The sequence below is a fragment of the Stegostoma tigrinum genome, chromosome 39 (assembly GCF_030684315.1).
Source record: "Stegostoma tigrinum isolate sSteTig4 chromosome 39, sSteTig4.hap1, whole genome shotgun sequence".
In the NCBI taxonomy this organism is placed as follows: domain Eukaryota; kingdom Metazoa; phylum Chordata; class Chondrichthyes; order Orectolobiformes; family Stegostomatidae; genus Stegostoma; species Stegostoma tigrinum.
The window spans coordinates 8,093,461-8,214,780 of record NC_081392.1 but is presented as its reverse complement, the minus strand read 5'-3'; the positions used below and the strand labels follow the sequence as shown (position 1 = coordinate 8,214,780).

At 45.1% G+C, this 121,320-nt stretch overlaps 3 protein-coding genes and 1 long non-coding RNA gene across 6 annotated transcripts in view; 2 read left to right on the top strand and 2 right to left on the bottom strand.

Moving 5' to 3' along the window:
* Positions 1-653: 653 nt before the first annotated feature.
* Positions 654-35,579, bottom strand: LOC125447629 (thymus-specific serine protease). Its single transcript, XM_048522202.2, has 12 exons — positions 35,448-35,579; positions 24,505-24,677; positions 24,164-24,263; positions 21,534-21,663; positions 15,451-15,574; positions 13,449-13,526; positions 12,679-12,726; positions 11,025-11,294; positions 10,172-10,313; positions 8,221-8,400; positions 1,972-2,117; positions 654-885 (listed from the first exon to the last, which is right to left on the bottom strand). Exons 1-12 carry the CDS (start codon positions 35,515-35,517, stop codon positions 829-831), a joined length of 1,518 nt encoding a protein of 505 aa, XP_048378159.1. The 5' UTR covers positions 35,518-35,579; the 3' UTR covers positions 654-828.
* Positions 35,580-53,721: 18,142 nt separating this feature from the next.
* Positions 53,722-107,633, bottom strand: LOC132206615 (uncharacterized). Its single transcript, XR_009443051.1, has 3 exons — positions 107,491-107,633; positions 105,987-106,103; positions 53,722-55,238 (listed from the first exon to the last, which is right to left on the bottom strand). It is a non-coding gene; the product is annotated as an uncharacterized LOC132206615 (long non-coding RNA).
* On the top strand, positions 54,581-86,324 carry LOC125447884 (uncharacterized). 3 transcript variants are annotated; one of them, XM_048522677.2, is made up of 7 exons: positions 54,581-54,721; positions 62,592-64,987; positions 70,831-71,090; positions 72,201-72,322; positions 76,412-76,541; positions 77,571-77,696; positions 79,940-86,324. In XM_048522677.2, exons 2-7 carry the CDS (start codon positions 63,124-63,126, stop codon positions 80,072-80,074), a joined length of 2,637 nt encoding a protein of 878 aa, XP_048378634.2. In that variant the 5' UTR covers positions 54,581-54,721; positions 62,592-63,123; the 3' UTR covers positions 80,075-86,324. The 3 variants fall into 3 exon arrangements, with proteins under 3 accessions (XP_048378634.2, XP_048378637.2, XP_048378636.2); XM_048522679.2 differs by lacking the exon at positions 54,581-54,721 and adding an exon at positions 61,093-61,178; XM_048522680.2 differs by lacking the exon at positions 77,571-77,696.
* A 2,631-nt stretch (positions 107,634-110,264) lies between the features above and the next one.
* The window catches only part of blvrb (biliverdin reductase B), a 15,413-nt gene continuing 4,357 nt past the window's right edge, over positions 110,265-121,320 (top strand). Inside the window, exons 1-4 of the mRNA XM_048522681.2 lie at positions 110,265-110,422; positions 117,649-117,810; positions 119,341-119,430; positions 121,065-121,196. Of these exons, the coding sequence (XP_048378638.1) occupies positions 110,347-110,422; positions 117,649-117,810; positions 119,341-119,430; positions 121,065-121,196 (460 nt within the window). The 5' untranslated portion in view covers positions 110,265-110,346. The remainder of the gene's footprint in view (positions 110,423-117,648; positions 117,811-119,340; positions 119,431-121,064; positions 121,197-121,320) is intronic.

Genomic DNA, 121,320 nt, shown 5'->3' with positions numbered 1-121,320 from the left:
GATAGGGGCCATTGTTTCTCTAAACACCAAGTCTGAACTGATGGAAGAGGCACACGGTGCCAGCATAAGACCAGCCATTCTGAAGAAGGATAGCAGCAAGATGTACTGTGCAGCAAGGGCACCTTCCGGACTAAGAGGGCTTGTACTCAGTCACCTAGGGAAAGGTTGGAACCTTCAGCATCATCCCACAGTTAGAAGTGAAAATGACGACTTCAGTACCAGCAACCTCGAATCTAACCCTCAAGGAGGAAGGAACCCAAGGGGAATCTAACCCAGAAGACATCCTCCCCCCACATTTTAAAGCTACCCTTGATCCAGAGGGTGGTATAGGTGCAGGACTGATCAAGGTTTACCTCAAGGATCAGTGGTTCCATTTATCAGGGTGGCAAGGGCTGGTCATACACTGCCAAGACAGACTAAGGTTGGTCTCTACCTCAGCAAGGGCCAAAGTGGCAGTATGCTGAGGAACACCTCCAATCCAGGGTTTGCAGCAGCTCATGTTGGAGGCTGGGGAAAGGCACACTTGCCTCAGGGAACACAGACATACAATAAAAACATGAAAATTGTAAATCCCAAGACTTAGTTAGGACATTATCCATTTCCTCCTGCATCCTTTCTACATCAGGCACTGAAAATAGAGGGGGGGGGGGGTGGGGGTGGAGAAGAGAAGAACAGATTCCTGAAAAAAAAAATTCCCAGTGACTGGGGCAGGTTAGTGTGCAAAAGCTTTCCCAAAAAAAAAATTTAAATAAAAATTGGAATTACACTGTACAACCAGTCACTGAGCAAGAGGTACACTCTTCCTGGGGTTGGAGTTTTAGATCACTGTTACCATGAAGACAGATGTTCCTCAGCCAACCATGCTCCAATCTGATTATCAATTTTCTAAACAAAAAACAGAATAGCATTAAACTCCTTCAATATTTCACTTCCAATGTGGAGAGAGTGATTAGTTCAAGCATCAAAAACCACACAAGGTGTCTCGAGATTGTTTCCTATTGCCAAAAAGGAGCTATTTTATTTGGAGTTGGGAGTTTGGGCAATTTCCCCAAAACACTCCCAGACCAGGGAAAGCACAGGATCAGATACAGAGGAAAGCTTTCTCTACACAGTCCCCATTAAACATTCCCAGCACAGAGACAGCATGGTGTTACATACCGAGTAAAGCACCCTCAACTCTTAAACAGAGAGTAAACAGAAATTAAAGTGTCTCTCAGTATCGTTTCCAAACACTCCACAATGTTAGATACAGAGTAAAGCCTTCGACACCATCCCCTTTACAGCCATTGTAGAAATTGCAGGGAATCTCCAGTGACACTCATGTTTAAATCTGCCAGAAGATGCATTGCACACTGTACATTCTTGTGCCAGGGATAGCATGAGGTTACACAGTAAAGTTTATTCTGTACTAATTACCAAATCCAGAAGAGGCACAGTTTGGGGTTAAATACAGAGTAAAAAGTGAGGTAATAGTCCCTCTACAGAGCTTCAGGGTAGCCACAGAAAGGCATCTTGTTCTGCTTGTGAATTCCCATAGTCTGGCCCATTCTAGAGGGTCTCTCTGTTGTCAGAGCTGTGTGCTGCAGCTAAGGTATCTAACCTCATAAGCAGGAATCGTATCCTTGAATCTGTGGGGACGGGGTTAAATTATTTGCACTGAGGGGAGTGTACATGACACCTGTCCATTGACTATCTTCAGTGTTAAGAACTCAGACTTTACAGCCAAAGTTTTAGTAAAGATCTGTAGCCTGGGTTGTGGGTGTGGTGGTTGACTTGCTCGCTGAGGTGGCTTGTGACGTCCAAATGGGAACAAGCCAGCTTGACGAGCAAGTCAACAACCTCATTTTACAGCCATTGTAGAAATTGCGGAGAATCTCCAGTTACGCTAGAGTTTAAATCTGCATTGCACACTGTACAAAGCTTCTTTCTGAACCAAGACCTCCAGCCTCAGTTCCTTGAGCTGTCTCTCACCTGTCTGGCTTGTCGGAGAGATGGTGAGTCCTCCTGCTCCGTAGGAAGCATGTTTGCACAATGTGCGGTACCATTAATGATCAAGGCCACTTCAGAATGCGACTGGTTCTTCAGCACACTGAGTGAATGCCATGGATCAATGTCACCTTCAGAAAGAGGTCAGAAACCATCAACAATGGAACAAATCCAGCAATGCAGTTGGGTACAGTCAATACTCCATACCTGTCCCATGCCTGCCAACCCAGCACTGTAAACATTCAAGAAATCTTGCAGAAAAATAGCACAGAGAGAGATGATGGGAAAGGGACAATGTGCAAGATGAAGACAGTGAACACCCACAAGACAGCAAACACCCATGAGACACCTCCCTCCCTATGCCAGTGAATGTACTACCCACAGTGAAACTGAACCTCAATGGCATTGTGAACTAGCAATCCATTGACTGATTAAGGATCTGGAGACAGATTCAAATCCCATCACAGTTGCTGGTAGCATTTAATTTCCATAAATCTGGAAGTGAAACCTAGCCTCAGTAATGCTGACCACGAAACTACTGCATGTTATAAAAACCTATCTAGTTCAAAGAATCCTTTAGGGAGGGAAATCTGCTGTCCTTACCTGGTCTGGTCCACAAAAAAAAAGCATGGGGATCCCAGGCAACATCAGGTTTGTTAATCTCAGATGTGGAGACACTAAAGAGCTCCTGAGTAAAGCAGGATGGATAAGACAAATAAGGGAGAGGATTCAGAAGAGATTTACCAGGAATGAAGGGTTTGCAATATAAAAGTAGGCTGGGACATTTTCAACTGGAGCAAAGTGGTGGTTTAGGGGAGACTTTGGGGTTTATAAAGCCATGAGGGGCATAGATAAAGAAAGTGACAACAGCCTTTTCCCTAGGGTGGAGCAAGTTCATGGGGGCCATTTATATTTTTTAAATTAAAAAAAGAGAGGAGAAAAGATTTAAGAAAAGGACAAGGGGCAACTTTTCTTTTGTTTTTAAGAAACAGTGATTAGTGTTTGGAATGAACTGCCAGAGGAGTAGTAGATGCCAATACAGTTCTAATGTTTAAAAAGGCATTTGGATAAGTACATGAAGTAGTTTGAAGGGATATGGGACAAGTGCAGGCAGGGGGGACTAGTTTAGTTTGTACTTATGGTTAGACCAAAGGGTCTGTTTCTGTGCTGAGACTCAGATCAGTTCATCAGATCAGATGAAACATGTTTTTCTAATCAGGTTTTCTCAGATCAGCAGGTACATGTACTTGAGACCTCAATGAGGAGCTCATTCAGGACAAAGATGTTAGGAAGCAACTCAACCTGCACAGCCTGCTCTCAGACAACGAAAAACATCTTGTGCATGCATGTCCTGTTTCTTCTCAGGACAGGACCATGGAATCTTCCACACCCAGTGAGAAGAGACAGGACTTTGATTTCATGGCACCTCCATCAGTATTGTACACGAGTCTCCACCTAGGTTTTGTGCTCTAGTCTCCAGAATGGAGCCTAAGAGCAGAACCTTATGATTCTTGTCAGAGAGGTTCCCATTGAGCCAAACCCAATACACAGAATTCCACCCAGGAACATATTTAAAAACCTGAGAGCAGGTTTACATCAATTCCCCACTCTGGGCAAAAATCAGAGCCAGAAAGTGGGAATGAGACAGTTCAGGATAGTGACAAGGGCAGGCTGAAGTGCTTCGATACAAAGTATGCATACATGTTGAAACAATGGGACAGTTTAGAGGGAGGAAACTGCTTTTCAGCAACCAAGGGATTGCAAGACTGAGCGATGGCAAGTTGAAGATCAAAATATTCGCAGAGTTAGTGATGGAGACAGAAATTGCAGAAAAAAGACCATTCCATTTCCAGTCAATTACAGAGAAATGCAGATCAGAGATAGCCCACATCTGCTTCACTTGATGAATCTTTTATTTCAATTCATTCTTGGCATGTGGGCATTATTGGTACAGTAGCATTTACTGCTTGCCTCCAATTACCTTGGAGATGGTGGTGAGCTGCCTTCTTGAACTGCTGCAGTCCACAAATCTGGTAGCTACACCCAAATGCTGTTAGGGAGTAGTTCCAGAATTTTGACAGTGGAGTTGGGAAGTGACTTGGAAGGAAATTCAGATGCTAGTGTTCCCATTCATCTGCTGCTTTGTCCTTCTAGGTGGTACAGATTTAGAAACAGCTGCCAAAAGGAGACTTGACCAGTTGCTGCAATGCATCTTTTAGATGATGCATACTGCTGTCGCCGTGCATTCAGTGGTTGTGGGTGTTGTGTAAATCAAGCAAGGTGCTTGGTCCCAGATAGTGTCAAGGGTATTGTTGGAGCTGCACTCATCCAGGCAAGTGGGGTGGATTCTATCAGAATCAGATTGTGGGGAGACAGCAGGTTAGTTATTTGCTGCAGGAATTCTAGCCTGTCAACTCGGTTTACAATCCGCATAACCTTCCAGTCCCTTTATCTTCATATATATCTGTGCCAACCTGGTTGTAACAAGTTCCACATTCTAACTGACCGAGTGAAGAAGTTTCTCCCGATCTCAACGACAGTTTGTGTTAAGCATACACTTTTTCCACAAAAATGTACTGCCTTTGTAAAAGCAAAGAATGTACAGACTGACATTCACAAGAGTGGAATCAGACAAACAATGAGTTACAGAAGGGAGCAACCTCAAGAGGGAGCGTAGAGCGATTTAGGACAGGAATTCCACAGTTTAGGGCCTTGGAAACTAACAACATTCAATATTAAAGTGCTGTCAGCTGTAGAAATATGGGAATAGGACAGATACATATGGCTAGAACCACTTCCCCGTGGAGGGCAAAAATCAACGTGGGCTAGATGATCTCTTCCTGCATCAATTTTCTACATGGAGCTTTTTAAATTCTTCCCAACACCAGCCTTGCTAACTTCCCCTTCCTGTGTTCTGCCATCCATGTATCAGGCTTTGTCAGTCAAGTTCACAAAAATTCAGACCATAGCAGCTTCTGAGGCACATGCTCAAGTGAGGAGGCAGCATTTTCCTCCCCCAAATATTGCACACTTTAGCCACATGGTGTCAGCAATATACCAGGATTGGAATTCAGATCTTCAATATTCCTTCAGTATTTTCATTCTTGGAGTGTGAGCATTGCTGGCAGGGTCAGGATTTATTCCTGCCTGTAGGCATTCTGAACATGCAAACCAACCTTTAACCAAAAAAATCAGTGGGAAAAGGCAAGAGGCTCAGATACTGGGATTTTGATACATTGACATGCCTATGTTAGGATGGTGAGAGAGATTTTAAGGTGACAATCTCATGTGTCATAGCTGTCTACTGCCCCTTTGAGTTAATGGGGTTAGCGTCAGAAAGATCTTTCCCTTGGAGGGACTAGAACCTGTGGAAGTGATTTGTTTAGTAGTATTATTGTTGAACCATTAAACCAGATAATGTTCCTTGGATTCAAATCCCACCAAGGCAGATGGAGAGAAGTATAAAACCTGTAATTACAAGCCTAATCATGATTATATGTCGATTGTCAGAAAGCACATCTGGTTCACCAGTGTCCTTTAGGGAAGGAAGCTACCATCCTAACCTGGCCTACATGTGACTCTAGACCCACTGCAACATGGTTGAGTCTTCACTATCCTCTGGACAATTAAGGACGGGCAATAAATGCTGCCTGGGGTCAGTGATGTTCACATCCCATGAACCAATAATCTTTGTAAAAAACACAGCTGAGATAGTGCAGGATACACTAGTTCAAATCCAGAGCATTATTCTGGGTTTCTAGATCATCTCACCAGGCAAAGTAACGAGGCCGGTATACATTACCCTTGTACTTAGTTCTTGACTCTGGTCTGGCACCATTTCCACGCCCCCCCCCCGTCCCACCCCCAGCTTTTGTTTAAATTCAAACCAGACTGATCGGTCAGGAACATTGTGATGAGAATAGTTTACATAGAATAATGTTCCTTGTTACAGCCATTTATACCTGCTGTAAAATCCATTTTAATTTGCCCAAATTTTTACAGAACCACAGTTCCAGAAGGGAATGGACAGGGGTCAAGGTTTCCTGTAAATGGTGCAAGGCTACTCAAAGTGACCATCTTCAAGAAAACTGGGTGTCAAAGTCTGAGGACACCACATTCTAAACCAACTGTGCACATGAAAACAAAAATTTGAAGGGGGACTTTGGTCATTGTTCCATCTGATGTTGAGGGGGGTGTTAGGGTGGGGTGTGGTGATGATGGCAGCTCAGTGGTACTATTAGACTGTTAGTTCAGGATCCCAGGTAAATATTCTGAAAGGAAAGGTCACTCAACCCAACATATTAAAGGAAGAAATAGCAAGACATCTGGATATAAATTGTCCCATTGGGAATACCCAGCATGGGTTCACGAAGGGTAGGTCACGTTTAACTAATTAGGTGGAATTCTTTAAGGACATTACTTGCATGGTGGACAATGGGGAACCTGTGGATGTGGTGTATCTGGATTTCCAGAAGTCATTTGACAAGGTGCCACACCAAAGGCTGCTACAGAAGATAATGTAGTGTATTGGCATGGATAGAGGATTGGTTGACCAGTAGAAAGCAGACAGTAGGGGCAAATGGGCGTTTTTCTGGTTGGCAGTGGCTAGTGGTGTGCCTCAGGGATCAGTGTTGGGACCTCAATTGTTTACAATTTACACAGATGATTTGGAGTTGGGGGTCTAAGTGTGTTATGTCAAAATTTGCAGATGACACTAAGGTGAGTGGTAGAGCAAAGTGTGCAGAAGACACTGAAAGTCTGCAGAGGGATACAGATAGTCTAAGTGAGCGGGCAGATGGAGTACAATGTTGATAAGTGTGAGGTCATCCATTCTGGTAGGAATAACAGCAAATGGACTATGTTTTAAATGGTAAAAAAATTGCAGCAGGCTGCTGTGCAGAGAGACTTGGGTGTCCTTGTGCATTAATTGCTGAAGGTGGGATTGCAGGTAATTAAAAAGGCAAATTGAATTTTGTCTTCCATTGCTTGAGGGATGGCGTTTAAAAACAGGAGGCTATGCTGCAGCTGTATTGGGTCCTGGTGAAGCCACACCTGGAGTACTGTATGTACTTTTGGTCTCCTCGAGGAAGGGATATACTAGCACCGGAGAGGGTGCAGAGAAGATTCACTCGGCTGATTCCAGAGTTGAGGGGGTTGGATTATCAGGAGAGACTCAGACTGGGATTATACTCATTGGAATTCAGAAGAATGAGGGGAGATCTCATAGAAACATAAGATTATGAAGGCCATAGATAAAAAGTGGAGGCAGGGAGGTTGTTTCTGCTAGCAGGTGAAACTAGGACTAGAGGGCAGTGCCTCAAAATAAAGGGAAAACAGATGTAGGACTGAGGTCAGGAGGAAGTTCTTTACCCAAAGGATTGTGAATCTGTGGAATTCCCTGCCCAGTGAAGCAGTTGAAGCTACCTCGCTGAATGTTTAAGGCAAGGCTAGATAAATTTTTGAACAGAAAAGGAATTAAGGTTATGGTGAGTGGGTGGGTAAGTGGAGTTGAGTCTCAAAAAGATCAGCCATGATCTTATTAAATGGCAGGGCAGGCTTGAGGGGCCACATGGCGTTCTTGCATTATTAGCTGTTGACCTGTTCAGCTTTTCCAGCAATTTCTGTTTTTGTGACCCAGATAAAATGTTCCAGGAGCCAGATATGAATCCTGCTATAGATAAAGTGTGAAGCTGGATGAACACAGCAGGCCAAGCAGCATCTCAGGAGCACAAAAGCTGACGTTCCAGGCCTAGACCCTTCATCAGAAACCTGAGATGCAGCTTGGCCTGCTGTGTTCATCTAGCTTCACACTTATCTTGGATTCTCAGCGTCTGCAGTTCCCATTATCTCTGCTCACTACAAATCCTGCTACAGAAGATGTTGGAATTTGAAAAGTCTAATTATGACCACACAGCCATTGCTGATTGTCTGGAAAAACCCATCTAGTTCACTAATGTCCTTTAGGGAAGGAAACTGCCATCCTTACCTGGTCTGGCCTACATGTGACTCCAGTCCCACAGCAATGTGGTTGACTCAACCACCCTTAGTAGCCAAGCCTGCAACACCTTCATCCCATAAATTAAGAAATCCTTTAAACCCAGATCTCCACCCCTTGGCGTCATTAGCCCTACCTGTACGAATGCCAACTGTTTAACCCCTGACCTCCCTTAAACAGGGTCATGACCCCTACCTGTATTAGAACCATTCTTTCCTTCTGGTCTTGTGGCTCCTTACCATTGACAAAGATGATGCGACTGGATGCTGGGTGATCAGCTCCATAATAATCATTGGTGAAATCAACAGCCCCCTGAACACTGCCTGGGTCAATACCAAACACCTGGGCACATATGTCCACTTGGAATTGCAACGTCAGCCAACGGGAGAGTGGGCAGCTCTTGTCCTCGCAGGTCTGGTCTGGGGAGACAAAGAGAGAGTCCTTGAGCCAAGCAGAGGAGTCTCATGTTGGATGGGGGGTGAGGGTGGAAGCAGTCCGATTCACCACCTTTCCCAAGCTTCCCCCTCCAAGAGTGTTCGTCATGGACCATGGATAATGCACACTGCTCGGAGAGAAAAAGCTTCCACATTGGGCATTTCAACACTTGGGCAGCACCGTTGCTCAGTGGTTAGCACTGCTGCTTCACAGCGTCAGGGTCCTGGGTTGGATTCCACCCTTGGGCGACTGTCTATGTGGGCTTGCACATTCTCCCCGTGTCTGCGTGGGGATGCTCTGGCTACCTCCCACAATCCAAAGATGGAGGTCAGGACAGATTGGCCATGCTAAATTACCCATGATGTGCAGGCTGGGTGGGTTAGGTATGGGAAATGCAGGGCTCCAGGTGAGTGCATCTTCAGGAGGGTCAGTGTGGACTCAATGGCCTGCATCCACACTGTAGGGATTCCATGATTCTACATTCACTTGTGCACACAGCATCAAATGGAGTGTTGCACAATTAGAGGCACCGCTCGCTGTTCTGATGGGCTTTAAACAGAGGCTTGCCTTTTCCAGGTGGAAGTAAGTAATTATTTCAAACAAAAAAGGAGCAGGTTTTCTCAGATTTGCCCAAAGTCATTGGTCATTACTGTATGGCTTTTGCAGGATCCTGCTGTGTGTAAATTGGTTGCTTGTTTCCCTACACTACAACAACAAGACTGTACCTCATTGGCTGTAAAACACATTCAGAGGTCAGGCTTCAGGTCCCAGTGTAGAATTCAGGAGAGCTTCAACTTTCCTCTCCTTGACCCCTGACACAGACACACCCCTCTGCAGGATTTACAGATGTTCCCAGAAGGTACCCTCAGAGGGAGCTTTCTAATGCAGTATCTGCTGCAGTTCTCTTTACAGGAAACTAAGGTCGCCGAGTGGAAAGCAACTGCGAGACCTTTGAATCTTTTCCCCCCTGCAGGAGGGGCAGTTAGAAAGGCTTCAAGAACATGAGAAATTAGGAGTAGACTTTTCAGCCTGCACATCCCTCAACGTGACTGAAGCAGATCTCTCCTTTATCTTATACCCTTGGCATCTGAGAAAATGTCCATTACAACTTCAATGAGGGAGTATTCAGAATCCTTAGAGGTACACAGATTGAAACATTACAACTCTAAGCAAAGGAATTTCCTTATCAGTCATAAATGTTCAGCCCCCTTACTCCACACCTGTTTCCACCAAACCCACTAAAAAGTTCAGATCCCAAACCATTGGGAATGCAGTGACTGCCTTCAGAATCGGGTACGCTTCAACAAATTCACCTCTTGTTCTCAGCTCCAGGGAGTTTAGAATCTATAGGAATCAGAATTCCTACATAGTGTGGGAACAGGCCCTTCGGCCCAACAAGTCCACACAATCTCAGAACGTCCCACCCAGACCCATCCCATCTACGCATCCCTGAACACTACAGGCAATCCATCCTGCCCTGCACATCTTTGGACTGAGAAGAAACCAGAGCACCTGGAGGAAACCCACGCAGACACAGGGAGAACGTGCAAACTCCACACAGTCACCTGAGGGTGGAAACGAACCCAGGACCCTGACACTGAGGTGCAGCGGTGTTAACCACTGCGCCACCCCAGTTTAGACCCAACTTTTTCAGCCTCTCACCATACAAGTCCCCATCCCGGCAACTAATCTAGTGTAGCGTTCCCCCATTGGCTTTTGGTCAAAAAAGCCCACAAAACGCAGCTCTGAACTCACAGTAACCAAACTCTGTGCATGTCTGGTAGTACCACTGACGCTCTGCCACAGTGTACGGTTTCACCTCTGTACTCCTCAAGTTGGCCAGTGCGTTCTGGTAGGAGTTGTCCACACATCGCAGCTCCATGCTTTCCATGTAGTCCTGAAAAGCAGTAAAGTCACCACCAGCTGGAAGATGTAACAGAAAACCCGGGAGCAACACCTCCCCCACCCACCTCAGCAAACCATATTGGACTTAACTTGCTTTCTCTCCAAAGATGTTGCCAGACCTGTATTGTCAGTTTGCCCCAGACCCTGAAGCCCAGAGGGTTAAAAAGTTGAAGCTGAGGTCTAAAAAGTGAGCTTAAGTTTCCAAGTGAAAAAAGCAGCTCGGCAGCTCACAGCGCCAGGTAGCAGGATTCAGTTCCAGCCTCGGGCAACTGTCTGTGCAAACTCCACACATTCTCCTTGTGTCTGTGGGGGTTTCCTTTCCCTGTCCAAAATGTGCAGGTTAGGTGGATTGGCCATAGGAAATGTAAGGTTACAGGGATAGGGTAGGGGGTGGGTCTGGGAGAGATGCTCTTCAGAGGGTCAACGTGAACTCGATGGGCTCAACGGCCTGATCCCACACTTTTGGGATTCTACAAACACATTAGACTTGGAACCCCAACCAGCTAAAAATTTCTACCCTTCAAGTGAGAATAATGGGAAATGGCTGGAGTTCGTGGTTCTGCTTCCCCACACATTATGAAGCAGACAGGAACAAGAGCAGAACCATCCTTAGTACAAGATGCTGAGGAGTCAACTTCCTCTGTCTACTTGACCAACTGCCGGCCCTGCCCCCACACAATGCCCAAACCCCTCACTCCCTCACCTTGTTGATGACCATCAACCTCTGGTAGACAGAGCCCAGCTTCTGATTGGTCATGATCCCGCACAGTTTGGCAATGTCTCTGCCTGGCACCTCCTTGTTGTACTGGACGATTCCCATGATGATATCGGCCAGGTTGCTGGCAAACTCCACGCGGTCATCACTCCCGTTCAGCTTCTGGCACGACTTGAAGTCGACCTCCAGCCGGGAGGTGTTGCTGCCCACTAGGATCCCATCCAACTGGGAGAAAGCCCTCGCCACGGCAGACCGGCACTGCCAGAACGGGGAGTGAGAGAAGCAGCAATTGTGACACAGCAAGAATTAGGCTTCAATCCCTACCTCCACCTGAAGCCTGACCAGTGAGGCCACACTTCCAGGCCCACTGAAGCATTTCCTGTCAGCTCTTTTATACAACGGGGAAGGTCTAAAGTTTCAGTTAATCCCCTCTGGGCAAAACGAAAGCTGCAGGAAGATCAGAAATGCTGCAGCCAGGTTTCGTTCTGGATCCAGTTAAACAGACTGTTAAAGGACAGAACACAGGTTTGCCTCCCAAACAGAGGAAGCTTAAACCTTCAGGGTCTGGAGGAAGTGATCTCTCCTCCCATTGCTCCATCTCATCATTATTAGGCCCACTCTGACCGGGCTTGGCATGCCCCACTCCTGATGGGATTCATTTGGAGACAGGCTAACTCAGCTTGCACTCACATGATGGACCTCATCAGGTGAAAAGTGTTGTTACAGCCTAGACCAGACACCCCCACTGAAATATTTTAAATTAGCCTAACGTTTTATTTTAAAGACAAATATGAAGCACTGTTCCAGATGTTAATGCATTTTGCTTAGCAAGTGCAGTAAAATACAGAGGAATTTGGACATCTATTGATGAACTTACCAGAATAGATACATTAACTGTTACTAGTTAACTGTCCCAATATAGTTACATCCCAATTGACAAAAAAAGGCAAGTTTGGAAACAGATTTTCACAAATTCTCCAGTCTAGGAGGAAAGAAACATCAATCTAAAATTCAGGGAGTGTAGCAGCTAGATATTCACTGAATCTTCTAACTCAGACCTCTACAGCTTCTGGTGCTACTGAAAATCTGAAACCCAGATCCAAGAGATCTGGCCACACCCATTCAGGCTGCTTGTAAAGTAACCCAAGGCCTCCCAAGCGGTTTCACCTAGTGGTCTTCACTAGCCAGCTCAATATCCCTCAGTCAATCTCTCTCTCTCACAGAAGAAACCAGGGCAAAATAACCTCAAAGCCACATCATCACAGGTCAGAGTGGAGGGTGGAGTGTGACAAGTTTTTCCATATATGGAAATCCACACAACACATCCTACAAACCAGTGTGTTCTAGCTGAGACAGATACTTTGAAGTTTATTAACATGAGCTACTTACAATGGCTGCACAGACTTATAAACACTGCGTACTGGTGCGCATGTACAAGCATCTGACTGATGACAGTATACTGACTCCATTACAGAAGGCGAGCGACAGAGGGTTACAGGTGGGAACTTTTATACCACAAAGAGGTTACATGTCATGTTACTATCTTACAGACCTGATTGTATTGAAGCAGACATTCCAGACCAAATGAGAGAGAGACAGCACAAGACAGACAGAGAGGCACCATTTCTGAATTAATTTGTACCTTCATGGATCCCCCCACCACTGGGTTTGACAGGCTCCGTGATACGACCTGTAGAATAGAGAGCATATCAATACCAAAAATTTTAAAAAAGAAAAAAAGGAGAAAGAAAGAGATATCCTTACCCTTGCCTGCAGGAATGACCCCAAACCACCACCCTGAAAGGGCAATGACCCTGTACAAGGATGTCCACCTCTCAACCTTTCCTGCATCTCTTGCCTGCCATGGGAGCGTAAGAGGAGCTGTATCTAACTGGTGGGCTGTTTTATGGGAAAATGTAATAGAAATCCCTACTTTCACGATTCGTGGAGTTGAATTTTTAAAAAGGTAGATAAATGAAAACACTTAGCACCTGGCAAACAGACAAGGTAAATCTACTTCAATGATTAACGTGTTTTATAAATTATACCAGAGTTAGAAGTGAGAAGACAAACAATTAGCAGCCCATTTCTTGGTTGGAGCATATGGTCCACAACTATTCCAACAAGCGATTTAGATCATTCAGTTTTCAGAACAAAGTTAAAAGCATCTTTGTAAAAGAAAGGGATTTCTTGATGGAAGTCTGGAAAGAAGGCTATTAACTTCATTAACGATATTAAATTTATTCAAGTGGATTACAGAATCAAGGGGGTTTTGAAGATAAACTATTTTCTTCAGAACATCCCACATTGCCATAGTAATGAACTGCAAGGTGTTAGGAAGATGCCTACGCTTTATGCAGGACCTGTGGGAGCAGGCCAAGAGAAAGCAGATGTATGGAGAGCAAATCGTACCTTGTTGTATCCGGTGAAATCAAGCTGGGCTCGGACAGGAGCAGATGAAGCAACAGCGGCGAAAACCAAGTGAGGGAACTACTGGGGAAGAAAAGGTCACAATCTGAGAATGCACAAACAGGCAGAGGTAATGCATGTAATCAAGTAGATATCAGGACTCAGCCCAGATTCCAGTCTGCGCTCCCTTGGTGCAAGTCTATCACAAGGCTCATTTAGTCACACGGAAAAAATGCATGCCCTCACCGATTTTCTTTAGTGCTCGTCCCCAACTATTCTGCCTTCATTCATGAGTCCTATAATCCCTTGACAAACAAAAAAAATGGCCATCCTGGTCAGTAGACATTTACCTTGCTATTCATGGGGCCTCGCTACATGTTTATAGAATCCTTACTGTGTAGGGACAGTGTTGAAGCATGTCACTTTGTCCAATGAATCCACACTGACCCTATGAAGAGGGGTCGCACCCAAACCTTCCCTATCCCCGCATGTCCCATGGCTAAGCCACCTAACCTATGCTATGGGCAATTCAGCACAGCCATTCCACCCAACCTACACATCTCTGGACTGGGTGGGGGGGGGGGGGGGGCGGCGACTGGAGCACCTGTAGGAAACTCACAGACACTGGGAGAACATACAAACATGGGTAGAATCAAGCCCGGGTGCCTAGTGTTGCTGCCTCGGTGCCAACCAGCGAATAGGTCTAGACCTTAACATTTTCTTATTTTAAAAAATTTTTTAAAAGTCTAAAGGTGTTGCATTCCAGATGCAATTGAATTGGTTAAACTGCCAGATAAAGCAAAACACACTTTGTTCACTATAGTCAAAATAAAAAGGAAATTGGAATAATTTAACACTATTGGAAAGCTAACACAATAGTGGATACAGTACCTATTATTAATTAGGTGTTCCAATATAATAACATCCCATAAATACACCCCTGGCAAAAGGCAAATTCAGAAAACAGATTGTCGCATGTGCAACTCCCCTAGCAGGAGGAGAACCCCGCTTGTGGCTGTAACCAGGGGGTGGGGGAAAAAAGGAGAATAGCTTCCACTTCAAGACCCCAACAGCAGATGCTGGAAGCTTAAATGAAAAATCCTAGTTCTGTGGGAGTTTGACCACACCTAAAAATCTGTCTGCTACTATTGTTTCAATTCAAAAACCCCAAGGCCTCAAACTATTTACTCTAGTGATTCTGGTAAACTGATCTATACCTCTGCCTTTCTAAAAGAAAAAACCACACCGGGACAAAACCACCTCTTAAAGCCACAGTATCATCACAATGTGTAAACTGGGAATCTCCATTTCCTCATGTTATTACAATCCAGAGCAATATGTTGACTAATGAGCTGCTTTGGGACAATGTTTAACAAGTCCTTCAGGGATAAAATGGGTGCAGGAGCAGAGGTTTCTGGATTTTTAAACGAAGTGTCAGAAAAGTTAGTTGTCAAGAGTGGCAGGACACTATGGCAAAGTAGTTAAACACAGCATCTTGATCCTGTCCTTTATTAAAAAGGAGGTCAGAGTACAAGAGCAAGTCATAAAACACTGATGATTCAATTTCAAACTGGAATATTACCCCTAGTTCTGGGCTCTTTGAAGGCATTCACAAGAATGATTCCAAAGATTAGCAGTTTCAGTTATGAAGCTAGATTGGAGAAGTTGAGACTGTCTTTCCTCCCAAGAAGCTGAGGGGAGGTTTGACAAAGTTGTTCAAAATTACAAGGTCTGGATAGAGTGAATAGAGAGAAAACGTTTCACTCGTGAAAGGATCGAGAATGAGAGTAGTAATTTAAGTTGACTGGCAAAACAAGAGAAGGAAGAAAATCTTATTCATGCAGCAAGCGGAATGCATTTCCTTCAAAAGGAGGAAGGGTCGCAGATTCAATTAAGGGGCTGGAAGGGGATTATAGACTGTTACTGGAATGGTGACTGTCGAAGCACTGCCTCAAGTAAGGCAAGTTCATTACTGGTTTGTGGCTACAAACTGATCGTTTCTTACCTTCAGTCGGAACCAGGCTGACAGGGAGCCTGGGTAAGACCCCCCAAAGCAAATCCAGCGATTGTTTCTGGTCAGGTTGTACTGTTGGCCAACGAACTCATGGAACGTAGCTAGGTCAGCGAGCCTATCCGGAAAAGCACATGGAGTTAGGGGCCACTGGGATAACTAAGGGGCCGAAGGTCAAACCAGAAAGTATCACTAGCATTGGAAGCAGCCGGCTCTACCTACTTAGCATGGTGAACATGCTGAATGTACAAGAATAAAATCAAATACAATTCTACACTGAATAGGAAGGGTTTAAGGCAAATCTAAAAGGGGTTGTTTCCATGATGTCTGACAAACTATTGAGATTGAAACAATCATTTCTTAAGAAGTATCTTCAAAAGAGGACAGAGACAGTTTGAAAAAACCTCAAGGAGCCCAGCGGCCAGCTAAAGGCATGGCTACCATTGCAGGTGGGGTCAGAGTTGGAGGTCCGTAACAAGAAATAAATCCGAGTAATTGGCTGGCACCATGTTGAGGACACGAGAGAGGGGGGTGAGGGAAAAATGAAGCCTGCTTTTACAGCAAAAAGGTTGTGGTTGGGTCAATCACAAGTTCAATTTGCTTTAATTCAGTGACAGAGCGCATGTTGACTGCTGGGGGGGGGGGGGGGTGCGCGGTGGTATAGGTTCAGTCACATGGGAACTTATAAAGTCAAAAAGGTAAAGAGGGTAGTTAGTGATGGGCTTGATTGTTACTAGAAAATAAGATAAAAAAGAAATAAGGTGGCAAATGTCATTTCATACCAAGGAACCATACAAATATAGAGAAACTCATTAATACAATAAAACCTAAAGGCTTTATACCTTGATGCACAGAAGCAGTCAGAATGCAGTAGATGAACAGATGGCACAAACTGAGGTACAGAGGTCATGAAGACTTTAATCTGGGAGGGGGATAGTGCGCCCAGGAGAGGTTATTAAAGTTGCCGAGGCAAGTATGTCAACAGAATATGGAAAGGGTCAGGAATCCAATTTCAGGCACAGCAGATACGAGGAAAAACTATGAGGGGGACAGTCAATGTGGGACTAAGGGTGTGGTACTTAAATACATGCAGTGTACAAGAGATAAATGAGCTTGTAGTGCAAATTGGAACTGGCCAGTGTAATATTGAGCATCACAGCAGGTAGCTGTAATAGAATCAGGAATAGGAACTAAATATCCAAGGATGCATATCATATCAAAAAGGATGGGCTGTCTTGAGTGAGAAATTAAAATTAAGTGAGATAGCAACAGCGTTAAAAGTCAGTAGGCATATAATTTGTGCAGGTACAATGAAGGAACCACAAGAAAAGAAAAAGGTAAACCCAAATGGAAGTTACAGAGATAATGGGAACTGCAGATGCTGGAGATTCCAAGATAATAAAATGTGAGGCTGGATGAACACAGCAGGCCAAGCAGCATCTCAGGAGCACAAAAGCTGACGTTTCGGGCCTAGACCCTTCATCAGAGAGGGGGATGGGGGGAGGGAACTGGAATAAATAGGGAGAGAGGGGGAGGCGGACCGAAGATGGAGAGTAAAGAAGATAGGTGGAGAGGGTGTAGGTGGGGAGGTAGGGAGGGGATAGGTCAGTCCAGGGAAGACAGACAGGTCAAGGAGGTGGGATGAGGTTAGTAGGTAGCTGGGGGTGCGGCTTGGGGTGGGAGGAAGGGATGGGTGAGAGGAAGAACCGGTTAGGGAGGCAGAGACAGGTTGGACTGGTTTTGGGATGCAGTGGGTGGGGGGGAAGGGCTGGGCTGGTTGTGTGGTGCAGTGGGGGGGAGGGGATGAACTGGGCTGGTTTAGGGATGCAGTGGGGGAAGGGGAGATTTTGAAACTGGTGAAGTCCACATTGATACCATATGGCTGCAGGGTTCCCAGGCGGAATATGAGTTGCTGTTCCTGCAACCTTCGGGTGGCATCATTGTGGCACTGCAGGAGGCCCATGATGGACATGTCATCAAGAGAATGGGAGGGGGAGTGGAAATGGTTTGCGACTGGGAGGTGCAGTTGTTTGTTGCGAACTGAGCGGAGGTGTTCTGCAAAGCGGTCCCCAAGCCTCCGCTTGGTTTCCCCAATGTAGAGAAAGCCGCACCGGGTACAGTGGATGCAGTATACCACATTGGCAGATGTGCAGGTGAACCTCTGCTTAATGTGGAATGTCATCTTGGGGCCTGGGATGGGGGTGAGGGAGGAGGTGTGGGGACAAGTGTAGCATTTCCTGCGGTTGCAGGGGAAGGTGCCGGGTGTGGTGGGGTTGGAGGGCAGTGTGGAGCGAACAAGGGAGTCACGGAGAGAGAGTGGTCTCTCCGGAAAGCAGACAGGGGTGGGGATGGAAAAATGTCTTGGGTGGTGGGGTCGGATTGTAAGTGGCGGAAGTGTCGGAGGATAATGCGTTGTATCCGGAGGTTGGTAGGGTGGTGTGTGAGAACGAGGGGGATCCTCTTGGGGCGGTTGTGGCGGGGGCGGGGTGTGAGGGATGTGTCGCGGGAAATGCGGGAGACGCGGTCAAGGGCGTTCTCAATCACCGTGGGGGGGGAAGTTGCGGTCCTTAAAGAACTTGGACATCTGGGATGTGCGGGAGTGGAATGTCTTATCGTGGGAGCAGATGCGGCGGAGGCGGAGGAATTGGGAATAGGGGATGGAATTTTTGCAGGAGGGTGGGTGGGAGGAGGTGTATTCTAGGTAGCTGTGGGAGTCGGTGGGCTTGAAATGGACATCAGTTACAAGCTGGTTGCCTGAGATGGAGACTGAGGGGTCCAGGAAGGTGAGGGATGTGCTGGAGATGGCCCAGGTGAACTGAAGGTTGGGGTGGAAGGTGTTGGTGAAGTGGATGAACTGTTCGAGCTCCTCTGGGGAGCAAGAGGCGAAGTTACAGGCTTATTAGCAGCAATCAGGATGTTGGGCAGAAAATAGAAAAAGCATGTAAGAAAGGCACTGTTACAACAATCATAGGGTACTTCAATATGCAAGTGAACTGGACGGGGGGGGGGGGGGGGGTGCGGAAATCAGGTTGAGAACAGATCCCAAGAAAAGGGATCTGAGGAGTGCCTACAAAATGGTTTTTTTGGAGTAGTTTGTGGTTAACAAAGGAACAGTAATTCTGGATTTGTTGATATGTAAATGAGGATGGCTTGATTAGGGAGCTTAATGTAAAGAAACTCCTAGGGGATAGTAACCATAATATGATAGAATTCACCCTGCGGTTGGAGAGAGAAGCTTGAAATCAGATGAAATGATATTATAGTTGAGTAAAGGTAATAAAAAGGAGTAGAGGGAGGGACTAGCCAGAGTTGTTTGGAAGCAGAGCCTAGCAGGGAAGATGGTACAACAGCAATGATGGGAGCTTTCAGGGGTAATTCAAGAGACACAGCAGAAATTCATCTTAAGGAAGAAGAAGAAATACTATGGGTAGGACAGGGCAACCACAGTTGACAAGGGAAGTCAGTGACAGCATAAAAGTCAAAAGAAATAGCATACAACGTGAAGATTAATAGGAAGCCAGAGCATTGGGACACGTTTAAAAGCCAGAGGACAATAATAAAAATAAAAAGCAATGTAGGAATAGTAGAGAGGAAAAAAAAGTGAGGGTAAGGAAGCTGGAAGATTGCTAGCGAGTTTTTTTTAAACAAAAATTTAGATCAAAAGCTAAGAGAGAAGCTAAATGAACCACTGAAGTAGTAGTCATGGGAAACAAAAGTGGCAGAGGAATTTGCATCAGTTTTCATGGTGGAAAACACCAATAGCACACCAGAAGTTCAAGAGAGTCAAAAAGGGCAGAGCTGAGTGAAGTGGTCATCTGTATGGAGATGTGAAGATGGATAAACCATCTGGGTAAGACAGACTACACCTCTGAAGTTATTGGGGGAGACAGCAGAGGAGATTGTGGAGTCATTGGTGGTGATCTTTGAGAAATCATTGAGTCAAACCAGATCCTAGAGAACAGCCAACGTAACAGCCCTGAGACATAAGGCAGTTAGCCTGACTTGAGAGTCCATTATCAAGCATTAGATTGCAGAGTACATGAAGCATAGCTTTGTCAAGGGGTGGTCATTGACAAATCTGTTAATTCTTTGCTAATTTGCTCAATTCCTCTGCAGAGAAGAGCCAGTGGACAAGATCCATTAGAATTTCCAGAGGGCCTTTAAAACAGTGCCACATGGTTGGGGGGAAAACTACTAAATAAGGTAGGAACCCATGATGTTCAGAGCACTGGCACAGATAGAGAATTGGCTGACTGGCAGAAGGCAGGCAGTAGGGATAATGGGACTTTTTCAGGCTAGCAATGGTTAACAGTTCTGCAAGTGACTGTGTTGGGAACAACTATTCATCTTATGCATCGAAACAATCTGGACAAAGAAAGGAACTCAGGGCATTGTTGTTAAGTTTGCAGATGACAATGATAGATGGAGGGACAGGCTATATTGAGGAAGCAGGGAGGCTGCAGAAGAAGTTGGACAGACCAGGACAGGCAGATAGAATACAAATGTGGGAAAGTGTGAGGGTGTGTATTTTGGTAGGAAGAAGAGATGCAGGCTATTTTCTTTGCATACCTGAAGCATAAAAGGGACTTGGGAATCCTAGTTCATGATTCTCTTATGGTTAAGATGCAGCTGGAGTTGGCAGTTTGGAAGGTAAATGCAATGTTAGCATTAATTTCAAGACTGCTAGAGTACAAAGCAATGACATATTGCTGAGACTTTATCAGAGTCTGGTCAGACTGCATTTGGAACACAGCAGTGGTGGGCCCCGCATACAAGGGCGGATGTGCTGGCCTTGGAGAGGGTCCAGAGGAAGTTCGCAAGAATGATCCTCGGGATGGAGGGCTTGTCATGACAAGCAGTTGAAGATTCTGGGTTGAGACTTGAATTTTAGAAAGACAAGGAGGAATCTCTGAAATTGACAGAATACCAAGATGCCTGGATAGTGTGGAGATGTTTCCACTAGTAGGAGAGACTAGGTCCCACAGGCACAGCAAGAGTGGTGAATTGGTGAGGGCCAGAGTAATTTAGTGTATTTGGGACAGAGTTAGATTGGTTCTTAATGAGTAAAGGGGATCAAAGAGATACTGGGGAGAAAGCAGGGAAATGGATTTAAAGTAGTCATGATCAAATTGCAGAACTAGATGGCCCAAATAGCCTAGTTCTGCGACTGTGTCTTCTAGACATGGTTTCCCTGCACGTCACTGGTTGACAATAGTGTCAATGGACATTCAAATGCTTTCCCAATACTGTCATTGCCAAATGGGGCCTGTAAAAGTGAGATGACTGTGACTATAAGAGCAGGTCAGAGGCTAGGAATCCTACAGCAAGCAACTCACTTGACTGTCCAAAGCCAGTCCACCATCTGCAAGACAAGTCAGGAGTGTGATGGAATACTCACTTGCCTGGATGGGTGCAGCTCCAGCAAGAACCTCAACATCGGCCAGGGCAAAGCAGCCTGAATGATGGGCACTCCACCCACTGTTTTCACAGATCCGATTGCTCTAATACAGACACGCCCTGACTACAGCTTGTGCAAACTTACTACAGCCACTCACGAAGACCTATTCCATAGAACTTTGCCATCCTGTATCCTCCACTATCTAAAAAAGGAACACCACCTGCATGCTCCCCTGTGTTACGGTCCACGTGTCACACTACATGGACTATCACAGCTCAAGACGTTGTGCCTGGGATGATGAAGATGAGCCAATTAGAAGGGTCTAGGCTCAAAATGTCAGCCTTCCTGTTCTTCTGATGCTGCTTGGCTTACTGTGTTCATCCAGCTCCACACCTTGTTATCTGGGAAATAAATACACACTTTACCAGCAATAATCAATCCCCACAGGAGTATAAAGCCCTTTCAAGTTCTGGGAGGGTGCAATTGGGGAAAACGTGGGGGACAAGAGAACATCTAAGTCTCAATTTCAGCAGTGAGGGAGTATCAGTCAGATGGAAAATTTAGAGCTTGGACTAGAAGGGAAGCAGAGAAGAGCAATACTAAAAAAGGTGAGGTGAGAAGATAGTGAGGCGCAACAGTCAGGACTCTAAATCATTGCTCAGTCAAGAACCCAGCTTACGCTTGCTGGCTGGACAGAAACTGGATGTTCTGATTGGTCAGTCCATCAGGATTAATGCTTGTCCCATAATACCGGTGCTCCAGGGAGACCAACAGAGCCTTGTACTTCTGTGCTAGGTCCACATGTTCACCTGCAGAAAGAAGCACAGCAGGAGGCAAATTAGTGCAAGATGACATCCTCTAGGAACAACAAAATCCTCCCCCACCCTCAACTGAGTCCATCACCTTGAAAGTTACACCACCCTCTGACAAGCCCATTCTCCCAATAATTACCAGCCACAAAATGAAGCACAGTTTAGTAAAAGAAGTGAAGGTGTAATGTAAATGTCCTCTTTCATTAACTGCCTGACCTAAGATCAGAATGTTGAAAACAGATCCACCATCAAGGCCATAACAGTAACCTGCAGGGCACATGTAGTAACTTATATCACCGATTCTCTCAGGCTGAGAGCATAGAGATAGACAATTGTCCATTCACAAGTACCACTCCAGAGATTTGAACATTTGGAGCAGGATTGAGCAAGTGCTGTTGTTGTGGGACAGTAGTATCACGGTTACAAAATAAGAGCAGGATTAGGCCAGTCAACCCATTGAGCCCACCCTGTCATATTACATTTCACACCACTGGTGATCCCTCACAGACAAGGATGACTCTCTTCCACACAAGTACCTGAGGCAGAATTTCAAATTCCCTCGAGTCAGGGGAGTGTTCATTAGTTTGGAAGTTGGCAAAAATGTAATTCCTTCGTCCTTCTTTTAAAAAAGGGAGGGGTGGGGAAGATAGAAAGCAGAAGCTACAAGCTAGCAGATTTAAATTCCAATATTTTCCCCTCTGGTAGATTATCAGAAAAGAAATTATAGCAGGAAATTTGGATAAGTTCAAGGTAAGCAGGCAGAATTGAATATGTAAAAGGCAAATCATGTTTAACTCCTCTATTGGAATTGTTGGAGATGGTGGTTAGGGAGAAACAACTATATCTTTGGGCAGGTAGAGTATTTTTGACAAAGTGCAACATCAAAATTTGAGAAGTCAAAACTCAAGGTGTAGGGTGTAGCAGGTTGGCTCACTAAGAGGAAGCAATGAGTAAGCACAAATGGCTCTTTTTCAAATCAGCAAGATAGAAAGAGTGGTGTACTGCACAGATCAGGCTGGGATCACAACTGTTTACAATTCACATAAATGATTTAGACAGAAGAATGGAAGACATGGATGTCAAATTTGCTGATTTTCCTACTTACCTTTATGTTGGAAGTTATGAAGAGGACACAACATATAGATAGGTTAAAGATGTGATAAATGGAGTACAAAATGGGAAAGTGGTTTTTGTGCCAAAACGGACCATTTCAAACAAAAAACAGCAATTCATCCAAAAGCTGAGAGATTGCAGAGTTCTGACATGCAAAGAGATGTAACTCAGAATAGCTAGTGTGGAAGCAGGCCATTCAGTCCATTGAGTCCACACCAACCCTCTGAACAGCATCCCACCCAGACCCACTCCCAATCCCTGTAACTCCATTCCCCATGGCTACTCCACTTAGTCTGCACATCCCAGAACATCATGGACGATTTAGCAAGGCCAATCCACATAACCCGCATGTCTTTGGACTGTCGGGGGAAACCCACACAAAGAGAGAATGTCTGCACGGAGTTTACATGGTTGCCCAAGGTTAGAATCGAATGCAGGTCCCTGGCACTGATGCAGGGGCTCATGCCCAAATGGCAAACTGGTAGTGTGCAGATAGAGCAGGTAATTAGGAAAACCAGTAAAATATAACTTATTGTAAAGGGAACTGAATACATTAGTGAGACTCTGCTTTAGTTCTACAAGACACTAGTGGGATTGCATCAGAAGTATCATGAAATGTATTTGCCTTAAAGAAATCAGTAAGTGTAAATGTTTTGAAGGAAGTCCAGAGAGAAAGTATGCTGGACTAATACTTGAAATGCTGGTTGTCTGATGAGCAAAGGAAGGATATGCTAATTTTGTACCTACTAGAATTGAGACCAAGAGCTAACTTGAATAAACATTTAAGATCCTGTGGGATCTTAACAGATGTAAAGAAGCTTTTTTTCCCCCCCCTCTTATAGGAGAATCTAGAACTAAATATTGGGGAAATTGCCAAACAAATGAGGCAATTTCTTTTCCTGAGGGTTAACAGTCTTTGAATTCGGTCCTGAGAAACAGGAGAAGTAAGGTCCTTGAATGTTTTTAAAGGTGGAGGTAGACAGATTCTTGGTCAGCAAACAACAGCATGAAGGAATTGATGTTACACTTATTTCAGCAATAGTGGAGAAGTTTGAGGGGCTGAATAGCCTATTCCTGTTCCCAAATTGTTTGTTCATTTGTTCTAGGCACGTACCTCCCTCAGAATGACTAAGTATAGCCAAAGGTGAAAATCACTGACATCTCATCTCATTCTAACATGAATTCAATGGACTGAATAGCTTCTCTTGTGCCACAATGTCTATGGTTAGATAGATGTGCCTTGAAGGCAAATCACATCCCAGAGGGTGCATGCATCTGCAACTGTGCTCAAACATAAATGGGGCACCAAGCAGACAAAACCTGAAAAGTACTGTAATTTGTTGCATCTTCATACATCCAGTCTACTCCTGACACAATACAATACCTGCCAATACGCTGTACGATGTCAGCGTTTGCTCGCCACCAATAAAGAAGAACACTGGACCATGACGTGGCTCCCACAGCTCAGTGTTGACCCAGTATCTCTGTGGAACAGACATTTATTAAAAAGGACATTTTAAAATGAGCAGTTAAGTGAGGCTCTGGAGAAGGTGCAAAATTAAATTTATAAGTCACCAGAATGGACAGTACATGGGTGGAAGACGACATAAATATTGTCAAGGTGGATCCTTGATAAGTAAGCATTTTTTTTGGGGGGGGGGGGGGGAAGGTGGGGAGCTGTTGAGGGTAAAAATGTCAGGTCTGCCACACCGAGGTTATAGTCACCTGCTTGAAAGTGCTGTTGTTCCTCCTGTTGAAGTGGTCCAGTGGTTGTGGGAACAGTCCCTCCTTGGGCCCTGCCATCCCACCAAACACAAGGGTTTTGTACTTCAAGTATTTCTGTACCCTCTGCTCCTGGGATTGCAGCACCTTCTGCTTAATCAACCACATGTTCCGCCCTTAAAAAGTCAGACAACAGTCAGGGATTTAATGGGTCACATCGCTGTTGAGTCAAAAAAGTGATGATTCACACCAGAAGACTATCAACAGTTCTCATGCCTTCAAGTGTGGTCACAAGGCACCTCAGTGAAGCATCAAACAATGTGACTGCAGGTCACATTTGGGAGGTGTTGAACAATTGATCAAAAGGTTGATTGAAGAGATAGGGTTTAAGGAGCGAGGGAATGTGTCAAAGGGAGGTGGGAGGAGGGGGAAGAGAAAGAAAAGAAACGTGGGGGTTGCAGAAAAAGCCAACCACCTCAGCAAAGCAATTAAACTGGGGATGGTCAAGAGGCCACAAGTTGAGGAATACAAAAGGAGGAGAGTTTTTGTTAAAACAACATTTTTTTAAAAATTTGAGCTTAACACTGAGGGGTGATGAGTACTCGGAAAGGACACGGGACATTGGGTGAGCTCGAGGTCATTAGAGACCCAGAGAGCAGCGAGCCTGGGGAATCTGCTAGCAAGGACAAAATAGTGGACAATTTCACAGAGGAATCGGATGTAGTACCTGGGCTTAAGGAATTCAAGATTATAGGGGCAGGGGGAAGAAGAGGCTACTGGATTGGTTGAAGTGATCATAAGTGATACAGTAGTTTTGAAGCTGACTAGCCTACTCATGCTCATATTTTCCATGTTTCTGACAGGGCAGTACATGGGAGATGTTAGAATAGTTAACACTCAAGTCACAAGTCAGGGCTTCAGCAGATGGACTAAGACAGGGTCAGATAACACTGAAGTCATGTAGAGCCTCAGTTTCTGGGAAAGAGCAGTGTGGAGTTTTGTGGAAACTGAGGAATGAGGAGTTTTAAATTTTTGAGTGGGGGGGGTTGGGGGTGTGGAGTGTAAAACCCAGAATATTGAAGGATTAGTTATTGCAAGAGTTAAAGGAGTCATTTAACTTCTCTAGAAAAAAAGCAGATCTGCAAAACATGAAAGCAACGTTGACAAGTTTTCAGCTGACTCAGGATTGTGCGCAGAGTTACTTGTTGCTCAAAACAAAAAACTCCTGTAGAAAGCAAAAGAGAAATACAAGGTTGTTTCAGTTGTCTCCCCCAGGGCAATACAGCAAGGAGAGATTGAGAAGAAATAACCACGTCGGTTTTCAACTCGACATCTGTCACACCAATATTCAGCTTCATTCCAGTTAGAATGAGTTTCCAAAGTCTTGCGGTTTTATGGTGTAAACAAGAAGCTTGCAGAAGTACAAACATTTTAAACTTTGGGGAAATAAGGACATTACAAAACAGCACACATGAAGTAGAAACCAATGTAATTTGGGATAACAAGGCCGAGCACAGGCCGAGCAGAGGAGCAGGAAAGCTGACTTGAGGACCTAGATCCTTCTCCAGAAAAAAAAATTTGGGAGCAAGGGAGATTTGGATGACGATTGTAACATGTTCAACTTTTTTTAAAAGGGAAGAAATTCATTCATGGGATGTGGGCACTGGCCAGGCCACTTTTCTTTTGCTCATCCATAAGTAGGGTGGCACGGTGGCTCAGTGGTTAGCACCGCAGCCTCACAGCGCCAGGGACCCGGGTTCGATTCCAGCCTCGGGCGACTGTGTGGAGTTTGCACATTCTCCCTGTGTCTGCGGGGGTTTCCTCCCACAATCCAAAGACATGCAGGCTAGGTGGATTGGCCATGCTAAATTGCCCATAGTGTTCAGGGGTGTGTGGGTTATAAGGGGATGGGCCTGGCTGGGATGCTGCAAGGGGCGGTGTGGACTTGTTGGGCCAAAGGGACTGTTTCCACACTGTAGGGAATCTAATATAACCTAACTGCTTGAGAATGTGGCAGTAAGCTACCTTCTTAACCCACTGCAGTCCATTTGGCACAAGTAGATACACAAAGCTGTTAGGGACAGAGTTCCAGCCTTTTGACCCTGTCCAACTGAAGGAACAGCTGATATAATCCCAAGCCAGTAATGCAACTTGGTAACCAGCAGGTGGTGATGATTCTGCATATCTGCTGCCATTTTGGTTGTAGGAGGAGGAATTACACAGGGTAAAGGGTGATATAAGCAACTGGGGTATATTCAAGGTGGTTTTAGTCAGTCAGGAAAGATCAAGAACGATAGCAATCCAGGGCAGAGCAACATTCCTTTTAATAAAGTTCTCAGGAAGGATCACCAGACCCGAAACATTGACTATTTCTCTCCACAGATGTTGCCAGAAACATCTTTGTTCCTGATTTACAGCTTCTGCAGTTCTGTTTTTGTTTAGCTTCAACTCTCTTGCTGGTGGGTTCCAGGTTTAAGTCCCACTCCAGGAGTTGGGTAGAGAGAAAACAAAAAAGCTAAACAACTCAAAGCTGGGGGCAGAGCTGGCCTATTGGAGGTACCACCACACAGATCTATGGCACAGAAAGTGGCCTTTTGGCTCATCACATCCATGCCAATCAAAAACACCTAATTATTCAAATCCTATTTCCTAACACTTGGCCCATAGCCTCATATACTCCTCAGGAGAATTCAAACTAATGGATATTTTAAAAATCCATGACAACTTAAAGGCAGGCAGGGAATGTCTCCCCAGTGACTTGGGCACTATATTTCTCAATCAATGAGAAAAAGCAGCTTATCTGGCCATTATCAGGTTACAGTGTATCGCACAAATGGACATCACCGTCCATTACAATATTGGCTACACTTTAAAAGTAATTCACTGGCTGAGGGAGCGCTCAGAGACATCTGTTGATGAAAAGCATGGTGGAAATACAAGGTTCAAAATCTCCCCTCCCTCCGACTGCATCCCAGAACCAATCCAGCTCGTCCTCGCCTCCCTAACCTGTCCTTCCTCATCTCCTACCTACCAGCCTCATCCCACCCCTGCCCTTGACCTGTCAGTCCTCCCTGGACTGACCTATCCCTTCCCTAACTCCCATCTACACTCACTTTTACTGGCTCTATCCTCACCACCTATCTTCTCCTCTATCCATCTGCCATCCACTTCCACGCCCCCTCTCCCTATTTACTTCAGAACTCCCTTCCCCAAGGAGCATTTAGGGCCAAAAACATCAGCTTTCCTGCTCTCCTGATGCCACTTGGCCTGCTGCATTCATCCAGCTCTACACTTTGTTATCTCAGATTCTCCAGTATCTGCAATTCCTACTATCTCTGTGGAAATACAAGTTTTGTATCATCGTGAGACATTAATCCAATTTATTTAGTTTTGTTGACTGAGAACTGGCTTGTGCACAGCTTACAGAGAGTAGTTTAAGGTTTTAGCACAGTTTTGTAGCTTAGGTTGTGGGTGAAGTTATTAAATTGTATGGTGACGAAATGTCTGAACAAAAACTAGATAACATTAACGAGGGCTCTGATGAAGTGTTGTTCTACTCTGCTTGGAATTTATATGATCTGGTCCATTTTGGCAAGTAGTGTCGTTTCTGGTTTTGTTCTGTACATGGGTCTAATTCTATACATTTGTTGATTGAAGTATGGTGGAGAACCATGCCTCTGGGAATTCTTGTGCACACCTATGTTTGGCTTGGGTTACTATTACTTTGTCCCAGTTAAACTGACGGCCTTCATTGTCCAAGTGCACCGATCTTAAAGAAAATTCATGTCATTTTGCTGCTGGCTGATGTTTATGTATTCTGATGGCAAGTTTCCTTCCAATCTGCCCAACTTGTGGAAGTCAGTCATTGCATGGTATTTTGTCAACTACGTTGGTTCTGCATGTTATGGAATAGGGTCTTTAAATTCTTCAGAGTTTGTGGTGGAGTGGCTGTGGGCTGCGTGCCACCATGATTTCTAGTGGTTGTAGGAGTCTTGTTGTCAGTCCCGATTACTTACTCGATGTAGGACAGTGTAGCCAGTGTTATGGCATACTGTGTCCTCTTGCCATTGTCGGTTTAATAGGCATCTGCAGATGAAGTTGCAAAGATACCTTTTCATAGTGAAGATTTTATAGGAGGTGCTCTTTTTCTTCCCCCCTGCCTAGTTCTGACATGCTGCAGTGAATGGTGGCGCATTTAATTAGTGTCCTAATGCAGCTTTGTTTATGGATGTCAGGGTGGTTACTGTGGAAGTTGAGTATTTGGTCAGTGTGTTGCTTTCCTGTATACTGAAGTTTGGAACTCTCCATTGGAGAGACAGGAAGCAAACTAGCCATCAGAGTACACAAACATCAGCTAGCAGCAAAACGACACGACAAACTCTTGAATATCAGTGCACTCGGACAATGAAGGCTTATCTGTTTAACTGGGACAATATAACCACAGTAACCCAAGCCAAACTGACAGGCATTCCCATAGGCAGGGTTCTCGACCCATGAAGGCAATTAAACAGAACTGGACCCTGCATACAAACCCATACAATACAAAACTGGAAATGACACTACTCACCATAATGGACAGGACAATATAATTCCAAGCAGAGTGGGACAATATCGGATCAGAGGCCTCACTGATGTTACCTAGCATGTTGACGAAACGTCTGAACAAAAACAAGCCAGCTCAGCGAGCAGGTCAACAACTTTAGAGAGTAGTGTTGTTGAGATAAACAAAAGGAGGCGGCGGAAGCGGGCCAGGCCTGATACACTAAATGACAACCATAATTCAAGAACTAAACTAAAAATAAATTTATGCTGAAATAGGTTCTTAACTAATACCGACAGGCAGTCAGCTACAGAAACTAAATCACACAAACTAAATGCAATAGTTATTTTCACCAAAAACAGCACTAGTAGAAATTTCACCTACAGGATTAGGATTTGTTTTGAATGCACGCCAATGTAACGAAGATAGTCTTTTGCTGCAAGATTCCAGTAAGAACCGAGTTGACAGCGTGTGTGATGGGGACTGTGCAAACGACAGCTTTACTTTCACTTTTAGCATACAGTAACCTTTACTGCATTTAATCCTGTCCTGGAGTGTTAGATAGGGACGTTTACTCTATTTGACGTGGACATGAAACAGCTAATGTATTGTTTTTCATCAGTATACAAAAGTTTTAACTAAGAGACCAACTGTACTTGGTTGACAGGACACCATGGTTGAAATTAGTGACCATGTGCCAAAGGATGGGCAGAGCAATAATTGGGAAAGTCACCAGGTTTCTGGTGAATAAGAACACATACATCATTCTCCTCTGTGTCTGCTCAGTGTTGCCCATTCAGCAACAAATGTTGCTGACAGGTTGGCTCTTCTGCATGTCCTCTACTTTCAGCATAGCCCCTCATATCACTGCAGCCTCATGTAATTGTCACAGTTTAAGTACATCACAGCGACAAGGAAATACTGAAAAAGACCCAGCTACGACGATTTTAAAGTCCACACATCCAAACCAGCTGGCCAACTTCAAGATGGAAGTGGGAATGGCTGTGGGCAGGTGTAGGCCTGGGGCTGCAAAACAAGCCAAAAATAGGGAATGGGTGGGGGAGGCAAGGATTGCTTGCTTCAAGCTCTGACGCTTTGCAACAGGCCCAAACAGGGAGACAGGCCAGGATCTGCATCAAGTAGAGACCTGCTATTGATTCCATTTCACTGGTAGCTTTGGGTTTTTAAAATTCAGTCACTGGGCATCACTGGCTGGATTATTTATTGCCACTCCATCAACACCCCTGAGAAGTTGGTGGCAAGCCACTCTCCTGAGCTGCCGCAGTCTCCATTTGGTGTAGGTAGACCCAAAATGCTGTGAGGGAGGCAATTCCAGGACTTTAACACAGCCACACTGAAAGAACAATGATAAATGTTCCCCAGGTGAAGATGGTGAGTGGCTTGAAGGGGCACATGCAGACAGTGTTCCCATGTATCTGCTGCCCTTGCCCTTCCAGATGGGAGATCTTAGAATAAGGGATCTCTCATTTAATAGAGGTGAGGAGGAATGTCTTCTGTCCGAGGGGACGAAATGGAGAATTTTGCTGCAGAGGTTGCGCTAACGCAGATATTCAAGGCTGACAAATGTTCATTCTGCAAAGTCAAGCATTACGGCAAACAGGAAAATAATGAATTGAAGATTCAGATCAGTCTTTTCATTGACTACTGAAGCATGCTCTGACTGATAGTAGATGCTGAAGCAGAAGTAGGCCAAGTCTTTCATTTGGAAGGTGCTGTCTCAGGACCTGCTGAATTTTTGCAGCATGTTTAGTAGACACTACACACTGCTACCCCCGAGCAGGTGAAGGGAGAGAATATTTATGGAATGTGATATCAATCAGGCTGCTTTGCTCTGGATGGCATTGAGCTGAGTGTTGTTGGAGCTGCACACATCCAGGCAAGTGGGGAGTCACACTCCTGGCTTGTGCCTTGCAGATGGTGGACAGGGTTTGGGGAGTCAGCTGCAGGATTCCTACCTTCTGACCTGCTGTTGTAGCCGAAGTATTACGGCCAGTCCAGTCTCTGCTTATGGTGACCAATGTTTGCCCAAAATACTCCAATCCCAGTATTTTATCTTCTCTCTACCCCTACAGTGGGGGAGTTAATTTGCACAAACAGAATGTAGAATGACAGCTCACTGTAATATCCCAGCACCTCACACCTCAAGGATCCCAGTCACATACTGACAACAGTAATGTCCCTGCAACCAAGAACGGCTGCTCACACCACACCCATTCATCCATCTGCCTCATGACTTGATCCAGCTCTTGTCCAGCAATAAAATTTCAAAAAAAAAAAAATCACATTCTCCTTTTCTAATCACTCCATGGTCTCACCCTTATCTGTGTAAACTCCTGCAGCCATAAAAACATTCAAGTTATCATGCTCCTTAAATTCCAGACTCTGGAATTTCCAAACCATTTTACAACCTTGAGAAGCTCAAATCAGTCTGCAATCGAGGAAGCAGAATGACAGTGTAGTCACTTAAGTGTTGAAGGCATGTAAATAGAAAAGATGCAACTGCATTGGGGAGAGTGCAGAAGAGGTTTGCAAGAATGCTGCCAGAGAGACGCATCAGTAATAAGGATAACCTGGAGATGTTACAACAGTTTACTTTAGAGAAGGCAGCTAAGGGCAGATTTGATTGAAGTTTTCACAATTGTGATGTCCAAAAGACATGCAGGCTAGGTGGATTAGCCATGGGGAATGAGGGCTAACAGGGAAAGGGTGGGCAGGAAGGTAGATCTGGATGGGATACTCCTTAGATAGGGTAGACTTAAAATGAGCCTAATGACCTGCTTCCACCAGAGGGATTCTAATGAGTGCTCTGGTCAGTGCTGAGGGGGTAAGAAAATGTTCCTGTTCCCAAATGGGCTGGGAACCAGATGGCAGTTTTAAAGAGTGTTCTGAGGAGAGTCACTCGACCTGAAATGTTAACTGATTTCTTTCCACCAATGCTGCCAGACCTGAGCTTTTCCAGCAATTTTTTAAAAATTGTTAGCGGCTGTGGCAGTTTTAAAATGTTCTGCAAAAAAATTCAAGATAAGGAAAAGAATTCTTTTGTGACAAACAGCAAGGGTCTGGATGCACTCCTGGAAAAAGTGTGAAGGAGGCAGGTTTAACTGAGGCATTCAGGAGGGTATTAAATTTGTTACATAAAGATGATTGTGTGAAGTTATTGGGGGAAGGCAGGAGATTGGCACCAAGTTGAAATGCTCAGAGCACTAGTGCCATGACATGAAAAGGCACATGGCCTTTTCCTGCACTAATTTGCACAGAGCATGATCCCACACAGAAAGAAAATCTGTTTCAACAATGCTGGTTGAGGGCAAAAATAATGGCCAAGTGATAGGTAAATATCCTCAAGTCCTCTTCAGACAGCAGCCCAGGGATCCCCTGCATCCATTCAAAAGGACAGAAAGGATGTCGTCCCAAGTGAGAGCAGATCCTTCCAGCGCAATTCCCTCATTACTGCTCTGGGCATGACAAGAACATACTTGAGGAACTCGGCACGTTTGGCAGTATCCGAGGAAAAAGAAATATAGTTAACATTGAGTTCGTTAGGACTTCTTTGGAATAAAGGATTCAATCCTGTAAGGCTTCTTACTCTTGTCTCTAAAATCTGGATTGCAATGTGAAAGAATTTTTAAAAACAACAAAAAAGGATTCACAAGGATGGCCACGACAGACCATAGAAACCCTATAATGAGGAAACAAACCCTTTGACCCAACAAGTCCACACCAACCCTCAAAGCACCCCATCCCCCTATAACCTACATTATCCAGGCATCCCTGAACACTATGGGGCAATTTAGCATGGCCAATCCACCTAACCTGCACATCTTTGGACTGTGGGAGGAAACCAGAGACCTGGAGGGAACCCACACAGACACAGGGAGAATGTGTGTGTAGAGTCTGCACAGTCACCCGAGGGTGGAATCAGACCCACGTGCCTGGCACTGAGGCAGCAGCGCTAACCACTGAGCCACCATGCCACAATCTGTTTTGTGGCTCTGGGTTTGTGATGTTCAGACATTAAAGAGTCAAACAGTTGTTTATGAGCAGAGAACAAAGCTGCTCAACTGCTTGAGCCTACTGTCATTCAATAAATTTTGGTTGATCCGATTTTAAACCCCAACTTTCAATTTTTCCATACACCCCCAATTATCTTTCATCCCTGTTTACAAGCGTTGCTGATAGTGTCTCACCCAACTCAACAGGTTAGAACTGGAAACCAGAGAGATAGATATGCAAATACAAAGACACAGAAGCAGTGCTGTTACCCCCAGCAGAAACTGCCTATTCTTTGGTAAAAATAGACAGAACAAAAAACTCAGTTCAAATGTGAAGAAAACCAATTACCTTCCATATAGCAGCTGCTGCTTTTCAAAATGGTAGATCACAGACATTTTCAAGGCAGTCACTTTTCTTGTAAAGCTTGAAGCTTCCAGAGAAAGTCAACCAAACATCATTGGCCTGACTTGCTGGGAGGATCATCTCAACATCAGATTAGACAAGCAAAGATGACTGAACTAACTTTTTTTCCAACTTTGCCAATAACAATTTCCCTGCTTTTTTTCCAGTGGGGCATGTGTGTCTCCGAGTGTGTGTATAAGGGGCATTTTAAGGAATTACAGCTTTAGCTGGGAGTGCTTTGTTTACTTGTGGCTATAGTCTAAATCATCTGCAATTAATAATTTCTTGTTAAGTATAGAAGCTTGCTCCATACTCTGTCAGCCCTGGTCTGGAAAGCACGTAATGGGGCACCATGCATCCTTTCTAAGGAACGTTAACATTCAACAACTCTGGAAATAAAGGAGGCTCAATTTACAGCACACTACACCAAAGCATCATAATCAATTTGTAGTTCTGTGGGCAATACAAATTGCTGACCACAGAACTAAACGCCAGTTTGCTCAAACCAGCAGAAAAAGATGCAAAAGGTGCTTATGATTCTGTTCTGATGAAAGGGCATCTCAATATAAAGCATAACTCTTTCTCCTACAAATGTTAGCCGACCTGAATTCCCTATTTTGCTTTTGATAAAACTGGAAAAGATGGCCAAGGTGAGAGATAGCAAAGTGTGGAGCTGGAGGAACACAGCAGGCCAAGCAGCATCTTAGAAGCACAAAAGCTGACATTTCAGGTCTAGACCCTCTCCAGCATCTGCAGTTCCCATTATCTCTAACCCCAAGGAGTGAGATCCAGGTTGCCTATCGAGGTTTGGTCTTCAAACATAAGCACTCAAAAGAAACAGCAAGGGTGACCATGGTTAAAATCCAGAAACTGCAGGTACCCAATTAAGCAGATGTAGATCAATGAACTAGACGGAGTCACTGAATCTAAATTTCTCTTCCACACCATACTTCAACCTCACCCAACACTCCCTCAGTCAGTGTCTTTTGACTTCTACACCTAAGGAGCTTGCACATACTCGGCAATTCATGGTCAAAGTTGTACAGCACAGAAACAGACCCTTCAGTCAAACTCATCCACGCAGCTATCGTAAATTAATCTAGTGCCATTTGCAAGCATTTGGTCACTATCGCTCAAAACCCTTCCTATTCATATACCCACCCAGATGCCCTTTAAATGTTGTAGTCATACCCACCTCCACTGGCAGCTCATGCCACACACACCTCCCTCTGCATGAGGGAGTTTATATTCAAGACAGATGCAGATTTTTTTTTTTGGACATTAAGGACATAGTGTAGGAAGGTATACGTGATGCAGACCAGACAGAAAGTTGGCCAGTGGTGGAGCTGGCTTGAAGGGCCAAATGGCCAGCTCTTGCGTCAAAGAGACTCATCTTCCTGCAATGGCCAAATACAGCATGCTCCCTCCATCTTCCTCCTAAGCCAGCCCTGAAGCAAGACTCTCCTCCTGCATATCACACACCTTCTGCCACCTCCATTACAACCCATACTTCACCCCCACCTCCCTTATACTGCCCTCCACCTCCCCGCTCTCTTACACCATCCCCTCCCTTCCCCACCCCCCCATCTCTCTCTGTAACCCCACCATTCATCCAACACCCCTCCCAACGCAACTAGACCCTCTGTCCTCCTGGACACTCTCACCAACCCCCCTCCACAGCACACTCTTCGACCCCTACTAGCCCCATACCCTCATCCTCATCCTCCCAGCCCGTCATCCCCAACCCAGCCCAACATACTCTGGTCATTCACTAAAAACCAAAAAGAACTGCGGATCCTGTAAATCAGGATCAAAAATAAAGTTGCTGGAAGAGCTCAGCAGGGCTGACAGCATCTGTGAAGGAGAAAACAGAGGTAACGTTTCTGGTCGGGTGACCCGTCCTCAGAACTACTCCATCATTCATTCATTCTCTCTCCCACCGTGAGAGTTCCTCATGGCTCACTGACAGCCTCTGCTCGCAACTTCTTACCTCCGAGTCCCAAGCTGAGAGCGGACTCCAGCCAAGGCAGAAACAACACGGCGATCGGCGCCAACAACATCCTCAACCCAAATCCAACTCCACACACACCGCTTCCAGGAACTTAACAGCAATTGCCCTACCCTTGAGAGCTCAGTCATAAGACGCAGCATCACATGACCCCCCACCATTCATGCCTGCTCTTCCGTTCTATTGGCTAGTGGGCCTGTCAGTTACCGTTACTCTTGATTCTGAATGGTGCGTTGTTGCCAGGCGGATTATTAGTGTGAGTGAATTCTTCCCACGGCAAAGATCTGTGTTGAAACGGTGTTTTTCATAGCCAGCTACATTTGAGCGTGCTTTGCAGTCGCTTGTTAGAAAGTAAAGTGACACTGCAGGCAGTTTTGCGCACAGCAAGATCCCAAAAAGAACACTGTGATAGTAACCAAGGGACCCGAAACGTCAGCTTTCCTGCTCCTCTGATGCTGCTTGGCCTGCTGTGTTCATCCAGCCCTACACCTTGTTATTCCCATGCTAGTAACCAATGTGGTTATTGCGATGTCGATTGAGGGATAAATATTAGGCAGAGCTAACTACGCATGAAATGAATCTATTCCATTCACCCAAATGACCACATGAGACCATAAGGTTTAATAGCAGAAGTAGGCTGTTCAGCCCATCAAAGCTGCTCCATCATTCAGTGGGATTGTAATAACTCAGGAAGCACGGCTAGAAAATAACATTCTTTATTGTTGAATACCAAATTAAAGCCACTACTCATGGCATGTATAGGCTACTCTTGATCCACATAGTTATATAGTCTCAGTTTTAGACTCACAGGGAGGCAATGACCTAGTAGCATAATTGCTGGACTGTTAATCCAAAGACCCAGAATACTTCCACAGATCAGGGTTCAAATCCTGCCAATAGTAGGTGGTGGAACTTGAATTCAATAAACGATGGAATTAAGGCCCATCTGGTTCACCAGTGTCCTTTAAGGAAGGAAACCGCCATTCCTGCCTGGTCTGGCCTACATATGACTCCTGGCCCTGTCTTGACTGCACTCTGGGTAATTAGGGATGGGCAACAAAACGCTGACCTGGCCAGTGACAACCTCATCCAATGAATAAGAAGCTCTGCAGGCCCATACCCAAGTCTACTGCATAAAGTCTCAGATGATTAATTCCTGCTGGACAGGCCATTACCTGTCACCAGTGGGACTTGTACTCAGTGACCTCCACCAGGCCATTGATTAGTGATTCCCTTGTAGGGGTTAGCACAGAGTCATGGCTGGACTGATAATCTTCAACTTTTCCCTATAACCCTTGATTCTCTTACTAATTAAAAAATCTGTCATCTCAGCCTTAAAGATACTTAATGACCCAACCTCTACAGTCCCCTGTGGTAAATAATTCCACAAATTCACTGCCCTCGGAGTGAATAAATTTCTCCTCTCTCTTAAATTATGTGACCCCTTACTCTGAGATTATGCCCTCTGGTCCTAGACTCTCCCATGCAGAGAAAAGAAAACCTCTTTGTCACGTAAAAACTGGTATTTTTTAATACATTTGTCTCTCATTCTTTAATGCTAAAGAGTACAAGCCCAATCTACTCAAGCTCTCCTTCCGAGACAGTCCTTCCAAAACCAGCCTTAGCCTAGTGAACTTTCTCTGGATAGCTCCTGCTGCCCACGTAACTGACCCAAAATTGTTCAGTGTTCCAAATGTGGTCTGACTAGTTCCAAGGAAGGGAAACTGGACCTGAAACGTTAATTGATTTTTCTTCACAGATGCTGCCAGACCTGCTGAGCTTTTCCTACAACCTCTGTTTGTGTTATTCTTGTTGTGGTCTGACTAGTGTCTTGTATGGTTTGAGCAACACTTCCCCATTTTTATACCCTAGTCCTTTTGAAATAAAGACCAACACCCCATTTCCAGTATATCTTTTCTTATATAATTGGCCAAAATTGGTTACAGTATTTCAGTTGTGGTCTAATGCCTTGTTTAATTTTAACATGACTTCCCCATTTTTATACCCCAGTCCTTTTGAAATAAAGACCAACATTCTATTTGCATTATATAATATCTGCTGAACTTCTTTGCCAGCTTTTTGTGATTTCTTCACAAGGATTTTTAACTCTCTCTATTCTGAGGCTTTTTGCAATATTTCTCCATTTAAGTAATATTCAGTTCCTCTATTTTTCCTGCCAAAGTGCATAACCTCATATTTTCCCGTATTCTGTAATATAATGTCACGGCAGGCACGATCGGCCAAATGGCCTTTGTCTGCATCCTAACACTTCCCTAATTCTATGATTTTGGCAAGTGGTGTCTGACGCTACCCAAAGCCCCTAGACTGATATTCAAGGTTACCATTAACTTACTGTGCCGAGACCCCCTGCTGAAGGCTGTCTTCTTTGAGCTGGCTGAGGGCTGCTGACAACTATAACAATCTCCCTGTCTTTATGCCAGCACTAAACAGCAGGACAAGACAGATGTACTCTGAGCCTGGTAGGTCTGGTTGGAGCAGGGAGTGCAGTAAAGGCAAGGCAGTGATGCTGTGTGAGCATGGTCCATTCTGCGAATTGGGTGCCTGTGAAGCCATTTGACCTATCGTGCCTGTTGGATTCTTCAAATGACTATCATTACCGACTACTAATTTCTTGTGTTGCCCCATACTTATGCACATTATCTCAAGTCAAAATGCCCTCTTGAATGCTTCAACTGAATATGCTTCCACCATCATTTCTAGACAGTACATTCCATATCCTAACTACTCGCTGTGCGAAAAGCATGTTCTCACTTGGCATTTGAGATAGTAGGAACTGCAGATGCTGGAGAATCTGAGATAACAAGGTGTTGGGCTGGATGAACACAGCAGGCCAAGCAGCATCAGAGGAGCAGGAAGGCTGGTGTTTCAGGCCTAGACCCTTCCTCAGAAAATTTTTCTGAAGAAGGGTGTAGGCCCAAAATGTCAGTCTTCCTGCTCCTCTGATGCTGCTTGGTCCTCTCACTTTGCATTCATTTGTAGTTGCAGTATTTATATGGCTCTGAAAGGGTTAGGATTAGGTTCATTTCTGTCCTGGGCCTGCCGTGCTCCAGCAAAGCCAAAGGAACAATACCTCAATTTGCACCAAAGCACTCTTCAGCCTTCAGGACACAGAGCTGAGTTCAACAACATCACAGTATGAGTACTGTTCTCCGTTTTGGCTACATCCATTTCCTCCTTTCAGTGACTTGTTTAAATAGGCTTGCTTTTGTAGAGATCACCTATTTTTTGCTACTAATTTCCACCGTTATCACTTAGGATCCATCCATATATGCTCCTCTACAGTCATTAACATTCTCTGTACCTTTTGCAGTGGACACCCTCATCAGCTGTTCCACTTATCTCCCTACAGTGTGGAAACAAGCCTACACCAACTTGCCACCACCCCACAGCCTTATCCTATCCCATCCCTGTAACCCTTCATTTCCCATGGCTAATCCACCTAACCTGGACACTCTGGGAAATTTAGCATGGCCAATCCACTAACCACACACCTTCGAACTGTGGGAGGAAACTGAAGCACACTGCGGAAATGGGGAGAATGTGTAAACTCCACACAGACGGTCGCCCAAGGCTGGAATTGAACTTGGGTCCCTGTTGCTGTGAGGCAGCAGTGCTAGCCATTGAGCCACCGTGCCACCCAACATAACGTAACAGCATTCTACACTCCTCCTCACTCTCTGTCATCAAAAAAGCCCATCATTTTCCGGCCCCCTTCAGTTCCAAAGGAGCATCATACTGGACTCACTTTAACTCTGTTTCTCACTACATTGATGCTGCCAGGTCCTGCTGAGTTCCTTGTTCATATGTTCTTCTTTGTATTGATATGGCTTGTGCAGTTTTGTTTCATTCAATGGGAAGATGTTGATAGTGTAGTATTCAGCAAATACAGTTCTTTCTAATTTACAGAATAGAGGTGAAAGGTCTCCTATGTTCTGAATTTTGTGTTAAGGTCCACAGATCAGCTATTGTCAGTTTGAGTTAAATGAATCCTCAATCAGTCAATTTATTAATTGTAAAATAGGGTTGTTGAGCTGTCTTGTGGTCTGCTTCTTCAATATTTCATTTGAGGAATGGCATCTTTTCTCCTTAATCACAACACACATATGCTTTCATGCGGCAAGAGACAGTGCCGTTGGGATTCTGGAGGTTTTTAAAGCCCACATAGACCTTTTCCTGGCTTTTAGCAAGGGAATACACATTCAGTTGGCTAATTATATCAGAGTAGCTTCAGAGCTTTTCCTGAACTCTTTGAAACATGTTCGCGTACTCTTTGGTAAGTCCTGCATTACAAACAGATACTTTGTACTGAGCATTAGGTCTGATATGACTATTAAACAGCGAATTTTCACTCTTGAGATGCATTGCAATGATTTAGAAAATTGATATGTAAAGCCCTCTTAAACATAACGAGTTTTGAGAAGATTTGTAGCTCAGGTTGAGGGTCTGGATGTGAGTTTGCTCGCTGAGCTGGAAGGTTAGTTTTCAGACGTTTCGTCACTTTTTTTTGTTTGAAAAAATATACTTTATTCATAAGATGTACAAAAAATAAAACATATTTATACACCTACCCAGTCATGCAAGCCGCTCCGGGTTACCCAGGGGGTACATACACCAACTAAAGGAAAAAAAACAAACAAAGAAGAAAAAAAAACAAAGCAAAGAAAACACCCCGGCAGTCGTCACCCCGCACAGTCCCCTTTGGCCCCCTGACCAGTTGGGGAAGGCGCCAGCTGGGCCCAGTTACCAGATAGGGCCCTTTTTTCTATTCTGGATGAGGGGTTTCATACTGTGGTCTTTCCCCACCGCGCCTTGGCGGCGGCTGCCCCAAGCTTTAGCGCGTCCCTCAGCACGTAGTCCTGGACCTTGGGGTGCGCCAGTCTGCAACACTCGGTCGGGGTCAGTTCTTTCAGCTGGCAGACCAGCAAGTTGCGGGCAGACCAAAGAGCGTCTTTCACCGCATTGATGGTCCTCCAGGCGGAGTTGATGTTGGTCTCGGTGTGAGTCCTGGGAAACAGCCCGTAGAGCACGGAGCCACATGTCACGGAGCTGCTCGGGACAAACCTCGACAAATACCACTGCATCCCCCTCCAGACCTCCTGCGCATAGGCACACTCCAGAAGGAGGTGATCGACAGTCTTGTCACCCCCGCAGCCACCTCGAGGGCAGCATGCAGTGGCGCAGAGATTCCGGGCATTCATAAAGGATCTCACTGGCAGAGCCCCTCTCACCGCCAGCCAAGCAATGTCCTTGTGCTTGTTTGAAGGTTCTGGCGATGAGGCATTCTGCCAAATGACTTTGGCAGTCTGGGTGGGGAACCACACGATGGGATCCACCCTCTCCTTTTCCTGAAGGGTCTCGAGGATACTACATGCTGACCACTGCCTAACGGCCTTGTGGTCAAAGGTGTTTCCTTTCAAACATTTCTCCACGAAGGACAGGTGGTGCGGGACGGTCCAACTACGCGGAGCATTCCGCGGCAACGAGGCCAGGCCCGTCCTTCGCAACACTGGGGACAGGTAGAACCTCAGTAAGTAGTGACACTTGGTGTTTGCGTACTGAGGATCTACACACAGCTTGATGCAGCCGCACACAAAGGTAGCCGTCAGGGCGAGGGTGGCATTCGGTACGCCCTTTCCCCCATTTCCCAGGTCTTTGTACATGCTATCCCTGCGGACCCGGTCCATCCTCGACCCCCAAATGAAGTGGAAGATGGCCCGGGTGACAACAGCGGCGCAGGTCCAGGGAATAGGCCAGGCCTGCGCCACATACAACAGTACCGAAAGCCCCTCGCACCTGACAACCAGGTTCTTATCAGCAATGGAGAGGGACCGGAGCGTCCACCTGCCCAGCTTCTGCTTCAGTTTGGTGATATGCTCCTCCCAAGTCTTAGTGCACACCCCAGCTCCACCGAACCAAACACCCAGCACCTTCAGGTAGTCTGTCCTGACGGTGAAGGGGATGAAGGAGCGGTCGTCCCAGTTCCTGAAGAACATGGCCTCGCTCTTACCCCTATTGACTTTGGCACCCGAGGCCAGTTCAAACTGCCGCAGATGTCCAACAGCCTACTCACTGACCGATGATCGGTGCAGAAGACGGCAACATCGTCCATGTACAGGGAGGTCTTGACCTGAAGGCCTTTGCTGCCTGGGATAGTCACGCCCTTCAGGTTCACGTCCTTCCTGATGGATGCGGCGAAGGGCTCCACACAGCACACGAACAAGGCAGGAGAGAGCGGGCAGCCCTGCCTGACTCCAGATCTAACAGGAAAACTGACAGATTCCCACCCGTTGATCGAGACTGCGCTAACGATGTTGGCGTAGAGCAGCCGGATCCAATTGCGGATGCCCTCCCCGAACCCCAATTTGGACAGGACGTCCCTCATGTAAGCATGAGAGACCCTGTCGAAGGCCTTCTCCTGGTCCAGGCTGACGAGGCAGGTGTCCACCCGCCTGTCCTGTACGTAGGCGATCGTATCCCTGATGAGCGCGAGGCTCTCAGCGATCTTCCTGCCCGGCACAGCACAGGTTTGGTCAGGGTGAATCACCGACTCCAGGACAGACCTGACCCGGTTGGCTATGACCTTGGCCAGGATTTTGTAGTCCACGTTCAATAGTGAAATGGGACGCCAATTCTTAATTTCTTCCGTCTCCCCCTTCCTCTTGTAAATGAGGGCAATGATGCCCTTCCTCATGGACTTGCACATTTCCCCTGCCCGAAGCGCAATGTCGTACACCTCCAGCAGGTCCTGGCCGACAATGTCCCACAGAGCAGAATACAGCTCGACCGGTAAGCCGTCGCTCACGGGAGTCTTATTCCTCTCCAAGGACTTGAGGGCTCTGGTCAGCTCATCCAGGGATATCGGCCGGTCCAGCCATTCCCTCGTGCCGTTGTCTAAGACCTCCGTGATAGACGACAGGAACGACTCGGAGGTCGTGCTGTCCGTGGGCTTCGCGTCATACAGTCCGGCATAGAAGGATCTGCTGATCCTCAAAATGTTGGGCCGAGACGACGTCACCGAGCCGTCGTCCTCCTTCAACCGGCTAAGCACAGAGCTCTCTTTGTGCACCTTCTGAAAGAAGAAACGCGAGCACGTCTCGTCCTGCTCCACGGAGCGGACCCTGGACCGGAAGATTATCCTGGAGGTCTCCGCGGCGAAGAGCGAGGCTTGCTGGCCCCTCACCTCACGGAGGTCCTCCATGACATCGACCCCCATCAACTGCAGAAGGAGCAGGTTCTACACCCTTTTCTGGAGTCGCGACAGCTTTCCCCGCCTCTCTCTCGCCTTCCGAACACCCTTGAGGACAAAGAACCTCTTTATGTTCTCCTTCACCGTCTCCCACCAGTCGCCCAGGGACTCAAAGAGGGGTTTCACGGTTCTCCAACCGGCGTACTCCCTCTTAAGCTCCTCGACGTTCTCTGGGGTCAACAGAGTCGTGTTGAGCCTCCACGTCCCCTCGCCAGCCGGCTGGTCGTCCTGTAAGTGACAGTCAGCCAGCAGGAGGCAGCGGTCAGAGAAGAACACCGGCTCAATGCCGGTGGACCTGACCGAGAACGTCCGTGACACAAACAGGAAGTCTATCCTTGAGCGGATAGACCCGTCTGGCCGCGACCAGGTGTACCTCCGCTGCGCTCTGTCTGCAGGGGTGCTGAAGACGTCGAGCAGCTTGGCATCCTTCACCATGCCCATCAGGAATCTGGACATGACGTCCAGTTGACTTCCCCCACCCGCTGGTCCCACGCCGGATCTTCCATCTGCATCGATGATGCAGTTAAAGTCTCCACCCAGGATGACCGGCCTGGATGTAGCCAGCAGGGGTGGAAGCCGCTGCAGGACGGCTAACCGCTCACTCCGTACCGCTGGGGCGTACACGTTGATCAGCCTCAGGGGAGCGTTCCTGTAGGTGACATCAGCTACTAGGAGGCGCCACCCCCACCACCTCCTGAACTTGAGAGATGGTGAAGTTGCGCTCCCACAGCAGAATAGCCAGGCCCAAGGACCGACAGTCGTTACGCCCTGACCAGATCGAAGGCCCAAAGGTCCAGGCGCCGGACCATTTCCCATACCTGCCGAGGTGTGGTATCCCGCACTCCTGCAGAAAGAGGAGGTCCGCCTTGACAGTGGTCAGGTGGGCCAACGTGGACACACATCTTGCGGTGGACTTGACACGGCGCACATTAATGCTCGCAACTCGTACCCCCATTGTGGGCAGTGACCGCAGTACCCTCCCCAAGTCCAATGTCCAGCCCCTCCATCTGTCCCTTCATGCCCATTGCCCGGGCTAACTGCTGGACGCTCTCTGGGCTCAGGAAACCGGCCATGCTGCCTTCCGGGTGGCATCCCCCCGTCGGGGGTACGGAGGCAGGAGAGTCCAGCTCTGGGTCAGGCTGGGGACGCACTGTTTCGTCCTTCCCGCCTGGAAGTTCCGGGCGGCACGTGGCTTGGTGTCGGAGGGAGCCTCAGGACGCCTCCCGTCACCTGGAAGCGGGGTGCTGCTTTCCTTCTCCCTTGAGATCTTTAGCTTCTGCTTTGGGTGGGCCTTCTCTGAATCTCCCTCGTCAGAGGAGCTCTTATAGCCACCCTGTAGCTGCCCCTTCCCGCCTGATGGTTGCGGTGCCTGGGCCAGCCGGCGCACCTTCCTCCTCGTTTTCGGACCGTCGTCCACTCCCCTGGGTCCTGTTCTAACAGGAATTGACATCACCAACTCAAGGAAACCTAAACAGATAAATAGAAAGCGGGACATAACACCAGCGCTTCGTCAGAGGCTCACTGATGATGTTACCTGGAATGGTGACGAAACATCTGGGCACAAACCTTCCAGCTCAGTGAACCAGCTTACATCCAGAACAAAATAAAGACCCACTCTTCTGTGGACCAAGAGGAGGAGAGCACTGTGTTGGAGGTGGAAGGAAGACGTTGGGTTGGCTGTGCAGCCTTGCAACCAGTGGATCTTAATGCTGGCTTCGGCCCAACACTGGTTCAGGGGAGCAGCCAACCTGCAACGATGGCTGCGGCAAGTGCTCGTGCCCCAGGTCAGGGGGTCCGGAACACCATCCGTGTTTCTGTAAAGAAGGTGGATGAAGGTGCACCTGTGGATTGCACCTTCTTCGTGAAGAGGGTCCTGTTGGACTGTTGTGGGTTTGCTGCTGCGGACATTTACTGCCTGCAGGATTTCCCCGGAGGAGGTTTTTACGATGTAACCTTCAGGAGTGCCAAGCTTTGCGAGCGCTTCCTGGAGGTTTTCAAGGAGAAAGGAGGTGAGGGCCCCCTCTCTGTATTGACCGCTGTCCCGCTGTTTGTGATGCCAGCGCAGAGGAGCCGTATGGTGACTGTACACATGTACAACCCGCATGTGCCAGCAGTTGATGTCCTGACCTTCCTTGGAAGGTACGTGAAGGTGGAAGGGGACCTAACTGACATCATGGACCCCTTTGGCATCTGGACCAGTAAGAGGCAGGTCAAGGTGACGCTGAGGATGGGCGCGGACGGGAACATCGTACACCCACCGTCCAGCTTCGTGATCGGCGGGAGCAAGGGCTACCTGACCTACGCAGGGCAACCTAAAGTCTGCCATGTCTGTGGTAGGTCAGGTCACGTGGCAGCCGACTGCAAAGCCACCATCTGCAGGAACTGCAGGGAGGAGGGACACCTTGCAAAGGATTGCCCACGAGAGAGAAGCCGCAACCTTTGCGGGGAAGCGAGCCACGTCTATAGGACATGCCTGCGGCAGGGTACCACCTACGCCCAGGTCGCCGGCAGGGGCAATGCGGGGCCAGCCCCCCCCCCGGAGGAGAGGAAGGCACCAGGGCCCTGCAAGGACCCACTAATGTGCAGGAGGGCCAGGTCGTGCAGGAGGGCCCAGCCCCGCAGGATGGGCCTGAGACCAGCAAAGCACCCCTGCAGGCTCTGCTCCCCCCCGACAACCCGGAGTCGATGGAGGCGGCAACAGGCAACCCAGGGGAGTGGACGACAGTCCGGAAAGCGAGGAGGAAGGCGCGTCAGCAGGCCCAGGAACCGCAACCATCAGGCGGGAAGAGGCAGCTACAGGGGAGCTGAAAGAGCTCCTCTGACGAGGGGGATTCGGAGAGGGCCCGCCTGAAGCAGAAGTTAAAGATCTCAAGGGAGAAGGAGAGCAGCACCCCGCTTCCAGGTGACGGGAGGCGTCCTGAGGCTCCCTCCGACACCCAGTCATGTGCCGCTGGGGCGCTGGAGGGCCCCCCGGAACTTCCAGGCGGAAAGGAGGAAACAGCGCGTCGCCAGCCTGACCCGGAGCCGGACCCTCCTGCCTCCATACCCCCGACGGGGGGATGCCACCCGGAAGGCAGCGGGGACGGTTTCCTGAGCCCGGAGAGCGTCCAGCAGTTAGCCCGGGCAATGGGCATGAAGGGACAGATGGAGGGGCTGGACCTTGGACTTGGGGAGGGTACTGCGGTCACTGCCCACAATGGGGGTACGAGTTGCGAGCATTAACGTGCGCAGCGTCAAGTCAACCGCGAGATGTGTGTCCACGTTGGCCTACCTGGAGGTCTGGAGGGGGATGCAGTGGTATTTGTTGAGGTTCGTCCTGAGCAGCTCCGTGACGCCGCACACCGTGCTCTACGGGCTGTTTCCCAGGACGCACACCGAGACCAACATCAACTCCGCCTGGAGGACCATCAATGCGGTGAAAGACGCTCTTTGGTCTGCCCGCAACTTGCTGGTCTGCCAGCTGAAAGAACTGACCCCGACCGAGAGTTGCAGACTGGCGCACTCCAAGGTCCAGGGCTACGTGTTGAGGGACGCGCTAAAGCTTGGGGCAGCTGCCGCCAAGGCGCGGTGGGGAAAGACCACGGTATGAAACCCCTCATCCAGAATAGAAAAAAGGGCCCTATCTGGTAACTGGGCCCAGCTGGTGCCTTCCCCAACTGATCAGGGGGCCAACGGGGACTGTGCGGGGTGACGACTGCTGGGGTGTTTTCTTTGCTTTGTTTTTTTTCCTTTGTTTCGTTTAGTTGGTGTATGTACCCCCTGGGTAACCTGGAGCAGCTTGCATGACTGAGTAGGTGTATAAATATGTTTTATTTTTTATACATCCTATGAATAAAGTATATTTTTTCAAATTAAAAAAAGTGACGAAACGTCTGAAAACTAAACTTCCAGCTCAGCGAGCAAACTCATATCCAGACCCTCTTAAACATTCGATGCATTTAGTAATCCAGTTTAAGGTCACTTTGAATCTAAGTGCCTGATACACATGTGTGCAATTTTGGCATTGTCGAAGTTAATGAGAGAAGGATCAAGGTGTGTGTGTGTGTGTGTGTGTGTGTGTGTGTGTGTGTGTGTGTGTGTGTGTGTGTGTGTGTGTGTGTGTGTGTGTGTGTGTGTGTGTGTGTGTGTGTTTGTGTGTGTGTGTGTGTATATTAAACACAATTCCATAACATTGCACTGTTGCAAATTTAGTCTCGTGTAGTATGCTATTCCCCATTCACTCAACAAAGTGACAGCTTTTTGTAGGTGAGATGTGTCACTTTGATTACATTCGCCCAAGAGGGTCAGGTTAATCATAAATTTGTAGCAATGAATATGTGACATGTTTATAATATTGTTTATGATTGCTAAGAACATAATAGGGACTAATCCACGTGGTTTTACAACATATGGACCAAAATAAAATTATTCGTGTGTGTATTAATTCAGTTACAGTTATTATTATTGGGGTGAGGAGCAGTAGGACGTCAATATTCTACTCTAACATTATAGCCCAAATAGGCTCTTTTGTGTTGCAACACTCAATGATTCTGTTTGGACTCATGTTGAGAAACCAGCTTCGTAACTGTCAAAGACAAGTTATGAGGAAAAGGCAGTTTCAATTTATCGGTAACTTCAAAGGTTAGTAGGGGTCATACTTCTGTGGGTAGCCTTTAGAAGTGCGGTCCTATAGAGTCAGGTCTAGCCAGAGGTAATGTTTTTGATTGACAACTATGTCTGAACCCTTCAAATGAAACAGGGTCAATGATTGCCTGCAGTTCTCTAATGACCAGAGTTCTCTTATGTTGAGCTATACATTCCTGCCATGTCAAGCTTCATTACAAGTTAATGGTGAGATTCCAGTCCCCCAACACCAATTCATTTAATTCTCTGACTCTTGATTTTTCACTGTCTGCTAAAATAATTAGATCATCCCCATTTGCTCTGTCTCCTAATCTTATAGACCTCAATTAAATCACTTATCCATCTCTTAATTTTCAAGCAAAATAATTCCAATCTATTCAATGTTTCCTCGTAGCTAAAATTTTCCAGTCTTAGCATCATCCTCACAAACCTTCTGTATATCCCCTCCAATGCAATCATACCTTTCTTGCTTCACAGTTGTCAGAACTGTTGTATGCAATGTTGTACGTGCACCTTGCCTCTAAGAGAGTTCACCTTTAAAGACTATATGCTGTTGTTTGTAATAATGTGACTCTGCCTGTCGGTTGTCTGCTGTGGGTCTGCAAGCTGCGACGATGCTGTGGCTTTAAGAAATATGTTTTGTCCTGGTTTTTTTTAGAGAGAGATAAGGGGACAGGTAGTGAGCAGTCTTTGGAAAGATAAACAATTCGTGAGGCTTTGGTTTTTTAAAAAAATAGAATAATAGAAGCAGCCTGAGTGGGTGTGGTCAAACTCTCACAGATCCAGGATTTTTATTTAGCTTTTGGCTAAATCCTTAGTTGTTGCTGGGGTCTGGGCAAGGTTGGCAAGCAGTGAATCTATCCTGGCTGCTACCCTCTCTCTCTAACTCTGTCTTTGCCTCCCTCTCTCTCTGTCTGGGGAGCTGCTGCATGTATCTCTTTCTTGCTGATAAGATAACATATGAGACAATCTGTTTTTCTGAATTTGCCTTTTTGCCAAAGGGTATGTTTATGAGGCAGTGGCCCAGCAATAATGTTACTATATTGGAACAGTTGATTAGTTAGAGGTACTGTATCTATTATTCTGTCAAACTTTCCAATAGAGTTAAGTTATCCTAGGTTCCTCTTTCTTTTGTTGTATTCTAACTATAGTGTTTGAATAAATTGTGTTTTGCTTAACATCAAGTAGTTTGACCAGTAGAATTGCATCTGGAAAACAACACCTTGCATTTACCTATGAAATAAGAAAAAGTTAGGGTCTAGGCTACCGTCTTAATGTATTTTCAGGGAGTCTGGTCTGGTCCAAAACAAAGTTGTATGCATAGAAATCAGTTGGTTTGCTGTAATGTCTGCTTTATAACTTGAAATGTGTTTTCAATTATGAGACAATTATTGTTAACATGACACACAATTTGAACATAACCTCCCTGATTTTGTATTCTATACCTCAGCAAACAAAGGAAGGTGTGCCATATATCTCTTAACCACCTTAGTGACCTGCTCTGCTACCTTTAAGGATTTGTGAACATACAGTCCGAGGTCCCTATGTTCCTTCACTGCACACTATCCTTCCATTGATTGTGCATTCTCCTCCCCTGTTGCACCTGCCAAAATGCATTATGTTATAGATCTCTAAATTGTATTTTCCATTTAGGAGAGTGAGGCAGTGGCCCAGCAATAATGTCATTGCATGAATAATGCACAACCAAAGCTAGTACGCTAGGGACATTTTTATTTATTTATTCATTTGTGGGATGTGGGCATCGCTGGCTGGGTCAGCATTTCTTACCAATCCCTAGTTGCCCTTGAGAAGATAGTGGTGAGCTGCCTTCTTGATGCACTGCAGTCCACCAGCTGTAGGTTGACCCACAATTCCACTAGGGAGGGAATTCCAGGATTTTGACCCAGTGACAGTGAAGGAACAGTGATATATTTCCAAGTCAGGATGGTGAGTGTCTTGGAGGGAAACTTGGAGGTGCTGGTGTTCCCATACATCTGTTGCCCTATCCTTCCAGATTGAAGTGGTCATGGATTTAGAAGAGGCACTCTGAGGGTCTTTGGTGAATTTCTGCAGCAGATCTTGTAGATAGTACACACTGCTGCTACTAAGCATCAGTGGTGGAGGGAGTGGATGCTTGTGGATGTAATACCAATCAAGCGGCTGCTTTGTCCTGGATGGTGTCAAGCTTCTTGAGTGTTATTGAAGCTGCACTCATCCAGGTAATTGGGCAGTGTTCCATCACACTGCTGACTTGTGCCTTGTAGATGGTGGACAGGCTTTGGGGAGTCAGGAGGTGAGTTACTCACCATAGTATTCCTAGCTTCTGACCACTGTAGCTCTCTTAGCCACTGTATTTATGTAGTGAGTCCAGTTGAGTTTCTGGTCAATGATAGCCCACAGGATGTTGACAATGGGGTATTCAGTGATGGTAACACCATTGAATATCAAGGGATGGTGATTAGATTGTCTCTTATTGATGATGCTTGGCGTGTGTGGGGCGTGAATGTTACTTGCCACTTGTCAGCCCAATTCTGGATATTGTCCAAATCTTGTTGCAGTTGGACACAGACTGCTTTAGTATCTGAGGAGTTGTGAATGGTGCTGAACATTGTGCAATCATCAGCAAACATCCTGACTTCTGACCTTATGATGGAGAAAAATTTATTGATGAAGCAGCTAGTGATGGCTGGGTCTAGGACACTACCCTGAGGAATACCAGAAGCAATGTCCTGGGGCTGAGATGACTGACCTCCAACAACCACAACCATCTTCCTATGTGCCAGGTATGACTCCAACCACCAGAGATTCCCATCGTTTCCAGTTTTGCCAGGGCTCCTTGCTGCCACACTCGGTCGAATGCAGCCTTGATGTCAAGGGCTGTCACGCTCACCTCACCTCTGGGAATCAGCTCTTTTGTCCATGTTTGGATCAAGGCTGTACTGAGGTCAGGAACTGAGTAGCCCTGGTCAGCTTATTGCTGAGCTTAATTGCTGAGTTCTGCTTAATTGCACTGTTGATGTCACTTTCCATCAATTTCCTGATGATCGAGAGTAAGCTAATCGGGCAGTAATTGGCCAGGTTGGGTTTGTCCTGCTTTTGTGTACAAGACATACTTGGACAATTTTCCACATTGCCAGTGTTGTAACTCTACTGGAACAGCTTGGCTAGTGGAGCTGCAAGTATTCAGTCCTATTGCTGAAATGTTGTCAGGGCCCATAGCCTTTGCAGTATCCAGCGTCTCCTACCATTTTTTGATATCACGCGGAGTGAATCGAATTGGCTGAAGTAGGTGTCTGTAATACTGGGGACCACTGGAGGAGGCCAAGATAAATTATCCACATGGTACTTCAGGCTGAAGATTGCTGTACAAGCTTTAGCCTTAGCTTTTGCAATGATGTGCTGGGAGCTCCTCCATCACTGAAGATAAAGATATTTGTGGACCCTCCTCTCCCAGTGAGTTGTTTAATCATGCACCACTATTCACAACTGAATGTGGCAGGACTGCAGAGCTTAGAACTGATCCGTTGGCTGTGGGATCGCTTAGCTCCGTCTATCACTTGCTCATGAACTCGTGCAACACCACTGCAGTCTGTGGAATGAAGTCTCAGGAATGCTAACCATGACACTACTGTTGATTGTTGTAAAATATCTGGTCTGCCAATGTCCCTTTAGGGAAGAAAATCTGCCATCCTTACCCAGTCTGGCCTAGACGTATTTCCAGACATGCAACAATATGATTGACTCTTAAATGCCCTTTGCAAGAGCAAAGCAAACCCATAAAAGGGCAATTAGATGGCCAATATTTTTTGTCCAACCCAGAGATGTTCAAATTGTGTGTAAAAATAAATGCTACAAAAACTAAAGTTGTGGAAGAGTTGATGCGAATTTTGAATGATAGCCTCTTTCGTAGTTTCTATTTATTCATGAGATGTAGGCATCACTGGCTGGACCAGCACTCATTGGCCATTCCTTGTTGGTCCTTCAGAAGATAGGCTGCCTTCTTGAACTGAACTAGACTATGCTGTTATGGAGGAAGTTCCAGGATTTTGGCCCAGCAACACTGAAGGAACAGTGATATATTTCCAAGTGAGGATGGAGGGGAACTCGCAGGTAGTAGTGTTCTCATGTAACTGCTGCCCTTGCCCTTCTAGAGGATAATGGTCATGGGTTTGAAGTTGCTGTAGGAAAAACTTGCTGCATTTTTTAACACCATGTTAATTCATGTCCCCTTTCAGTATCAGACTTAGGTGCAAAAATGTTTTTCTCTCAGTGGGTCATGGACAAGGACTTCCTTTGTATTCACCCATGCTATAGAAAAACATACTGCAGAGGTGCGCAATTACTTTCTGCAGGATGGCTGACCAGGAGACCCTTCCACTCTTACTGTTGTCATCCAGCATATTGGAAGGATTTACAGGCTGATAATCAACCTGCTCAACTACATTACAAATTCATCTTAAATCGCCAAAAGGTGAGACTTGAACCCAAATATGGTAACACCACAAGCCATCCCTACTTCATCTTTCTATTCCATTCTCCTTTGTGTTTATCTAACTTCCCTTTAAATACATGTGAACTATCCAATCACTTCCTGTCATGGTCCCACATTCAAACCACTCTCTGAACAATTCCCTAGCAGGTTCATTAAGTAATGAGTCATTGACATTTAGTATTTTGCACATTGAATAACTTGTCATGAAAGTTCTGTTCATCCTCAACTGAGATTTTCTTCTTTATCATTATCCCTAGCTGTCCCGTTTAATTTGGCATCTCATTGTCACTGTTGGTGACTCTTTTGAAGCTCTTTATCCAAGTAATTAGTTTGGGTTATTGATTTAAATGCAATCAGGCCACATCCTAATCCTGTTGATCCACTCTTGCTTTTAGTTCCATTCCCAATAGACATTCAGCAGCGTGTATTCGTTTGCATGTAATCATTAATGTATGGGGTCAGGAAACAGTCATTGTATGCACTAGCATACTGGACTTGTCCACTTCACGTTGGTTTGACTTAAACTCCCTATCCTGTTATTTGTTCTTTCATGAGATGTGGTTATCACTGGCATTTGTTGCTCATCCCTAATTGCCTTTGAACTGAGCTAGCCATTTCAGAGGGCAGTTATATTGCAGCGGACCTGAAATAAGGGAGGCAGTGGGGTAATAATAATGATGCTGGACTAGTCATGTTCTGGATTCATGCTCTGGGAGCATGTGGTCAAATCCCAGCACGGCAAATGGTGAAATTTCAATTCAATGAAAAGCTAGCCGTCTGTTGATTGTCGTAAAACCTGATTTCGTTCATTAATGCCCTTTAAGGGAGGAACTCTGCCATCCTTACCTGGTCTTGAATGTATGACTCCAGAACCACAGCAACTCCCTTCTGGGCATTTAGGGGTTGGGAATAAATTCTGGCATCCATCAAATGATTTGTATGTGAAAATAGGAGACATGGTTTGTAGGTTTGCAAATGAAACCAAAATAGGTGGTGTAGTGGGCAGTGAAGAAGATTATCTCGGAGTACAAGGGACCTTGATCAGATGGGCCAATAGGCTGAGGATTGGCCGATGAAGTTTAATTTCAATAAATGGGAGGTGTTGAAATTTGGTAAGTCAAACCAGGGCAGGAGTTATACAGTTAGGAGTAGTGCCTTGAGGTGGTTTGTCGAGCAAAGCATCCCAGGGTTGCAGATACATTTTTCACTGAAAAAGGAGTCACAAGTAGACAGGGCAGTGAAGCAGATGTTTGGCACGCTTGTCTTGATTGGTCAGAACACTGAGTGTTGTAGTTGGGATGCCATATTGTAGCTGTACAGGACATTGGCAAGGCCACTTTTAGAATCTGGTTGCCCTTCATTAGGAAGGATATTTTTAAATGTGAGAGGGCGCAGAAAAGATTTACAAGGATATTGCTAGGACTGGTGCACTTGAGTTTACAGGGATAGGCTGGGGCTATTTTCCCTGGAGCATTGGAGGCTGAGGAGTGAACATATAGAGGTTTATAAATCATGAGGGGCATGGATTGTGTGAATAGCCAGGGTCTTTTACCTAGGGTGGGGAAGTCCAAAACTAGAGGGTGTAGGTTTAAGGTGAGGGGAAAGATTTGAAAAAGACCCTTTTTCACACAGAGGGTGGTGTGTGTATGGAATGAGCTGCCAAAGGATTTGATGGAGGCAGACATGAGTGCAACATTGAAAAGGCATCTGGATGGGGATATGAATAGGAAGGGTTTAGAGGGAGATGGGCCAGATGCTGGAAAATAGGTCAGATTGGTTCAGGGCCTAGGCCCAAAATGTCAGCTTTCCAGCTCCTCTGATGCTTCTGGGCCTGCTGTGTTCATCCAGCTCTACACCTTGTTACCTTAGGTCAGACTGGGATGTCTGGTCAGTGTGGACAATTTGCACTGAAGGGTCTGGATCTGTGCTGTATGATTCAATCACACAGTGAATTGAAAAAAAAAACTGTAGGCCAGACCAGGTAAGGAGACTGGGTTTCCTTTGCTGAAAGACATTTGCAAACCAGATGGGCTTTTACAAAATCCAATCATTGCAGTGTTGTTATTAACGAAACTGAATGATTTTATTCACTGGTGTATTAATGAGCTGAATTTAAACGTTGGAGTTCCTGTCTCCTACATATCTGTCCAGGCCTGTGTATTATCAGTTCCGTTATATTATTGGTACACCACCATTTATGTATCAGGGGACTGCTGTGAAACTTCCTCGGTCTGATTCCTGGGATGACAAGATTGTTGCATGGGGAGAAATTGGGTTGATCTATTTGCTGAACCAATGAAATTTAGAAGAATGAAGGGGTCTTGTTGAAACATTTGGAGTTCTGCCAGGGTAGGAGGCATGGATGATATTTCCCCTGGCTGTGGGGTCTAGGACAAGGGCTCCTGAGGGACCATGGCTAAGGATGTGGGGACTGGCCATTTCAGACTGCGATGAGAAATTTCTTCACACGTTCAATGGCAAACCTGTGGAATTCTCCGACACAGAGGACTGTGGAAGGCAAGTCACAGTATATTTAAGAAATAAACAGAGAGATTTCTAGACAATATCTGTACAGGAGGGAGCGGAGCCATGGCATTAAGAAAGAGGACCAGCTGTGGTCACATTGAATAGCAGAGAGCTATAGATGGGCAGAATGGCCCACCGTCGCTCCTTAACCCCTCCCGCCCCCCAAAGAGTGACCGACTTATGTTACAAACTGTGCTGAGACGATGCACTAGGGTTTTACTGCTCGGAATAAAGCAGTTCGGGACGGAGTGACAGAGCTGGGTTCGCGTCTCATTCCCTCTTCATGCTCCGCCTCCGACTGAGGGCGGTGAGACAGAGCGATCCGAATCCGCCGCATAGACCCAGCGGGTAAGTCTGCGCCAATGCGGGTTTGCGAAATGCGCGAACGAATTCTGATTCCAGGTAACGACACCCACATACCCCACCTCACCTCCCACCCCCGAAGGAAACAGCCTCGCAGCCAGGAAAACTCTCTCCTCTGGGACGTCTCATTGTCAAATTCACATGAAATTGACGCGCGATGGATTATAATCGCAGAAACAAATACATCGCCGTCAATTTCCTGTGTTGTACCGAGGAAGGTCCTGGCGAGCGCCGAAACGGATCTTTTGTTGTGATAATGGCTATTAACTCTGGGCCTTCGCTGCTGACAACGGCGAATGCTGACCTCTCCCTCCGGTGCTATGTCTGTCCCTGGGCTGGTTAGTCACGTCGCTAGAAACGAGTTTGCGCTAATCGCAATTTTTTCGCTCTGTTCTTCGCACATTCATTGAATTTCAACAGCAGATGGGCAATATGCGACGCTGGTCCTTGGCACAGAGTTAATCGAGATGCCGAGACAGGCTAGACTTTCAGACGGGCAACTCTATCAGAATTTAACGGGAACCAAATGAAAAATTAAACCAGGACTGACACAGGGAAAGAAACAAAAGCTCTATCACATTCATGAATCCACCTTCTGTCTGACAAACACCGGTAACGCTTCTAACGCTGTCTTGGAGATTAGTTCTCAACACTGCGTATTTCTCAACTCCTGTTAAAGACTGAGGTTATTAAATTTAAAACAAAAATGAAGGAAATCAAATCGCAGCTTATTCAAGAGCTGATAGAAAAAAGCAAAAACACTGCGGATGTTACAAATCGTAAACAGAGACAATGTTGAAGAAACTCAGCAGCTCTGGCAGCATCTGTGTAGAGAAAAAAAGCCAGTTCATGTTACGAGGCTGGTCTGACTGTTCTTAGGAGCTCCTGCTGGAGCCAGTGGGTGAAGGGGAGATGAGGGATGGTGGTCTGGCCAGAAAAGCACTGAGTAGCCTTCCAGAGGTAACAAGGCAAGGGGGAAGGGGTTCGGCAACTGAGGCCGAGGCAGGAATCAGGCCACTGAAAGGGAATGTTTTTCCTAGTGCAGTGATTGTAAGGAGGTCAGCTGGGCGGACCTCATAGAATATGAAGTTCCCTGACTGGGACAATTAACATAATCCAATCTGGGAGTCCTAGCTGACAAATATAAACACAAGTGCAGGCGAGGTTCTGTTCATTCTGAGGGGGCCTGACCAGCGTCAATTACGACGCACACATAAATAAAGCAATACTAGCCTCAGTGGAGTTATTCCATGTGGTAACATAATCCAAAAGCCCAGAATACCGCTCTGGGTACAGAGGTTCAAATCCCACACTATCACAGCTTTTTTTAAAAAAAATTACTGGTTCATAGCTTATGGGTATCACTGGCTCGGTCAGCATTAATTATCCATTCCTATTTGCCCAGAGTCAACTCCATTGATTAGATTAGATTAGATTCCCTACAGTGTAGAAACAGGCCCTTCGGCCCAACAGGTCCACACCGCCCCTTGGTGCATCCCACTCAGACCCATTCCCATCCCTTTATAACACACACACCCCTGAATGCTACGGGCAATTTATCATGGCTGATCCGCCTAGCCGGCACATCTTTGGACTGTGGGAGGAAATGAGAGCACCCAGAGGAAACCCACCCTGACACAGGGAGAATGTGCAAACTCCACACAGACAGTTGCCCGAGGCTGGAATCGAACCCGGGTCCCTGGCGCTGTGAGGCTGCAGTGCTAACCACTGAGCCGCTGTGCTGCCCTAACTCGCATGTAGGCCAGATTCATTAAGCATGGATTTCCTTCCCTAAAGGACATGACTGAGCATGGGGATTTTAGGACAATGATCACACGGTCACCATTCAGCCATCATTTTAACTCCAAATTTTTATTGGATTCAGATTTCACCATCTGCCATGATGGGATTCAATCATATGTCCCCAACACTCATGCCTGGGGTTCTAGATTATTAGCGCGGTAGTTACCAAACCACTCCATCATTGCCTCCCCTTCAATTCAATTCATATACAGCTGGCCACGGCACCCATGAAACCCCATCTGACACCTTGCATTGAATTAAATTTACCACAGTCCAAAGACATGCAGGCTAGGTGGATTGGCCATGCTAAATTGCCCGTAGTGTTCAGGAGTGTGTGGGTTATAGGGGGATGGGTCTGGGTGGGATGCTTCAAGGGGCGGTGTGGACTTGTTGGGCCGAAGGGCCTGTTTCCACACTGTAGGGAATCTAATCTAATCTAATCAATGGAGTTGACTCTGAGAAAATAGGAATAGATAAAATTGAATTAAATTTACTGTCCTTAACTCATTTGGCCTACATCTAACTACAGGCCCACAGTGATGTGGTGGACTCTTAACTGCCCTCTCAAATGCTCCAGCAAGTACCTCTGTCCAAGGGCACTTAGGGGTTGACAACAAATGATAGCCTTACCAGCAAGGCTGAATGAATAATAAGCCGCTATGTAGATGAAACTAGGCAGTTGTAGTTAGACGCTATTTGTCAAACAAAGTGAAGAATCTGATTTAATCTCAGGCAATTTTCAGTAAATTGGATGGAGTCAGCTAATTTGTTGTGCGTATTGGTTTTGCTGGCTAAGATATCATTTACTAACCATTCCTAGCTGCCCTTAAGCTGTCCTCTTGAACCACAGCAGTCCGTCTAGTGGAGATACACTCACCGTTCTGTTGGGATGGGGCTTCCAGGATTTTGACGCTAACAACAGTGAGGGAATAATGATATATTACAAAATCAGGCTGGTGTGTGGCTGGAAGGGAACTTGCCAGTGATGATGTTCCCTTGCACCTGCTGCCCTTGTCCATCTAGATAGTAGTGGCCATGAGTCTGGAAGGTGCTGTCAAAGGAGCCTGGCTAAGTTGCTGTAGAGCACCTTGTAAATGGTACACACTGCTACTACTGAGCATCAGTTGGTGAAGGTAGTGAGTATTGAAGCTGGTGGATGGGCTGTCTGTCAAACTGATGTTTTCTCATGAAAGAGCTACTTAAATATTGTTTGAGCCACACTGATCCAGACAAGTGGACAGTACTCCATCACACTCCTGGCCTGCACTGTATAGATGGTGGACAGGAATTTGGGGAGTCAGGAAATGAGTTACTTGCTGTCAGATTCCTGCTCTAGTAACCCCATTATTTATATGGTTAGTCCAATTTTATTTTGGACCAATGGTGATTACCCGACTCCAGATGCTGAGAGAGATTCACAATTGTAATGCCATTCCCTGTCAAAGGGAGGTGTTTAGCTTCTCTCTTGTTCATGATCATCATTACTTGGCCATTTAATAAATTAATGTTTACCAAATCTTACCACATATGGGAAAGAACTGTTTCAATATCTGAGGAATTGTAAGACTGAGGACAATGGCTCCAGACTTCCCAATACTTAATTGGACGAAATATTTACTCATGTGGGACTGAATGTTGGTTAAGTGGACTGTTGGTTAAGAGAGAGTGGATGTTTGTAGAGAGATGGAGTTGGGCGGGTACAGCTGGGTGCAACCTGATTCCAGGTGGAAACTGACTTTGCGATTTCAGATAATCTCACCAAGGGGCAGTTTCAGTGAGATCACGTCTCATGTTTTGAAACCCTAGAGGTTTGTCCAATCTACCTTCATTGGACAGTCCTGCCATCCCAGCAACAACTCTGGTGAAGTTTTGTTGCACTCTCTTTAAATTAATAGCATCTTTACTGAGATAAGGAAGCCAAATCTGCACACACAACTCCTGGTATGGTCTAACAAAACGTGAAGGAAGGACATTATTAAGCTAGAGATGGTTCAGAAGAGATTTACCAAGATGTTGCTGGATATGGAAGGTCTGAGTTATAAAGAAAGGCTGGGACTTTTTTCTCACTGGAAGGTAGAAGGTTGAGACAGGACCACGAAGAGGTTTATAAAATCGTGAGGGGTACAGATAGGGTTAATGGTAGGTGTCTTTTCCAGAGGATGGGGGATTTCAAGACTGGGGGGCACATTTTCAAGGTGAGAGGAGAGAGATTTAAAAAGCACACAAGGGGCAAATGTTTTACACAGATGGTGGTTCCTGTGTGGAATGAGCTTCCTGAGGCACAGTTACAATGTTTAAACGACACTTGGGATAAGTACATGTATTGACAAGGTTTGGAAGGATATGGGCCAAGAGCAGACAGGTGGAACTAGTATAGTGATAATGGGAACTGCAGATGCTGGAGAATCCAAGATAATAAAATGTGAGGCTGGATGAACACAGCAGGCCCAGCAGCATCTCAGGAGCATGAAAGCTGACGTTTCGGGCCTAGACCCTTCATCAGAAATGGGGGAGGGGAAGGGGGTTCTGAAATAAATAGGGAGAGAGGGGGAGGCGGATAGACGATGGATAGAGGAGAAGATATGGTGAGAGGAGACAGACAGGTCAAGGACGCAGGGTTGGAGCCAGTAAAGGTGAGTGTAGGTGGGGAGGTAGAGAGGGAAGATGTACAGATCAAGGGGGCAGGATGAGGCTAGTAGTGCGAACTGAGCATAGATGTTCCACAAAGTGGTCCCAATAAAGAGACTAATTAAATTTTATTTTTTGCAATAATCATAACTATTTTCTATTTTATCTGATGTCCCTGCTATTGGAAAGCTGTTGTTAAACTTGAGAGGGTGCAGAAAAGATTTACAAGGATGTTGCCAGGATTGGAGGGTTTGAGCTACAGGGAGAGGCTGAATAGGCTGGGACTTTTTTCCCTGGAGCGTCAGAGGCTGAGAGGTGACCTTATCGAGGTTTATAAAATCATGAGGGGAATGGATAGGGTGAATAGTCAAGGTGTGGCGAGTCCAAAACTAGAAGGCATAGTTTTAAGGTGAGAAGGGTAAGATTTAAAAGGGACATAAGGGGCAACTTTTTCATGCAGAGGGTGGTGCGTGTATGGAATGAGCTGCCAGAGGAAGTGATGGAGGCTGGTAAAATTACAACATTTAAAAGGCATCTGGATGGGTATATGAATAGGAAGGGTTTAGAGGGATATGGGCCAAATGCTGGCAAATGGGACTAGATTAATTTAGGATATCTGGTCAACATGGACAAGTTGGACTGAAGGGTCTGTTTCTGTGCTGTACAACTCTATGATGCTAATATTTTAACCACTAAAATATTTATGGGACCATTAATGTGGGTAATGTACTACTGAGGAAATGAAAATGGCTGTATGCTTTTTTTGTTAATATTTGTTCCTTGATCGGTTCCTCTACTTGCCCTACTTGGTAATTGAAATCCTAATCCCCTGAATATTTTCTCACTCTGCATGCATCAGCAGTTTTCCTGTTGTTGCTGATACAATTGAAAATGTTCTGGAGTTCAATCTTGAAAGGACTGGCTGTTGCTAGGCTAATCTGTAACTTTCACTCATGCGTCAGCATGTCTGAATTCTTTCGTTTTATAGGCCCTCTTAACACTGTTTTATATTCTTCCTTATATTTGTAATCCTGCCTTCCTTTCAGCGGCCTTGCTAGCGGCAGCAATTTATATTTATGTGGCACCTTTAATGCGACCAAATATCCCAAGAAGCACAATCAATATCACAGAAGCACAATCAAGTTAAATATAACACCAGGGCACTTTAAGGGAATAGGGCTGGTGACCAAAAGCCTATAAAATGTGGAGGTTTTAAGAAGTAAAAAGGTAGAGTTGCCTTCATCCTACCAGACCACAAGATCTGTTGATCTCTTGCAACAGTGAGGTGACTACTGGTGGGTTACCCTGAGGTTCACCACACTTCAGGTGAGGGGAGAGGTTGAGAAGGTAACCTGAGCCAGTGCAGGATTTTATTAAAAAAATTAATTCACTGATTGAGAGCATCATTGGCTAGGCCTGCGTTATTGCGCATCCTTTAATTGTCTGAAGGGCAGTTAAGAGTCAACCACATTGCTGTGAGTCTGGAATCACGTGTACCCAGACCAGATAAGGAATGAACCCACGGTGTTAGCACCACAATTCTGCATCACAAACAAGCTGCCAGGCCAATGAGCTGGTTTGTGATGCAGAATGATGCCAACAGCACTGGTGCAATTCCTGCATCACCTGAGGCTACTGTGAAGGCCCATCTTGTCAACGTTGCCCCCTGCCTTTGGTGCGGTGACCCTCAGGTTGAACTATCACCAGTCAGCTTCTCTCGAATGAGAGCGCGGCTATATAGACTGCTAGGACTGTGGAGACTTTGAGGAGTGTATTAAAGGAAGAAAGTGACACGGAGAGGTGGAGAGATGGATGGAGGAGAATTCCAGAGCTTGGAGTCTTGGCCACGAAAGCACTGCCACCTGGTGGTGGAGAGATTAACACTGGGAATGCTCAAGAGGCCAGAATGAAGCAATGTAGATATTTCAGAGGCAAGGCAGAGATTACAGAGATAAGGAGAAGAAGGATTTGAAAATAGAGATGAAAACTTTACAATCAAGATGGGGACAAGGTAGGTCAATTCCATCCCATCAATCACTTCTAATATTCACTGCCTTCATCGCTGGTGCAGAGCAGGAGCAGTGTGTATCATCTACAAGATACACTGCAATAACTCACCAAAACATCTGCTGTATAGTGTAATGGATCTGAAAGGCTTAATGTTGGAGACTGCATTAAACTCCACCCAAATGTGATGATATCATAAGGATGTAGGTGGGAAAGGCAGAGAATCTTGCAGGTGTCCCAATAGTCTGAGTAACAATGGCTAACTTAGTAATATAATTTGTATCTGGTTGTATTCAAACAATAACCGACATCACTATTACTGTAAGCCAAGTGTGTTCTTAGACTCAGTCAAGGAAATGTGATGGTGGCAGCAAACTATGTAAGACACAAACTGGTAATGGTTTGCATTATGGGAGTAAACGAGCTCCTTGGACGGCACCTTCAAAAGCCACAACCTCTGCCATCTACAGCAGCTGTGTGTGTGTGAACATGCCATTTCCCAATGCTATCCTGACTTGAAATTGTATCGCCATTCCTTCAGTGTCACCGGGTCAAAATCATTGAATTTACAGCCCCAACGGCACTGTGAGGAGGTGGGGGTTGGATGTTGTCGGCGGGGGGGTGCGGAGCGTGTTGGGGCTTGGGGATTGGCGGAGTGGCACCTACACCAGATGAACAGCAGTGGTTACAGAAAGTGGCTTTCAACCACCATCTGAAGGACATTATAGGCAAAAACTATTTGTTTATAGAATGAATTTTTAAAAGCCTTGACTTATTTCACCATGCAGGAATGGCTTTTGTTTTGTTGTTGCTGTTATAGTTGGAATGTTTTGTTGTTGAGTCCTAAATAGCTGTTGCTAGGCTTAATCTGTAGCTCTCAATTTCTCTCTCTCTCTCTACCCCCCCCTCAACCTCTTGCTGTTCCTCTCTCTCAGTTATGCATCAAGAATACCGGGCTTCAGAGGCCAGAATGGTCAGTCTTTGCTGAGTTAGTTTACCTCCCTCAGGGAGTATGAGACCTGACTGAGGAAGGTCCATACTCTTGACTGTTATCCAGTGAGTCTGGATGAGAACAGGATGAGACACAGCAATGATGCACTCTGCAGGCAAGCGTGGTTCAGCCAAACCTTCAAGCACCAAGGATTCCTCTTTGGACAAGGGCCTCAGTGGTTATTGACTGGTGTTTATCCTGTTCCCGTTTGTGGGATACTGCTGTGCACAAACTGACTGGCAAAGTTTCCTACAGCATTTCTGAAGCCCTGCATTGAGCGTAAAGCATTTAGCAATATCCCAAAAATTGTGAAAGATGCTATATAAATGCAAGACTTTCTTTTCCTTCCGTGTGTGCTGTTCAGTGTGCTGGGTGCGCAAGGTAACCTTGTTTGTGACTCTATCTTTTCCTTTTTTCTTTGTACAGCTGTGGGGTTCAATTCTTGCGAGTGCACGCCTTGCTTCAGTCACACCTGACCTGGGTCAGAAAGAGATGGATTATCATTTCCCAGAACCCTGAGAACTGAATTAAAGCACAAGAGAAGACAAAGCGGGGGATGTTTTGAGTTTAGCCTCAGCAGCTGAATTCCCATCAAATTACCCCATCTTCCCAGACGGTGGGCTTTAGGGCTTGTGCTCCCAAGCTGGGCACACACAGCACAAATGGTTTGGAGTGGGGGGCAGGATCCAGCTGGTGTTCAGAGACAGTAAGTAGATGCAGGGGTCCGGAAGTTGGCGAGGGTGAGGGAGGTGAGGTGCTGGTGAAAGAGAAGATTTTGAGCCTTTGCCACACTGCATTAAAAGAAAAGAGAAACCTCGGAAAATTGGAGGAGTGGTTGCCAGGAACACAAAGAAAGCAGGGCATTCAGAAGACACGAGGCAGGAGTCCAAATGCAGGGGATGGAGTTTCAGACCCTCTTCCAGTTTTAAATGGAGAAAGGGTAGGGGTGTGGTTGGAAATGATGCTGTCAGACTGCCCATTCTATGGTACTGGTTGCCTGGCACCGCCCACCAGGGACTTGGTGTGCAGGCTTTCTCCTCAAGCCAAGGCTAACCATCGCCCGTGGGTCCCGCTCAGCCTAGCTGGGAAAGCACAATGGCAAGGTAATGGCTGCAGCTGGAGACGTGCCCCTCTCAAGTCAGTGGAGGACAGTGCCCAGGCTGTGCCCCTTCCCGCCTGTCCCCTCAGTGAGAGGCTTGAAGGAGATGGCAACCTGGATGCCAAAGGACTAAGTGGGACTGTCCTCGGACCCACTGTGGAGCCAGAGGAAAGGCACTGTTGTGGATTCGGTCACATGATGGAGGCGGATTTTGAGCTGTTTACTAAATCTGGTCCCAAAGTGGCGGGACTGGATGGACACTGTCCTCCAACTGGCTGCATGCCAGATGCATGCGTTGGGTCATGTCATGGAGCTGGTCCCACAGCAGAGGCAGGGGGTGGGCTGTATCATGGAGCTGGTCCCGCAGTGGAGGCAGGGGGTGGGCTGTATCATGGAGCTGGTCCCACAATGGAGGCAGGGGGTGAGCTGTATCATGGAGCTGGTCCCACAGTGGAGGCAGGGGGTGGGCTGTATCATGGAGCTGATTCCTCAGGAGAGGAAGGGGATGGGCTGTATCATGGAGCTGATCCCACAGGAGAGGAAGGGGATGGGCTGTATCATGGAGCTGGTCCCACAGCCGAGGCAGGGGGTGAGCTGTATCATGGAGCTGATCCCACAGGAGAGGAAGGGGATGGGCTATATTGTGGAGCTGATCCCACAGCCGAGGCAGGGGGTGAGCTGTATCATGGAGCTGGTCCCACAGTGGAGGCAGGGGGTGGGCTGTATCATGGAGCTGGTCCCACAGTGGAGGCAGGGGGTGGGCTGTATCATGGAGCTGATTCCTCAGGAGAGGAAGGGGATGGGCTGTATCATGGAGCTGATCCCACAGGAGAGGAAGGGGATGGGCTGTATCATGGAGCTGGTCCCACAGCCGAGGCAGGGGGTGAGCTGTATCATGGAGCTGATCCCACAGGAGAGGAAGGGGATGGGCTATATTGTGGAGCTGATCCCACAGCCGAGGCAGGGGGTGAGCTGTATCATGGAGCTGGTCCCACAGTGGAGGCAGGGGGTGGGCTGTATCATGGAGCTGGTCCCACAGTGGAGGCAGGGCGTGGGTGGTATCATGGAGCTGATTCCTCAGGAGAGGAAGGGGATGGGCTGTATCATGGAGCTGATCCCACAGGAGAGGAAGGGGATGGGCTGTATCATGGAGCTGGTCCCACAGCCGAGGCAGGGGATGGGCTGTATCATGGAGCTGATCACAAACAGGCTGGAATCTCACAAGCTCTTACAATATCTGCTTCAAAAGACTGTGCAATTAAAGAACTGACAGAACCTCGCAAACACCAATGGAGATACCAGAATGTTCAAGATGTCGAGGGGAATGTTATCACAGAAACTGGTTCATCAGAAACCCAACCACATCCAGCCTGCGAGGGCACCGCAGGGTTTGCAGACCTGGTAACTATGGAAACAGGCACAGTGGGAGACCAGGCCCAATTATGTGATGCCACCCAGGCAAAGGAGAAAGTTGGTGATGGGGACTGTGAAGATGAGTTTGGTATGTTCGAGAAGGCGGGGAACCTGGTGCAATGGGCTGAATTTCCAGGCCCTCTGGAACTGGAGTGTGAGACACCACATGAGCACAGCTATACTGCAGGTGGATGGAGTCCGGAGTCAGGCAACGACATAGTGACCTGCAGAATGTGGAGGCCCAAGTCAGAGAACACGGCAACCGCAACAGACGTGGAAAAAAGTGTGCATCCAGGAGCAAGCCTTCATGGTAAACAGTGAGCACCCAAAAACTGGGCAGTCTGGTGGGTTGGTATGAATCTTGGGCTGGATTTTGTGTTTGATGGCATGGCAGGGCAGTGGAAGGAAGACGGTCAACCCAACCCCAGTGTCACATGATGTTGGATCTGGCATTGGTGGCCAATTAGCAACTAGGCTACAAGAATGCCACCAATTAGAGCAGTGCAGGGGAGGCTGTGGACTAGATTGAGAACCTAGAGAAGGTTGGGAGCAGATGCACAGATTTTCTCACAGATTAGAATAATTACAGCACAAAAGGAAGCCATTTTGTTCAATGAGGCTGAACTGGCTCCTTGCAATTTACCTCCTGCCACTCCTCCGTAAATTTCCTGTAGCCCTGCAAATATTTTTCTTTCAGGCATTAAACCGATTGTCCTCTGAAACCTTTCAGGCAGTCTACTCTAGACTCTAACCACTCATGCAGTCATAGAGTCATACAGCATGGACCTAACCCTTCAGTCCAACCAGCCATGCCAAACATAAACCCAAGCTAAACTAATCCTGCCTGTCTACTCCTGGCCCATATCCCCCCAAACCTTCCCTATTCATGTACTTATCCTAAGTGTCTTTTCAATGTTGTAATTGTGCCCACATCCACCACTTCCTCTGGAAGTTCATTCCACACGCGAACCAGCCTCTTGTGTAAAAAAAAATCACCCCTCGTGTCTTGTTTAAATCTCTCTCCTCTCACCTTAAAAATGTCCCCCCCAGTCTTGAGATCCCCTACCCTAGGGAAAAGACACCTACCATTAACCCTCTAAACATTTCTTATTCATGTATTTATGTTGTAACTGTACCTGCATCCATCACTTGCTCTGAACGTACCACTTCTCTCACCTTAAAAATATGCCCCTTAGTCTTGAAATCCCCCCCTTTTAGGGAAAAGACACCTGCCTTTCACTTTATCACCCACCGAGTCAAAAACAGTTTGACACGCTCAGTTTGATTCTTTTGCTAATCAGGTTAAAATCTATGTTTTTCGGTTCTCAACTTCTGTGCCACTGGACCAGTTCTGCATCAATACTCTCCCTAGACCACCTCCTGATTTTGAACACATCTATCAAATCAGCTCTCAACCTTCTCCTTTCCAAGGAAAGGAGCTCAGCTTCTCCGATCTGCCACAGTAACTGAAATCTCTCATCCCTTGAATCATGCTTGTAAATATTTTCTGCTCCCTTGCTCAATCCCTCACATTTTTCCTGTAGCATGTTGCCCAAAATTGGACGTAATGTTCTGGTTGAGACTGAACTTTTTGTTTATGAAGGCAAATCACAACTTCATTTTGTATTGTTACTCTTTGCCTCTATATATATCGCCTGGGATTGTGTATTCTTTTCTGAGCACTTTCCTAAACTTTCCTGACACTTTCAATGACTTTTGTATAAATATTCGTTGGGAAACCCTTTTTCCAGCAGTTCCTTTCCCATTGCAATTTTAAGTTTATAGCCTGTGTAGAAATATTTGCCTCCTTTAGTCCTATCTTGCTTCTATAAGCTGCAGGATTTTCAAATTCAAATCTCACACAACTGTGTGGCTGATCATTTGACAGTGTAGAACTTGAGCGTTGCTGAATAAAAAAGATACATTTTATCAAAGTGTTGCACTCACCTGGATAATTCACAAGAAGGCATCAAAGTCAATGGGAACAAAAACAGAAATTGCTAGAAAAGCTCAGCAGGTTTGGCAGCATCTGAGGACAGAAATCGAAGCTAACATTTTGGGTTGAGTGACCCTTCCACAGTTCTGTTTTAGTTTCTGATTTACAGCAATTCTTTCTGTTTTCAATGCAATCAGGAACCAACATACCTGTACTGTATGAGAAAAAGGTACTGATCGATTGAGAAGTTGACCCTAATTGGACTCAAATTGGTACAGTCATTGCAATGGAGAGTGTACAGTTAGACAAAAACTGACATTTAGCTGCCAAGTTTTGTTTAAATTTAAAGCTGGCAGATTGACTCTAATTCATCAAGGCACTGCCCGGAGGAATGATCCAGAGAATGGCTAATGTCTATTTTGTTGAGTTGCAATGGGCATATCGTATGCACTTGTTCTTTCTGTCTGCAAAGAACAGACCTCTGTGTATTAACGAACATGGCATCCAGTACCCACAAGTGTATCATAGTGCAAGTGAAATTGACAATCTTAAAATGTGTAGTCAGCATAATCTTTAGCACACTCTGAACATTTGCTAAAAATCTTATCACAAAATCACATCTAATGTTAAATATTGTGGTTAGAGTTTTGCAAAGATGGGCTGGTTGGGTAAAGTCAGTACCTTGCCTGTTGTAAACAAGTCAAGGGACGTGCTGTTTGATAATATCCACCCACATTCCCTTGAATTGCTACACAGACCCCGTGTCCGTGTATGATAGCAGCTCGAGAAACCGGAAGTGAATGTATCGGTGTGAGTAGACCATCGGAGAAGTTGCATGGTTGCTCTGAGAGGGAACTTAGTTTGAAACATACCCAGGCCTACACACCAAGTTAATGAGTTAACCATTTGGCTTTGTTTTTAAATCATTCCGATAATTTCAATGATATGTAAAGCACAGCATGTTGGTTTAGTGTGGTCACAAATAAGTGTTTAGTTGTTATCAGTTGCGGTTTCATGGCAGTGTAAATGGATTAATTTCCCATTATTGCAGGCACCAGTTAGGTCAACAGGGAGAAGGAAATTTGCAAAGGTGTACTTCTGTACTACTCCCATTTTGCAAGTTGGGGTCTGACCTGTGGTATGGAGCATGCAGCCTGAACACTGGAAAGGCTGAAGCCATTGTTTTCAGTTCCTGGTCCAAACATTGTTCCTAGTTGCTGATCCTGGCAGGAGTCTGTGTCTAAACCAGTCTGTTCACAACTCTACTCCCTGGTTTGACCCTGAGATGAGCCTCCAATGGCATCATGAAGACCACCCATTTCCACTGCAGTTCTATGGTTCGATTTTGCCTTGTGTACAAACATATAATTTAATTTATAGGAGCAGGCCATTCAGCCCCTTAAGCCTGCACCATCATGCACTGACATCACAACTGATTTGATTATGACCTCAGCTCCACCTTCCTGTCTTCCTTTGATTTCCTTGTCAATCAAAACTGTATCTACTTCAGGATTTACCATTTTCAATGCCCTACTGTCCACTGCTCTCTGAGGAAGAGAGCTTTACAGACCTGTGACCCTCTGGGGGAGAGCCATTCTCCTCACCTCCAGCTTATTTTTAAACAGCATCGCCTAACTGAAGTCTGGCAATACAAGGGAAACTCAGCATTTTCTTATCAAATCCTCTCAGAATGTTGTTTCAATTGAAAACTTGATCTGTTGAATTTTTCCTCGTAAGATAATCCCAGAATTCCAGGAATCAGACACAGGAACCTTCTCTGAACTAATTCTAATGCATTTATGACCTTCCTTAAGTAAGGAGAACAAAACTGGACTCTAGATTTGACTATTCCAAAGCATTTCTGGCTTGTTTTCCACACCCCATTGTCTGTAAACTTAATTCTGTACAAAGTTCCGCCGCTTGTGTCTCAATTGGTTAGCACTGCTGCCTCACAGCACCAGGGACCCAGGTTCGATTCCACCCTTGGATGTCTGTCTGTGTGGAGTTTGCACACTCCCCCGTGTCTGCGTGTGTTTCCTTCGGGTGCTGCAGTTTGCTCCCACAATCCAAAGATGTGCAGGTTAGGCGAATTGGCCATGTTAAATTGCCCTATAGTGTCCAAGGATGTGTAGGTTAGGTGAGTTAGCCATGGGAAATGCAGGGTTAAGGGGATAGGGTGGGGTTTGCTGAGTGGGATGCTGTTTGAAGATTGGTGCAGATTTGATGGGCCAAATGACCTTTTCCCATGCTGCAGGGTTTCTATGGTTCTGCTCTCATTCACCAACAATAGCTCTAAGTTATACAATGTCTTAATATTAAAATGTTTTTTTTTTCAAATCTCCTCACACCTCACCCCTCTCCATCTTGGCTATGTTCACCAGACATGCATCCCTCTGAGATATCCATGCCTCTCCAATTTTGGCCTTTTTGCCAGTCGTGATTTTAATTTCTCTTCCACTGGTGGCTGTTTCTTCAATTTCCAAGGCCCCAAGTCCAGTTTTGTTCTCCTTACTTAAGGAAGGTCATAAATGCATTCGAATCAGTTCAGAGAAGGTTCCTGTGTCTGATTCCTGGAATTCTGGGATTATCTTACGAGGAAAAATTCAACAGATCAAGTTTTCAATTGAAACAACATTCTGAGAGGAATTCCCTCTTTAAATCTCTCCTCAGGTCTACTCCATGTATCTCCTTTAATACACTTCTTATAACCTACCTATGATGAGTCTTTCCGTCATCTGAACCAAGCTATCCTGATGTGGCTCAGTGTCTTATTCATAATCCACCTATGAAGCATTTGGAATGTTAAAGGCAAAGGTTTTAGTGAAATTCTCAAGTTCTGAATTCATGGTCAGTGCTATTCCCAGCATGGCTATGATAGACAAAATAGCCAGTTTCTGCAAGATGCTGCATCATCTGTCAACTTATAACATTGGGGTTTGTAATGAGTCAGCAGCACATTATGGCCATTCAGGTCGAGCACACTTTTATATTCATAAACTGGGTGTAAAAACCCATTGTCCTGATGGCACTGCATTCACACAGCATTTGCCCCAATTGCTAAAGCAAAGTCCCAGGGAGGGCAGAAGGAACTTGCTGCTTCATTCGTGAAATTGTACAACTCAAGGAGACCACTAAGCCCATTCAAAGGGCGATCCAATTCGTCTAACTATTTCCACTCTTCTCCTAAAATCCTCCAGGGTTTTCCCTTGTAAATGTAAGTATCACAATTCTCATTCAAATTCTTCCATTGAATCTGCTTCCCTTATCCCCTCAGGTCAGTGAAACATAGAATAGACTTCCTCACCCGGACATCGCCGTGGCTCAGGTCAATACAGAACAGGGATTCAGCCAGTTGTAATTAAAAATAAAGATGCTGGGGATCTGAAATAAAAGCAGAAAGTGCTGCATAAACTCAGCAGGTTTGGCAGCATCCGTGGTCAGTGAAACAAAATTAACATTTTGAGTCCAATCTAACTCTTCGTCAGGACTCAGTTTACTTCTGGAGATAAAAACAAAGTTAACATTTGAATCTGATATGAGTGTTCTTCAGCCATAGTAGATGCATTCTGGACAAGAAATGTTAACTTTGTTTCTCTCTCTCCGCAGACATTGTAACACCTGCTGAGTTTCTGCAGCACTTTCAGTTTTTAGTTGAAACTGTTTAGTTTGCTGGTCTTGGCAGTTTAATTAAACTTTGAGGACAGGTTCGATAAGCTTTAGTTAAATTTCCTTGTGGTTACATGGTGAAGGTGGTATCTAACTCAGATATTCACTAGGATGGATATAGAGCAACATTCCTTTGGTGTGGGAATTCAGTATATTGTAATATCAGACTTAGGCCATCCAAGAACAAAATCAAGTGACAGTTTTTCACACAAAGCGTTGGGGGAATCTGAAACTCTCCAACTTCCTGAAAACACGTGAATACTGGGGCCAATTGAGCCTTTCAAGATAATCAGCAGCTTATTTTTGGTTAAGGATAATGGGGATATCAAGGAAAGGTAGGTAAATGGGCCTGAGATACAGAAGATCTGATTGAGGGGTGTAGCAGATCTTAAGGGGTTGAATAGCCTCATCCACTTATGACCACAAGCATTACTCATTGTGCAATCAGGGAATCACAACTGTGCCCTTGTGTAGTGACAGTGAGCTGCAGGGAATTAGATGCTGAGATCTGTTTTGTACAGGACGTTCATCTCTGATGTCTCACCCTTTAGGGTCTTCAAACAGAGCAGCAGAGAGTTGGAGGAGCACGTGGCCACCCAGCTGCGTCACACCCAGTCATACCCAAACTTCTGAAAGTGGCTGGAGAGCATTCCACAGTGAAGACTGGCAGACCGAGGGCAACAGCTTTGATGCTTTCCCCTTGAACAAGTGGGAGATAGAGCAGCAGGGAACCAAAGCAAAGTGGTGGTCTGCTGCCCTGGAGTGTCATTCATTCCAGCCAACACCATCTGCACAATCATCACTGGACAATGTAAGTCATTACACAATGTATTATAGATCATAGAACCCCTTCGGCCCAACAAGTCCACACCGTACCTCAGACCATCCCACTATAACCCGTCTAATCTGCACATCCCTGAGCACTTTGGGCAATTTAGCATGGCCAATCCACCTATCCCACACATCTTTGGACTGTGGGAGGAAACTGGAGCACCCGGAGGGGAGAATGTGCAAACTCCACACACACACACACACACACACACACACACACACACACACACACACACACACACACACACAGTCACCCGAGGATGGAATTGAACCCAGTCCCTGGTGCTGTGAGGCACTGAGCCACCGTGCCATCCCACACTGAACATTTGCTGAAGATTAGATATCTGTAGCGATTATGGAAATGGGTCTTTCAGCCTGAACCATCAACATAACCCCTTTCCTATCTATTTTCATCAAACACCATTGGTATATCCTAATAATCCTTATCCTTCACGTGCTTACTTAGCTTTGTTAAATACTGGAGTTTAAATGCTAGTTAGACAGGGTCCAAGCATTTCCAGACAGAGTTTTATTTCAGCACAAACTCCATCCATACCCAGTAAGTACTCACCCAGACATCTTTTAATTAACATATAGCTATCATCTGTTCCCTAGCTCCATTGCTCAGGCATCTCTGCCAGACACTACTGGAAGATAATAAGCTTCTCCTCTAATGTTGGACCAATTGGAGTCTTCAGCTATTCAGATTGGTTGGTGCTGGCTCTGTCTCACAATGGTTTTCCCAGTGCTATTAAGATTTAAGTAATTAGCAAACTAGACCGTAATAGCAGACTAGAAAGTGAAGGATAATGATGCTTAATTAACAAGCTGGTGCTGTAACATTCTAACTTTAAGGCAATACTACAGCGGGTGCCAATGTGGACCAAGGAGCTAAACCTACTGCAAATTGGGGTGTAGACAACAAAATTTTAAATCAACTCAAATTTATGGAATGCGTATAGTCTTTCCACGGAGTTGAAGAGTCTGAAATAGAAGCAAAGAAGAATTCTCACCCTGATAGCTCCAGGGAGGATTGTCTTGAATGTGTTGCAATTCTGCTTTGCCTGAGTGGCCTGTGCCTGTTTTCCAGGTTGGACCGGAGTCAGTGTTCCACACCTGTTTCCCAACGGTCTCTTCCACCAACTTGAGTGACCCAACCCCACCCCTTGGGCAGCTGCTGGGCGCGAAGAAAGGGGGTGAAGGATTCCTAAGGTACAGTGAAGGGTTCCTTTGATGTTCCACACCATTGGTACATTACACTTTCAGCAACAGGAGACTTGCTGATCCAACCAGTCCAACATGTGGCAGGCCTGTATTTGCTAAGGAATCTGCTGTATATATTACACAGAATGATGTACAGAACAAGGCCATTCAGCCCATCAGGTCCAAAGTCCACACGAACCTCCTACCAACCTATTTCATCTCATTCTATCAGCATACCTTCTACTCCTCTCACCCTTAAGACACCATTTGTCTCAATTACTCCTTGTAATCATAGAATCCCTACAGTGTGGAATCAGGCCATTTGACCCATCAAGTCTGCACTGACACTCCAAAGAGCATTCCACCCAGACCCAACTGCCTACTGTATCCATATAACCCTACATTTCCCATGGCCAATCCACCCAGCCTGCACATCTTTGGACTGTGGGGGGAAACTGGAGCACCTACACAGACTCAGGGAGAATGTGCAAGCTGTGCACATTCAGTAGACCAAGGGTGGAATCGAACCCAGATCCTGGTACTATGGGGCATTTGTGCTAACCGCTGAGCCACCATACCACTCTAATAGTAAGTTGAATAGTCTAGCCATTCTCTGACTGAAGATGCTTCATTTAGTTTCTCATTAGAGGTATTTGCGCCTCCTTTGGTTTGGATTTCTCACACAAGTGGGAACATCTCCAAGTTTATCTTACCAAACTTCATCCTAATTCTATGCAGTCACCTTTAAGTCTTCCTTATCCTAAAGGATATCCCAGATATCATTACATTGCTATAGGAATAAAGGAAAATCTGCCATTCAATGAGATCAGAACTGAGCTGCAACCTTCCCCATCTTCCCGTTTTTGCTCTATATGCTCTCATCCTTTAATTAGTCAACCAAACGTCTGCATTACCTTAAATTTAAAGTGAACAATTGATCAGTTGCAGAGGAAAATTCTAAACTTCTACCTGTTTCCTGATTTTAATTCTGGAAAGTTTATGCTCCATTAGTTATGCTCCACCCCCTGGTCTTAGACTCCCCAAGTAGCAAAACTGATTTTTCCAAATATACCCTATTTGTTTCCTTTTACAGCTTGAAAACTTGATCAAATAAGTATATATTTTCTGCGTACTAGGGTTTATGAATCTATTGGAGCATTCTCCCTTTGTAGTTTAAACCTTGGAGTTAGGCAAATCCATACTGTGTTCCCTCCAAGGCCAATATATCCTTTCTCAAGTTTGCTGCCCAGTCTGCTTCACATCAGTTCAAAAACCATTAATTTAATCGCAAACCTTCGCACAAGAACAAAGGTCATATTTAGAGGGCTCCTTATCTTATCATTGCAGTATTTACTTGAAATTCAGTGAGTCCAAATTTGGTGTATTCTGTTTGTTATTGGGACACACCACTTTTTAAAATTCATTGACAGGATGTGGGTCTTGCTGGTTGGCTCAGCATTTCTTGCGCATCCCTAATTGCCCTTGAGAAGGTGGTGGTGAACTGCCTTCTGGAACTGGTGCAGTTCACATGGTGTGGGGACACCCGCAGTGAGGAGTCCCATCATTTTGACCCAACAGACAGGGAAGAAACAGCGATATCATTCCAATTCAGGATGGTGTGTGTGGCTGGGAGGGGAGCTTGAGTTCATGCTGCTCCTGAAGTGGCAGAGATTGCGGCTTTGGAAAGCACTGTGAAGGGACCTTGGTGAGCTGCTGCAAAAATATCTACTAAGTGGTACACAGCGCTGCTACTGTAAGTCAGTGGTGGAAGAAGTGAATGTTTAAGGTGGTGGATAGAGCACCAACCAAATGGACTACAATAACATGCCATTTAATATCAAGAGCAGATGGCTAGATCTTTCCTGTTTGAGACAGACATTGCCTTGTATTTACGAGGCACAAATGTTGCTTGCTACTTATTGGCCTGAGCTGATTAGATTCCCTGCAGTGTGGAAACAGGCCCTTCCGCCCAACAGGTCCACACCACCCCTTGAAGCATCCCACCCAGACCCATTCCCCTATAACCCACACACCCCTGAACACTATGGGCAATTTAGCATGGCCAATCCACCTAGCCTGCATATCTTTGGACTGTGGGAGGAAACTGGAGCATGCAGAGGAAACCCATGCAGACACGGGGAGAATGTGCAAACTCCACACAAAGTCATCTGAGGCTGGAATCAAACCTGGGTCCCTGGCACTATGAGGCTGCAGCGCTAACCATTGAGCCACTGTGCCGCCCTGATGGTGAGGAAGGTAATGTTGGCTGTAGACTGAGTACAACACAAGGTTTGACTGAATGGTACAGGGCTTGAAAGGGTGGGATGTAGGTTTCACCCCCTTGAGTTTAGAAGATTGAATAGTGAGACAACAGGTTAAACAAAGTGAAAGGATTTAACGCTGAGGATCTATTTTCTGTAATGGGTGAAATCAGACCACAGTGAGAGCTGAACTGAGGCCAGTAGGTTGGGGATGCAGGGGCAGCATTTTCCCCGTGGAACTGATGATCCTAACATCGGAGTCTCAATGTTTCACTGTGTTTCGAAGGTCTGGGATTTTTTTTCCAAATCACCAGGTAGTGGACAGAGAATGGACTGACCGTCCAATTAAGGACAATGGGTACCTTCTCAAAATTGGAGTACCATTATGGTGAAGGAGGCTGGCGTTTCAAATAAGAGAGGCAGAAAGAGAGAGGCCCCGGCCCCACCCCCACCATTTTGAGGAGGCTTCCTTCCAATGTGTTGAACTTTTAAATGCAATCCCTTCAGGGGCTACAGGAATCCCTTTGAAAGGGCAGGCTGTGATGGCAGATTTGACCAGGCAAATCTTTTCCCACATGACCCCATTTTGTGTCTGAAAATTGTCACAACTGAGCAATGAGGGAGTGAGAAGGCCTATGAGAGCAGGGGAAATGGGGTTGGGGAGAGGCATCACATCAGAGCTTGTCACCCCAACGCTCTCAGCTCATGACCCCACGGATCCTGACCCCCACTTTGGAAGATCTGTTCTGAAGGCCTGCTAAGAGCAATGGCTACCTCCCACGGTCTTGACGTCTCCCTGGACTACAGACTGACTGGCAAATTCCAGTCGTTCTCTTACAGGAGAATCTTGACAGATAAGGAAGTCAAGGATGAAGGGGTCTGCAGACAGGAAAGAGGGTTTGACACCAGAACCAGATCAGCCATGATCTTATTGATGGGTGGACAAGAATTGAAGGGCCAAATGGCCGTCTTGTGCTCCCAAATTCTGTGTTCCTATGTGGGATCAACTCCTGGTATGGGAATGTTTGATCTACAGGGATAGGCTCAATAGGCTGGGGCTACTTTCCCTGGAATGTTGGGTGCTTCGTGGTGATCTTATGGAGGTTTATAATATCATGAGGGGCATGGGTAGGGTGAATAATCAAGGTCTTTTCCCCAGGATGGGGAAGTCCAAAACTAGAGGGTCATAGGTTTAAGGTGAGAGGGGAAAGATTTAAAAGGGATTTATAAGAGGCAAGGTTTTCACGCAGAGGGTGGTGCGTGTATGGAGTGAGCTGCCAGAGGAAGTGGTGGAGGCTGGTACAATTACAACATTTAAAAGGCATATGGATGGGGACATGAATAGGAAGGGTTTAGAGGGATATGGGCCAAATGCTGTCAAATAGGACAAGATTTGTTTAGGATATCTGGTCAGCCTGGACGAGTTGGACCAAAGGATCTGTTTCTGTGCTGTTCAGCTCTATGTAGGCCTCACTAGGCCTTTAATTCATGTTAACCTGCTGTACCTACTGCTTGTGGAGATTTAGCCTAGATGAACCCTAACCTTCCTCCATATAGTCAGGGGGCAGAATGGTGCCATAAATCTGGTATGCCAATCAATGGTGCGTGATTTTCAACTTGTGCTTACTCCATCAGGTGGAAAAGTCTGACTGGATAGTCAAAGGCCTAACCTCAAGAGGGAGAGCTGAACTGGGGGAGTTAGAGAGAGAGAGAGAGAGAGACACACACATACCAACCCAGTCAGCTTCAATACTTAGCGAAGAATGTTCAGAAGGGTGGTCCTGGTGGTAAGGTTCGCTGAGCCAGCACTTTAACTCTTTCTCTGGTTCCGTTGCAGCACACAGGCCTGTGACCTCTGGGCTTCACTGCAGAACGCCGCTGAGACAGTCGGGCTTCAACGTAAATGGGCTGATTGTCGGAGTCGCAAACTCTTACTGGTGTCACTATGTGTAGATCCTGCAACCACGGTGAGTGATGAAGTGCCCAAGAGCAGCATTCGGTCCACTAGGGGCTTGTAACCACAATTTCCTGATTTTTTTTTACTTGTTTCTCCAGCCACTGACATTGTTTTGAAAGAACGTTTAGTTTTTCACTATTTGCTAAGGGTGCTTTTGGGCAGGAGCTGATATCTGGACTGTGGGGTTGGAGGTTCTATGGTTGCCTTAGGATGGGGTGGCAGGTAGAATGTCTCTTTGGCTGTGGTGAGTGGCAGTTGCCTGGGGTCTCTGGTCTGGTGCGATGCCTGGGAGTAGGAGGTGGTATAGTCAGCTAAGGGGTAGGGGGAATGGGGGAAATGCCTAGGATCTCATTGGTGCTACTCAGAATCCAGGCAAAGGTGAGTCCTTTGGCATAGGAAATGCCCAAAAGCTGTAGTGTGGGGCATACCGGGATTGGGGAGGTCTGTCTGCATCGTAGGCAATTAATGCGGTGGGTGGGGGTCCTTGCGTTTGGTGTTGGAGGGGGCAGTGGAGGACCTGACATTTTAAATAAATGGCATTTGAATGGAATCCAGCAATTGGGGGTGACGCACTGGGTGTTGGAACATCTGAGAGTCTGTGGAGTGGGGATGATGTGCAGGAGCTGGAGGAGACAGTTACCCTGATCTGGGGTATAATGTCTGATACTTGCACTGCAGGGTTCCCAGGATTGGAAGTTCTTTGGGATGGGCATGTCATGCTCTGGGATGAAGGTGGGGAGATGCTCAGGTCTGTCTAGAGTTGTGCTGGGGGTGAATTGCGGAGCTGAGTTTATTTCAGATAACCTCTGGTCATGCAACTATTTAACTTTTCAGGTACTTGGCTAAAGTTGACCATTTTCTGATTCTTATTTTCCATTCTTATCCTGTTCCCTGCTACCCTGTATTCTCAATTCTCCATTCTTCTCCAAACACTCCTGATTCTGTTCTCTGTTCTCTGATGTCTCTCTTTCTCCTACATTTCCTTGTCAATCTCTTGGCCCCTCTCCCCACCCTGTCACCTTTGACTCCACTCCATCAGGAGACATCTGCAGGTCACACGAGAACTGTTGCCTCCTCTCTACCATTCTCCATAGATACTAGGACTGAGTGGCAGCCTTCACCTGATACCTTGGACTGGGATTACAAGGAGTTAATGTTAATTAAGGTACGCCAGTGCAAAACAGCCCAAACAGTTCACTTCTCAAAATGGTGAACCTGTTAAAGGGGCACTGACTGCACAAAATATTGTTTGGGAGTGAGACTATTCAGTAGGAAAGTCTTTTTCAAAGCTGTTGCCCACCTTCAGTCCTACACCTTCTGTGCTTGAAAATCCACATTGATGGTTTGGCAACACCTCAACTTTTACATGTTCTTCCTCATGTTCAAATCCTCTGTCTCCCAATCTCTAACTTCCCACCCCCACTAAAAGCAGGGTACTTAGAAAAACTCAAAGTAATTGGGAAGCATCACCATGAGTTTGTGAAAGGGAAATTATGTTTCACCATTTTAGTAGATTTCTTTGAAGAAATAACCTGTGCTGTGGATCAAGGGGAGCGGGCAGGTGTATCGAAGTGGAATTTCCAGAAGACATTTGATACAATGACACATCAGAGATTATTGTGGAAAATAGAAACTCATGGTGTGGGGGCTAACGTATTGGAATGGATTGAACATGGGCGGCTGGCAGATAAACACATTTTCATTAGGCAAGGGTATTGGGGATAAATGGGAATGTGGAATTTGAAGCACAAGCAGATCAGCCATGATCTTATTGAATGGTGGAGCAGGCTTGAGGGGTGCAAGGTCTGTTTCTGCTCCTGAGGAGATGATGCCATAGTGACAATGCCACAGTGGCAATCGAGAACCTGAGGCTAATGTGGTGGGGACTGGGTTCAAATCCTACCATAGCAATTTGAATGCAATAAAAATCTGAAACAAAAATACTAGCCTACTGTTGATTGATGTAAAAACCCACCTAATGTAGGGAAGAAAATCTGCCATCCTTACCCAGTCTGCCCTATACATGACTCTAGATCCACAGAAATGTGGTTGACTCTTAACTGCCCTCTGGGCATTTAGGCATGGGTAATAATAATGGATGCCTGCATTCCATTAGTGAGTGATAAAATAAATTGCACCTTCATACATGTGCGCTCTTCCAATTCAGGCGTTTGTCTCCAGTTTTACTTACTCCACCATTGTTCCTTCGGCTTCCTGGGCCTTAAATTCTGAAATTATGTACCTGAAACGCTCTGTCCCTGATTTCACTTTCCTCTACTAAAGAATCCTTAAAACCCACATGCTGTTTTTTTGGTTGCCAGTCCCATTGCTGTTTTATGTAGCTCATTGTTAGATTTTGCCTGATAGTGCTTATAACTGTCGTGGGGAATTTGATTTCATTAATGGTCCTGTGTAAACTGAAGTTGTTTTTGTTGTTTTATATCCAACAAGTTATGAAATGAGTTTCCCAATCTGAATGCAGTGGATTCTGAGTCACGTAGTCTGAAACAATGCTATCTCTGGCAATGATCAACATTAAATTACAATGTTCTTCAGGGAAGGAAATCTACCATCCAACCTGGCTGAATTTTAATTGGTTTCTGTGCTGGCTGAACAAGGAACTCAACTCAATCAAACTGCCCTATCACTTCTAGAACAAGGATAGCACGGAGTTAGATACACTGCAGAGTTCCCTGTATGCTGTCCCCATCAAATACTTCAGGACAGGTTCAGCAAGGGTTTAGATACAGAGTAAAGCTTCCTCTACTCTGTCCCCATCAGACAGAGTGACATTAAGTACAGCCAAAATCTTCTTCAAGAGGCATTGCTGTGTAGTGGGTTGCGTCCCTGCTTCTGAATCAGGAGCCTCTAGGTTTGAGTCCCATTACAAGAGCTAATGGTCGGGAAAGATGTGGATATAATGCAGTCAAACAGTTTGTTTCTCGAACTGCAAATACTTCCAACACACATCAATGTCAAGCAGTAAAGGCAAGAGAGATTCCATGTGACATAAAGAATACTGGAAACTCTACCATCACTATTGATGGATTCGAGCTACAACATACATGTACATGTGTACGTTGCCAACACAACAGGGACTCTGTGAGCGATCTGCAGCACCGACTAAACCTTCTACACCATCCCAGTAGACAGTCCCAGCATGTATTAGGTACAGAGCCCAAGCATTTGCCAAGCCCCCATTGCAAAAGAGCATCTCCAGCCAGTACACATTGTGACAATTGTCTGTTTCTCACCATCTCCCTCCTCAATCCAGAATGTCAGTTGTGTGGGTGGGTTGGAAGTAAAGGTCTGGCGCCACACCGATTGACTATCAGACTGAACTGCCTCTAAACTGGGGTGCGGTGATGTTGTCATTGGCCACCATGGTTCTGTTTTTCTCTGTTCTAGAACCCGGCCCCTCAGATCCAGAATGGCTATAGCCCAACCCACCGTATCCAGGCCTTCTTTTATCACTGGACGCAGGCTGACAGAAATGGGAAAAGCAAGACTACATATGACTTCAATAAGAACTTCATGGCCTAGTGGATCTGAAGCTGCAGCATTGGTGCTTCCTTCTGCTCCATCAAGTCTTTTGCACAGCCTTTATTTGTCTCTCTAGATCACGTCTTTATTTATGTCAAGGGGCTTATTTGTTTATTGGGAAAGTGGCAAGGCAGTCAGAACAGGAATGAAGGAGTGTGTGGATAGTTTCGGGTATAAGTGCAGACCTTTCCAACTAAAGAGAAAGGTAGCTAGAAATATAGAACAGAATTATAGGAGCTTCTACAGATATTTTAAAACGAAAGGAGTTTCACTGGGTAAGCATCGGCCCAAAAGAAACTGAGTAGAAAGAATTAATAATGAAAAATAGGGAGGTAGCAAATTAAGTGATCAGGTATTTTGCATCAGTCTTCACCATAGAGGGTAAAGTAGTCTCCCATAAATAGCTATAAATCAGGAAGTGAAAGGGAGGGAGGAACTCAAAAAAATTTCAATCACCAGGGAAGTGGTGCTGTGAAAATCATTGAAGCTGGTAGCTGACAAATCCTCGGGTCCTGATAGACATCACCCTAAAGATTGAAATGGCTAATAAGATAGTCGATGTGTTGGTTTTAATTTTCCAAAATTTCCTGGACTTGGGCAAGATCCTATTAGATTGTAAAATAGCAAATGTTAGTCCTTTATTCAAAATGGGAAGAAGAAATAAACCAGGAAACTACAGCCATTTAGCTTAATAGCTGTCATAAGAAAGATGTTAGAAGCTATTACAACAGATGATTTAGCAGGGCACTTGGAAAAGCTCAAGGTAATGAGGCAGAATCAACACGGTTTTGTGAAAGGGAAAAGATGTTTGACCAATTTGGCAGCATTCTTTCAGGAAACTACATGCTATGGATAAAGAGGAGCTGGTGGTTGAACTATACTTGGATTTACAGAAAGCATTTGATGAGATGCCACATCAAAGGTTGTTACAGAAAATAAAAGCTCATGGTGTAGAGGTAACTTATAGGCATGAATAGACAATTGGCTCGCAGACAGGAAACAGAAAGAAGGCATAATGGGATGTTGCATCTTGAGGGTAATCTAGCACCAGGGGTTACTTTTCAAAAATAAAGGGTCAAACATTTAAGACAAAGATAAGGAGATTTTTCTTTCCTAGCAGGTTGTGAGTATTTGGAAGTCTCTTCCTCAAACATTGGTGGATGCAGAGCCTTTGAGTATTTATAAGGTAGAGGTGGATAGACAGATCTTGGATACCTCACTTTAGGTAGGATGTGATGGTCTTGGAGATGGCAGAGGAGATTTACTAGAATGGAACAGAGGTAAGGAACCTCAGTAATGTGGAGAGGCAAGGGAAGCTGGGATTGGTCTCCGTAGAGGAACAGTTGTTCAGAGGAAACGTAAAAGAGACATTTGAGATTATAAGGAAATTTGATGAATGAGGAAAAATGGTTTCCATTGCCAATCAATAATCAATAACCAATAAAGCACCTCAATAAAGGTTTCTGCAGAAAATAAAATCTCATGTTGTTGGGGGGCATAGCATCTTGGCATGGATAGAATATTGGCTAGTTAAGAGGAAAGACTTGGCATAAGTGGGTCATTTTCAGGCTGGCAAGATATAATGAGTGGTGTGCAAAATGGGTCAGTCCTGTTTAATACTGTACAAAGAACCATGCCAGTGTCTTTTGTCTGTCCACTTTGCTGAAGTTGAAATATTTTCAAGACAAAAATCAATCAAGATTGGACTCTCAGGGTATCAATGGAGATGGGATTGGGTGGGAAAGTGGATTTGAAGTCAAAAATCAGTCATGACCCTGTTAACTGGTGAGCGAGGGACCATACAGTCTACTCCAGTTTTAATTTGTTTCATCCTTGTGGACTTCAATTCAAAGTCTCTATTGTGTCAGGGTTTCTGGCGCTGTCTACTGACCCTCCCTGATTGGGAAAATGGGTGTTGCACTCATAAGAAGATCAGGGGTGACTGTGTTGTTTCAATGGGCAATTACTAAGTAGACTCTCAGTCTGCCCCATGGATCTGAAACCCAGCCAAGAACAATCTTCTGGCACTATATTTCACTTAATCATTACTCCAAAACTGCAGGATAACCCAAGGAAGGATGGATTGCTCTCAGAACAGGAGCAGTGGACGTTTATCAGAATGAAGAGTTAAACTATGAGACAAGATTGCATAAACCAGGGCTGTATTAACTGGAATTTAGAGTTATTGAATCAAAGTGTTCAAGATACAGAGTGACACAAATAGAGTCAGTTGGGAGAAACTATTTCTGCTGGTTTGGGAGTATAAGGCAAATGGGATAGTCTGCCAATTAGGCACAGACTGTTATGCAGCAAAATTAGGTCACACGCCTACACACTAAATAGAAATATTAAACAGTTTCACAAACAACAACTTACGCTAGATTAATAGATCATTTTAAATCAGAAATTGATAAATTTATGATCAACTACAGGTACTAAGGGAAATCAGGCAAAAGTGAAAATATGAAGTTAGGTAACAGATCAGCTGTGATCTCATTGAATAACAAAACAGGATGCAGGAGCTAAATAATCTACTCCAGTTCCTATGTCGCCATATGTTTCTAATCTATGTTTTGTATTGAGTCAATGCTTTTGGATAACACTCCTGGACAGTCTAGCTGTAATTGTAAAATTATGCTGCCTTGTTTTGGAAATAATTTCTCTCCGTCTACCCTATCAAATCTTTCAATCCTTGGGATCATCTTGCATAGATTCATCATTACTTTTCAACTCAAGGAAATACCAGAACCACAGCATGCAACCTAACTTCTACTTCTAGGGATAACAAGGTGTGGAGCTGGATGAACACAGCAGGCCAAGCAGCATCAGAGGAGCAGGAAGGCTGACATTTCGGGCCTAGACCCTTCATCAGAAAAAAAAATGTTCTTCTACTCCTAGGCTTTGTGTTCAAATCACAGCATTGGCAGTAAGCACAAAAACTGGGGTCATGTACAGTAATGAACAGGAAGAGACCATGTGGTTTCTAACACATAAACAGAAATTGCCAGAAAAGCTCAGCTGGTCTGGCAGCATCTATGGACAGAAATCAGAGTTAACTGGCCAATCTTCATCACTATGGGTTTCTACCTGGTTTCCGGCATGGGTCTGACCACAGTGCTGCTGACACAGAGGTGCAGAGAATGCCAAGCTTATGTCGCTATCTGACAAGGTGACCAGGCCAGGACAGAAGTCTGAAGGGGAGCAGTTTTCAGTGGATTCAATGGTGATTCCCTGCTCACCATCCTTCCTCAGCCTCCCTGCTCGCAAAAGAAAGCACATTGTACAATTAAACAGGCTGTTGTGACCTTTTTATTGGTTGGGTAAGGGTCACATGACAGCAAAGGTGTTACAATGGAGTTGAGGTGCTGATTAGCAATGATCTGAATAGCAGGTTAGACTCAAGGGGCTGAGTGGCCACTCATGTTCCCATGATAGAATTATCCAACCATTGAACCATATTGTCTGTGCAGAATTGGGCACAGATGGACAAACATCTAATGTGTATCAAGTCTTCATGGCTCATGCTGATAGTACAGGCAAGGATGGGGAAGAGGGAACTGTCAGTCCTATTTGGCAATTGCAACTTGTACAAATCTTTCCACACACATTGAAACTTGAAGAAACCACCCACTAAATAAGACTGTCTGACCAGCAGGCGGTATTGAAAAATTCTTGCATGGACCCCCTTTAAAATGACAACACATTAATGAAGTCCTGTTCCAGCAGAATCTGTTCAGCCCCTGGTCAATACTGTCTGTAAAAGCCACAGGGGTCAATACAGCTGTTTAAGGAATGGGCTGAGAGTTGGACAGATACGGTCATGGGACACAATCGATTCTGGGGAATATGAAATGGATCAGTGGACGGCAATAAATCTGGATTGCATCCAAGACAGGTTATAGAAATTCCTCGTCTGAGAGGTTTTACAAATGGTTATTTACTGGAATAAAAATTGGATTGTTGTTGGGAGCGCCAGTGTGCACTGAGTCTTGCAAGGATCAGGGAGGCTCAGTGGGGTAGTCTTTCTTTCTCTCCACTTTACTTTTCAAACTCTGTCAGTTTGTAGAACTTCCGTCGCTTATCTCATGAGAACAAATTCCAATCCTCAAAGTCTTTCACTGATCTCTGAGTCATAGTTCCAGTCCCCAGCATGGAGAAGGTTGTTAGCACCAATTAAATGAGCAAGTCAGAGCATGTACATTTCAAATGAGATCCTAAAATTGAAGCCCAGTCTGCTCCATCAAACAGATACAAAAGGTCCTGTTACTCTACTAGGAGGAAGATTGGAGGTGTTCTGTCTGTTTGCCTGGCCTATACACATCCCAGAAACAATATCAGTAAAACATGACTATCTAGTTTTATCTCATGGTTGTCCATGGATTCTTGTTGTGTCAAATGGACTGCTACATTTCATACAATTGACAGCTACCCTTCAAAAGCACTGACTGGCTGTGAAGCCCTTTGGGATGCCTTTAGGTCGTGAAAGGTGCTATGTAAAAGCAAATTACTTTACTGCTTGTATTGTGGCCTGGGGGATATTTACCTTGCTCTCCACATCTTCCTCAGTATAGTCCTCTCCTTACATTTGCCAAACATGCTATTTTACCTGTCTCTACTCTCTGATCTGTTTTTGGCTGTTGAATAAGCTGGGATTCATTGCTATTGGCTCTTGTAACGTTACCCTGAAGCAAAAGAAGGCAAAATAACGGAGACAGAATATCCTATTGTTCACACAGCAGATGAAAGAACCTTAATATTGTTGCATATTATTGAATGTCAGTTCTCTCTCGTCTTTCTACCTAGGGGTGACCAATCCTTATTTGGCAGCCCTATTCCTGACTGAAATCAAGAGCTCATTGAGGGGGAATGGCAGTCTCAGACCTGTGACCCCCATTGTGTGAGTTGACCCTTGCAAGCACACACATTGGCTTTAGATCATTGTAACATAGGGTTGGCAAAGACACAGTGGGCTACATGATCATATTGTCTCCTGTTAACCTCTATTGTTCACCTTAACAGTGGTTCTCACCCTCCAATTGTTTTAACTTTTATCAGAAGATCCCATCACTGTTGTAACATCTGATTACTGAGAGCAAGCGTCTGGATGCAGTAAACACTGACTTGTTTTACTGGAATAAAGGTGATGAAATATCATGAAATAACATTGACATTTGCAATAAATATCTTTCAAAGTTCACAAATTTGTTTTACAATGACAGGTCGATGCATGAAGTTTAATTTAACATAGACCCCCAAAGGAATGGACTTAACGTTAATTTGCCAACCCTTCAGGATTGACCTAAGGTGGCCAGAAATTGAGCATAAATATCCAGGACACTACTGTGAGTAACTCTTGGCCTGTGAAATCATAGGGACATTGAAAGCAATTTTTAAAATGTATCTGTTTATTAATATTAGAGATTGGGAGGATGACTGGCATGCATTTACCAGCCAGTTGCCTCATGTGTCTCTACCCTTTACAGTTGGCCGTAAACTAGAATTCGGGGGAGACATTCCATCAGCTTCGACAACCATTAGATGATAGGAATTTGTCTGTTCTCTTGCAGGCAGTATTAACAAGAAGCCGTCAAATCATTTCATAAGTGGCTGCTTTGCTAATCACCTCCTCATAGGTGTCATTGTCTGATAGCTCCTGGTCAATCTCGTGAGCATTTGTCATATGCTGTTTCAGGTCCATTGTAGTGGGTGAAGATGCTGCCACAGGTTGGGCACCTGTAGTTGGGATGACTGCTGTGCTTCTCCTGGTGTCTCCAGCATGACTTTTGCATGTGGAATGCATGGTCACACAAGCAGCAGCAATAGTTCCTCCTCCAGAAATGGACTTTCAAATGGAAGCCGAGGCTCCTCTCAACATTGCACCAGAGATCACAGATGTTGCAGCCATCGGCAACAGCAAAGTTGAAGTGTTTGGACATTGGAATGAAGCGAGCTGGGGGGCAAAGGTCAGGGCCATCTGCCTTCTTCAAAAAAAGTCCATTTCTACCTGAGCATGCCCAGTGACTGGGTTTTTGAGATTTGCAGCAATTAGTGTGAAGCTGCAAAGTGTGAAGGCTGTTAAAAATGTTCTGACACATGCAGCACCAGTAAGCTTTGGAATAATATTTTGGGTTGTCTGTTTGCTGGAATGAAGCACTGGTGCCTTCAGCAGATGGTTGGTTAAACATCTGGCTGTCTGACATTTGGTCAATTGGCCAAATACTCACTTGTGGGGGAATATCATTAAGACAATAAGCACTATTTGATTCTTCAATGAGGATTTGATTCAATTGTTTATCGTCACAAGGAATCAAGGGCTATGGTGAGAGTGCAGGGAAGTGGAGTTGAAATGTCCATCAGCTATGATTTAAATGGCGAAGTGGACTTGACGGGCCAAATGGCCTTCTTCCACTCCCATCTCTTATGGTCTTACGGTTCTCCACTGTAACATCATTCAGCTAGTCTGTCACTGCATTCTGCAAGTCCACAGGAGTTGTAAAGGGCCTATTAAATGAACAAGTTCTCCCTTTCAACTGCCCTATGTCCTCGATCTCATCTGAAGTAACAAGTATTTCTGAACTGACTTTGTGATTAATATCTGGAGAGCTTTTGCTCAAGAGGAGCTGAACACCAGTAGGTAGAGACTCCTTTGGCAAGCTGGAGCATGGAGTTAAACTAATAGATTTCCTTTAGAACATAGAACATTACAGCACAGTACAGGCCCTTCGGCCCTCGATGTTGTGCCGACCTGCCATACCAATCTGAAGCCCATCTAACCTACACTATTCCACGTACGTCCATATGCTTGTCCAATGACAACTTAAATGTACCTAAAGTTGTTTTCTTGAGACTCTGCCACTGGTCCTTGTAGCAAGGTTACTTTCTTCAAATATTGAGTGAAACTGGAATTGTGCTTTTTGCTGTGCTTTGTATGCAAGTGTAGGGTGGAGATGCTCCGAAAAGTTTTCTGACAAACAAAACATCTGTGAGGGTGGGAATCATGTTTTCAGTTGTCCGTGAGCAGAGGGCCATCACTAGGTGATTATTGGGTGGATCCTTGTGTCACTGGGTCAGTAGATGTCCTGGTCTGCGCAAGTCTGCCTCCAAGTGAAGGATCATCAGAATGAGAATCCCCATTGTATACAGTAACCTGCTTCAAAATGCTTCCCTTCCAGTGGGTCAATGTCAGCTGAAGCTCTACAAGATCGAACTGGTAGTTATTGTAGGAAAAAACATTTTCAATTCTCAATCCTGTGCCCTCACTGGAGTCTGAGGGCATAATTGGATTACAGTCAGTCTCATGGTCAGTGTGGGAAAGGCTTGGATCTGAACTGAAGCTGGGCAGTAGATTAATGATTTGAGGTCCCTTAGTGTATAGGGCTCCTGAATCTGTCTCTAGCCCATTTTCTGAATGGACTTTTATCCCTATCTGAACCATCTTTGAATCGGCCTTGTCCATCTCTCCCCTGTCAATGGAATCCTTCAAAAAGGGTTCTGTGTTCTCTAAATAATTGAGGTTGCTAAGAAGGCCACTGTTATAGTGCAAACATCCTTCTGGCCTATGTGAAGCTGTCATCAAACCTTTCCTTGATGTTGACCGGCTTTCAAAGGTGACAGCTGATCTGTCAAACAAGGCTGGTGTCTGGAAGTTATAAAAGTGGCCAAGCTGGTAGAAGACAGCCAACACCTACACAGTGTGAAATGACTGATCTCTGCAATACCATCCGAATGTTCAATATCTATAGGATGGAGTTTCATGAAACCTTTAACTGCAAGGTTATTTATCTCAATTAAAAGCATCTAGATGATCACAGCAGGCTTCAGTTAAAACATAGAGTCAATTGTAACGTAGAATCCAATCCCAGGGCCAGAACTAAACAATTTAAACATTCTCCCCCTTGATTGGGAATCCCATCCAATTGTGGGGACTGCAGTTTTGTAAGAATGTCAAAGCCTTTGAGTGCAAAGAAAATTTACTAAAATGGTGTCAGGCAGGCGGGAATTCAATTATGTGGAGAGAGTGGAGATGTTGAAGTCCTCCTAACAGTAGAGAATGTTAAGGATAGAATTAATAGAGATGCTCAAAATACATGTATATGATAACTAACAAAGGAATATGAGGGGACAATGAGTTTTTTTATGCAGTGGATTGTTATGATCTGGAAGGCAGTAAATAAAAGGCAGTTCCAATTGAAACTTTAAAAATAGAATTGAATAAACACATGAAAGGAAAAGGAATGTGCAGGGTTATGGGAAAGGAAAAGGGAAACAGGACTGATTGGTGAGCTCTTTGAAAGAGCTGGCATAAGCATGATGGGTCAAATGGTCTCCTTCTTTTCTGCATGATTCAATGGATTCCTGGGCAGCCTGATAATTGGGTATAGCCTCAATGCCAAAAGCTAATCCATTTCATTTTACCTGAAAGGGGGCAAATGGTCTATACTTGTAGAGACGTTTGCAGGTAAAGAGATGGCTGGAAAATGAGAAGCCTTCAAAAATGAGATAATGATAATCCAGAGACAATATGCTCCTGTTAGGGTGAAGGGCAAGGCTACTAGATGTAGGGAATGCTGGATAACTAGGGAAAATGAGGTTTTGGTTAAGAATTTGGAGGAAACATATGTCAGGTATAAATATCAGAGACTGAGTGATTCCCTAGAAGAGCATAAAGGCAGTAGGAGTGTACTTAAGAGGGAAATCAGGAGGGGACATGAGATAGCTTTGGCAAATAGGGTAAAGGAGAATCCAAAGGGATTCTACAAATACATTAAGGACAAAAGGGTAACTAGGGAGAGAATAGAGCTCCTTAAGAATCAGCAAGGCCACCTATGTATGGAACCACAGGAGATAGGGGGGATACTAAACAAATATTTTGTGCCAGTGTTTACTGTGGAGAAGGATGTGGAACATAAAGAACATGGGGAGATAAACAGTAACATCTTGAAAAATGTCCATATTACAGAGGAAGAGGTGTTGGATGTCTTAAAATGCATAAAGATGGATAAATTCCTAGGACCTGATCAGGTGTACTCCAGAATTCTGTGGGAAGATAGGGAAGAGATTGTTGGGCCCCTTGCTGAGATATTTGTATCATATATTTGATAGCCACAGACAAGGTGCCGGAAGACTGGAGTTTGGCTAACATGGTGTCACTATTTAAGAAAGGTGGTGAGGAAAAGCCAGGGAACTACTGACCAGTGAGCCTGACATGGATTGTGGGCAAGGTGTTGGACGGAATCGTGTGGGGGTTAGGATTTACATGTATTTAGAAAGGCAAGGACTGATTAGGGATAGTCAACAGGGTTTGTGTGTGTGAAATCTTGCCTCACTAACTTGATTGAGTTTTCTGAAGAAGTAACAAATGGAATTGATGGGGGAAGAGTAGTGGATATGATCTATATGGACTTCAGTGAGGTGTTCAACAAGGTTCCTCATGTAGGCTGGTTAGCAAGGTTAGATCACACGAAATGGGGGGTTAGTAATTATTTGGATACTGAACTGGCATGAAGGTAGAAGACGCAGGGTAGTGGTGGCGGGTTGCTTCTCAGAACTGAGGTTTGTGACCAGCGGTGTGCCACAAAGATCAGTGCTGGATCCACTGCTTTTCATCATCTATATAAATTATTTGGGATATGAAATAGGAGTTGTGGTTCAGATGACACCAAAATTGGTGGTGTCGTGACAGTGAAGAAGGTTACCTCAGAGTACAATAGGATTTGATCAATTGGACCAATTGGCCAAGGAATGGCAGATGGAATTTAGATAAATGTGAGGTGCTGCATTTTGGAAAGGCAATCAGGGTGGGATTTATACACTTAATGGTAAGGTATGATGGAGTGTTGCTGAACAAAGAGATTTTGGAGTGCAGGATTATAGTTCCTTGAAAGTGGAGTTGCATATAGATAGGATAATGAAGTAGGCATTTGGTATTCTTGCCTTTATAGGTCAGTGCATTGAGTACAGGAGTTGGAAAGTCATATTGTAGCTGTTTAGAACATTGGTTAGGCCACTATTAGAATACTGCATGCAATTCCCATCTGCCAGCGGTAGGAGGGATATTGTGAAACTTGAAAGAGCTCAGAAAAGATTTACAAAGATGTTGCTAGGGTTGGAGGGTTTTATCCATAAGAAGAGGCTCGATAGACCGGGGTTATTTTTCCTGGAGCATCAGAGGCTGAGGGGTGACCTTATAGAGATTTATAAAATCATGAGGGGCATGGATTGGGTAAATAGACAAGGTCTTTTCCCCGGCTGGGGGAGTCCAAAACGAGAGGGCATAAGTTTAAGGTGAGAAGTGAAACATTTAAAGGGGACCTAAGGGGCCATTTTTTCATACAAAGGGTAGTGCGTGTATGAAATGAGCTGCCAGAGGAAGTGGTGGAGGCTGGTACAATTACAACATTTAAAAGGCATCTGGATCTGTACATGAATAGGAAGGGTTTAGAGGGATATGGGCCAAATGCTGGCAAATGGGACTAGATTAATTTAGGATATCTGGTTGGCGTGGATGAGTTGAACAGTAGGATCTGTTTCCAGGCTGTACAACTCTATGATTCTATGACTCCATGTCCGTAAAAGTTAAAGATTTTTCTCTATTTCTCTGCGGGCAGTGCTGAGAAATGCCTAACTGGTGTTTACATTCATCATGGACTTGCATCAGTTTTAAATTCACCTTACAACCCCCGTAGGAACAGAATTGTAGAGTCAACCACAGCATGGAAGGGGCCATTTGGACCAGTGAGTGACTGTCAGATCTCCTGAGGGCACTCCTGTCAGTTCCCTTCCCTTTCACTATCCCAATGGCCTCGCAAGTCTATTTCCCTCAAGTGCCCATCCAATTCCCTTTTGAAATCATTTGATGTGTCTGCTTCCACCATACTCAGAGTTCCAGGTTATTGCCACTAACTGGGTTAACAAAGAATAGCTCTTCTACATATATCCCTCTATCTCCGATCCAAGCCTTAATTATTCAAGGGCTGGGGGACAAAGATTTAAGTTAACATGAAGACCCCTACTTTGACGTCTTTTACAGATATCTCCTAATGTTGAACACCACTGTCAAATCTACCCTCAACCTTCCCATGTTCCAAGGAGAACTTCTACAAGTTAATCTTGCAGCGAAGATTCTTAATCTCTGGAACAATTCTAGTAAAATTATTTTGCACTCTCAACACATCCTTCCTAAAACATAGTGACTAGAACTTGTCATAATGCTGAAGTTGTGGTGACCAATTGAAAGTAAAACAAAGAAAGAAGGGCAGCTTATCATGATTCTATTATGGCCCAGGTCCATGTCACTAAGATGTATTTCAATGTGGCAGTAATTCAAATTAAAAACAAGTATTTACCCGGTGAATTGAGGGCTTCATGTTTAACACTTTTCTTACTAATAGTCACCTGGTAGTACAGAATTTGAGTATTCCTGAGAAAAGGAACACATAGTTGAAGTTTTTCATTGTGCCCTCATCAGGACAGACTCACAAGAATGCCAAATTTCCAAGCAAGTAACAACATACACTGCATGAGAAAAGGGTGCTGATTCATTGGCAAGCTGACTCTGATTGGTTGAGGCATTGCCATGGAAATTAACCAAAGAATAATACATGCACAGGAACTGGCCCTTCAGCCCACTGAGACAATGCCGACACATGATGCCTTTCTGAACTAAGAGCCTATGCCCCTACTCGGCCAGTATCCCTCTATTCCCTGCCTATTCATATTCCTGTTAAGATGCCTCTTAAACATTGCTATTGTAGCTGTCTCCACCACCTTCTTTCGAAGTACATTCTAGCCACTTACCAGCCTCTGTGTGAAAAACCTTGTATCTCACACCTCCTTTAAACTTATCTCCTTTAACTTGAAACTGATGTTCCCTAGTCATTGACATTTCTACTCAGGGTAAATGACTCTGACTGCCAATACCTGTCATAAATTTGTAAACTATCAGGAAACATTAAACGTTCTGTCCCATGAATGATTTTAAAAATATCACACCGGACATTGGTCAGGCCACTTTTGGAATACTGCATTCAATTCTGGTCTCCCTGCTATAGGAAAGATGCAGTTAAACCTGGGAGGGTTCAGAAAAGATTTTACAAGGATGTTGCCAGGGTTGGAAGGTTTGAGCAACAGGGAGAGGCTGAACAGTCATGGGCTATTTTCCCTGGAGTGTTGGAGGCTGAGAGGTGACCTTAAGTAGTTTGTAAAATCATGAGGGGTATGGATAGGGTGAATATCAAAGTCTTTTCCCCAGGGTAGGGGAGACCAAAACTAAAGGGCATAGGTCTAAGGTGAGAGGGGAAAGATTTAAAAGGGACCTAAGGGGCAACTTTTTCACACAGAGGGTGGTGTGTGTATGGAATGAGCTGCAGACGCTGGTACAATTACAACATTTAAATTACAACAATTAAAAGGCATCTGTATATGTATATAACTAGGAAGAGTTTAGAGGGATATGGGCCAAATGGTGGCAAATGGGACTAGATTAATTTAGGATATCTGGTTGGCATGGACTAGTTGGATGGAAGAGATAATGGGAACTGCAGATGCTGGAGAATCCAAGGTAACAAAGTGTAGAGCTGGATGAACACAGCAGGCCAGGCAGCTTCTTAGGAGCAGAAAAGCTGACATTTCAGGCCTAGACCCTTCATCAGAAATGGGGAAGGGGAAGGGGGTTCTGAAATAAATAGGGAGAGAGGGGGAAGCGGATCAAAAATGGATACAGGAGAAGGTGGAGAGGAGAAAGACAGGTCAAAGAGGCGGGGATGGAGCCAGTAGAAGTGAGTATAGGTGGGGAGGTAGGGAGGAGATAGGTCAGTCCAGGGAAGATGGGCAGGTCAAGGGAGGAGCGGGATGAGGTTAGTAGGTAGGAAATGGAGGTGCAGCTTGAGGTGGGAGGAGGGGATAGGTGAGAGGAAGAACAGGTTAGGGAGGTGGGGACGAGCTGGGCTGGTTTTGTGATGCAGTGGGGGGAGGGGATGAGCGGGGCTGTTTTTGGGATGCAGTGGGGGAAGGGGATATTTTGAAGCTTGTGAAGTCCACATTGATACCATTGGGCTGCAGGGTTCCCAAGCGGAATATGAGTTGCTGTTCCTGCAACCTTCGGGTGGCATCATTATGGCACTGCAGGAGGCCCAGGATGGACATGTCGTCTAAGGAATGGGAGGGGGAGTTAAAATGGTTCGCGACTGAGAAGTGCAGTTGTTTGTTGCGAAACGAGCAGAGGTGTTCTGCAAAGCAGTCCCCAAGCCTCCGCCTGGTTTCCCCAATGTAGAGGTAGCCACAACGGGCACAGTGGATGCAATATACCACATTGGCAGATGTGCAGGTGAACATCTGCTTGATATGGAAAGTCATCTTGGGGCCTGAGATGGAAGAGTCTGTTTCCATGCAGTACATCTCTATGACTATGACTGTTAATAATCAGACAATCAAGAACATCAGTGAGGAACTGTGGAAATGAGTGAACGTCAGTGAAAGTCAGAATGGGTGAGAATCAGAGAATGACGAGAATGAATGAGTGGGAGTGAGGATCAGGGAGAATCTGAGGAGATAAAAATAGAGTCAAGGAGAACCAGTGAGCATTAGTGAGAAGGAATCAATGAGTCATTAAGAATCAGAGATTAGGTGAGAGACCATTGTGTGGTGCCTCAGACCAGCAGGCCTGGGTTCAAGACCCCACTGCAGTAGAGATGTGTAACAACAGATCTGTAATAGGTTGATTAGGTAAAAAAAAAGGTCAGATGTTGGGTGAGATGGAAACACGTAAGAAGCTAGGTTCCTTCAGGAGAAAAGGAGGAGGCAATGAAAGCCTTTGAAACGGGAGGGAAAATGCTTTGATGAATAAATAATTGATGGAGGGAGTTTCTCACTCAGGCTGGTTCTGGCACTGATCCCTTTGATCTTCGGTGAACCTTCCTTTTGCCTGGGGCGGGGCGCTTTCGAGTCCTGCTGGCAGATAGAGGCCGTTGGGGAGAAGCTTTTGGTTTGAATCCATTAGGATTGGGGGGGTGGTGAATGTGCGGGGGAAGGAACGTTAGCCACTGTTACTGAAAAAGTAAATGTCTCCAATGCATCAGTCTAGAGATAGAGAGATAGTAGGAACTGCAGATGCTGGAGAATCTGAGATAACAAGATGTGGGGCTGGATGAACACAGCAGGCCAAGCAGCATCAGAGGAGCAGGAAGGCTGACGTTTCGGGCCTAGACCCTTCTTCAGAAATGGTCGAGGAGGTGGGATGAGGCTAATAGGTAGGAAATGGGGTGGGGCTTGAGGTGGGAGTGGGCGATAGATGGGAGGACAGGTTCGGGAGGCAGGGACAAGCTGGGCTGGTTTTGGGATGCAGTGGGTGGAGGGGAGATTTTGAAGCTTGTGAAGTCCACATTGATACCATTGGGCTGCGGGATTCCCTAGCGAAGTATGAGATGCTGTTCCTGCAACCTTCGGGTGGCATCATTGTGGCACTGCAGGAGGCCCAGGATGGACATGTTGTCTAAGGAATGGGAGGGGGAGTGGAAATGCTTCGCAATTGGGAGGTGCAGTTGTTTAGTGCGAACCGAGCGTAGATGTTGTGGAACACCAATTCTTGGTTCGCAACAAACAACTGCACCTCCCAGTCACAAAGCATTTCCACTCCCCCTCCCATTCCTTATACGACATGTCCATCCTGGGCCTCCTGCAGTGCCACAACGATGCCACCCGAAGGTTGCAGGAACAGCAACTCATATTCCGCTTGGGAACCCTGCAACCCAATGGTATCAATGTGGATTTCACCAGCTTCAAAATATCCCCTTCCCCAACCGTATCCCAAATCCAGCCCAGCTTGTCCCCGCCTCCCTAACTTATCCTTCCTCCTTCCTATCCCCTCCTCCCACCTCAAGCCCCACCCCCATCTCCTACCTATTAGCGTCATCCCGCTTCCTTGACCTGTCCGTCCTTCCTGGACTGACCTATCCCCTCCCTAACTCCCCACCTACACTCACCTTTACTGGCCCCACCCCCTCTTCTCTGACCTGTCTGTCTCCTCTCCACCTATCTTCTCCTTTATCCATCTTCTATCTGCCTCTCCCTCTTGCCCTATTTATTTCAGAATCCCCTTCCCCTCCCCCATTCCTGAAGAAGGGTCTAGGCCCGAAACATCAGCCTTCCTGCTCCTCTGATGCTGCTGGGCCTGCTGGGTTCATCCAGCTCTATACCTTGTTATATTAGAGATAGAGACAATTCACTTCTGGGGATGTGAACCATGTAGCATGATAACAGCCATTTAACCCATCTGTGTTGGCTCTTTGAACATCACTCCCACTTCACTGCCCAGGTGGAGGCGAAGGTCACATGCTTTTGGAGTTACTAACCTGCCATGGATATGTAGGAACAATTTACGGTGTAATAAATCAACCAGAGTTGCTGTGTTTTGACCCAGGTCATCTAGTGCTGAAGTAGGAATACTACCCACTGTGCCACAAGACTGCCCCCTCGTGGCTCTACAAGGTTTTTCCCACCAATTTCTCTTGGAAGACTTCCAATGAGTAAAGGCAAAATATTGCCGGTAACTGGAAACCTCAAACAAACACAGAGAATGCTGGAGAAACTCAGCAGGTCTGGCAGTATCTGTGGAGAGAGAAGCAGAAGTAACGTGGAAAGTGGAGTGTAAAACAGTACATGACAAGTACGAGTCCTCTGGCTTACCATGTCTGTGCTGAACATGATGCAATTCTTACTAATCCCATCGACCTGCACATGGTTGGTATCCCTTTATTTGCTGCCTGTTCTTTTGCCTGTCTAAATGCCTCCTAAGCGTTGCTATCATCTCTTCTTTGGTGGCACATTCCAGACTGTGTGACAAAAATAGCCTGGTACATCTCCTTTAAACTTTCCCTGTCTAATCTTAAACCTTTGTGACCAGGGAACTGGTTGTCCTGCTCGACAGGCAGGTACAGAGTCAGGAATGTTTCCTCCTCCAAGATCAACAACAGAAGTCACCACGCAGGTTAAAGCAGAGTCAGCCATTTGGAGGAATGCCCAGCCCTGTGGGAAAAAAGCTCAGTGTCGTTTTCCACTCACCAGAATGAGTGCCACCACCTTCTTTCTCTGATACCTCACACTCCACACTATCTCTATTACTGCACTCACCTCCCATCAAAAGCCATGCTCTACCATTCTTGCTACTACCCACAATATCTTCCTTCACTCACTTTCACACACCCCAGCCCGTGATACCACTAACTCTGCATAGTCTCTGCACTAACTGTTCTCATCTCACGATCCAGCACTTGGCCAATAGCATTGCATGTCTTGGCATTGCAAGGGCACATCTAAATACTCCATCAATGTTATGAGGGTTCCTGCCTCTACCATCCTTACAGGCAGTGAGTTCCACCCTCTGGGTGAAAAGGATTTTCCCGAGGACTCCCCTAAACCTTCTGCCACTTACCTTATATCGATGCCTCCTGGTCATTGACCCCTCCATCAATGGAAAAGTTTCTTCCTGTCTATCTTTTCTATGCCCCTCATAACTTTAAACATCTCAATCATGTCCCCTCTCAATGTCCTCTGCTCTGAGGAAAACTGTCCCAGTCTTCATAAGCGAAACTCTCCAGCCCAGCCACAATCTAGTAAATCTCTTCTGCACCCTTTCCAGTGTTATCACATCCCTCTTTATAATGTGGATTCCTGACCGGCACATAATAAGCTAGGTGTAGCCTAACCAACATTTTATACAGTTCCAACATAATCTCCCTGCTTTTAAACTGTAAGCTTTAACTGGTAAAGGCAAGTATCCCATATGCCTTCTTGATCATTTTATCCATCTGCCCTGTTATCTTAAAGGACCAGTGTATGCGCACATGAAGGTCTTTCTGATCATCAGTGCTTCCCAGGGTCCTGTCATTTATCATGCATTCCCTCGCCTTCTACCGAAGTGCCACACCTCATGTTTATCTGGATTGAGTTCCATTTCCCACTAATCAGACCATGTTACCAGCCTGTCTGTATTTCCTTGTAATCCAAGGCTACTCGCCTCACTACTTACCACCCCACCATTTTTTGTCTGCAAATATACTGATAAGCCCTCATAAATTCATTGAGGCCTCTTCTGGATTACTGTGTCCAATTCTGGTCATTCTGTTATGGGAAGAATATTATTAAGCTGGAAGGGGTTGAGCAGAGATATATTAGGGTGTTGCTGGGAATGGGGGATTTGCGTTATAAGGAGAGGCTGGTGTGGGGCTGGATGAACACGGCGGGCCGGGCAGAATCTCGGGAGCACGGGGGTTGACATTTCGGGCCCAGGCCCTTCTTTGGAGAGGGGGGTGGGGAGATGGTTCTGGAATAAATAGGGAGAGAGGGGGAGGCGGACCAAAGATGGGGAGAAAAGAAGATAGGTGGAGAGGAGAGTATAGGTGAGGAGGTAGGGAGGGGATAGGTCAGTCTGGGGAAGACGGACAGGTCAAGGAGGTGGGATGAGGTAGTAGGTAGGAACTGGAGGTGCGGCTTGAGGTGGGAGGAAGGGATAGGTGAGAGGAAGAACAGGTTAAGGAAGCGGAGACAGGCTGGACTGGTTTTGGGATGCAGTGGGGGGAGGGGACGAGCTAGGCTGGTTTTGTGATGCAGTGGGGGGAGGGGAAGAACTGGGCTGGTTTCGGGATGCAGTGGGGGAAGGGGAGATTTTGAAGCTGGTGAGGTCCACATTGATACCATTGGGCTGCAGGGTTCCCAAGCGGAATATGAGTTGCTGTTCATGCAACCTTCGGGTGGCATCATTGTGGCACTACAGGAGGCCCATGATGGACATGTCGTCTAAAGAATGGGAGCAGTATATCACGACACTGTTTGCAGTATAAAATTTAGTCTCCTGTCTCTTTGACCAATCTATTTGTCCTCTTGAAGTTATCACTCTTCTCACCATTCATAACCGTACCAATTTTATGCTATCTGCAGATTTTAAGTTGAGATGATCTTATGTGCTGTACAGTGATCAGGTAGGACTAGAGATAGAAGGGAAAAATAGAGTCAAGAGGAGGCTGCAGATCTGAGAGGGTATAAATCAGGGTTGGAGAATGACAAGAAATGAGAGATTAAAGGGATTAAGGATTGATGAAAAACGGACGGGGTGAGGGATGCTCCTCTGATGAGGGGTCTGTGCCCGGGGCGCCGGCTTTTGTGCTCCTGGGATGCTGCTTGGCCTGCTGTGTTCATCCAGCTTCACACTTTGTTATCTTGGATTCTCCAGCGTCTGCAGTTCCCATTCTCTCTGAATGTGTCTGGTTGTGGGGAAAGCGTGGTGGGCGCATCTAATTTCCTAGGATATGCATCAATGCTCTGTGGGTTATGAAAGAAAGCATTTTCTCTCAGAAAAGGCTGAAGTTAGAACCAGTGAATCAGTAGTTATTTCATTGTTCAGTAGGAGGGGATGGTGGAAGATCAAGCAAAGAATGGAACTGCAGATAAACATACAAGAAACAGGATATCAGTGGGGCATGTTGTCTACACTTATCTGGGAGTAAGAGCAATGAGCCACTGTCACAGATCTGCTGAATTCAAAAAGAAACTAACAACCTGTGACATCAAAACAAAGTTGTAAGCTGCCTGTTTCTAAGGAGCTAAGTTAATTAGAGCTGAATGGTGAATAATTTTATTTTCTGCATGCTAGTCTCAAGTTTAAAGTAAATTGTCATATGGTCACACCTTAGTAGGACTGGGCTAAAATCCGCAATGGATGACTTGCTGGTGCTGTTGTTGATGTCTCTAGCTTTTCAGGGGTTGAGAACTTGAGAAAGAATTTAGATATAATAAAATCAAAGCTGTTCGATGATAATGGAATAGTGTAGTGTAGGTTAGAAGGGCTTCAGATTGATTTCACAGGTCGGTGAAATATCGAGGGCCGAAGGGTCGGTACTGCACTGTAATGTTCTATGTTCTATGTTCTATATAAGATGGGACTTGTTCATTACAGCATAGAAAGTTGGGGGTAACTTTATAGAGATTTTTAAAATAATGTGGGCTTAGATATGATGAATGGCAGGTATCTTTTCCCTAGAGTGGGCGATTTCATGAACGGAGGCATTTTTAAAATGTGAGATGAGAAGGTTTTTAAAAAGACACGAGGGGAAGTGTTTTTACACAGAGAGAGGTTCATGTGTGGAATGAACTTCCAGAGGAAGAGGTGGATGTAGGTACAATTTCAACATTTAAAATATGTTTAGATAACTACATGAATAAGAAATATTTAGAGGCATATGAGTCCAGTGCAGGCAGGTGAGTCTCATTTAGTTTGGGATTATGGTCAGCATGAAATAGTTGGGTTGAAGGGTCTGTTTCTGTGCTGTATGACTCTATGACTCTGTAAACCATTTATACAAACCACAAACAACAAGGGCCTCGACAGTGATTCCTGTGGGACCCTACCGGACAAAGATTTATAGCTGGAAAAGCACCCCCCAATCATCATACTTTTCTTCCTCTTACTCATCCAATTGTGAATCTAAGTTACCAAATTTCCTTTGATCTCATCAAGTCTTTGCTGTCAGTCTCCCATGCAGGACCTTATCAAAAGTCTTGCTGAAGTCCAAGGAGACCATATCAAAAGGATTGTCTTCATCTCGACACCTGGTCACCTCTCTGAAAAATCCAGTCAAATTGATTGTGGCAATAAGACAGGAACAGGATACTGATTGTGGATGATCAGCCATGATCATAATGAATGGTGGTGCTGGCTCGAAGGGCCAAATGGCCTACTCCAGCACCTATTGACTATTGTCTATTGTTTATTGGTCGTATATGACCTGCACTATTCTCTCATATTTTCTGCACTAACTGTTCTAATCTCACGATCCAGCACTTGGCCAATAGCATTGCATGTCTTGGCATTGCAAGGGCACATCTAAATACTCCATCAATGTTATGAGGGTTTCTGCTTCTACCATCCTTACAGGCAGTGAGTTCCACCCTCTGGATGAAAAGGATTTTCCTCAGGACTCCCCTAAACCTTCTGCCACTTACCTTATATCGATGCCTCCTGGTCATTGACCCCTCCATCAATGGAAAAGTTTCTTCCTGTCTATCTTTTCTATGCCCCTCATAACTTTAAACATCTCAATCATGTCCCCTCTCAATGTCCTCTGCTCTGAGGAAAACTGTCCTAGTTTTCATCAGCGAAACTCTCCAGCCCAGCCACAATCTAGTAAATCTCTTCTGCACCCTTTCCAGTGTTATCACATCCCTCTTTATAATGTGGATTCCTGACCGGCACATAATAAGCTAGGTGTAGCCTAACCAACATTTTATACAGTTCCAACATAATCTCCCTGCTTTTAAACTGTAAGCTTTAACTGGTAAGCTTTAACTGGTAAAGGCAAGTATCCCATATGCCTTCTTGATCATTTTATCCATCTGTCCTGTTATCTTAAGGGACCAGTGTATGCGCACATGAAGGTCCTTCTGATCATCAGTGCTTCCCAGGGTCCTGTCATTTATCATGCATTCCCTCGCCTTCTACCGAAGTGCCACACCTCATGTTTGTCTGGATTGAGTTCCATTTCCCACTAATCATACCATGTTACCAGCCTGTCTGTATTTCCTTGTAATCCAAGGCTACTCGCCTCACTACTTATCACCCCACCATTTTTTGTCTGCAAATATACTGATAAGCCCTCATAAATTCATTGAGGCCTCTTCTAGATTACTGTGTCCAATTCTGGTCATTCTGTTATGAGAAGGATATTATTAAGCTGGAAGGGGTTGAGCAGAGATATATTAGGGTGTTGCTGGGAATGGGGGATTTGAGTTATAAGGAGAGGCTGGAGATAAGATGGGACTTTTTCATTACAGCATAGAAAGTTGAGGGGTAACTTTATAGAGATTTTTAAAATAATGTGGGCTTAGATATGGTGAATGGCAGGTATCTTTTCCCTAGAGTGGGCGATTTCAAGAATGGGGGCATTTTTAAAATGTGAGATGAGAAAGTTTTAAAAAAGACACGAGCGGAAGCGTTTTTACACAGAGAGAGGTTCATGTGTGGAATGAACTTCCAGAGGAAGAGGTGGATGTAGGTACAATTTCAACATTTAAAATCTGTCTAGATAACTACATGAATAAGAAATATTTCGAGGGATATGAGCCCAGCGCAGGCAGGTGAGACTAGTTTAGTTTGGGATTATGGTCAGCATGAACTGGTTGGCTTGAAGGGTCTGTTTCTGTGCTGTATGACTCTATGACTCTGTAAACCATTTATACAAACCACAAACAACAAGGGCCTCAACAGTGATTCCTGTGGGACCCCACCGGACAAAGATTTATAGCTGGAAAAGCACCCTTCAATCATCACACTTTTCTTCCTCTTACTCATCCAATTGTGAATCTAAGTTACCAAATTTCCTTTGATCTCATCAAGTCTTTGCTGTCAGTCTCCCATGCAGGACCTTATCAAAAGTCTTGCTGAAGTCCAAGGAGACCATATCAAAAGGATTGTCTTCATCTCGACACCTGGTCACCTCTCTGAAAAATCCAGTCAAATTGATTGTGGCAATAAGACAGGAACAGGATACTGATTGTGGATGATCAGCCATGATCATAATGAATGGTGGTGCTGGCTCGAAGGGCCAAATGGCCTACTCCAGCACCTATTGACTATTGTCTATTGTTTATTGGTCGTATATGACCTGCACTATTCTCTCATATTTTCTGCACTAACTGTTCTAATCTCACGATCCAGCACTTGGCCAATAGCATTGCATGTCTTGGCATTGCAAGGGCACATCTAAATACTCCATCAATGTTATGAGGGTTTCTGCTTCTACCATCCTTACAGGCAGTGAGTTCCACCCTCTGGATGAAAAGGATTTTCCTCAGGACTCCCCTAAACCTTCTGCCACTTACCTTATATCGATGCCTCCTGGTCATTGACCCCTCCATCAATGGAAAAGTTTCTTCCTGTCTATCTTTTCTATGCCCCTCATAACTTTAAACATCTCAATCATGTCCCCTCTCAATGTCCTCTGCTCTGAGGAAAACTGTCCTAGTTTTCATCAGCGAAACTCTCCAGCCCAGCCACAATCTAGTAAATCTCTTCTGCACCCTTTCCAGTGTTATCACATCCCTCTTTATAATGTGGATTCCTGACCGGCACATAATAAGCTAGGTGTAGCCTAACCAACATTTTATACAGTTCCAACATAATCTCCCTGCTTTTAAACTGTAAGCTTTAACTGGTAAGCTTTAACTGGTAAAGGCAAGTATCCCATATGCCTTCTTGATCATTTTATCCATCTGTCCTGTTATCTTAAGGGACCGGTGTATGCGCACATGAAGGTCCTTCTGATCATCAGTGCTTCCCAGGGTCCTGTCATTTATCATGCATTCCCTCGCCTTCTACCGAAGTGCCACACCTCATGTTTGTCTGGATTGAGTTCCATTTCCCACTAATCATACCATGTTACCAGCCTGTCTGTATTTCCTTGTAATCCAAGGCTACTCGCCTCACTACTTATCACCCCACCATTTTTTGTCTGCAAATATACTGATAAGCCCTCATAAATTCATTGAGGCCTCTTCTAGATTACTGTGTCCAATTCTGGTCATTCTGTTATGAGAAGGATATTATTAAGCTGGAAGGGGTTGAGCAGAGATATATTAGGGTGTTGCTGGGAATGGGGGATTTGAGTTATAAGGAGAGGCTGGAGATAAGATGGGACTTTTTCATTACAGCATAGAAAGTTGAGGGGTAACTTTATAGAGATTTTTAAAATAATGTGGGCTTAGATATGGTGAATGGCAGGTATCTTTTCCCTAGAGTGGGCGATTTCAAGAATGGGGGCATTTTTAAAATGTGAGATGAGAAAGTTTTAAAAAAGACACGAGCGGAAGCGTTTTTACACAGGGAGAGGTTCATGTGTGGAATGAACTTCCAGAGGAAGAGGTGGATGTAGGTACAATTTCAACATTTAAAATCTGTCTAGATAACTACATGAATAAGAAATATTTCGAGGGATATGAGCCCAGCGCAGGCAGGTGAGACTAGTTTAGTTTGGGATTATGGTCAGCATGAACTGGTTGGCTTGAAGGGTCTGTTTCTGTGCTGTATGACTCTATGACTCTGTAAACCATTTATACAAACCACAAACAACAAGGACCTCAACAGTGATTCCTGTGGGACCCCACCGGACAAAGATTTATAGCTGGAAAAGCACCCTTCAATCATCACACTTTTCTTCCTCTTACTCATCCAATTGTGAATCTAAGTTACCAAATTTCCTTTGAGCTCATCAAGTCTTTGCTGTCAGTCTCCCATGCAGGACCTTATCAAAAGTCTTGCTGACGTCCAAGGGGACCATATCAAAAGCATTGTCTTCATCTCAACACCTAGTCACCTGTCTGAAAAATCCACTCAAGTTGGTTGTATATGATCTCCCCTCAACAAAACCACGCTGACTGTTCTTGCTGAATCCCTGCCTCTACAAATGCAGATTAATTCTGTCCCTCAGAATTACTTCCGATAGTTTCCCCACCATCGAGGTTAGACTGACCGGTCTGTGGTTTCCCGGTTTATCCCTTGCTCCCTTTTTGAATAACGGCACCAGCGTGGCTGTCCTCCAATCCTGTCCTGTGGCCAGAGAGGAATTGAAAATGTTTGGAAGTGGCCCTGTTACTTCCTTCCTCGGTTTTCTCAACAACTTATGATACATTTCATCTAGCCCTAAAAGCTTATTTACTTTTAAGCCTGCCAGACCACTCACAACTGCCTATGCTAATTTTTAAGACTGTATCACAGACCTCTCCCTGATTGCTATTCTTATATTGTGGCTGTCACTAGTGAATACCGACCTGAAGGATTCATTTCGAACCCGAACTATGTCCTCTGGCTCCAGACACAAATTACCGCTGTGGTTCTTACTGGGCCATCCTCTTTCCCTCATTACACTTTAAGCTTTACTACACTTGTAAAACAATGTAGAATTTTCGTCCATTCCTCCTGCATTTTTATATCCCCTTTTAGCATCCTAATCTTCCTTTTAAGTTCTCTCTTGCACATTCTATACTCCTGTCAGGTTTTGGGCCTATGTGTTTATCATAAGCTTCTCTTTTTCTCATAATCCAATGCTGCGTATCCCTCAAAATCCAGAGCTCACAGGATTTGATGGTCCCACCCATTCTCTTTACTGTAACATGTTGGCCCTGTATTCTCCATTTTTTTTCTTGAATGCATCCCCACCATTCCAAACAGGTTTACCTGAAAGTATCTTGCCAAATTGTACCTAATTTTGCAAAAAACAGCTTTCCCCCAGACTGAAACTTTAATTTCAGGCCCATCCTTATCTTACTGTTTCAAATCCAGTCTGACTTCTTCAGAATTCCTAATGAAGTTGCTAATGAATCAACTACTAATAAATCTGCTTCCTCCACCCTTTCAGGTGCTACAATGCAGGTCAAAACAACTCCTGTGCTGAAATGAAAAAGCAGGTCACGGGCTCTAACCAGTGAAACATTGAAGTGCAAGTGGAACCTTGACCTTGAATATACCACACAGAGAAATGAGTGCCTTCTAAAGTACCAGATTAGCACAGTCAGCCTTGTCGTATGGATGGATTTGCACTTGGAAAGGGGACGAAAGATTGTTAGGGGTATACAGAAATGTAGAGTTGAAGTTAGAACCAGATCAACCATGATTTTATTGAATGGTGGGGCAGGCACAAAGGACCGTGTGGCCAACTCTTGTTCATGGTTTGCATGTCCTTTGACTGAAAATGGTTCAGCCTTAGGACAGTGCCTTCCAAATATTTTCCAAAGGTGTCCCCTTTTTGATGCTGGAAACTATCCTGACCCCTCAGTGACCCATAGGGACGGGGTGGAGATGATCAAATACTACAAGGAGGAAGGGGTCACTTAGTGCTGTGTCAGACCTTGTAATCTCATAGTTTCAGCTCGTGACCCCATCTTTGGGAAGCCCTGCCTTAGAAAGCTAAAGCAAGTTTTGTTATTTGAGGTTTTGAAGAGTGCCTAAGTGATATAGGTATTAGAGTAGACTCTCCAACTGGGAGAATTGCAGTTCTGGAAATCTTTCTGGTGTTCGGAAGTGTAGACCTTTTAAAATTAAAAAAACCCACCTGTTTTTGCAGTGTGCTTTCAGAGAGAATTGGGTTTGAAGCCACCTAAGGTTGGGGTGGCTCAGTGGTTGGCATTGCTGTCTCATGATCGTAGGGACCTGAGTTCAACTCCATCCTTGGGTGACTGTCTGTGTGGAGTCAGCACGTTCTCCCAGTATCTGTGTGGGTTTCCTCCAGGTGCTCTGGATTCCTCCCACAGTTCAAAGATGCGCAGATTGGATGGCCTGCCCATAGTGTGCAGGCTAGGTAGATTTGCCATGGGGACTACAGAGATGGGTGGGATGCTCTTCAGAGAGTAGTGTGGACTCAATGGTCTGGAGCTGTTAAATTCATTGATATAGTTATTCAGCAGAGAGGCCTGAATATCAATAGATCAGCAATCTCATTTGGAGAGTTTTACTCCCAGCCGAATTATTCATGTTAAGCCATCACGAAAAGGTTACATTACATCTAAAGAAGAGATAGTGTATTTGCAGAACTTGTTTGGTTAATTGAAGTTTTATGCACCCAGGTAAGATCAAATACCAAAGTTAACATATTGCATTCAGTGACCCTTCCTCAGAACTGAAAAGGGGTCACTGAACCTGAAACATTAACTCTGATTTCTCTCCACAGATGTTGCCGGACATGCTGAGCCTTTACAGCAATTTCTGATTTCGTTTCTGATTCCCAACATCTGTTTTTATAAGACCAGATGCCAGTTTTTTGATGTTCTGTAACAAAGTATTACGATGAAACACTATGAAGTGGAGCACTTTTCAAACACAAGCAAAATAATTCTAAAATGAAAAATGGATAAATGTATACTCAGGTTTCCATACTTGCGTGATTCAAAGAATTACCCATTTTTAATGAAGTTCACATGCCAATCTTCCTGATGGGTTTCTAAGTGCTGCTGGTTTCATAATATTTTTGGTTGCCAAATATGGCTCAGGCTGCTAAGAAAACAAAATGGTTATCAAAAATACATTAGTTCTGAAAATGCTAGTTTTGGCAGAAGTATTGGTAAGGGGATTCTATTTGTCAAATTCTTTAGGAAAATTCTGTACAAAGGATATGATGAAGATCATTTTTCTACAGCATAGTGCTAAACTAATTAATGTTTGTAGGACAATGTACACTGTACAACAAGAAGTTCCAAATTGGCCTTGCTCTTTTGAAACAACTGTTGGAGAGAATGGAAAAGTTCTAAGATCAAATAGGCTGATGTAAGTCATCATTTACTAGTTGTTTAACAAAAAAGAAGCAGTTCTACAAATAAATTATTTGGGTCTTAGAGGCATCTTATAATGCAATCCTGTACACAACCTGGAAATTAATTCTTTTATTTGTTTGAAATACTGTGTACATTAAATGTTAAATTTTATTTTAAAAGCAAGAAGGAAGCCTGTCAATTGTATCAATTAAGTTTATGTAATTAAATATAGGTGAAGGGCATTGATTGTTTATATGTGTTCCTGTAACTAACTGAACACTTACTTACATAGGAGGAGCATAGAGTCAGGAAATATATACCTGTAATATTACAGTTTGTGAATAAATCTATTCCATGTAAAGACTGAGTCAGATTTCTTCCTTGACTCACAGAATCCCTATTGTGTGGAAGCAGGCCATTTGGCCCATAATGATCCTCCTGAGCATCCAACCCAGACCCAACCCCCGAATCTATCCCTGTAACCCCACATTTCCCATGGCTAATCCACCTTGCTGTGGATGCTTTAGCATAGCCAATCCACCTACCCTGCACATCTTTGGACTGTGGGAGGAAACTGGAGCACCTGGAGGAAACCCACACAGACAGTGGGAAAACGTGCAAACTGCATACAGACAGTTGCCTGAGGGTGGAATTGAACCCATGTCTCTGGCACTGTGAGGCAGCAGTGCTAAGTACTGAGCCACCATGCTGCCCCAAAGGGCATCAAAATAATATTCTTTTTATTACTGATGGCACTTGGTGCAAATGATTGGTTAAAGAGGAGTATAGAGCAGATGAATGAATAACTGAAAGATGAAGTGGAAGACGGGGTTTTTGATTCCTAAAATATTGGTATAAATCCTGCGGGAGATGGGACCTGTACTGATGTATGGGTTGCACCTGAACAGACCTGGGACCAATTTTCTTGCTGTTGCGATGATTTGCTACAGCTATTTAAACTAATTTGACAGAGATAGGGAAGCAGGAGGCGATATAAAGTAGGAAGATAAAAATGCACAGAGAATTGAAAGAAACAAATAACTCTGGAGTAGGATATAGTAAGGTGGAGTCAGAGTACTAGGAAAGAAATAACGTTGAGGAGGCAAACAGGACACATATGGCTCACTTACCCATAAAGTGCAGCTCACTCCTTGTGTTGCAAAGCCATTACGTTGTACATTGGTGGGAGGCAACAAGCCTCTGCCACAAAAAGCTTCACAGAAGGAGAGATGGGAGAACAAACAGCAATACTGGGAGGGAAAAGGTTTATATAAACAAGTATCAAGACTTCATTTCTGCTCAACTCCTTCGCCTTGCAAGTCCATGATTGGTTTAGTCATTACTGGAGTGCCATTGTGACGTAGGGCTGTATGAGCCAGTCAGTGCTATCTTGGAGCACTCCAGCCTCCTAACCCACCATTTTGTTCTGACCTGTAGACTCTGTCTGGAAAGGGAGAATTTCTGGTCAAAGTTTAACATACAGTAGAGAGACTGTAGGAATCTGTAAGTACCATCTCACTGAAGGCATATTACTAATACAATAATTTAGTAAGATGGAATTTACTTTACATCAATGTATTAATTCTACACAGGTGAAATAAAGCAATTAGTTCCAATTCAGAAACAATGGTGCATATACCTTATGGTTGTTGAAGTTAAGAGAAACTTAAAGATAAATAAATACATTGGAAAATTTTCTGCATGTATATATTTTATATACATTTTGGTTAAATATGTTTCCTCACAAATGTGTGTGCTGTAGTAACTCTCTTAAAGAGGACAATGACATAATGTTAATGACGGTGGACTGTTAACCCAGGGACCTTGGGTCATATTCTAGGGATGAGCATTCAAACCCTGCCACGGCAGTGGCTGGAATTTAAAGTCAATTTTTAAAGGAATCTGGAAATCGGCTATTGTAAGCATAAATATCGCAAAAGCCTAACTGATTCACAAATGGCCGTTAGGGAAGAAAATCTACAGTTCTTACCCATCCTGGCCAACATGTAACTCCAGATCCATAGCTATGCGTTTGATGTAAACTGCCTTCTGAAATAGTCTAGCAAGCTGCTCAGTTCAAAGACAAATTAGAGATGGTCACTAGATACCAGCCCTACCAGTAATAACCATGTGTCATGAAGAAATAAAAATCACTCATAGACTTTCTGTGTGAAGTGTGATCCATGTTGTATGTCTCTTGAATGCCTAGAGATTCTATTGTTCTGAAAGTTGGATCACACTTTTAGTTGGGTTAAGTTACAGTTATTGTATTGTATGTGAATGTATGGAGCATGGAAAATAAGATTGCTGAGCAGTAGGATTGATGGCCACTTGGAAACATGATGTGGTGGTGATAACAGAAACCTGAGTCAAGAAGAAGGCAGGGCTATACACTAAATATTCCCGAATATATTGTGTTTAGGAAAGAAAGAACAGAGGAGGAGTATCAGTGCTGATAAAGTAGAAGTTTATAGATCTTTAGAGTATCAGGTTCCTCAGAGTGGCGATAACCAGCTAACTTTCCTGGACTTCCCATGTAAATGCGATAGTCAGGAAGACACAACAATGCCTCTTCTTCTTCAGCAGCTCAGGAAATTTTGCATGTCCATAAGGTCTCTCAACAACTTCTACAGGCACATGATTGAAAGCATATTGTCCGGGTGCATAACAGCCTGGTATGGCAACTGCTCTGCCAAGAACTGTAAGAAATTACCGAAGATGTTGTGCACAGCCCAGACCATCATGGAAGCCAACTTTCCATCCACGGATTCTATTTACATGGCCTGCTGCCACAGAAAGATGGCCAACATCATCAAAGACCCATCGCGCCCCGGTAATGACTTCCTACAACTTCTTCCATCAGGTAGGAGATAACAGAAGCATTAACACACACACACACAAGCAGGTTCAGGAACAGCTTCTTTCTGGCTATCATCAGACTGTTGAATGGACTGTAACCTCAAATAATGTAACCTGTATGCTTCTAAGTCTTTTGTGATCTTTCCATCCTTTGCTGGCTGTGACCTGCCTGTACTGCTCGCAAACAAAGCTTTTCATTGTTTTTCAGTACACATGACAATAAAATCAAAATCAAAATCAAATGAAGAGAAATGACTCAGAGATTCAAGGATGGAATCAATTTAGTTAAGATATAAAACATTACTTTTCTGGATGTGGTCTCTTGGCCACCAACAAATGGGAGAGATATTGAGGAACATATTTGCAGGGAAATGACTGGTAAGTGAACACATTATAGTTATAATGATGAACTTTAATTATCTGAATATAGACTAGTTTAGGAGTTATATTAAGGGAAGAGAGGGTCAGGGGTCTAGAATGTGTCCAGAAGAATTGTCTTCAGTAGTATGTTTCCAGTCTGACATGAAGGGGATTTGAGGTGGGAAACATGGATCAAATATCAATAGGGAATACTTATCACAATGTTTAGGTTGGCTATGGACAAGGAAATATGGAAATACAGGGTGCTAATCACTAACTGGGAGAGGGCTGACTCCAGTCTTTTGGAAAAAGCCAAGGTACATTTCCGTGAGGGAGAACGGTCGTATAAACAAATCCAGAGCTCCCTCAATGGAGAAAGAAAAATGAGAGTAAGATGCAGAAAATGTTGATGTCAGGTAAGTAAAATCATTGGGAATCAGTGTGGGCCCTCAGTGATATTCTCATTAACCCTGGACAGAGGGACCTAGATTTAAGTCCCACCTGTTCCAGAAGTGTGTAATAACATCTCCAAAACAAAAAAAAACGGTTCGATACAGAAGGCAGGGTCACTTGAGGCACCGTGGTGTCCCTGCCTCTGATCCTGGAGGCCAGGGTTCACGTGATTCTACAATGACTAGAGGGAGGGCTGAAATGACTAATGGGCGGAGTCTTACCCGGAATGCAATGATATACTGGCAGATCGTGGGAAGGACAGCATTGAGGTCGGTGTGAGGGCCAGAGACGGGGTTATTTCCAAGGGTGCAGCCATGGGGAAGAAGGTCGTGATTTTCGGCTCTACCGGGATGACGGGGCTCGCTACCCTGCCACAGGCTCTCGAAGCCGGTAAGAAACGACAAATGCGACCGGGGAAACGGGCCGGGCGCCGGGCAGCGGGACCGGGGAAACGGGCCGGGCGCCGGGCAGCGGGACCGGGGAAACGGGCCGGGCGCCGGGCAGCGGGACCGGGGAAACGGGCCGGGCGCCGGGCAGCGGGACCGGGGAAACGGGCCGGGCGCCGGGCAGCGGGCAGTGGGACCGTCTGATGCTAAAAGTTCCGATCGTCAAAATTGTCCCGATGTATTGCGTCTTCACTAACTGCGCTGGTCAAGTTTCATCTCCCTGTCTCAAAAAGGTAAGTTTACCACACCGTAGCGATATGAGGAACAGCTGCTTTCGGGCCGTTCTCAGACTGTTGAATAGCTTCTAGCCTCAAATAATGTAACCTATGTGTCTTTATAACAAAGGATCTAAAAATCATAGAAGACTTAGTCTGCCTGTACCGCTTATAAACAGTTTTTCCACTGTATTTCGGTACGCATGACGATCAATCAGAAAACCTTGCCAAAGAAATGGCCCCAGTATTTCTGCATCAAAACTTTGTATAGTTCCTCCTTGCATTCTCCAAACATTCGATTAAAGCTTACAACAGAGAACTGCATTTATATAACCAAGTGCTTCCACAGTTAGTCAAGGAAGGAATGGACGCGGTTACTATTATTATGCCAGGAAATGCTACTTGCCAATGGTTAGTCAGCTAAATTGCACACAGCAAGATCCCACAAATAGCATCGAGTGAATGACCAGGTTTTCTGTTGCTGTGGGTGTTGGAGTATTTATGGGATGGTCTGGGACTGGGAACATCTGGGAGAGGGAGAACTGCCACTGCCCCCACCCAGCAGTGGTATGACAGTACAGGCCTCCCTTGGCACTGCTCCCTTGGCAATGTGCTCTCTGTCAGGGCAAAAATTCCCTCAGCACTGACCCTTTAATAATGTGAACTCCATTGGCACTGACCCTGACAGTGTGGTGCTCCCTTGGAGCTGACCCTCTGGAGCAAAATGTTCCCTTGGTACTGCCCCCTCTGCAGTTTGGTGCAATGCAGTACCCCCTTGATACTGCTGGAGTGTTGGTTTGAGAGGACCAGCCATAGATCTTGTGCTTTAGTCAAAAGAGCATTGCCACTGGCCCCCTCCTCACTTGTTCTTTCCCTGTCCACTGTGCCACACTCACTGGTTTCCAGAAGATTGCTGGGAGTGGAGAATGGGGTATGTGGGTGGTGGTGGGTGAAGGGTAGCTGCAATCGAAGGTGTGGGAGATGGCTACAAGAGCACCACCACAATGAGGTCTTGATCTCAGTTTGTGATGGACTCAGTGTACTGAAGAGCTCTGCACACAGTTGTGGGCCAGGCTACTTCCCTAGATGTAGCACCAAGCTACAGAAATAGAGATGGGAGCGAGCAACCAGCTATAAAGAGAGATAACACAGACTAGGGTTAAATTTCCTGTAATTTAGAAAGTGTTTTTATGGGCAAGTTGGTCAAGGTTAAGACATTAAGATTAGCAGGTAGGAAGAAACAATTTCAACAGGCCTGGGAGCTTAGGAGAAGGGCTCGGAACATAGAACAGTACAGCACAGGCCCTTCAGCCCACGATGTTGTGCTGACCATTGATCCTCGTGTATGCACCCTCAAATTTCTGTGACCATATGCATGTCCAGCAGTCTCTCAAATGTCCCCAACGACCTTGCTTCCACAACTGCTGCTGGCAACACATTCCATGCTCTCTCAACACTGTAAAGAACCCACCTCTGACATCCCCTCTATACTTTGCTCCAACCAGCTTAAAACTATGACCCCTCATGTTAGCCTCTTCTGCCCTGGGAAATAGCCTCTGGCTATCAACTCTATCTATGCCTCTCATTACCTTGTATACCTCAATTAGGTCCCCTCTTCTCCAATGAAGAAAGTCCAAGCTCAGTCAATCTCTCTTCATAAGATAAGCTCTCCAGAGTTACCAATTAGAGCCAGACCTTTCAGGAGTGAAACTCAAACTGTTATGATTCTACTTGTAGTTACTGGACAAGTCAAATCAGAGCCTGATATCTGGGCTAATTGATAATGTTGCCTTTTTTCTTTGCTACTCAATGAGGCGCACTTTTGATGAAACATAATCCTGTAAAGCTGCAGGCTTGGTTTTCACAATAAAACATACATTTATTTTGCAAAAGGGAAGATAGAGTAAACCAAACTACCTACTTATAATTTAAAAAAACTTTGAAATACACAGTAAAATTACAATCCCATATATCCCAACATCGACACATTACAGTCCTCCAAACACCAGACAGTTCACTTCTCTTTCAATGTTTGTAGGTTTAACTTGTCTATTTCTTTCAAATCCTTACCTTCAAAGTTTGGCAGCCTCCTCCTTGAACAACTAAGCTTAGCACTTCTCAAACTCGAGGAATCCTTTCAAGGTGCTAACCAAACACTTCTATTCTGGAATTTTAGAACTGAAATCCTCAGAGGTAACCATCTCCTTTCTTCAGGAGGAATTGTTTACACATGATCTCCAATAGGGCCTCTGTGAACTGAAAAACAAAGGCTTTTCAAACTTCAGAGATAATGGGAACTGCAGATGCTGGAGAATTCCAAGATAATAAAATGTGAGGCTGGATGAACACAGCAGGCCAAGCAGCATCTCAGGAGCACAAAAGCTGACGTTTTGGGCCTAGACCCTTCATCGGAGAGGGAGCTGGAATAAAGGGGGAGAGAGGGGGAGGTGGACCAAAGATGGAGAGTAAAGAAGATAGGTAGGGAGGGGATAGGTCAGTCCAGGGAAGACGGACAGGTCAAGGAGGTGGGATGAGGTTAGTAGGTAGCTGGGGGTGTGGCTTGGTTAGTAGGTAGCTGGGGGTGTGGCTTTTCAAACTTGTTGTTTTTCTCCTAAGCAAACACTATCTAATCTCTATTAACAGAGTGAGTTAATGCTTCTCGATATTTACTATCAGCTGGCAAACCTTTCCAAATGCAAACGAATTCCTGTTATCACCCTAGGGGCTCCCTTGCACATGCTGACTTTAATTTTGGCAGTATTTCTGAAGCAGAGATAAAAGGAACTGCAGATGCTGGAGAATCGGAGATAACAAAGTGTGGAGCTGGATGAACACAGCAGGTCAAACAGCATCTTGGGAGCAGGAAGGCTGACGTTTCGGGCCTAGATCCTTCAGAAAAGGGGGATGGGGAGAGGGTTCTGAAATAAATAGGGAGAGAGGGGGAGGTGGATCAAAGATGGATAGAGGAGAAGATAGGTGGAGAGGAGGCAGACAAGTTAGAGGTGGGGATGGAGCCAGTAGAGGGGAGTGTGGGTAGGGAGGGGATAGGTCCAAGCAGAATGAGTTGCTGTTCCTGCAACCTTTGAGTGGCATCATTGGGGCACTGCAGGAGGCCCAGGATGGACATGTTGTCTGTGGAATGGGAGGGGCAGTTGAAATGGTTTGTGACTGGGAGGTGCAGATGTTTATTGCAAACTGAGCATAGGCATTTTGCAAGTGGTCCCCAAGCCTCTGCTTGGTTTCCCTGATGTAGAAGAGGCCTCAATGGGTACAGCGAATGCAGTATACCACATTGTCAGATGTGCAGGTGAACATCTGCTTGATACGGAAAGTCGTCTTCAGGGGTCTGGTGTGGAGTGAGGGAGGTGGTGTGGGGGCAGGTGTAGCACTTCCTGCAGTTGCAGGGGAATGTGCTCAGTGTGGTGGGGCTGGAGGGGAGTGTGGAGCAGACAAGGGAGTCAGTGGTCCCTCTGGAAAGCAGACGAGGGTGGGGGAGGGAAAAATGTCTTTGGTGGGGTCGGATTGCACGTGGTGCAAGTGTTGGCGATGCATTGGATCTGGAGGTTGGTGGGGTGGTACACGAGGACAAGGGGATTCTCTTTTGGTGGTTGTTGCAGGGACTGGGTGTGAGGGATGAGTTGTAGGAGACATGATTGCAGGTGTTCTCTACTGCTGTTGGGGAGTAAGTTGTGGTCCTTGCAAAATGAGGATATCTGAAATGCACAGGAGCGGAATGTCTGCTCCTGGGAGCAGATGTGGAGGAGGTGAAGGAATTGGGAATAGGGTATGGTTGTTTCTTTTCTTTTGCAGAAAGGTGGGTGGGAGGAAGTGTATTCTAGGTAGCTGTGGGAGCCTGTGGGCTTGAAATGGATATCGGTTTCTAGGTGGTTGCCTGAGATGGATACAGAGGTCCAGGAAAGTAAGGGACGTGTTAGAGATATCTCAGGTAACCTTGAGGTTGGGGTGGAAGGTGTTGAAGTGGATGAACTGTTCGAGCTCCTCTTGGGAGCATAAGGCAGTGCCGATACAGTCCTCCATGTAAAGGAGGAAGAGGTGGGGTTTAGGGTCAGAGTAGGTACAGACGAGGGACTGTTCCATGCAACCTACAAAGAGGCAGGCATAGCTTGGGCCCGTGGCCCAAGTACCCATGGCCACCCCTTTGTCTGTAGAAAGTGGGAGGAATCAGAAGAGAAGTTGTTGAGGGTGAGGAGGCATTCGGCGAGGGGGACTTAGTTGGGCCTGTGGGACAGGAAGAAGCAGAGGGCCTTTAGGCCATCTGCATGGGAAATGTATTTCTGAAGCCTTTTTTAAAAAATTCTTAAGCCCCACCTTGGACACAGACCTCTTTGCATGCTAGGAGATCAAAATCCAAACTAGAATAAATTACCTTAAAATATGAGTGATATACCTTGCATCACAGAATACTTATACGTGGTAAAGGATGGTAGAACTTTGAAAAGTTTTTTAATGGCAATTGATGCTAAATGAACACTTACTTTTAAAACTGAGATTGAGAGATTCTTGTCAACCAAAGGGTTTAGGGAATAATGGGACAAAATGATTCCAGAGAGTTTGCTCACAGGCCATCCACAATCTCATTGAATGATGGAATAGGTTTGAGGGGCTGAAGGGGATCCTTCACATTCCTATCTTCCAAAAATACTCTATTAGCTGCAAAAAAACTTTCAGATGTTCTGGGGACATGAAGGGATATAAATGCAAGTTTTCTTTTTCACAAACTAAACATTTTTTACATTGTGCTAACCTTCCACCTAATCGTTTCCTTGCAGCTTTTCAGTTACTGAAGCAGTCTGTGTGCCCAAACACTGGAATTTGGCCAGCATTTAGGCTTGGGCTTCATAAGTGTTATACAATGACAAAATCCAAGAAGAGAAATCTTGACCACTACCCTTTACATTCAGTGGTAGTAATGTTAACATTCATATAGATGTCTGGGTGTTAATGATAAATGCACTCTCACTACATTTTGTGTTTAGCCTGGAACGATGACCAGAGATGTGGAATGTTCTTTCCATCCAGGAATTACCACTGCCACATACCCCTCGATCAACAAACTAGGGTGGGCACTGACCAGAAACTTGACTGGACAGGACCAGTCATACAAATATTGGTACTGCAAATGAGAGGCTGGGAATTCTGAGATGAGTAACTCAACTTGATTTCCCAAAGCCTGTCCACTACCTGCAGGATGCACTGCTAACAACTCAAGGCTCATGAGATTGCACCTTCCAGATTTGCAACTAACATTCCCTTTTGAGTTACATGGCTGTGCGTGACAACAATCAATGTTGGTGGGCTAATTGTGGCACTGACTTCTGATTCTGGAAGCCACTGCCACATACAATTCTTGGAGGCCTGCACAGTTTGCAAGAAAGCAAGAGGAAACATTGCTGTCCAAAGTTGCAGGCAATAACAGCAGGTATGTGGCAATATCTGAAAGTTCCCTTCCAAACCATATACTACCTTGACTTGGAACTATATTGTTGATCCTTCAGTGTCAAAAGTCAAAATCCTGGAACTACCTCCCTAATACTACTAAAGTGGTACCTACACCACCACATTCCCATGGGCAGTTAGGGATCAGCAATAAATATTGGCCCAGTCAACAACACCCACATCCCTTGAACGAATACCAAAACAGTCTAACTGGATCACAGATCTGTCATTGAGATGTACAGCATGAAAACAAACCCTTCAGTCCAATTCATCCATGCTGACCAGATATCCTGAATTAATCTAGTCCCATTTGGCCCATATCCCTCTAGATTCTTCCTATTCACTTGCCTATCCAGATGCCTTTTTAAATGTTGTAATTGTACCAAACTCCTCCAATTCCTGTAGCAGCTCATTCCATACATGCGCCTTCCTCTGTGTGAAAAAATGCTCCTTAAATCTTTCCTTAACCCTCTAGTTGTGGACTCCCACCTGTAGGGAAAAGGCCTTGACTATTCACACTGTCTGTGCCCCTCATGAATTTATAAACTTCTAAGATCACCCTCGGCATCTGACACTGCAAGGAAAATAGCCTATTCAGCCTCTCCCTACAGTGCAAACCACTCGTCCTCTTCCTTCCCCCCCCCCCGGCAACATTCTTTGTAAATACTATCTGAACACTTCCAAGTTTGACGATAGCTTTCCTATAGCAGTAAGATCAGAATGGAACAGTGTTCCAAAAGTGGTCTAACCAATATCCTGTGCAACCACAACTGTCTAGGAGAAACTTCTCCTATGTTGACTGTTAAATGAGTCAGATCACTTTTGGAGATCTATGATCACATTGTTCTTAAATATAAGAAAGCCAATTGTTGGAGGGTAGAACTGGAGCTAATCTTTACTCAGTTTAATATTTATTTACAAAGGGTAATGTTAGAAGTAATAATCTCCTACCTAACCATTTCAGTGTGTCTCCTTTTATCTGCTCAAGTAAAACCACTAATTGATGGCCTTCACCTGAATGTCACAAATGTAATTAAAATCAATTAATATAAATTAACAACAGCTAAAAGCACATACTGCTAAATGGTTTGATGCTAATTGGCAATTTCTGCATAAAGATTTCTAATGTTTTGCAACTTCATGAGGCTGGAAGGAAACAGAACCAGAATAAAACAAACATGTTACCTCTAGGCCAAAAGTCCTGGGTTCAAGCCCATCTGCTCCAGAAGTGTTATGACATGCCTGAACAAGTTGTTTAAAATAAGCAGTTTCATGCACAGTTAAACATAATTGATTCTGTTAGTTGAGACTTATGACAGATGAATTCTACAGGTTAAGCTGTGGAGTGACATAATTCCTCAGTAACTTGCAGTGTCTGCGAGGTGTCAAAAGGGGAAACCTGCAGAATTTGAGACCAAAACCAAATCTGGAGTGGATTGTCCTTGGTCAAAGTTGTTCCACATCAATTTCATTATACACATGCCTGTTTTTCTTGTAGGTTATGAGGTCACTGTTCTGGTCCGTGATCCAGCCAAACTGCCAGCTGAATGCAAAGGGTTAAAGGTCATTGTTGGTGACGTTCTGAACAAGGAAGATGTCCAGAAGGCAGTCAGAGGTCAGGATGGAGTAATCATTATTCTGGGAACCAGGAATGATCTGAGTAAGTCACTCTGCCAGGGTGCGGACAGCCAAATTGAACATGCTTCATGTGATTGTGGTTAAGTTGAAATATCATAGATGACTTTAAAGGAAAGTTAAATCTTCAAATGAAGGACAAAGGTATAGGAAGATGCTCTGGTGAGGTGACCTTTTCTCTTTTCAAAAAATAAGAGGGTCATTTGGAGCTATCATTTTAATACAATAAAAATATTTAGTCAACATACAGCTTTCTCATGTATTCCTGTCAACACTTACATCAGAAATCTCCTATATAAACTTGTCATTCAGTCGTTATGAACTTTAGCCAGTAGAAGTGCCAACAATGACTAGATTAAATGGGCAAACTCCTTCTCACATCCATGTTACTGATTGGCTTGCTCAGGTAGCTGCTGAGTTTTTGTTTTCTTTGATTCAATGAGGGACCCTGCTATTGCTCCTTGAGTGATAGGTGACTCACTGATGTAATTCAGCAAAGGCTTTGGGCCACTCACTTAGACCACTCTATGGGTATAGAGTGGTGGGGGTCTCTGGTGTCATCACCCAGTCTGGGTGTAAATACTTTTATCAACCTTTTTTGAAAGGGAGCGTTACATTACCCTTTCATGCTGTGGAGATAAACTTTATTCCCTGATGTTGTGGTGCAGAGGCATGCTTGTCATGGCTTGCAAGCCCTTTTGTATCTTCACCTGACTTTTTTCTGTCTTGGATGCTTTAAAACATGACTTGGAGGGTTTACAAGCTTGGTGTGGTGAGAGAGGACAGAACACTTATATACATGCCAGCCTTACAAGGCTGACCTTTTTTCCCACTGGCTGTTGGCTAGAAGACAGAGCCATAGACTTCCACCCTCTGCCATATAATGAGGCCTTCAGTCTAGTGACTGATAGAAGCACATATACAGATTAGTCTTTCAATAATGTAATTTAGAGCCTGGTATATTTCAAATGATGGTAGAATCATAGATTCCCTACAGAAAGAGGCCTTTCAGCCCATCAAGTCTGCACTGACCCTCCTGGGTGAGATGCACTTTGGACCCCAATCCCTGTAACACTGGATTTCCTGTGGGTAATCCACCTTGCCTGGACACTATAGAGCAATTTAGCACAGCCAGTCCACCTAACTTGTACATCTTTGAACTGTGGGATGAAACTGGAGCACCCACTGGAAACCCATACAGACACAGGGAGAACATGCAAGCTCCACACAGGCAGTTGCTGAAGGCTGGAAATGAACTGGCACTGAAGGGCAGCAGTGAGCTACCACTGAGATGCCATGCCACTCATTATGTTTAGTACTTAATATTCAATAAACAGTTTTAAAGAATCTTAGGGCATTTCCTGACCTTGCCTTCTCATTGACCAGTCTGATATGAACCCAAACTCTTAGATGACCATAGACTTGTGACACTCCTTGTAGGTGCATCTCACTTGGTATTGAACCTCGGAGTGTAAAACCTTTAAATGAGCTTTGGACCTGGAGTAGTACAGTCATAACTCATCACTTTATATCACCTTTGTTTCTGCCTCCACAGGCCCCACCACAATGATGTCCGAAGGAACCAAGAACATTGTTGAAGCAATGAAGGCCCACGGTGTGAGGAAGGTGGTGGCCTGCATGTCAAGTAAGTTTTAAGGTTGATAGGCTTGTATGTATTTGGCAACTTTCTCAACTTTGGGACGTAAGCACTTTCTCATGAAGAGAGAGGAGAGATAAACTGAGCCTCCTGATTCACTTCACTGACTTCCACAATTAGTCTCTTTTTATTTTTAAAAAGACATGATTGTTTCTTAGCTTCTGTGCTGAAGCCTTTCCAATGAACCCACAAACCTCCAGTTCAGAGGTGAGAATGCTATGAACTAAGCTGTAGATGACTTTGTTATCTCATCTTCCAACTAGTTAACTGTCTGCTGTGCAATGGTGTTTAACATAATATTGAATGTCTAAAGTAGGAACGTTGAAATTCACCTCTTTCTGAATTCCCTTTGTCAATGAGTGTTTATGGGATTTTACTATATTGGAACATTTAATTAGCAATAGTTACTGTACCTATTATTTCATTAAGTATTTCAACAGTTGCAGCTAAACCAATTCTTTCCTTTATTTGTGTTTTCTTTTGTTGTATTTTAACTATAGTGTATGAATAAAGTGTGTTTTGCTTCAAGTCTGGTAGTTTGACCAATAGAATTGCATCTGGAACACAACACGATACAGCTGCAATTCCAGCAGCCGGAAGAGAACCCCCAACTTTCAGCTGTAATGAAGTGAGAGGAAACCGCTTCCATGTCCTGTTTCAAGACCCCCAACTCCTGGTTCTGTGGGAGCTGGCCCCATCCATTCAGTTTGCTTCTATTCTTCCAACTTAAGAAAACAACCCAAGGCCCCTCAAACAGTTATTTAATGGGCTTTCAATAGGCAGCTGGGAATGTCTGCCTTGAAACCTCTGTTCAGACAAAAACTGGAACAAACTACAATTCTTAAAGCCACGGTATCATTATAATATCCCATTGACTCCTTTGCATGGGGTTCATCTGGAGTGAATTGCATCATCTGTAATGCTCGGGTCCAAGGGCAAATGGACTGCTTTGTGGAACACCTCTGCTTGGTTTGCAATAAACAACTGCACCTCCCAGTCGCAAACCACTTCAACTCCCTCCCATTCCTTAGACAACATGTCCATCATGGGCCTCCTGCAGGCCCACAATGATGCCACCCGAAGGTTGCAGGAACAGCAACTCATATTCCGCTTGGGAACCCTGCAGCCCAATGGTATCAATGTGGATCTCACATGCTTCAAAATCTCCCCACTGCATCCCAAAACCAGCCCAGCTTGTCTCTCCATTTCCTACCTACTAACCTCCTCCTGCCTCCTTGACCTGTCAGTCCTCCCTGGACTGACCTATCTTCTTTTCTCTCCATCTTCAGTCCACCTCCCCCGTCTCCCTATTTGTTTCAGAACCCTCTCCCCATTTCCCCCCCCCCCCGCCCCTGAAGGCTGACGTTTTGGGCCTAGAGCCTTTGTGCTCCTGAGATGCTGCTTGGCCTGCTGTGTTCATCCAGCTCCACTTTGTTATCTTGCCAGGATGGATTGTCCACTTGGTACCTTGGGCTGAAGTTAGTGGCAAACCCTTCAGCCTTGTCTCCAGTACTATGTGCTAATCTCCTGTTCGTGAGGATCGGGATATTTTATGGAGATTTCCCTTCCCATTAGGGTGGTGAGAGATGCAGTCAGTTGATGTGCCCTCTCTATTTCCACAGCATTCCTATTATGGGATGAAGAAAAGATCCCAACACGATTGCTGGATGTCACTAAGGATCATCAGAGGATGTATGAAGTACTGAAGAATTCTGGGCTGGACTATGTGGCTGTATTTTCACCCCACATTGAAGGTGAGATCGCTTTTTCACTGACTAAAATTACTGCAGGGCATGGGGCCATGGCATCCAATCTAAGTGGAAGTATGATGTGCAGGCTGAGTAGATTAACCATGGGAAATGCAGGGTTATGGGTTTA

Excerpts from the sequence above, each read along its gene's own strand:
- LOC125447629 (XM_048522202.2), bottom strand. The coding sequence starts at position 35,517 with ATGTTGTTGGCGCCGATCGCCGTGTTGTTTCTGCCTTGGCTGGAGTCC. Across the intron at positions 24,678-35,447 it reads TCTCAGCTTGGGACTCGGAG|GGCGGAACATGTGGTTGATT; the intron begins GTAAGAAGTTGC and ends TGACTTTTTAAG. Across the intron at positions 10,314-11,024 it reads GGTTGATGGTCATCAACAAG|GACTACATGGAAAGCATGGA; the intron begins GTGAGGGAGTGA and ends ACTGCTTTTCAG.
- LOC125447884 (XM_048522677.2), top strand. The coding sequence starts at position 63,124 with ATGATGCTGTCAGACTGCCCATTCTATGGTACTGGTTGCCTGGCACCG. Across the intron at positions 64,988-70,830 it reads TCCAGGAGCAAGCCTTCATG|GGTCTTCAAACAGAGCAGCA; the intron begins GTAAACAGTGAG and ends CTCACCCTTTAG. Across the intron at positions 76,542-77,570 it reads GTGTAGATCCTGCAACCACG|GAGACATCTGCAGGTCACAC; the intron begins GTGAGTGATGAA and ends CCACTCCATCAG.